This window comes from Pollachius pollachius (genome assembly GCF_949987615.1).
Source record: "Pollachius pollachius genome assembly, chromosome: 9".
In the NCBI taxonomy this organism is placed as follows: Eukaryota; Metazoa; Chordata; class Actinopteri; order Gadiformes; family Gadidae; genus Pollachius; species Pollachius pollachius.
In genome coordinates, this window is record NC_136942.1 from 10,959,791 (window position 1) to 11,094,557 (window position 134,767).

Here is a 134,767-nt window from a genome sequence, read left to right on the forward strand (position 1 = left end):
GGATGTTTTCAGTTGGATCCTTTAAAGGTCCCATGGCATGAAAATTTCACTTTATGAGGTTTTCTAACATTAATGAGTTCCCCTAGCCTATGGTCCCCTGGTAGCTAGAAATGGCGTTCCATTTGAAAAATGAAAGCTCAGATGCTTTGATTTCGAATTTGGCCCTATATGTCGTCATAAGGGGCCAAGTTACTTCCCCTTCTCTGCTTTGCCCACCCAGACAATTTGGCCCGACAATGAGACAATGAGCTACGACTGTTGTACACTTCTTTGTTATTTGGATAAACATTCTGCTGTTGGTGTTATGGCGCATAACACTTCGGGTTCTCTGACGTCTCTCATATTTCTACGAGACTCGTAGTTGGGGTTATCTCAGCCATGTCAGTTAACTCAGAAGGAATTTGGGGAAAGGAACTTTGGCTTTGGCTCCCTGAAGTACCCGAACCGCGACATGGAGGAGAAAGGTTGCCTGCGATTGTCTCCCGCCGGAGCCCTGCTGACCGCTGCCGTGGCGCAGCACCGCCGCAGGAGGTTGAATTTCTTGAACGTCTTCAAATACTGTATTAAGGGCCCACTAACACCTATATATAAGCCTCCATAAAGTAGCATGCCATGGGACCTTTGAAAGTCAAGCTAACTGATGTTATCCGGTAAACTATTGTATCATTTTGTTCCCAATATTACTAATATATCATTACATTGTAAATAAATCATGTTGAGCATGATACCATACATTTATGCCGTTATGCCTGATCATGAAATATCCACATGTATTTCAAACAAGAACTGCATTGATCTCTTTGTCGGCCTTGAACCAACCAACAGGTCAGTCGCTCTACAAGACTTTGCGCCCGGGCATTCTCTTATGCAACTGGTAACACCATGTTAGTGTTAGCACCCAGTCTGCTAGCATGTTAGCAGACTGATAGCACATCTTGTTAACACCTGATAGCTCATCTTGTTAACCCCAAGAAACATAATTCGAAGTAAATACAGGTTTTTGTCACTGATGATTTTGAGACATAAGATCTATAAAGGTTTCACAGGCGAAAAAGCCCAAAGATTGAAGACACGGTTGTTTTTTAGTGTTTATGGTATTGTGCTCACTGCCCTTCCACCCATCCTCTTCAGTTATAGAGCATCATCAGTCATACGTTGCTCCAAATCATCTTCCTCATCGGCACTGAGGCGGTGTGGGTGAAGTGAAGCATGGGTCTGCCTCCAGCCCGAAGGTTAATTGACAACAATGAAAGTAACTGATTGGCTACAGAGTCAACAGTTCAGCGGCATTCTGTTCTCGATATAGCCCAGACACATCGATATAGATGGAGGAACTCATTAGAGAACACATCTAGGTGAATCACCAACCAGGGTGTCCCAGCATGGAGCCGCGGGCCGGCTGTGACACACACACACACACACACACACACACACACACACACACACACACACACACACACACACACACACACACACACACACACACACACACACACACACACACACACACAAAACGTAAAATAAGTTTCTAAAATCATCATTAATTTGGTTATCTTTTAACATCTACAGATAATTTATCAGATACAACACAAGGCAATTGAGTGACCGCTATGGAAGGATTAAAGGCAGGCTTTGTAGGTCTTTTGCACATTATGTCACATTGGTTGAAATTCTCTTCAGATGCCAACAGCACCAATAAACCAAATCATTAAAGATGATTTGCTCCGTAGTCAACTACCCTCCTCCCACACCCCCATGGTTATTTAAGATGGTCCGCTCTGTGGACGAAGACCCCCCGGACCCCCCTGATGGTGAGCCCTCCCTGGTCCCGGGCGAGCGTGAGGACGAAGCGGGACAGGCCCGTGTTGGGGCTGAGCGACAGCATGTAGGCGTGGTCGACGCCGGGCGGCGGCGAGCAGCCTAGCGCCTGCAGCAGGTGGCGCACGGCAGAGCGGATGTAGGCGCCGTGACCCACCATCAGGGCATGGACCCCCGGGGCCCCCAGCCCCTCGTCCGCCCGGCCCTCCGCCGGGGGGGAGACCAGAGGCTCTGATGCGGAGGGGACCGGTTCCGGGCGGTTGAGCCAGTGGTCGGCATCAATGCGGCGCAGCATGGATTCTAGAAAGATCCTGAAGCGCTCCGTCACCTAAAGGAGACGAGCAGGAACAACAGAACATCAACAGAAGGACCTGGAAACACCAACAGTACCGACCACTAGAGCCAGGTCCACACGTCTGGAAACATTGGCTTAGAGCCGGTATGTGGCTCAGGAGGTAGAGCGGGTCGGCTGGTAACCGGAAGGTTGCTAGTTCGATCTCATTGATCGAGTTTCGAGTTGTCGCTGAGCAAGACACTGACCTCGCCCTGACTGTTTCTGACGAGCTGGCTGACATCGCCGTCGGTGTGTGAATGTGTGCATGAATGGGTGAATGTTAGGCAAGATTGTGCTTTGAGCGGCTACTGGTAAGAGTAAAGCTGTATAAATGCAGTCCATTGACCATTTATATTCCCTCTCAAAAGCAGCTTCCATCCACCTTAAACTGATTATCAATGAGTCAGCAGTTGGACCATTGAACCATGGTTCTGGTTTTGTGTTGAGGTCTAACGCGTTCCAGACCTCAGCCCGGCGGTTCAGGGCAGGTGCATGAGGCACGTGTTGAAATGGGAAACACAGTTTCAGCTTTCGACTTTGGGAAAAAGCAGATGAAAACTGAAACTACAGAGGTAATATTAAGCTTCATCGATCATGACAACGGCTGAGTTCAAAACAATAGACTCCGAATAAGATGACAACAACTTCTCTTAACAGATCCACTGATCTGTTAAGAGAAGTTGTTGGAGTACAATTGAATGACTGATTTTCAGTTTGGCGACTACTCCAGACCCAAAACTAACTCTTATCCTTTCCCATCCTGAATCAAGAGGTCAGAACATGGAAACAACAGAAGGAAGTTGTGCGTGGTCATCCTCGAGGAATCACCCTCCAACTACTGGGTCGAATGGACCAAGACATAACAACCAACCGGTTGGCTCCGGTTCACACCTCTCCACGGTGACCCCCCACCCACACGGCTGCCTCAGCACGTACATCAACACAGAACCCGCATTGAGCAGGTGGTGACTTGTTAATCGCAAGCCAGTGACAAACATTGTGTGGGAGAACGAGTTGTACTTTGATCAACCTCGTCTCCAACCCACGCACCCGGACCCGTGTCTCCGGCTCGCCCAGAGGGGAGAGAGACAAGCATCCTCACAGAACCTACCTTAAGATGGAGAGGAGGCCACTACTCTGTGCTGACCCCTAGTGGACAAGATACAGAACTGCAGTAGAATGAACATGTTCTTGGTATGTGTTGATTTACACTGGTCTGTCTGTCTGCGTGTGCGGGTGAGGACTGAGGACACCTGTTAACAAGCGTGTTCCGAACCAGTCCAGCAGCTGCACTCACCTGCTGCTCGCTCTCGCCCCCTGGTGCCACAAAGTCCACCGTCGTCTCACCAGTCTCCGCCGCCATCGCCCGGTACGCCTCCACTGGCCGGCCCTCCGCCACGCCGAAGCTCTGCCCACACCACACATTGGGTCAGGGTTCATCATACTGGTCCCCCTTAGCACATCCTCGGTCAGGGTTCATCATACTGGCCTCACACCCGCTGGGTCGGGGTTCATCATTCTGAACCCCCACACCCCACCCCACACTGCGTCAGGGTTCATCATACTGGCCTCACACAACATGAAACCGGTTTACCGGGAGTTTCAGGGAACACCAACACAGAGGGCAGGGTCTGCCAGGTGTGGTGACGGCTGTTTTTTTACCTGTGCAGCCTCAGTGGCCCCAGAGTCACCAAGCCTGACTGGGACAGGCGAGGCTGCTGAAACCAGCCATCAACCACATCCCCAGATATCTAACCCATGTCTGTATGGACAGAGAGGGGAACAGAACGCACCTTCTCCTTCAGTAAAGGGTCGCAGACCATCTCCAGACCAGCGCCGCTGCTGTTGTGTTTCAGGATGACCTCTGCCGTCTGAACGGACACACAGTAACTAAACACAGTTTAATTAGACAGCTTAAGAAGCGTTAAACATCGTTGTGGGCAGAAACAGAAACTACTTCAGACCAAGAGTTTATCCTCAACGTACAAGTTATTAATACACTGGAGGACACTTTGTGAAAAAAGTATTAAATAATAAATAATGAACATCATATATATAAATAATAATAAATCCCACCTGACGGGCCCGCAGCATGCTGCTGACGAAGACGTTGGTGAAGGTGACGTCTCTCAGGTAACGGCCTGCCGCCTCCGCCTGCTGGACGCCGGTCTCAGAGAGACACGAGTCGATGGCCTGCCCTGGGGACACACGGACCACACGGGTTGGACCCACACGGAACCACACGGACCACACGGGTTGGACCCACACGGAACCACACGGACCACACGGGTTGGACCCACACGGAACCACACGGACCACACGGGTTGGACCCACACAGAACCACACGGACCACACGGGTTGGACCCACACAGAACCACACGGACCACACGGGTTGGACCCACACGGGTTGGACCCACACGGAACCACACAGACCACACGGGTTGGACCCACACAGAACCACACGGACCACACGGGTTGGACCCACACAGAACCACACGGACCACACGGGTTGGACCCACACGGGACCACACGGGACCACACGGGTTGGACCCACACGGACCACACGGGTTGGACCCTGCTGGTCTGCGGTGGGGCCGGCCGGGGGTCTACGAACCTTGTAAGAGGCCGTCTTTGTTGAACTGCGTTTCCCCGCTGCAACAAACCAGTCAGCAGAACAACGTTTGTTAGACAAAACCCACAAGCAAATTTATATTGACATTTACATTGAGGGCATTTAGCAGACGCTTTGATCCAAAGCGACTTACAATAAGTACACGTCAGAAGAAGAGAAACAATATATCGCTGGCAGTACAGTGAGTATAATACAAGTTGTTCAACTTATAGTCCTAGTAGTATGAATGATCCTAAACTAAATAAAGCTAGTGTGTGTGTGTGTGTGTGTGTGTGTGTGTGTGTGTGTGTGTGTGTGTGTGTGTGTGTGTGTGTGTGTGTGTGTGTGATAAAGATAACGCTAAATGGTAGAGTAGAGAGTAAGGCCAGATGGAGGCTTGTTGTGAACTGTGACATTTGGATGCGCTTCCACCCAGACTGACCGTGTTGCAGACTATAAATAGGCGACTTCCCCCAATATTCCAGATAATAAACAGACACAGCGTGAACGCTGTTAATTAAACCAAACATTGTGTTCCTTGCACCATGTCCACTATTAAATTCACAAGTGAAGTGAAGTAAACGGAGACTTGTTAGCCGCACACAATCCAACTAGGGTAGCAGCGCGACTGAAGCTCTGCAACAAGTTGACCCGAAACCACGAACCCTTCAGCGGTACTTACTGCCGGACCAGGGTGAAGGCCATAGTGAACAGTGCCATGGTGATGAAGAGGAGGACGCGAGTGTTGAACACCAGTTGAACTGTCACATGTGCAGCTGCTCAGCGCTCTGACTACGGAGGCCCAAAGGAGACGAAAGGGCGAAATCTGAAAACCGTTTTACTTAAAGAAACATTACATGACCTAAAAAGTCTAACGGTTAGTGTAGCACGTCAGAGGATTGGTATTAGTGTAAGTGTAAAGTGTTAACACATTAGTTTAGGCGAAGTGCTTTATCTAAGGTCCAAAACACTTTCCATACCGGCCTAAAGGTCCCTCAGGGTGAAGCTCAGCAGAGGGAATCTAGACCACTGAAAACACGTATGTTGTTTTGTTTAATGTTGTTATTATATTATATTATATTTTATTACATTATTTTATGTTATGTCTACCTTGATATCCGTTGAACAAGCGCCCGAGGCACCCTTGGGCGATCACAGCCGGGTGGCGCTTGAGCTGTGATTAATCTGATTGGTCTGCAAACGAATCTAAGGGCGGAACGGTCAGCTCGATCGACCAATGGCTGACTGTAGCCACGAATCCGAAGTGGGAGTGAGGAGGGAGCTCGACCGGTAAAGGCCCAAAGAGAGCGTCGGGTCCTCTAAGTTACAGTCTCCGGCCTGCAGGGGGCGCCGTAGGGCGTCTTGGGCGGGCTTTCCACTGCAGTTTGTTGTTCCACGACCTTCTTCAGGTGCCGTCAGCCATGGTGGTGAGTTGCTCAAGTAAGGCTCAGCCGTTTTTAATCTCGTGTAATCCTCGTATTTTAAATGCCCAAAACACGCAACTCTTTTGGTTTATTCATTTATGGAGTGTATTTTATACGGGACGATGGGTATTGTTGGGCTTAAGGTTTGGATTGTCGTTTAGTAGCCTGTTTCCTGGAGGGTTCGGGGAATATTAAGGGAATTTCGCAGTGCATTCAATGACCCAACGTTAACAGAGTAACGTTTTGCGCATTAAAACCATTGTCGAACCAGTAAAATGGTTTGAACCGTCGACGAGATGACGTCGGAATCTGTCACTAGTGGTCCCACGAGGGTGCAGGGGTTAATCTAGTTTAGTGATTAAACAAAGTAAATTTGTCTCATGCTTGTGTTCTTTGCCTGCCAGGTGGTGGTCCGTATGAAGCAGTCGGGACTCCTGCTTGGCTCCATGTTGGATCCTGGTTCTGCAGGTAACTGTGTCTGTGTGTGTGTGTGTGTGTGTGTGTGTGTGCGCGCGCCCTGTATCGAAAGTGGCCGTGGCTGGTCTGTAGCCAGGGTCATTGATAGTACAGGAATAAAAACTGAGCGCTTTTCCCGTGTTTGAAGGATTAATAATTCCTATCAATCCCCGTTGCTCTCAAACATTTACCTTCTAGTTGTTGTGTTTTTTAGATGTAAAGGAATGCAATTAGAAATCGATCATGTGTACTTGAGTGGTATAGTTTATTTCCAGCAGTTGTGTATAAATGCAGTCTTTAGTGAATGTAGAAAAACTATTTCAAGAAAACGACTTGACTATCGATCAAAGACTAAAGCTTTGCTTACTTTCTTCTCGGATGAAAATGAGTATTAATGCAAATTGTACTTAGTCTGATGAGGCTGGATCACCGTCTAGTACATGTGTATCTCATGCTAGTTTATTTCCCAACCAGGTGGTGGCCAGTATGAAGCAGTCTGCTGGGCTCCATGTTGGACCCTGGTCCTGCAGAGCAGCAGGTAGTGTGTGTGTGTGTGTGCGTGCGTGTGTGTGCGCGCCCTGTATCGAAAGTGGCCGTGGCTGGTCTGTAGCCAGGGTCATTGATAGTACAGGAATAAAAACTGAGCGCTTTTCCCGTGTTTGAAGGATTAATAATTCCTATCAATCCCTGTTGCTCTCAAACATTTACTGTCTCCAGTTGAAGTTATTTCTAGGTATTATGGAATGAATATGATCAATTGGCAAATCATTTGTGGTAGTTCTTTATTCAGTTTCAAATCTGTTGGTGTCACAGTAGGGGGCAGGGTGGGATTTGTTTCAGACTTTGGTAATATCTAAAAATGAATGCATGCTGATGTGTTTTATTGAGGAGTAATGTACAAGGATAAATGTAAATCTTAAGTGGGTTGTCTCATGCGAGTGTTCTTTCCCAGACAGGCGGGGTTCAGGATGATCTGGGGTTCTGCTGGGCGCCATGGTGGACCCTAGTTTTGCAGAGCAACAGGTGTGTGTGTGTGTGTGTGTGTGTGTGTGTGTGTGTCTCCTGTATCGAAAGTGGCCTTGGCTGGTCTGTAGCCAGGGTCATTGATAGTACAGGAATAAAAACTGAGCGCTTTTCCCATGTTTGAAGGATTAATAATTCCTATCAATCCCTGTTGCTCTCAAACATTTACTTTCTAGTTGTTTTGTTTTTTAGATGTAAAGGAATGCAATTAGAAATCGATCATGTGTACTTGAGTGGTATAGTTTATTTCCAGCAGTTGTGTATAAATGCAGTCTTTAGTGAATGTAGAAAAACTATTTCAAGAAAACGACTTGACTATCGATCAAAGACTAAAGCTTTGCTTACTTTCTTCTCGAATGAAAACGAGTATTAATGCAAATTGTACTTAGTCTGAGGCTGGATCACCGTCTAGTACATGTGTATCTCATGCTAGTTTATTTCCCAACCAGGTGGTGGCCAGTATGAAGCAGTCTGCTGGGCTCCATGTTGGACCCTGGTCCTGCAGAGCAGCAGGTAGTGTGTGTGTGTGTGTGTGTGTGTGTGTGCGCGCGCGCCCTGTATCGAAAGTGGCCGTGGCTGGTCTGTAGCCAGGGTCATTGATAGTACAGGAATAAAAACTGAGCGCTTTTCCCGTGTTTGAAGGATTAATAATTCCTATCAATCCCTGTTGCTCTCAAACATTTACCATCTCTAGTTAGTAGTTTGTTTTAGATTTAATGGAATATATGTACAAATATTGTCTTTTATTGGTATGTTTTATCTCCAAATGTTGTGTATAAATGCGGTCTTTGCTGAATGTGTAGAAAGTCAGTTAGTCAGGTCATCACTCATCAAGGACTGAAGACTTCCTGGTGTCTCGAGGCAAACGATTTAGGCCTATTCAACTTTATTTAATGATTGCCGGCCAATCATCAGTTCATTAAAACATGGCTCTTATAGCATGCTAGGCTACTTCCTTTCACTAAGGTATAACTCCTACAGCAGGGGTTAATCTAGCTGTTAAACAAAAAAAACTTGTGTCTCATGCTTGTGTTCTGTCCCATTCAGGCGGTGCTCAGGATGAAGTCTGGGGTTCTGCTGTACTCCATGTTCAAACCTAGTTCTGCAGAGTAGCAGGTAACTGCGTGTGTGTGTGTGTGTGTGCGCGCGCCCTTTATCGAAAGTGGCCGTGGCTGGTCTGTAGCCAGGGTCATTGATAGTACAGGAATAAAAACTGAGCGCTTTTCCCGTGTTTGAAGGATTAATAATTCCTATCAATCCCTGTTGCTCTCAAACATTTACCTTCTATTTGTTGTGTTTTTTAGATGTAAAGGAATGCAATTAGAAATCGATCATGTGTACTTGAGTGGTATAGTTTATTTCCAGCAGTTGTGTATAAATGCAGTCTTTAGTGAATGTAGAAAAACTATTTCAAGAAAACGACTTGACTATCGATCAAAGACTAAAGCTTTGCTTACTTTCTTCTCGGATGAAAATGAGTATTAATGCAAATTGTACTTAGTCTGATGAGGCTGGATCACCGTCTAGTACATGTGTATCTCATGCTAGTTTATTTCCCAACCAGGTGGTGGCCAGTATGAAGCAGTCTGCTGGGCTCCATGTTGGACCCTGGTCCTGCAGAGCAGCAGGTAGTGTGTGTGCGTGCGTGCGTGTGTGTGCGCGCCCTGTATCGAAAGTGGCCGTGGCTGGTCTGTAGCCAGGGTCATTGATAGTACAGGAATAAAAACTGAGCGCTTTTCCCGTGTTTGAAGGATTAATAATTCCTATCAATCCCTGTTGCTCTCAAACATTTACTGTCTCCAGTTGAAGTTATTTCTAGGTATTATGGAATGGATATGATAAATTGGCAAATCATTTGTGGTAGTTCTTTATTCAGTTTCAAATCTGTTGGTGTCACAGTAGGGGGCAGGGTGGGATTTGTTTCAGACTTTTGTAATATTTAAAAATGAATGCATGCTGATGTGTTTTATTGAGGAGTAATGTACAAGGATAAATGTGAATCTTAAGTGGGTTGTCTCATGCAAGTGTTCTTTCCCAGACAGGCGGGGTTCAGGATGATCTGGGGTTCTGCTGGGCGCCATGGTGGACCCTAGTTTTTCAGAGCAACAGGTAACTGTGTGTGTGGTTCTCCTGTATCGAAAGTGGCCTTGGCTGGTCTGTAGCCAGGGTCATTGATAGTACAGGAATAAAAACTGAGCGCTTTTCCCGTGTTTGAAGGATTAATAATTCCTATCAATCCCTGTTGCTCTCAAACATTTACTGGAGATAGTTTCTAAAAGTGTCTTTCTCTAGAGCTCTGAACCGTCCTGGCATTAGGCTGGTGCATTCAGAAGCCAAGCTGTCAACAAGGGCTGCATATGTTCCGACTGATCTTTGTTTCTGTTCCACCGTCCTCAGGGCTGACGGGCCAATCCCCTCCTCCATCCACTGCTCTCAGACATGGAAAGTGAAAACTGGTCACTTGAAGTCAACATTTCTTGAGATTATGGTTCCTTTTAAATAAAGTGTGTTGACTAGATGTCCTGTGTTTGATTTGTCTCATTGTTCCTCATATAGAGAATAAGTAAGGGAGATAAGTGGCCGCTTAATTGCATAAAGTTTGTGTTGAATTAGATGATGATGAACTGCAATGCATCATGGGATGTAATGCCAAAATAAGTGAATGGTTTGTATGCATTTGGGTTAGTACTCCAGGGAGGAACCAGATCAGTCTTTAACACTACAAAATGGTGCAAGTGAACTTATAAACGCCGCCAAGTTTCACTCTGGCGCCTGTCTGACTTTTCTATGAAACCCAACGGGTTGAGCTGCAAGGCAGGGTTTGCAACCACTAATGTTCTAAGCTGGAGACAGGTCCATTTATTGAAGTTACTCTGTAAAGCTGGTTCAAAAGGTTGTACTTGAATTGACCTGATGCTGTTGGTTAGCCTGTCAGTGAACATGCTGACATGAACTTTGCATAGCAAACTTTAGTTTTTTTTATTGCATTTTCTAAAGATATTCTACGTGATACTTCCAAGGTTTACAAATGGTTCCATCTTGTAATAAGTATCCTGCTTCTTGGTATCAATGGCAACATGGTGGCCGGGTCGGCCGATGGTTAGTCTGGGGTTAAAGTCCGCTAGCGGCGTGCCTCAGTCTGTCCAGGACCTCTTCGGGACTGAGGGTCGTCCCCAAGGTAACGGTCTTGTTCCTGGAGCGGGAGCCCTGGAGAGAAGCAGACTTTATTAATCTCACATGCACTTCAGTCACTGCACATAAAGCTCATCTTAAACACTGCAAAAACCTCGATAAACACAGATCAACAACAATATTTAATGTGTCTGACAATTTTATAAATCATTGAAAGTACACATCCTAGATCAGAACACTGCTGTATCAGTGACTAAAGTGTCCGGTGTTTTTCCAATTATGGACACTATTATATATTCTGTGTTCATAGCCGTACCGTGTAGCCCGGGTTGGAAACAGTAAGAAAATAAGTTCTCAACCGAAGATTTAGTGCACAGTTGTATTTAGGTTTGAATTATTTTTTTTTATCTCTACAAAAATGGCCGAGGCCCGGACCCCGGTGACCTCATAGCGGCTACGGGCCTGCGTGTAGCCTCCCTTGGAGGGTGACTGATGAGGGCTAGCTGCCGTGCGTGAGGCACCTTGTCGAGGGCCACCTGGCTCTTCTTCAGCTGCAGCACCTGGGCCAGGTACCGCAGCAGCTCAGCGTTCGCCTCGCCGTCCGTCGGGGCCGCCGCTATGGCCACGCCCACCGCGTCTTCAGACACGTCTGGGAGACAACAGACAAACAAATGAATCTATGGGACGTAGTTAGACATACCGAAATCAATAGTTACTAGGGTTAGTTACTTGGATAGAAGCATACCTTAACTACCAGTCTCTGTACTGTCTAACACCTACCTGCTCCTCAATGACCTGTCTCTGTACTGTCTAACCCCTACCTGTTCCTTAACTACCAGTCTCCGTCTCCCGTACCTGCTCCTCAATGACCCGTCTCTACTGTCTAACCCCTACCTGCTCCTCAATGACCTGTCTCTGTACTGTCTAACCCCTACCTGCTCCTTAACTACCAGTCTCTGTACTGTCTAACCCCTACCTGCTCCTTAACTACCAGTCTCCGTCTCCCCTACCTGCTCCTCAATGACCCGTCTCTACTGTCTGACTCCTACCTGCTCCTCAATGACCTGTCTCTGTACTGTTTGTTCACAGCGCCCACCTGTGATGGCGTTGTGTTTGGCCCCCGGTTTGGCGTGCACCGACATCGTGACCGCCCCTGTCCTGTCCCGGGTCACCGGCACCGGGAGGACCGTGGCCGCCGGAGTCTCCGTAGCGCAGGGTGTATTCTTTCCATGTTTGCCCTGCGTAGACGACTCATAATTAGAAAATCACCTCTCTTCAAATATCAAAAACAAACTCAGATTCAATAGAAAACCGAACCCACCTTCTTCCCCGCTTTATCTCTTTTGGACATGAGATTATATCCTTCAGTGGAGTCGGTGTTATAGAGAGAGATGAACGGACTGCTGCATGTCTGTCCCCAGGGTCTCCAGGGTGTAAAGGACCAGACGAAGTGATGAATGAGATGGGAGCGATGGAGCATCACACCGGAGCGGCAGCGTGTTGTTTACCGGCGACCCCTTTCCGGACCTGCGCACAGAGAGCAGGGGCGCCCCCTGGTGGAGGGTCTTCCTGGCATGCGCACTGAGAGCAGGGCGCCCCCTAATGGCGGGACGGTTCACACCAGGGAGTGGCGTTGTACAATCCCGAATAAAGTGACTCATTCGTTTATATTTCGAGTTGTTGAACAACACAAGTGAAATCAAGAGTTAACTCATTTACTCACACGGAAGTTTGAAGTTCAGGTTAGATTTGTTGCGTGTTTTTATTGTTGAACGGTGCATAACTTCGCTTTTCTTTCCTCCACGGCCGCCGTAGTGGAGAACAGGCGCGCAGGGAGACTCACAACACTTTTCCACAAGAGGATTCTTCTTCAGAGTTGGGTTTGTAAAGTTAATATTCCTTTATGAATACCCCGTTAGAGAGGTGCTCCCGGACACGGGGTCGGTTCTCCTCATTTGGGACCTCGTGTCGGACCGACTTGTTACTTTATGATGGAGATAGAAGCGATTAGTTAACGTCAGACAACTTTAATAACAAATCGGCGGCTGCCACTGAGGGCCTCTGGTGTATCCAACCTAATGTATCTAATGTATCATTCACGTGTTTACATTTATTATGGACGTTTGTTTAATGTTTATATCTTTTGATAATGATAAATTTTTTTATGACATGTTACTTTTAGTTACTTACTGCTAGTTCACTTCTTTGCATATCAAACGTCTATTTTATCGCTGTAATTCAGTTTAAAATGTGGATTCAACACAATCATACGTCTTAAAGCAACCCAGGCCCATTTGGGACGTTTGTGTTTGTGTGTGTATGTGTGTGTGTGTGTCTGTGTGTGTGTGTGTGTGTGTGTGTGCGCGCAGCCATGGAGGAGGTGGTGCGGCTGGTCTCGTCGGGAGACTGCGTGAAGATCTGGGACTCTGTTTCCATGACGCCGTGCGAGCAGTTCCTCCCCCACAGCGCGACGCACCCGGTGTCCCAGGTGTGCTGGAGCTCCAACAGTATCCTCCTCCCCCTGCATGGTGACGGAGACCCCACCACCCAGGGGTCCTTTAGGGCGCAGGTCCCCTGGTTGCCGAACCCGTTATAACGTACCTCCCATTGTTTTAACATCAAGTAGTTTTTACATTTACATTTAGGGCATTCAGCAGACGCTTTTATCCAAAGCCACTTACAATGAGTACATTTGTGTACATTTGAGAAACAACAATATTCCGCTGTTGGTACAGTAAGGATGTTCATAGAAACAAGTGCCAAGAACTAACAATCACTAGGTTAACCTATTCTCCTTACACAACAAAGATAGCTAGGATAAGACGCTACATGATTCTAAGTACTGTTTTAAGGGCCAGGACGCACAATAAGTGCCTACGATTTCAAAGCCCCAAACCCTATGTGGACTTGAATCTCTTTTTGAAACTTGTTTAGCTGTTAAATAAATAAAATCTAAAGTACTAGCAGGTACAAGCAGGTAGCAGACTCAAGTGTTTGATTATCAGTCTCTAAATGGACCACAGACACTCTTGACTCTGACTCAAGCAGTTTTGGACTGCTTGAGTCTGCTACCTGGGGGGCCGGATACAGGGGGTTAGGGTAGATTCTGTGTTCAAACCCCATTGTTGTCTACCTGTAGGTATCCTTGAGTATCTATGTAGAAACATCCAGGCTTTGAACAGCCTTGGTGAACTGAACAATACTCAGTTTATTAAATCATTTTTCAGGATGATCACTCTTAAAGGTGCGGTCGGTTAGATTTGAGAGTCATAAATAGAGGAAGCAGGAAAGAGCAGAAGAGAATCTAGATCTAATATTTAGAAACCTAGATCGATTCCTAGAACCAATCAGGGAAGAAATGCCCAGGTCAGAAAGGAGCTGATCTAATTTGTGTCATACAATGGCCGGTATGTCAGAACATAGCATTTAAAATGTAGCTACTATATCTTTCCTACACTCCTTTAAATCCACAAGTTCTAGACTGTTAGCCTTGACCTATGTCCAGACCGTTATCTATGCTGTTAGCCTTGACCTATGTCCAGACCAGTATCTAAGCTGTTAGTCTTGACCAATGTCCAGACCAGTATCTAGACTGTTTTCTTGACCTATGTCCAGACCAGTATCTAGTCAGAACCAGTATCTAGACTGTTAGCCTTGACCTATGTCCAGACCAGTATCTCGTCAGTGCCAGCAGCGTTGGAGACAAGCTGGTGGTGTCCAGCCTCAAGGCGTCTCCTGTCCCTGTAATTGAGCTGGCCGAAGGGGTAAGTACATCATCTAACCCTGGGGATAGTGGGAACGGCAGGGGCTCAGGAGGTACAGCCTGGTGGTTCCATCCTTGGTAGCTCCTCCTCACTAAGGGCACACTCACACTAGGCCATCTGTGCCATGCCCAAGTCCGTTTCACACCTGTACCGTGCTCAAGTACGATTGCCCCCACCCCCTGCTGTGCACTGGCCTGTGCTCACACTAGGCAATATTAACTGGGCCTGAGTACGGTTGCCTCTTGTACATACGTCATCACGTCGTAATACGTCACCACCAAGCGTCCGCTGCTTAGTAGAACAGCACAGAGAATACAGTTGACACTTTACTGACTTTGTGGCTTATTTGGAGCCGTTCTACTCAGATACAGCCCTCTCTCACTGAGCGTCTTTACACTGCCAAGTAGGCCGTTTTATGCACGCCTTTTTTGCGGCACGGTCCGCGCGTTTACACTCCCCGAAGTAAATTGCCTGCTTGAGCTAGAACCCCGATTTACCGTCCCGGACCCTGCACACATTGGTGGTTTATTGGGTTTCATTCTGTTGTAAATGAGACGGCTCCGCGGTTCCAGGGGGGGGTGGCCTTGGATAGTGGTGTTGCTGTGCTGTCTCCACAGAGACAACGCAGCGATATGATCATGAGCAGTTAACTTCTAACTTGAGAGAAAGTGAAATACGCGAGCTGCTGATCATGTGAGAGGTGATGCAGTCGTATTAAACAAAGACGTTGAAGGGTGTCTTCATTCATAAAAAAATAAAAACACTCGGGAGTGTGCATATTATTCTAAAGAGGTCTAGACTCTGTGCGCAGCCCCGTCTTCTCGAGTGAACCAAGAAAGCCCACGCCGCGACGAATGGGGTATTTTTGATCAAAAACTCAACTTCACTATCGCACCACTATTGTTTAATGGGAAAGAAGGGTCGCATGGATGACTATACGTCATCCAGCTCAGTTTGCCTGGCCGTGCGTGTGCGCATGTCGGCTCTTTAGCATCTGTACCGTGGCCTGAGCACACCTCTCCGAAGTGTGCTCAGGCCACGGAATTGAAGTGGACTTGAGAACGGTTGGCGTGCTCACACTAGCCAAACGATGTAGACTTGAGCACAGTACAGGTGTGAAACGGACTTGGGCACGGTACAGATGGCCTAGTGTGAGTGCGACCTAAGTGTTTACTGTTTAGGTGTACCTGAGTAAGACACCTAGCCCTTTCTGCCCTTAAAGAGCTGGCTGTCGCCTTGCATGGCTGACATGGGTGTAAATGGGTTAATGAATGTGTAAATGTCTGCGTCTACACAAAGGTGTGAATGTGAGATACTAATTGGAACAGGTCAGAGATATGTAAAAATGATTTCCATAGTACAATTCTCTTCATGTACTACTAACTTTAACACGTTACAATACTGCAGTAGTAGTTCTAACACTGATTCAATACAACTGTTCATGTTTCCTTATCTACACGTCTGTCTCTCAGTACTGCAGTAAGCATTCATTAGTCTACTAGTCTAGAGGTTGATTCATACTTCTGTGCTGAAGAGAGGGAGGCCCTCGGGTGTAGAGACCCAGGGGGGTAGAGACCCTGTGGGGGGGGGGGGGGGGTAGAGACCCCGGGTATGACGTGACCCAGGGGTGCAGAGACCCCGGGTCTGTAGAAAACCAGGACCCCAGAGGCGAACCATCCCCTCCCAGGGTGTCGGTGCTAGACGCCGCTCTCGCGACTCCTTGTGTGTTCCAGAAACGGCAGACGCGCGTGTGCCTCAGTGCCTCCTCCCAGTACCTGCTAAGTGGCGGTCTGGACCACACGGTCAACCTGTGGGACCTGAAGAGCAGGAGGCTCCACCGCTGCCTGAAGGTCAGTCCCCTCCTCCACCTGCTCGACCACCACCCACCACCCAGCCCTCCACCACCACCCCGCTCCGCCCAGCCCTGCAGGCCCACCACTGACTCCAGACGCAGCCCTCGGGGGTTGTGTATTATTCACGCCACTGGGGACCCCAGAGCCCCCGCCGCTCACCAGCTGAACAGTCCGTCAACAGCAGGCATCTGTAGCGCTGGACACTTGCATATTAATGACGTCATTTCATTGAATACCACACAAATTCACACTACTCTATAACTACACACAAGCACAATACACAACAGGCATTACTTACAGCCATCTGTTCTCAGAGCAGGGGGTGACCTTTTCTCTCTCTCTCTCTCTCTCTCTCTCTCTCTCTCTCTCTCTCTCTCTCTCTCTCTCTCTCTCTCTCTCTCTCTCTCTCTCTCTCTCTCTCTCTCTCTCTCTCTCTCTCTCTCTCTCTCTCTCTCTCAGGACCATAAGGAGGAGGTGACCTGCGTCTCCTTCAACGCTAACGACACTTGCGTGGCATCGGGCTCCACCAGCGGTGACCTCATCCTCCACGGCCTCACCACCAACCTCTCCAGCAAGCCCTTCGGCCACGGGGCCAATCAGGTGAGGGCCCTCGCCGCACAATTCCTGTACACCATTAAAGCCACTTCCTGCATGTCCAAAGAGATACTTTAATACTTTTCCCAAACTTATAAAAAACCTTTCTAAATGTCAATGTGTTACATTTTATATACTTACCCTATGGGTGTTGTGGTAGTTGTAGTTCTCCACATAACCCAAGATGACCTGGGAGTTGTATTTCTCGTTCTCTTGGTAACCCACGGTGACGTGGTAGTTATAGCTCTCTCTGTAACCCAAGGTTACCTGGTAGTTGTAGTTTTCTAGGTGACGTGGTAGTTGTAGTTCTCTTGGTAACCCACGGTGACGTGGTAGTTGTAGTTCTCCTGGTCACCCAAGGTGACCTGGTAGTTGTAGTTCTCCTGGTAACATGGTAGTTGTATTTCTCTCTGTAACCCGGGCTCTGTGTCTCCTCCAGCCCATCCACGACCTGCGGCTGTGCCCGCTGAAGCGCTCCCTGCTGGGAAGCGTGTCAGACGGCGGCACGGTGGCGCTCTGGGACTCCAACACCCAGAAGGAGCTGCACGTGTTCGACGGCGCTCACAAGGCCCCCGGCTCTGGCCTGGCCTTCTCCCCCGCCAGCGACTTGCTCTTCATCTCCGCCGGCCTCGACAAGAAGATCATCTGCTACGACACGGCCAGCAAGATGTAGGTTCTCAACCCCCCATATACCAGGAGATACATCAGATATAATAAGATACCATCTAGTACCATCAGATATGATCAGATACCATCAGATATAATGAAATACCATCAGATACCATCAGATATAATAAGATACCATCTAGTACCATCAGATATGATCAGATACCATCAGATATAATGAAATACCATCAGATACCATCAGATATAATAAGATACCATCTAGTACCATCAGATATAATGAAATACCATCAGATACCATCAGATATAATAAGATACCATCTAGTACCATCAGATATGATCAGATACCATCAGATATAATGAAATACCATCAGATACCATCAGATATAATAAGATACCATCTAGTACCATCAGATATAATGAAATACCATCAGATACCATCAGATATGATAAGATACCATCTAGTACCATCAGATATGATCAGATACCATCAGATATAATAAAATACCATCAGATACCATCAGATATAATAAGATACCATCTAGTACCATCAGATATGATCAGATACCATCAGATATAATGAAATACCATCAGATACCATCAGATATAATAAGATACCATCTAGTACCATCAGATATAATGAAATACCATCAGATACCATCAGATATGATAAGATACCATCTAGTACCATCAGATATGATCAGATACCATCAGATATAATAAAATACCATCAGATACCATCAGATAAAATAAGCTACCATCTAGTACCATCAGATATAATGAAATACCATCAGATACCATCAGATACCAACAGATATGATAAGATACCATCAGATAGGGTAAGAGGCCATCGGATACCATCAGATATGATGCTGTAGAAGATACAATAGGATATTACCTAAGATATGACATAAGCTATTAGATACAATAAGATATTATAAAAGATACGATAGGATTTGAGTTATCGGATTTCATCGATATTGAAGAAGATATAAGATATGAGACTCTAAGATATAACGTGTGTGTGTGTGTGTGTGTGTGTGTCCCAGCATCTTACGGGTGATCAGGGCAGAGGCCCCCCTGACGGCGGTGGACTTCTCCCCTGACGGCCTGGGGGTGGTGGTGGGCTCCACACAGGGCAAAATCTACCACTACGACCTGAGGAACCCCAGCACCCCCACCCGCATCACCCCGGCTCACAAGACCTCCGTCACCTGCCTGCGCTACCAGAGCTCCAGCAGCAAGCAGCCCAAGGTACCATCCCATAATACACCATGTGGAGGTACCATCCCATAATATACCATGTTGAGGTACCATCCCATAATACACCATGTTGAGGTACCATCCCATAATAAACCATGTTGAGGTACCATCCCATAATACACCATGTTGAGGTACCATCCCATAATATACCATGTTGAGGTACAATCCCATAATACACCATGTTGATGTGGCCATGGACGTGGGTCTTCATGTAGATAGCTCCCATCTAGAGGAGGTAACTCTATGGTACTGAGGCACTGATGAAAGCATTATGAATGTTACCAACTGGGTTAACACCATATCGGTATATACTATAATATGATACAGAGGTAGTATATTATAGGTAGTATAATACTATGTATGTATCTGATGTACGCTGTTCTCTCTCCAGTCCTCCAAGGGACCAGGCAGTAAAAGAATCTCCAGCAAACTGCAGAGTGGCCTGTCTGACTCCGCCCCAAGGCATGGCTCCGCCTACCATAGCCCCGCCCCCCACAGTGGGGAGCAGAACACTGGTTTGTTCCGTCTTCCAATACTGACTTGTAGTCCATGTTACATTTGTGCGTTTGCCTGTTGTGCGAATAGTCACGCTCAACCCCCATCTGATAGAGGAGCAGAGTGCTTCACAGCCGGTTGACATGTTGTCTGCCACATCAACTCTGTTTAAGGGGAAAATCACGCAAAAGTCGGTACAGGAACTCATTAGTCCGGTTTCAGACTTCTCCGTCGTGCCCAGTAGGATTGAGTTGATGTTGTAGCCTTTTAAAATCCTACAGTATGTCACTGCAGCCAAATCGAACGTTCATAATCTCAATAAAAAGATGTGGATAATAAGTTACGTCCGATGTATAAACATTGAAGGTAAATGAAGGACCGTGTGGACCAACCTTGCATTCACATGATGGACCATGTTGTACACCAGTAGGTCGTTTGAGGTCTGTAATGACTCTAGTGTTGTCTCGTGTCCAGCAGGGGGAGAGTTTGCCGAGGGCCAGTCGGAACCTCTCGGTGCGCTCGGGAAATTCAACAACAACGTCGGCCGCAACAGTCTGGACATGTTCTCTCCTGTCCACGAAGGTAGCCAATTCACTTGCATCCTTACTAGCCTCCCTACACCTTATCTGACAAGTTAGGGGTTCTAGAGACAGGCGGTAGGGGTAGAGGTAGGCCTCACTTAAATCTGCTATAGGTATGCCTATCTTAAATCTACTGTTGTTAGGCCTCACTTAATGCTGCGATAGGTATGCCTATCTTAAATCTACTGTTGTTAGACCTCACTTAATGCTGCTGTAGGTAGGCCTCACTTAAAGCTGCTGTAGTTAAGAATCACTTCAAGCTGTGAATAATGAGATGCAGTAACACTGTGTTGTCCACCAGGGGGAGTGAGTGTTGAGAGCAGGTCTGAACCTATCACTGCTCTCGGGAAATTCACCAGCGTTGGCCGCAGCAGTATGGACATGTTCTCTCCTGTCCGCGAAGGTAATCAATTCCCTAGCATCCCTAGCCTTCCTACACCTTATCTCATATGTTAAGGGTTCTAAAGACCAGGTCACATGTTAGTCTGGTGTTCTATGACCAGGTCACATGTTAGTCTGGTGATCAAGAGACCAGGTCACATGTTAGTCTGGTTCTCCTGGTGTTCTAGAGACCAGGTCACATGTTAGTCTGGTTCTCCTGGTGTTCTAGATACCAGGTCACATGTAAGTCTGGTTCTCCTGGTGTTCTAGTCTGGTTCTCCTCGTGTTCTAGAGACCAGGTCACATGTTAGTCTGGTTCTCCTGGTGTTCTAGAGAGATGTTTACGCCAGCATTGGTATTTCCAGACTCGGATTACCAGAGAGATGCTCTGGTTGCCAGGGGAAACGGTCTTGTTCTACTTCCTCCTGGAATGCTTGGATGTGCAACGACATCGCCCTCCCTTATTGGATGTTTTTGTCTCCATAGCAACAGGTGGTGAGATGTTTCCAAGAGACGGGGAATCGCAGCCAATCAGAGGCCGAAGCAGTCTTGACGTCTTCTCCCCCCTCAGAGACGGTAACACAAAAGGAAGTAGACAAGCCCTTAGACTAGAACTACAGGAAGTACACAGGAGGTAGTCTAGCCCTGATGCTAGAACTACAGGAAGTAGACAAGCCCTAATGCTAGAAGTAAAGGAAGTACACAGAAAGTAGTCTAGCCCTTACGCTAGAGCTATAGGAAGTACACAAGAAGTGGTTCAACCCTGATGCTAGAAGTACAGGAAGTAGTCCTAAGTAGCCCTGATGCTAGAACTACAGGAAGTAGAGTGGACATTACAGTCAAACTACAGTATGTAGACAAGAAGTAGGCTAGACCTTACATCAGTCAGGTAACTTAAGGGCTGTCTATCTCACTTTATTTCGGGGTTCTATGTTTGGTTGTACTTTTGCTTCCTCTCCTTGATGAGAGTTTCAATTTGGGAACAGAGGAAGATCAAGTAGAATAAGAGCTTGAGAAAGGGCTGCTGACCTATGAAGACGGCTGTAACTCCAGGTGGATTGACAGTCCTCTCTGTTCCAGACTCCTCCTCTGGCCTTCCCCCCCGCAAGACACCCCTGGGCACCCCTGGTAACCGCTGCTTCAGCCCACTGTCCTTCTTCAAGACCCCTCCACCAATCAGAGAGGAGGAGACTCCGCCCTCCCCGGGCCAGACAGTCGACCCCCAACAGGTGACCAGTTGATCCCAACTCCAGCATCACCAGCATCACTAGAACCACTAGCATCCTCAGCATCGTTAGCGTCACTAGCATCACCAGCATCACCAGCATCACTAGCATCACCAGCATCATTAGCATCACCAGCATCACCAGCTTCACCAGCTTCACTAGCATCACTAGTATCACTAGCATCCGTAGATGAGATGAACTTTCCCAATGAGGCGGTGTTTGTGTTTGACGTCGTCATGGTTCTCCGTGGCATTCTTCATAGTCTGGTGATGATCCACCAGTAAGAAAACAGGAACAGGAAACAGGAGCAGGAAACAGGAGCAGGTAGACTGATGAGGTGGTGCTCGTTCTCGTTGCAGAACCTCAGCAGCAGCAGCAGCAGTCCAGAGGACGGGCAGACGATGCCGACCGCATCACTGCAAGCCAATCAGAGCCAACCAGCCCCCGCCTTCTACACCCCAGAGCCCAGCCTGCGGAGAACCAATAGCCTCTCAGCTCTGCTTGGTGCTGGCTCCTCCCACAAGGCACCCACGCCCACCACAGCTCCAGGTGACAGTAGAGCAGCTGCCTCACCTGAAACATCTCACTCTAGCGATCTACTGAGCGCTGCAGAACCTCTTGATACACCTCAACGTGCGAGGTGTCCCATATTTTATACCACCAGGTGTGAGTGTGATTAGCCGTTACAAGTAGTTTTGAAAATCTGCCTTATCTGACATCAAGTGTGTGATGTCATCTAGATGTCACTAGATGTGTGCTGGATAGATCAGTCTACCAGCCTACCCAGTGGACTGTAGCAAACGTTGCTCATCTATCCGTCATACATCTAGGTGGACACGCCCACTTGTGTTGTCAGAAGAGGCAGATTTTCAAAACGGCTGTAACAGCTAATCACACTCACACCTGGAGGTGCAATATGTCACCTTTAAGGGAATCAAACCCATACCACAGCCCACCTTTAACACCAGTCCCCCCCCCCCCATTGCGGGTCTCTGACCGTTGCGGTCCCGTTTCTCCAGGCGCGGCAGAGCTGTCGTCCAGTGTGGCGGCCCAGCTGGAGGGGGTGTGTGCCCAGGGGGGCGCCCCCCTCAGCGCCCTGCAGACCCACTTCATCCAGAACATGATCCACGACACCCTGGAGGAGTTCAGGTACTGGTCCTACTGGCCAACATGTTGTTTACCCAGCTCCTTCACTGGTCAGAATAAGGGTCCCAAACTCACAGTGCATCAGAACCAGAGAGCAGTCACTATAGGTCGCCGTGTTTAAACGGCGGGTTTACTGGAACCCTCTCTGAGGGTGAAATGTACGGGGGGGAACGTCCTGGTTCTTAATGTACGCACTTACTGTATGTGGTTTTTAGTTGTAGCACTTAGTTATGTAGCATCTTATCCTAGCTATCTTTGTTGTATACGGGGAATGGGTTAACCTAGTGATGGTTACTGCTTGGCACTTGGTGATATACAGAGATATATTGTTGTTTCTCTTTCTAAAGACAAATGTACTTATTGTAAGTCGCTTTAGGTAACAGCGTCTGCTAAATACCCTGAATGTAATGTCAATGAAACAGCCCGAAGTGACGTCATTATTGACTCGTGTGGGAGGGTGTGACCTAATGTGGGAGGAAGTGACATCACTGGTTTGTCTCCAGGGACACCTGCCATCGCGACATCGTCAACCTCCAGGTGGAGATGATCCGACAGTTCTACATCCAACTGGTGAGAGGCATCCGAATACCATGACAACCACCACCCCATCCCTACCGCACAACCCCATCACCATGACAACCACCACTCTAACCCCTACCCTACAACCCCATCACCATGACAACCACCATCCTAACCCCTACCCAAGATCCAGATCACCATGACAACCAACACAACCACCATTCCTACCCCACAACCACATCACCATGACAACCACAACTCTAACCCATATCCAACAACCCCATCACCATGACAACCACCACAACCACCACTCCTACCCCACAACCCCATCACCATGACAACCACCACTCTAACCCCTTTCCCATAACCCCATCACCGTGACAACCACCACCCTAACCCCTACCCCGCAACCCCATCACCCTGACAACGACCCCCCTAACCCCTACCCCACAACCCCATCACCATGACAACCACCACCCTAACAATTACCCCACAAACACATCACAACCACCACCACCCATACCCCACAACCCCATCACCCTGACAACGACCACCCTAACCCCTACCCCACAACTCCATCACCATGACAACCACCACCCTAACACCTACTCCACAACCAACACCACCACCCGTACCCCATAACCACATCGCCATGACAACCTCCACCACCCCTACCCAGCAACCTCATCCCCATGAAAACAAAGCCAAACATGAAGCAACAGCAGGTGAAATGGCGTGAGACCTGGCCTGGAGGCTGTCAGGTTGCGCCTCAGAGGAGCAGCTTGGGCTGAGTGTGTGTGTGTGTGTGTGTTTTTGTGTCTACAGAAGGAGATCCACGGCCTCATAGAGAAGTACTCCCTAAACGACTCGCTGCTGGAGGAGATCCAGAAGCTCCGGGAGGAGAACCGCAAACACTTCAACTACTGATGTGTGTGTGTGTGTGTGTGTGTGTGTGTGTGTGTGTGTGTGTGTGTGTGTGTGTGTGTGTGTGTGTGTGTTTAAATAAAGTGTAAACCTGTCCCGTATGTCTGCTCCCTGTATGTCATCAATAAAGCATTGTTAAGGACGTTGTTGGGAAGCCATGGCAGCCAGAGTCTTAGTGCTTACGCCTCCTCCACCCCAGTCCACTGGAACCTTCTGGGTCCTGGTATAATTAACCCCCTGGGTCCTGATATAACCCCCTGGGTCCTGATATAACCCTCTGGGTCCTGATATAACCCCCTGGGTCCTGATATAACCCTCTGGGTCCTGATATAACCCTCTGGGTCCTGATATAACCCCCTGGGTCCTAATATAACCCTCTGGGTCCTGATATAACCCTCTGGGTCCTGGTAGAACCTTCTGGGTCTTAATATAACCTTCTGGGTCCTGATATAACCCTCTGGGTCCTGGTATAATTAACCCCCTGGGTCCTGATATAACCCCCTGGGTCCTGATATAATGTTCTGGGACCTTCTGTGTCCTGCTAGAACCGTCTGGGTCTTAATAGAACCTTTTGGGTCCCGATAGAACCTTCAGGAACCTTCTGGGTTTTAATATAACCTATTCGGTCCCAATATAACCTTGTTCCTAATATAACCACCTGGGACTTAATATAACCTTATGGGTCTTAATGAACCCTCAGGAGTTCTATTGGAACCCTCTGGGTCCTAATATAACCTTATGGGACCCTCTGGGTCCTGATAGAAACCTCTGGGTATAACCTATTCGGTCCGAATATAACCTTCTAGTTCCTAATATAAGCTTCTGGGTCTTAATGAACCCTCAAGAGTCTTAACGGAGGTAAGGGGCTGCACGATATTGAAAAAAAAACATTTTGCATTCCGCACAAGTGGGCGCGTTCCATTCCGCACACTGAAATCGGCGCGTCCCATCCCGGACACCGTAGTGCAAAAATGGCGGCCGTGGTGCTGGTTAGCCGTTCTGTCCTTCCCAAAATCTCAAGTAAGATTTTCCGTCTTATTTTCACTTCATTTTTAAGAGTCGTGCATTATATGGCCGGAGGATGGGCTGGAGTTAATGTTTAACTGTAAGGTGAAGTCCGACTGTGTTCCAGCCTCACGCTGCTCTGATGTGACCTTGTTAGCCATGTTAGCCGTGGTTGCTAATACTGCTGTCAGTCATAATATTATCAATAAAGCATTTAACTATAAAAATATGACCTTATTCTGTAAAAACGTTATGTACGACATTGACATCAACGTCTTGCTCATGTTGTCACTGCAGACTGACGGTGTACTCATCATTAATGGCACATTCCATATAATATTGGGATAATTGTAGAGAATACTGTTTAGGAGGATCAACCAAATATACTACATGTTAGTGTCTTGTTGTTCAGTGATTTACTTTGCTACTTTAACATGTTTCAAGTGCGTAGTGTTTGTATAGAACTTAATAGCACTAAGTCTTAAAGGGTTATACACCGTATATGTGGGGGTTGGCCACCCCGACCCCCAAATGCACCGGTAGAGTTAACATGGCATTATAACATCTGTGTTTAGATGCACCTGCACACAGCATGTTAATAACACCAAAACATCTGCATCATGCGTTTGGTTGCACCTCCTGTAGTCATCAGTAGCATTACAACTTCTGTATTACAATTAGTTTAGTTGCACCTACCTGTACATGTTAATCAAAGTAAGTCTTAAAGCCTTCAGACGTTATGACCCCCCATGGATCAAGATTACTTGACTAGCAAAGAAGAAACCCTGTGGAGGGGGCAGAGTGGGGGTCCCTCTCCCCATTACATCAAAACATTAATATTAAATCATGAGAATGATGATAAACAATTAAATTTGGGCATGCACTGTGCTCATATTCAAGCAATCAATTTACAATAACTACCACTACACTTAGAGGGTTTAAACCTGCTTTGCAGTAATTAAACATTGTATTACAGACCTTTTTTACTGTACAGATATGTATACAGATGTTTTAATGTCATTGACATGCACAGGTAGGTGCAACCAAACACATTGTCAAACAGATGTTTGAATGCTACTAATAACAGGACGTGCAACCAAACACATTATGCAGATGTTTTAGTGTTATTAACATGCTGTGCGCAGGTGCATCTGAACACATTATAATACAGATGTTATAATGGCATGCTAGTACTACCTTTGTGCAGGTGTGAATGAACATGTTATATGTGATGCTAATGCTACCTGTGTTTAGGTGTGAGCTGTGCGGCGGCGCTGCAGCAGCAGCACAGGAAGCTCCATGCGGCCGTGGTCCCGCGGGGGAAGGGCGGCCGCTCCTCCTCCAGTGGAATCGCCGCCACCGTGTTCGGCGCCACCGGCTTCCTGGGCCGCTATGTCGTCAACCGCCTGGGTGAGCCAATCAGAACACACCTGTTGGGGGCAGCCAATCAGAACACACCTGGGGCGGCAGCCAATCAGAATATTTGTTTGTGGCTCTCTGTGGGGTCTGTTACTGGTGTTTATATTTGGTTGTCGTGGTAACATCCACAGGATGGTGTTTATATTTGGTTGTCACGGTAACATCCTCAGGATGGTGTTTATATTTGGTTGTCGCGGTAACATCCACGGGATGATGTTTATATTTGGTTGTCGCGGTAACATCCACAAGATGGGGTTTATATTGGTACCCCAGTAAAAAGCCTAAGTCCTAGGAGGTTCTGTTCTGGTGTCAGCATAACTGGAGGAGGCACTGCTCTGTGCATCTCAGACCCCGTCCACACGAGCCTAAACAATCTTTTCCCCTCCATTTTCCATGGCAGCGTTTCAAGAATATCTCCGTAAAGACTCATTGCGAAAACGCATCTAGCTGTAGAAACGCTGTGGTACATATTCAAGGCCGCTGTGTGGCGCTGGTTCTCCACCAAAAAATAAGAAGACGAGGTGGAGCATGCGCATCAAGCCTGCTGCGTGCTGTGTATAAACATACAGTCGAGGCGGGGAAAGCAGTTGTTCAACCTTGTAGATTGAGCAGCAAATACTTTTCAATGTACAGTTGTATGTACAATTGACCAAGGTGCTGTATTTAAAGCTACACAAATAATACAAATCAAATCAAACAAAATCGGATTGCCAAGCTGGTGGGCAATCCGTTTGCGTGTCAGGCGTCCACACGAATCCTAACACGAAAACGCATAGGGACGTTTTATTCACCCTGGTACCTGGTTTCAAAAAAGTGTGGCTCAAACGCACATGACGTTTTCACAAAATAATCTTTTCCGTGTGGACGGGGCCTTAAACAGAGCAACACAGTATCCTGCTGAGGTGTACATCTCTTAATGTCGTGTGTGTGTGTGTTCGTTCTCCAGGGCGTATGGGGTCTCAGATTGTGGTCCCTCATCGTTGTGATCAGTATGACATCATGTACCTTCGTCCAATGGGGGACCTCGGGCAGATAATCTTCATGGTAAGGACTCCAATATTACAACTATACTAAGATATATAATAATAATGGATATGAATTAATTACACATCTGTAAATGCGCCTTTCATCAGGACTCAAATACAATCATGAGGGCTAGCCCAAGATATTTTCAAAGCTAGCTTTGTATTGGGATGTTGGAACACTTGACCCCTGCACTCTGACCCCTTTTAGAATGCTTTCAATAACGTATTCAGCGGCCAAACGATACCAAAAGTCTGCAGTGTTCTGAAGCTTGAAATGTTGACTCCCTTATCACTCCCTTAATAGTACATATAACTTGTATACACAGGGCCTTTGTGTGTAAACTCTTTACTATATCACTGGTTGTGTTTAGGAGTGGGATGCAAGGAACAAAGACTCCATCAAACAGGCTCTGCAGCACTCCAACGTGGTCGTTAATTTGGTTGGCCGAGAATGGGAGACCAGGTAACCTGACCCTAACCCTAACCTCTGACCCACACCAGGTTGCCTCTGTCATAGGCTAGGTGACCTCTGGCCTAGACCGGGTGACCTTTGACCTAGACCAGGTGACCTTTGACCTCCACCAGGTGACCTCTGACCTAGACCAGGTGGCTTTTGACCTCCACCATGTGACCTCTGACCTAGACTAGGTGACCTCTGGCCTAGACCAGGTGATCTTTGACCTACACAAGGTGACTGCTGATCTTGACCAGGTGACCTCTTATCTATACCAGGTGACCTGTGACATACCCCAGCTGACCTCTGACCTTTGGCGTGTTTCCTCCAGTAACTACGGCTTTGAGGACGTGTTCGTCAGCATCCCCCAGCAGATCGCCCGGGCCGCCAGAGAGGCCGGCGTCAGCAAGTTGATCCACATGTCCCACCTTAACGCAGACATCAGGAGCCCCTCAAAGTACCTGAGGAACAAGGTAGGCCTCTGTTCCAACTAGTTGGCCTCTGTTACGAACTGGGTAGGCTGTCTCCTCTAGGAACCTGAGGACTAGGTATCTGGTCTCTGATTGGATCGTCTCAGGCTTGGGTTAGGCTGTCTTGGGTTGAATGGATTTGCTAATAAAGTTGTGTGCTCGTGTTGGCAGGCTGTGGGCGAGGCGGCGGTGAGAGATGAGTTCCCCGACGCTGTCATCCTGAAGCCCTCAGAGATGTTTGGCCGGGAAGACCGCTTCTTCAACCACTTCGCCAGTAAGAGAGACTGTGTGTGTGTGTGTGTGTGTGTGTGTGTGTGTGTGTGTGTTTGTGTGTTTGTGCGTGTGCGTACTGAGCTGTGTTGTCTGCTCCAGACCTGCGGTGGTTCGGTAGCGCTGTGCCGCTCATCGCCATGGGGAAGAAGACGGAGAAGCAGCCCGTCCACGTGAGTCCGGAATCATCAACCAACCCCATAGCCAGGTCTATCTCTGTTGTCATGGTGATAGCCAGGTCTATCTCTGTTGTCATGGTGATAGACAGGTGTATCTCTGTTGTCGTGGTGATAACCAGAACCGGTGTGTTTGTCTCCAGGTGGTAGATGTCGCCAAGGCGATCATCAACGCCATCAAAGACCCAGAGGCCAACGGAAAGACATACGCACTGGTTGGGTAGGTTACCTTAACCCTACCCTCACCCTGTCACCTGTTGGTTACCTTAACCCTCACCCTGTCACCTGTAGGTCACCTTAACCCTCACCCTGTCACCTGTTGGTCACCTTAACCCTCACCCTGTCACCTGTAGGTAACCTTAACCCTCACCCTGTCACCTGTTGGTTACCTTAACCCTCACCCTGTCACCTGTTGGTTACCTTAACCCTAACCCTGCCACCTGTAGGTTACCCTAACCCTACAATCACCCTGTCACCTTAACCCTCACCCTGTCACCTGTTGGTTACCTTAACCCTCACCCTGTCACCTGTAGGTTACCTTAACCCTCACCCTGTCACCTGTAGGTAACTTTAACCCTCACCCTGTCACCTGTAGGTTACCTTAACCCTCACCCTGCCACCTGTAGGTCACCTTAACCCTCACCCTGTCACCTGTAGGTCACCTTAACCCTCAATCTGTCACCTGTAGGTAACCTTAACCCTCACCCTGTCACCTTAACCCTCACCCTGTCACCTGTTGGATACCTTAACCCTCACCCTGTCACCTGTAGGTAACCTTAACCCTCACCCTGTCACCTGTAGGTTACCTTAACCCTCACCCTGTCACCTGTAGGTTACCTTAACCCTCACCCTGTCACCTGTTGGTTACCTTAACCCTCACCCTGTCACCTGTTGCGTACCTTAACCCCACTAACTGATTGTGTTGGTTCTGCTGTGTTGGTTGTGTTGTGTTCTAATCTGATTGTTTTGTGTTGTTGTGCAGTCCAAACCGCTACATACTCCATGACCTGGTCGAGTACATCTACGCCGTGGCCCACCGGCCCTTCGTGCCCTACCCCCTGCCCCGCCCGCTCTACCAGTAAGACACACACACGCACACCAGTTTGAAAGTTCAGCATAGCAAACATCCTTCATAATCCTCCATTAACTCTCCTATGTTTTTCAGCTTGGTTGCTAAATTCTTTTCAATGAATCCATTTGAACCATGGACGACCCCGGACAAGGTGGACCGGGTAAGACCCCTTAGTCTGCCCCTTAGGCTGCCCTTCAGCCCCTTAGTCTGCCCCTCAGCCCCTTAGTGGCCAGACCTCAGCCCCTCAGTCTGCCCCTAACGGTGCTAGCGCTGTGTCCTCAGTTCCACACGACGGATCTGAAGTTCCCCGGCCTGCCCGGTCTGGAGGACCTGGGCATCACGGCGTCCTCCGTGGAGCAGCGCGCGATCGAGATCCTGCGGCGCCACCGCCGCTTCCGCTACCTGGAGGCGGAGCTGGACGAGACCAAGCCGGCCAAGACCGTCAGCTTCTAGAGCTACTAAAGCTAGCCTCCTGTCTGCAGCACACTGTACATAAATAAAGGATCGTCCTCTAAAACACTTCAACGGCCCTCTCTTCATTCGCTGTTTGACAGACACACACACACACACACACGCACGCACACACACACACACACACACACACACACACACACACACACACACACACACACACACACACACACACACACACACACACACACACACACACACACACACACACACACACACACAGTTGAATGAAGTCCGTTTAACCCAGCTACACCAGGGGAAACAGCCACACTAGGGTGAACAGCTCACCAGGGTGATCAGTCCAGCTACACCCTGGTTAGCTGTTCACTAGGGTGAACAGCTAACCAGAGGAACAGCCACACCAGGGTGAACAGCCTCACCAGGGTGAACAGCTAACCAGAGGAACAGCCTCACCAGGGTGAACAGCTAACCAGAGGAACAGCCTCACCAGGGTGAACAGCTCACCAGGGTGAACAGCCTCACCAGGGTGAACAGCCACACCAGGGTGAACACCCTCACCAGGGTGAACAGCCACACCAGGGTGAACAGCTCACCATGGTGAACAGGTAAAGGGGCTCTCTAGCTCTGCCCTCATCCTAGCCAGTGAGACCTGATATCTGTTAAGATTTGAATTGGCTCATGTGTCATTTCATTGAGGAATCAAGTGTCTCTGAAGTTCAGTGAGGCCATGTTCTGGGGAAGCCTTCAGACAAGTTTCTCCCCTGTGGACGTTACATCTCCTAACCACATGAATTAGCAGGCTGTAATGTAATAATCATGCTTTACTCCTCTTCATGTGCAGTGCTACTAGGACTATTCAAATATACTTTAGTAGTTGAATACACTAATATATTTTCCTACTATAATATACTTACATTTTTTCTTACTATAGTAAAATACATGACTACATTAATATACTTCACTATAAGGTGAATATATTTAACTGCTATAATAGACTATACTACTAGGAATACTTTGTGCTGTACTACTACAGTATAATTTGCTTTACTGCTGTACTGTTTGTGACCAGAAGGGGGCGCCGGGGGCCCTCAGTGGAGAACACGCGCCACATGCTAGTGTTTTCTTAACCCAGACGTAATGTTCGCATCTATCATGTTTATTCCACTTCCCGGCTATCCGCGTTTACATAATGAATGTTGGGGCCTTTAACGGACTGAAATGGTCGCTTGTACTTAATACTGATTTAATAATTATCATTGTGTTATTAAGAATAACGGCTGGAGAATTTCTTCCTCTCCGCCAATTAAATCTCTCTCCACGCGCTTCATCAGTCTCCGGGAGCGCGCTTCATCAGAGTCTCGTGGAGCGCCGACGGGAACGCGCTTCATCAGTCTCTGGGAGCGCGCTTCATCAGAGTCTCCACGCCTGATCAGAGTCTCTCGGAGCACCACCGAGGAACGCGCTTCATCAGAGTCTCGTGGAGAACGCTTCTTCAGAGTGTCAGTTGAGCGCGATTCATCAGAGTCTCCGTGGAGCGCTTCATCAGATTCTCCGTGGAGCGCGCTTTATCAGTCTCCGTGGTGGAGCGCGCTTCATCGGAGTCTCACCGAGGAGCGCGCTTCATCAGAGTGTCTGTGGAGCGCGCTTCATCAGAGTGTCCGTGGAGCGCGCTTCATCAGAGTCTCCGCGGAGAGATAAGAGGACAGGAGGTCAGTAACGCGTAGTGCGCCTCCACTCTATTCTGCTTTTCTACCCACTTTGGACAGTAACGGCTCCGGTAACTCACAGGTCCGCTTCTTCTCGATGAAAGGTGTGAGAAAGACAACTTGAAGGAGAAGTTGGGGATATTCTTGTAATCAAGGTAAGTCGGAATGATTGTAATGAAACCAGTTACCAGTGCATGTCAATAATACAAATCATGATTAGCGCTCCAGCCAGGACCGTTAAATATATAATCCTCTGTTTTATATTCACTGTGAATCATCAACTCCTAATTCCAACTAACATATTCCCGCGGATTGAGAGCGGTGCTTTTGCGATCTATCCGTACAATAATAATCAGTGGGATCTGAAGGTGTGTGTGTGTGTGTGTGTGTGTGTGTGTGTGTGTGTGTGTGTGTGTGTGTGTGTGTGTGTGTGCTTCAATCAGCGCTGGTCTACAATGTCCACTTAAATCATGACCTCACGCATGGGCGTATTGGGCGGGCTATGTACTCACTTAACTTAGTACGTTCACCTAATTATCCTTAATTTACAGGTTATCATACTTAACTAAATCAAAGCCTACTTTACTTAAACATGTTTTTGTACTTAAGTTAATTATGCCCAACCTTACTTACTTCATGTAAATGTACTAAGCTAAATGATACTTAATATACTGTTATGAATTATGAATTAACTTAATTAACAGTAAATTAACATGCAAACGTGTCATTGATCACTGCAGTAGGTACAATTTGAGAATGAAAATGAGAGAGAGAGTGAGAGGGGGAGGGAGAAAGAGGGGGATGGAGAAAAAGGGGGAGAGATAGAGAGAGGGGGAGAGAGAGGGGGGGAGACAGAGAGGGGGAGAGAGAGAAGGGGAGAGAGAGAAAGAGAGGGGGAGAGAGAGAGAGAGGGGTGAGGGAGAGAGGGAGAGTGGGTGAGAGAGAGAGGGAGAGTTGGTGAGAGGGAGGGTGAGCGCAGAGGGGAACACGATTTAGGAGCTACACCCACTTTAAGCGGCTCCTTTGCCTCTCTTCTCCCTCCTTACGTTTCACCTCCTTTAAGAAGAGTTGCATTCACACACCTGTGATTAACAGATAGGAGGGACTCCCAATCAATCAGGGAACAGAGCCCTTGATTGGTCAGGAATGTGCTTGGGGCGGTCTTTAACCAAATGGTCTCGTACAGAGGCAGCCATATCAGATATCCTCGCTATCATTCACTCACTCATAGATGACTTATATCTGTGGCAGTCCTGACAAATCACACTCAAATAATAGCTCTTAAATATTACCATCGCCACCTTTAACCAAGAGCCACCTTAGATCTCAGCAGCTCAGTCCAGCTCAGATACTGTGATGACGTTCTGTGTTGACTGCCGCTGTGAGGAACTTCTACAATGACCACACTGGCTGTTTCCATGACGTCACTCGTGATTGGAATTTAACAGCAGAAAAAGCCTCCTGCTCCTGACGCCTGAAACACCATCACAGGCCGGTAGACATGTGTCCATTTAGTGCTAAGGGTTCCATTTAAGATTTCAGCTTTCATTTGTACTTAAGATTAAATACAATCTCAAATCCCTTATACAATGCTCCATGCCAAGATAATGCCATTGTAATACTAGGAGGATGTTTGGATAATGCTAGGATAATGCCCGGATAATGCTCAGACAATGCTTGGATAATGCCCGGACAATGCCAGGATAATTCTCGGATAATGCTCAGACAATGCCATGATAATGCTAAGACAATGCCAGGATAATGCTCAGACAATGCCGGGATAATGCTTAAACCATGCCAGGCTAAAGCCTGGGCAATGTGGAGGTAATGGTGTGGAGCCCAAGGCTCCACACCACACTGAGCCATGGTGGCTGAGCTTCATTAAAGCGCAGCGCCGCAGGCCGCCTTATTAGAGGAAACATCTGAGACATGGACAGGATTGTTGTTGAACATCACTGAGGACACATTCTCATGCCATCACGTGCACACAACGCCTGGGGCACGCACAGTGTGAGGTGCTTTGGTTATGACAGACTGGTATCTTAGCAACAGGCAGCATCCTTCCAGTGCTGTGTGCATGGAAACGTGGATCCTGCTCACCACTAATGTTGCTGTGTGGTCGCCCATCAGTATTCAACCGTTTCACGACTAACTAACCCATCCCATCTGACCCTGACCCTCTGACCCTTAACCTCTGACCCTAACTCTAACCCTTACCCTCACTCTCTAACCCTCACTCTTCGACCCTACCTCACTGACTCTCCAACCCTAACTCTCTAATCCCTCTGACTGTCTAACCCCCCTGCCGGTGTCCAGCGCTCCAGCGATGGCGTCCCCAGAGGGCGGTGCGGGGTCCCGCCCCCAGCACTGTGTGACCCGCGTGGAGCTGTCCGTCACGGCCGCCCACCTGCTGGACCGGGACGTTGCCTCCAAGTCGGACCCCTTCTGCGTGCTCTTCAACGAGGTGGACGGCAGCTGGGCCGAGGTGTGTGTGTGTGTGTGTGTGTGTGTGTGTGTGTGTGTGTGTGTGTTTGTGGTCCTCAACACAAAGAGGAAGGCTGAGGTCTAGGTTCAGGTCTAGGTCCAGGTTTAGGTCCAGCTCTAGGTTCAGGTCTAGGTCCAGGTGAAGGTTCAGGTCCAGGTCTAGTCTAGGTCCAGGTCTAGTGAAGGTCCAGGTCTAGGTCCTGGTCTAGTGAAGGTTCAGGTCTAGGTCCAGGTCTAGTGAAGGTTCAGGTCTAGGTTCAGGTCTAGTGAAGGTTCAGGTCTAGGTTTAGGTCTATGTTCAGGTCTAGGTTCAGGTCTAGTGAAGGTTCAGGTCTAGTGAAGGTTCAGGTCTAGGTGCAGGTCTAGTGAAGGTTCAGGTCTAGGTTCAGGTCTAGTGAAGGTTCAGGTCTAGTGAAGGTTCAGGTCTAGGTTCAGGTCTAGTGAAGGTTCAGGTCTAGGTTCAGGTCTAGTGAAGGTTCAGGTCTAGGTGCAGGTCTAGGTTCAGGTCCAGGTCCAGGTTCAGGTCCAGGTTCAGGTCCAGGTCCAGGTTCAGGTCAGGTCCAGGTCTAGGGTCAGGACCAGCCTTGTAGTCCAGGTGTTTTTATGTTATTCTGTTGTCCTTCTGGTCTGATGAAGCTTGGCATGCTGAACAGTTATTATCATTTATAATATTCAATGTGTTGCTTTCACAGTGGGCTGCAGCAGAATACATTTGTGTGTTTGTGTGTGTCTGTGTGTACGTGTGCGTGTGTGTGTGTGGCAGTAGGTCAGCAGGGCACATGCCTTCAATGTGAATTTGCTTCTTGTTACCATGGCAACCTCGATGGAAACAAAAGGACTCTCTCTCTTTCTCTCTCTCTCTGGCTCGTCCTTTCTCTATATCTTGTCATAGGACATAACTAGGTAGCCTGACTAGTTTACTAATTAGCTAGTCAGGCTAACAAATAATAACTATAAAATGAGTCAGGCTAACTATGCTCCACTGCAGCTGCTTTGAGAGTTTACTATATGACAGCTGTTGCCATGGTGATCTAGTACATTTAGAGAAGTTCACATTTAGTTTAGACTCTAGTGTACTCGACTCCATACTGGGACTCTACTTCACTGTGAGCTTTACTGCGCACTGTGTCATCTACTCTGTATTGAACACAGAGCTGTGTTGTGTTAACATTTAGTTATGTTGAAGTCTAGTTGTGTTGACGTCTAGTTGTGTTGACATCTAATTGGGTTGAGGTTTAGTTGTCTTGAGGTCTAGCTCTGTGTACGTCTAGTTGTGTTGACAATGACATCTAGTTTTGACGTATAGTTGTGTTGACGTCCAGTTGTGTTGGCGTCCAGCTGTGTTGACGTCTAGCTTTGTTGGCGTCCAGCTGTGTTGACGTCTAGCTTTGTTGACGTCCAGCTGTGTTAACGTCCAGTTGTGTTGACGTCTTGTTGTGTTGATGTCTAGCTGTGTTGCGTCCAGTTGTGTTGATGTCCAGTTGTGTTGACTTCCAGTTGTGTTGACGTCTAGTTGTGTTGACGTCCAGTTGTGTTGACGTCTTGTTGTGTTGACGTCTAGCTGTGTTGCAACTAGTTGTGTTGACGTCCAGTTGTGTTGACGTCCAGTAGTGTTGACGTCAAGTTCTGTTGACGTCTAGTTGTGTTGACATTTATTTGTGTTGACGTCTAGTTGTGTTGACGTCTAGTGCTGACGTCTAGTTGTGTTGACATCTTGTTGTGTTGACGTCTAGCTGTGTTGACATTTATTTGTGTTGACGTTTAGCTGTGTTGAAGTCTAGCTGTGTTGATATTTATTTGTGTTGACGTCCAGGCTGTGTAATGAAGTAATGAAATAGTGAAGTAATAGAGCAGTTAGTTGTAAAGTAGAAAATAATAAAGTAGTAAAGTAGTACAGAAGTGGAGGTAGGAGAGTTGGGCAGAAGTACAGTAGTACAGTTATAAAGCAGTGAAGTAAAAAAGTAGTAGTAGTAGTGAAGTAGTACAGAAGTACAGTCCTCCCCTCTCTCCCCAGATCAGCCGCACGGAGACGGCCGTGAACAACCTAAACCCAGTGTTCGGGGTGAAGTTCCGGGTGGATTACCACTTCGAGGAGGTGCAGAAGCTGCGCTTCGCCGTGTTCGATGAGGACAAGTGTGCGTCACAGCTCTATGAACACGACTTCCTCGGAGAGTTCATCTGCACCTTGGGAGTGGTGAGTCTCCTTTGGTACTAGTTATGTTTCCTAGTATGTTTCCTAGTAGTCGTTTATGTGTAGTAACTAGTTTGTTAGTTGAGGTAATCAATTTGTTGTTAAATGTCTATGTCATGATAAGTTAGTGTTAAGTTATCTATGAGCTCATCTTCTTTTCACACTATTAGATTGTGTCCAATAAGAAACTTGTCCGACCACTTCTCTTAGCCAATGGGAAACCAGCGGGCAAAGGAACTATTACGGTGAGAAAATAAGTCTACTGAATTCACTCCCCCCTAGCCCTCTAACCCTAACCCTTTAACCCTAACCCTAACCCTCTCACCCTAACCCTCTAACCCTCCAACCCTAACCATCCAACCCTAACCCTCTAACCCTAACCCTCTAACCCTAACCCTCCAACCCTTTCAACCTAGCCCTCTAACCCTAACATTCTAACCCTAACCCTCCAACCCTCACCCTAACGCTCTAACCCTAACCCTCTAACTCTAACCCACTAACCCTCTAACCCTAACGCATAAACCTTAACCCTCTAACACTAACCCTCTAATCGTTGATAATGAGGTTGATGATGATGATTATGAGGTTGATGATGATAAGGAGGAGGATGATAATAATGATGATGATGATGATAATGATGATGAGGTTGTGGTCTGTAGATCACAGCCCAGGAGTTGTCTGACAACCGGATCATCACCCTCAGCCTGAGTGGCAGAAAACTGGACAAAAAGGTAAGAATGAAACCATGAATAATCACATTGTTTACTGTAAGATGAACACATGAATAATGACCGTGTTTACTGTAAGATGATAACATGAATAATGAACACCTTCTCAGGACTTCTTCGGAAAGTCTGATCCTTACCTGGAGTTCCACAAACAAGGAGAAGATGGGAAGTGGATGTTGGTGCACAGAACAGAGGTACACACACACACACACACACACACACACACACACACACACACACACACACACACACACACCCCTCTATAGAGTCTATAACTAGAACTCTATTAAGACCCTCCTCTATAGAGTCTATAACTATAACCCTATAAAGACCCTCCTCTATAGAGTCTATAACTAGAACCCTATAAAGACCCTCCTCTATAGAGTCTATGACTAGTACTCTATAAAGACCCTCCTCTATGGAGTATATAACTAGTACTTTATAAAGACCCTCCTCTATAGAGTATATAACTAGTACTTCATAAAGACCCTCCTCTATAGAGTATATAACTAGAACTCTACAGTAAGGCTTTGGAGAATTGGAGAAGATTTTTGATATATAATGTTTGATGTGATATGTTTAATCTTTCATGTGATATGTATAATGTTTCATGTTGGATGCTTTATGTTTATGTGATATGTATAATCTCTCTGTTTGGCGGCAGGTCATTAAGAACACTCTGGACCCCGTGTGGAAGGCCTTCACGGTGCCGCTGGTGTCGCTGTGTAACGGAGACGTCGACAGGAACATCAAGGTCTCCTCACATCTATTACTGTGAACGTTTCAATATATCAAAGCTCCCGCTAAACATTTAAATATCCAGATTCACTTAGATGAATTCAATATCAAGGTTGAGCCTAAACATTTATACATCATCTTTAATGTTTTCTTTAACATTTAAACATCCAGGTACATCACTACATATCTGTAGTCAATGCTGATCCAAAGCTATTTCAATAAGGTTATTAATTCAATCACATCCTTAAAGCAACAACACATCCATCCAAAACAACATGCCGCCATCTCCTACCTCACTTTGTTGACAATAATCTTACGGCAGACAATCCTAAACCCCACCCAGTCACCTAAACCCCTCCCACTTACCCTAAACCCCTCCCACTTACCCTAAACCCCTCCCACTTACCCTAAACCCCTCTCACTTACCATAAACCCCTCCCACTTGCATAAACCCCTCCCACTTACCCTAAACCCCTCCCACTTACCCTAAACTCCTCCCACTCACATAAACCCCTCCCACTTACCATAAACCCCTCCCACTCACATAAACCCCTCCCACTTACCATAAACCCCTCCCACTCACATAAACCTGTCCCACTTACCCTAAACCCCTCCCACTTCACTAAACCCCTCCCTCTTCACTAAACCCCTCCCTCTTCACTAAACCCCTCCCATTCACATAAACCCCTCCCTCTTCACTAAACCCCTCCCTCTTCACTAAACCCCTCCCATTCACTTAAACCCCTCCAACTCACATAAACCCTCCCACTCACATCACCAGCCAGCCAGGCTGCACTGGTTTGCTCCACACACTGTAATTGAGTTGTATTAAATATCATGATGTGAGACCCAGTTGTCCCTAGCAACAGTTGTCCCTAGCAACAGTTGTCCCTAGCAACAGTTGTCCCTAACAGCAGCTGTCCATAACAGCAGCTGCCCATAACAACAGGTGCTGTGCTACGACTATGACAATGATGGAGGTCATGACTTCATAGGAGAGTTTCAGACCACTGTGACCAAGATGAGCCACGCCAGCACCACAGAGGTATATATAAATAAATAAATACACATATATATATATACAGTACCCTGCTCTCTCCCACCCTGTCTCTCTCTCTCTCTCTCTCTCTCTCTCTCTCTCTCCCTGTCTCTCTCCCCCTGTCTCTCTCTGTATCTCTCTCTCATGCTCTGTCTCTCTCTCTCTCTCCCTGTCTCTCTCTCTCTCCGTGGAGGTGGAGTTTGACTGCATCAATCCGAAGAAACAGAGAAAGAAGAAGAATTACAAGAACTCTGGTGTCATCATTCTGAGGTCGTGCAAGGTAATGATTTAGATTCAAGGTAATGATTTAGATTCAAGTTAATGATTTAGATTCAAGGGAAGGATTTAGATTCAAGGTCAAGTACTAGATTCAAGGTCAAGTACAAGATTCAAGGTCATGATTAGATTCAAGGTAATGAATTATATTCAAGGAAATGATTTAGATTCAAGCGAATGATTTCAATTCAAGGTAATGATTTAGATTCAAAGTAATGATTTGATTCAATGTCATGATTGAATCTTAGGGAATGATTTAGATTCAAGGTAATGAATTCGATTCAAGGTCATGATTTAGATTCAAGCAAATTATTTAATTTCACGGTAATGATTTAGATTCAAGTTAAGGATTTAAATTCAAGGGAATGATTTCATTTCAAGAGAATGATTTAGTTTTAAATTATTAATTTACATTGAAGGTAATCAATTCATGGCTATGATTTAGATTCAAGGTAATCACATCACGGTATCACAATAATCACGTAATTATCACGGTATCACGTAATTATGTAGTATGGTATTTTAAGAGTGTGCGTTTTTAATATACTCTGGTACTTCTTTAGATTATACGAGATTATACATTCCTGGATTATATTCTCGGAGGATGTCAATTGATGTTTACTGTGAGTATAGACACACGCACACACACACACACACACACAAACACACTCACACACAATATACAAACTGTATACTATATATTTATATCTGTCTACTGACAGGTTGGGATTGACTTCACTGCGTCCAATGGGAACCCTCGAGAGCCCTCCTCCCTGCACTACATCAACCCACTGGGCAGCAACGAGTACCTGGCCGCCATTTTGGCGGTCGGCCAGATCATCCAGGACTACGACACGTGAGTTGGGAGTTGTAGTCTTCTATTAAGATACACAATAATTCATTGTGTATCATAATGATTTATGATTCATAATGTATCATTATGTACTATGATCATTTATTATTCATAGTGCTCAGAGTGATTTGTGATTCATAATCACCATTGTTCATAATGATGTAGGATTTATCCTTATGATTCATATTGTATCATCATGATTCATAATGATGCATAATGTATCATAATATATATGGATCATAACCATTATCAATGATATATAATGAATCATAATGATTAATAATGGTTCATAATGTATCAGAACCATTCACAATCAATATCATACCACATTGAGTATGCAAAGGGATTCTTCTGAAGTACGCTACTGCTTAAGGGGTATCAATCCTTTTTCATCATCTATGAAAACATTTACACCATTTCTACCTTGTACTACTTTAACTAACCTTCTCTAATCCTGCACTAGGTCGTACCTGTCTAATCTGTTACCATTGTTCTAACTTAACATGCCCGCTGAACTAACTGTTGCCATGGTTTCTGTTTCCAGAGACAAAATGTTTCCTGCTTTAGGATTTGGAGCTAAACTCCCACCAGATTGGAAGGTATTTTAAAGATATGTGTGTGTTTGTGTGTGTGTGTGTGTGTGTGTGCATACGTGCACGTGCATGTGTGCGTGCCTGTGTGCGTGCGTGCGCGTGCATGTGTGCGCGCGTGTGTGTTTGTGTGTTCACAACATGCACAGTCAAGCCATCTGTGTTTCCATGGTGACGAGAGAAAGAGAGAGCAGATAATAGAGAGAGTGAGATAATAGAGAATGGGTGAGAGAGAGTAGATGAAAAAGAGAGGAACTAGATAGAGAGAATGGAGAGAAAGCGAGAGAGAGAGGGAGAGATAGGGAGAGATAATAGAGAGAAATATGATAGAGAGAAAGATAATAGAGAGAGAGGGATAATAGAGAGAGAAAGAAATAACATAGAGAGAGATAGAAAAAAAATTATATCAAGAGAGATAATATTAAATGAGAGATAATAAAGAGATAGTATAGATAGGGAGATAGAGAGAGAGAAAAATATGATAGAGAGAGAGAAATAGGATGGAGAGAGAAATATAATAGAGAGAGATAATAGTGAGATGGTAGAGAGAGAGATAATCAAGATAGGTAGAGAGAGAGCTAGAGAGACATAATATAGATAATAGAGAGAGCATATAAGAGAGAGGGAGAATGGAAGGTGAAAGCGTAGACCATAGAGAGAGAGCTTGTAAACATGTTGGTGGAGCCGTGGTTATCTCTGCTGCCTCACAGAGAGGAGGTCCAGGTTTGATCCCCGGGGGGACGGGGGGGACGACAGAGCCTCCATGTCCCCCTGTTGTTCTCTCCTTGATCAGGAGAGAACATGGTATAAACAACACTGCTGCCCTGCCCATAGGCCCCTGGTAGGAGAGGAGCGACGGCTCAGCCTCGTTATGACACTAACGATAATGAACGTACTTCTCTGTTCCTCATCAGGTGTCACATGAGTTTGCCATCAACTTTGACCCCACAAACCCCTTCTGTTCAGGTAAGTCCTCCCTTCAGATAGTCCACCAGTACTACAGGTAGTACATCAACTACTAGTACTACAGGTAGTACATCAACTACAAGTACTACAGGTATTACATCAACTACAAGTACTACAGGTAGTAAAATATACTACATGTAGTACAGGTACTACCTGTACTACATGTAGTACAGATACTACATGTAGTACAGATACTACCTGAAGTGCAGGTACTACAGGTACTTCACGTAGTACCTGTACGACATGTAGGACAGGTACTACATGTCGTATAGTTACAACATGTAGTACTTGTACAGCTGTTCTCCTTTTCAGCTGGTCTCTCCTCCCCACCTCCTGCTCTCTGCTCCTCGTTTCCCCAGGGGTGGAGGGCATCGCCCAGGCCTACTCCAGCTGCCTCCCCCACCTCCGCTTCTACGGACCCACCAACTTCTCTCCCATCATCAACCACGTGGCGCGCGGCGCTAGCCAGGCGCTACAGCAGGAGAGAGCTGCGGTACGTCCACAAGGTCACTAACCATGAAGATACACACGCTAACGTTCACACGCTAACCCTGAAGATACACACTCTAGCGTACACACGCTAACCCTGAAGATACACGTACTAATTGCTAACCCTGAACATCCACACGCTAACCCTGAAGATACACAAGCTAACCCTAAAGATACAGGTGCTAACTTCTAACCCTGAACATTCACAAACTAACCCTGCAGATACACACGCTAACCGCTAACTCTGAAGATACACGCTAACATACACACGCTAACCCTGAACGTCCACACGTTAACCGCTAACCCTGAAGATACACGCTAACATACACACACTAACCCTGAACGTCCACACGTTAATCGCTAACCCTGAATGTCCACACGCTAACCCTGAAGATACACGCTAACACACACACGCTAACCCTGAACTTCCACACGTTAACTGCTAACCCTGAACGTCCAAACACTAACTCCTGAACGTCCACACGCTAACCGCTAACCATGAACGTCCACACGCTAACCCTGAAGATACACGCTTACATACACACGCTAACCCTGAACGTCCACACGTTAACCGCTAACCCTGAACATCCACACGCTAACCCTGAAGATACACGTTAACACACACGCTAACCCTGAACGTCCACACGTTAACCGCTAACCCTGAACGTCGACACGCTAACCCTGAAGATACACGCTAACACACACACGCTAACCCTGAACGTCCACACGTTAACCGCTAACCCTGAACGTCCAAACACTAACCCTGAATGTCCACACGCTAACCGCTAACCATGAACGTCCACACACTAACCCTGAAGATACACGCTAATATACACACGCTAACCCTGAACGTCCACACGCTAACCCTGAAGATACACACACTTACCCTGAACAAACACACGTAAACCCTGGACACAAATGCGCTCCCCACACGGTTCTTAATGAGGGCAGAGAGAAGCGTCCTGCTGTGTCTGGAGCCGTCCAAAATGAATATTACATAATATTCCACTTTACAGCGCTTGAATAGACGTCATGTTCTGTCCCGGTCGTTATGACCGAAACCAAAGGAGACGGACAAACAATGCACCACGCGGCTGAACTCAACACTGGTTTGTCTGGATGTGTCAATCAACGTGTGGTTGTCAAGGCTGTTGCTAGCGTGAGACTGTGTGTGACAGAGTCAGAAGGCTCGCGGCGAGCTGTCACGCCCAACAGAGACATTCAGGAGCCTCTCTGTGTCTTGCCAGAAAAGATAATTCTGTTTTCTGCACACCGCGAGAGAACGTTGACAGTCCCCCACAGTGGAGGCGGTTAAGAGCATCCATGCACTGTAGGGTCCCTGTTGGGGGTCTGAAGGTGTGGTCACCCTAGCTATACAGCCTTTCCATCAGCTTTACGCTATATATGTTGTAGCGCTACACAGCCTTTCCATTAACTTTACTCTACATATGTTGTAGCGATATACAGCCTTGTCATTAGCTTTACGCTACATATGTTGTAGCACCATACATTGCTATACGGCTAAGAGAAACACTGGTGTGATCATCATAACAATCTTGTTATTAACAACAATGATGTCAATATCAACAATAGATTTATCTCCCGTCCTCCTCTCCCTCTCTCTCTCTCTCTCTCTCTCTCTCTCTCTCTCTCTCTCTCTATCTCTATCTCTATCTCTATCTATCTCATCTCATCTCTTCATCTCCTCTCCCTCCCCCCTCCACAGCAGTACTTCACCCTCCTGATCATCACTGACGGGGTGATCAGTGACATGGACGAGACACGCCACGCCATCGTGGCGGCGGCCAAGCTGCCCATGTCTGTCATCATCATCGGCGTCGGCAACGCAGACTTCGCCGCCATGGAGTTCCTGGACGGCGACGCCAGCGTCCTGCGCTCGCACACTGGGGAGGAAGCCGCCCGCGACATCGTGCAGTTCGTCCCCTTCAGGGACTTCAGAAACGTATGTGTTAACTAGGGCTGGGTAAATCAGGGTTAGGGTTAGGGTTAATCACGTATCGAATCGAATCGTGATTAATCGATTCACAACGTTATGAATCGAAAATCTAATTGATTTAGGAAATTGGCCACGATACCCAGCCCTAGTGTTTACTAGTTCCCCAGCAAGCCTTAAGCCGTAAGGCTTGCTGGCTTACCCTAAATAACCCTTCAGGGACTTCAGGAACGTATGTGTTATCTCTCACCCAAACTTACCCTAACTAGTTCCCCAACTAACCCTAACTAGCTCCCTCACAAGCCAAAACTATTCACCCAACTAACCCTTACTCATCCTAAGTATTTATACAATGTATTTTATAAAAGTATTCATAAGATATATAATAATAACAATAATACAAAAAAGTACTGTATATAATAGTATTTATATAATGTTTATAATAATTATTATAAATAGTAAAATATACTTGCTCTCTCTCTCTCTCTCTCTCCCTCCCTCCCTCTCTCTCTCTCTCTAGGCTCCTAAGGAGACTCTGGCTAAATCGGTTTTGGCTGAGCTTCCTCAACAAGTCACTCAGTACTTCAAACAGAGGAATCTGTCACCTAGCAACCAAGTGGCTGAGTAGCCCAGCTAACCACAGCCTTCTCCAGGGTACAAACACAGACAGCCACACGGACGCACACAGACACACACAAACACACACACACACACACACACACACACACACACACACACACACACACACACACAGTAGTGTAGCCCTCTGAGGTCAGGATGTGATTGTGGCTTCACGCATGTTCTTGGTATCCTGTAATATTGTCAAAGTATCGCTGTAGTATTTACATTTATATCAGTGGTTGAATAAGGATCACCCACGCACAGTTGAGCCCTAACCTAGTTAACCTAATGCTAACCTAGGTTAACCTAGTCTTAACACTAACCTAGTCGTAACCTAGGTTAACCAAGTCTTAACGCTAACCTAGTTTAACCTAGCTCTAACCTAGGTTATCCTAGTCTTAACGCTAACCTTGTTTAACCTATCCCTAACCTAGGTTGACCTAGTCCTAACCTAGGTTAACCTAGCCCTAATCTAGTCCTAACCCTGACCTAGGTTAATCTAGCCCTAACGCTAACCTAGTCCTAACCCTGAACTAGGTTAACCTAGTCCTAACGCTAACCTAGTCCTAACTCTCACCTGGTTTAACCTAATCCTAACCCTGACCTAGGTTAACCTAGTCCTAACTCTCCCTTAGTTTAAACTAACCCCAACATAGATGAAGCTAGTCCTAACCCTAATCGAGTAATGCCTTGTACCAACCCTAACCTAGGTTAGGCTATCTCTAGGCTAGGTTCAACCCAGCCTAGCCTCGGTTAAAGGCTAAGTTCCTCTATAGTGAACTTAACCTAGGTTTTACCTAGCCTAGGTTAAAGGCTAGTTTATCGTCACCCAATCCTATATGGTGTCCTCTATAGTGAATGTTAAGAGCCTTATAGTGAACTTTAAGAGCCTTATTGTGAACTTTAAGAGCTTCATAGTGGACCTGGATCCTCTATAGAGAACTTTAAGAGCCTTATAGTGAACTTTAAGAGCCTTATAGTGGACCTGGGTCCTCTAGAGTGAACTTTAAGAGCCCCGGAATTAGCCAAACCAAACAGCTGCGGTGGTATGACTTGGTGGTCAAGGTGTAGTCTTAACCTTGGCCTATATTAACTTAAAGTCTTAACCTTACCTACATTAAACAAAGCCACGTTTAGCTGTGGTTTAACTCCTTCAAAATCCATCTCTGTTCAAACGACGAAACTCCCTGCAGAGCTTTAAGAGGTTTGTATGGCGCTCTACATCTTGGCCTCTTCTGGTGTCCAGGATCCACGGATATGGTCATGTGATATGCCCCTAGAAGCTTCTAAACACATAGAATGAACTCTCCAAACAGTCTCTTCAAAGATAGATGAACCTCTGAAAACAGAGTATTTGTGGTAGCAGCTGTGATGGAGACAGCAGCGCTCACTAGAGCATCGACAGACGAGGATGCCTGTTGAGTTATGTTGGGAACACAAACTAAAATGCCGAGGTAAACAACCACATGAGACCATCAGTCTCCAGAACCCCTATCAGGTTCACCTGTCGTCTCTGTGACCAGAACCTGATTATAGTAACAGTGTTGGGTCATAAACAGTTGATTTGGTAAACCATGAGTTCCCATCCCTAGTCTGAACTCTGAACACTTTAATTGTTATTGTAAACAACTCTTTATTCCATCATGACTTCTGATGTGGGCACAATGTGTGGTGAAATTCTTATGCCAGCAAGGGATTCTGAACTTAAACATTGAAAATGATTGTGAACCTACGTCACGCAGCGTTGCATTCTGGGAGGGGTGCTCCGTCTTGTGAGGCCGAAATTACTGAAAAAGAAATGACTGTTTCATAATTTGGCCATTACTGATATTTTAGTTGGGACTAGTTAATAGTTAATACTTAAGTCTTTCACAGTATTTACTTAGCATCAGTTAATAGGTAATACTTAAGTTTTTAGCGGTCTTTAGTTAGCATCAGTTAATAGATAATACTTCAGTCTTTCTTATGCATGTTGCCAACCTGGTTGCACTGTCTACAAAACACTGCTGATGACCACAGATGCATGATTTTATACAATGATAAATTATATACATATTATTTTACATAATATATATATAATATATATTATTTTATATAATATATACTATTATTATTATTATTATTATTATTATTATTATAACTTTGTAACATTGTAACTCGGCTCAGTTTACGACTATCCAAGGCAAATTGTTGTGGAAAAACTATTTTCTAAAGTGGATTCTGAAGTTTTGAAATGCATTTATTGTACGTAGGCTATCAACGTAAACTCTCCGAAGGCCCCGTTTTGGACGTTTCTAACGTGACTTGATTCTGTGGAAACGTGGGTACTCTGTCGTACCGATATGTGCATGGACATGGATGTTCGTACCTATTGTGTTATCGCGGATTTTTATAGAAAATGTTGTCTATGTCAACACTCAGGTCAATAAACCGTTTCAAGGAAAAAAGTGTTGAAATGAAGTCCCTCTTTGATGTAACCCTACCCACCAACTAACCCACCTGAAGTAAACCTCCCCCCTAACTAACCCCCCAGATCTAAACCTACCCCATAACTAACCAACCTGATGTTAACCTACCCCCTAACTTACCCTACCCCCTAACTAAACTGTTAAAATCTGACCCCTAGTTAACCCACCTACCCCAGGCAATGACCCACCTGATGTGACCTAGTCTCACTAACCCACTTCACTCTACCCCCTTACCCACCGAGTCACCTAGCCTAACTAATCCGCCTGGTGTGACGTAGCCTTACCAACCCACTTGATGTGGCCTAGCATAACTAACCCACCTGATATGATGTAGCCTAACCCACCTGATATGAAATAGCCTAACTAACCCACCTGTTGTGACCTAGCCTAACTAACCCACCTCCCTAGGCCGTACAGAGCCGTATACCTTTGGTAGTTCAGAGACTCGCTCTGGTCCTGCGGCTGTTGTAGGACTTCCAGTTCAGCGTCGCGGATCTCTGCGGCACTACCTCCGGTGGACACAAGGGGGCAGCAGTACGCGGATCTCTGCAGCGCTACCTCCGGTGGACACAATGGGGCAGCAGAACGCTTCCGACTCCAGAGTACAACAATTTACAACCGTTGTACATACGCAGAGTGCGCTCTTCTTTCATTCCTGGGGTTGCCGGTTCGAGCCCCCACTAGGTACAATTTAAACAGCCAGCTGTTTTCGCAACAAGAGAATATACTGTCTCTATAGAGAATAATTATTACTTGATAATATTATTAAAAGGTACTTCCACATCTGTAAAGAAGGTTATCTATTATATAATTGAGTAAACAACAACACGCAGATGGTAAGAGTCTTTATTCACCTACATAACTTCACGTCTCAAACAAAAGAAAAAATAAAAACATATCACGATTCGGCCAATAGAAACTTCTCCAGCTCTGCCTTCGCTCTTTTATTGGTTCACAACACGTGTCAATCATGTGACAGCAGTCTAAGCAGTGTCTTCATTGCTCCACAGCTGTCAATTACTGTTCCCTCAGCCAATGGTACGCTGCAGTGCCAGGGACTGGGGGAGGGGTGGGAGGGGCATGATGTCATCGTCTAGGCTCGGGATTGGCTCAGCTTAAACTGTGAGATTTGGAGGGGAGGGGCCATGTCAGAAAAACAGGTAGTAGTCGTAATGTTTTACATCAAAGTATAGGCGTAAAAATGTTGTACATCAACTCCCGTTTCAAGAGGAATCAGTAATGGCTTCATAAGATTTAGTAGAAATATTCCCCATTGCAGAATTTCCACCATGGACTAAGAGACAGTGTCATCCACAGCTGAGAACAACACAACTACAACTAACCCCAACACGACTCACCCTAACACAACTGCCCCCAAACAAACTAACCCCAACACAACTAGCCCCTTACACAACTAACCAAAACAGAACTAACAAACACAACTAACCTTAACATAATTCACCATAACACAACTAACAACTAACTTACCAAACACATCAAGCCTTAACAACAAACCTAACTAACCAAAACACAACTAACCCTAATCCCCAACATAACTAGTCGCACACAACTAACCTCTAACACAACTAACCTCTAGCACAACTAACCCTAAACCAAATAACCCCTTACACAACTAACCCTAAACCACCTCCTAACCCCTTAAACAATTAACCTTAACACAACTAATCCTAAACCAACTCACCGTAACACAACTGATGCAGCGTGTGTTCCAAATCATGCAGAAAACAATTCATATTTCATATCATTCATTTTTATTTATATTCTATACCATTTAATATATATATCATAATATATAATTTAATTATAATCTATAATCAACATCCTTATCACAGAGCAAGAACACAGAGGGGTGTGTGTGTGTATCTGTATGACTGAGCGTAGGTGTGTGTGTGTGTTTGTGTGTGTGTGCCTGTGTTTGCGTGTTTGTTTGTGTGCTTGTGTGTGCGTGTGTGTGTATGACTAGTGGTGCGCCCGGCCGCTGTGTGCGTGTGCGTCCCTGTGTGAGTCCCTGCGTGTGCGTGTCTTTGCGTGTGTACGTCTAGCGGTGCCCCCGGCGGCTGCGGTCTGCCCCCAGCAGGACGTCCACGCTACCTTCGCTGTCGGAGCTGCTCTCCGAGTCGCTGCTCCCGGAGTAGACCCCCAGCCCGGGTAGGACCCCCAGCCCGGGCAGCACCCCCACACACACCGCTGCCGACGGGAGCAACAGCCGCTGGGGCCCCGGGGCCCGCACTGCTCCTCCTCCCACTGCAAGAGACACGCACTCATTACCTCCTCCTGCTCCTTACTCTCCTTCTCCTCCTCCTGTTCCTCCTCCCCCTCCTCCTCCTCCTCCTCCTCCCCCCCCCCCAAACCACAGGGTGTTGGTGAGGCTAGCAGGCATCACACTGAGGTTAACAGGTTTGAACATCCCATAATAATCACTGACCAGTGTCCTGTCCTGAGGCTCCGGTCTCCACGGCAATCTTGGGTTTCTTGCCGCTGTCTGACGACTGGGACGAGCTGGAAGTATCACACGAGAACTTAACTCAGTTCTGCACATGCTCAGTACCTTAATGATGTCGCTCCATTCTGATTGGCTATTTACCTGCGTCTTTTGACAGCACCGGCCAATAGATGTGCCTGAGATAGGTGGCTTGTCTTTTGCTCCGTCCCTAAAGGTTTAGGTCCAGCCTTCTTCTCTGGTTCGACAGTCACTCGCTTGACAAGCGCACTGTTCAACCATTAAGGATCACAGACTACCTGTAGCCCTTAACTCAACCATTAAGGAATAGACTACCTGTACCCCCTAACTCAACCATTAAGGAACACAGACTACCTGTAGCTCTTAGCTCAAACATGAAGGAACACAGACTATCCTTAAGGCAAGTCTATAATATAGGTTTGTTTTAGTGAGCTGTGTATGTAATATAGGGTTAGCAATATATAATATAGAGTTAGCTGTATGTAATATAGGGTTAGCTGTGTATGTAATATAGGGTTAGCCGTGTATAATATAGGGTTTAGCTGTATGTAATATAGAGTTAGCTGTGTGTAAAATAGGGTTAGCCATGTATAATATAGGGTTAGCTGTGTATAATATAGGGTTAGCTGTATGTAATATAGGGTTAGCTGTGTATCTAATATAGGGTTAGCTGTGTATGTATTATAGGGTTAGCTGTGTATGTAATAGTGTTAGCTGTGTATGTAATAGTGTTAGCTGTGTATAATATAGGGTTAGCTGTATGTAATATAGGGTTAGCTGTGTATCTAATATAGGGTTAGCTGTGTATGTATTATAGGGTTAGCTGTGTATGTAATAGTGTTAGCTGTGTCTATAGGGTTAGCTGTATGTAATATAGGGTTAGCTGTATACAACATAGGGTTAGCTGTGTATATAGTATAGGTTTAGCTGTGTATATAATAAAGTGTTAGCTGTGTCTATAGGCCTAACATTGTGTAATAGAGGCTTAGCTGTGTATAACATAGAGTTACCTTTGTCTATAATATAGGGTTATCTTTGTCTATAATATAGGGTTATCTTGTTGATGAAGGATATTCTGTACTCCAGCATCTCCTTCTTCTCCTCGTCTCTCCGCTGTTTCTCCACCAGACTCTGTTGCCGGGAGCACTCGTCCAGGAAGTGACTCTCGTCCTCGTCCAATCCCTTCACCATGTTCTCTGTAACCATGGAAACACCACAGTTGAGCCTTTTATCTCACATGTGGTGCTCTATCTTATGCTACACGTTATGCTAATGTTAAACTTCATGGTGGGTAATGGGGGGGTTAGTGGCTATGAGGGTTAAATGGTTATGGGGTGGTCGTTTTCTTGGGGGTTAGGGGTAATGGAGGGGATAGTGGTTATGGGGGGGTTTATGTTCTGGGGGGTTAATAGTTATGGGGGGGTTAGTGGTTATTCATTATGGGGGGGAGTGGTGGTTATTGAGGGTTAGTGGCTGGGTTCAGAGGTCGTACTGAATTTGAACTGCTCCTCAAACTCCTCCTGCTTCTTGTCCTTCTGCTCCTGGAGACGCTCGAACAGACAGCGGTGGTCATAGTCCTCCTCTGGGGCCTCTATATACACACACACACACACACTATATCATTGATGATATGCAATATGAACTCTAACACACACAATGATGCACAGCTGTGTGTGTGCATGCGTGTGCATGTGTCTGTGTGCGTGCGTGTGTCTTTGTGCGTGCTTGTGTACCTTCGGGGTCGTCTGGCTTGCGGACCTGCTCCCACTCCTCCTGTCTCTTCTTCCTTGCCTCGTCAAGCTCCGCCTCCGACACAAACTTCCTGGTGAGGTCTGCACCTCCCGCCACCGCCGCTTCCATCCCCTCTAAACACACACACACACTTAGATCCTAGGGGTACATAAAATGACAGAACTGCGTTCCTTTCTGTGCTTCGTTTACCTGCAGTGGAAGAACTGAAGACGTCACTGAGAAGGCTGGAACACAAAGCACATGAGATAAACACACATACAAACACAACATACCTAACGCTACCCCAATAGGTCAGCTAGCAACACATACAACATACCTAACCCTACCCCAATAGGTCAGCTAGTAACATGACAGACCTAACCCTATTGGTCAGCTAGTAACATGACAGACCTAACCCTATAGGTCAGCTAGTAACACACATGATTAACTAACCCTATAGGTAAGCTAGTAACACACAGGATAGACCTAACCTTATAGATCAGCTAGTACCACACACGATTAACTAACCCTATTGGTCAGCTAGTAACCCTAACCATTAAAATACAATTTATAATCCTACTAAGCCTGACTCTGGGTCCAAAACTGGGTCCTCTGAGTCCAGACTGACATATTTTTAAACTTCATAGTAATGAAAAGAGCACTGTATTTAAAAAAGGTTTGAAAGAATCGTACCATTTAATGTGAAGATGAATAATTAATAACTCAAGGGTTAACTACAAATACACAATACATTTAAAACAACCGACTCACTTGTTAAAAAACAATATAAGAAACGAAGAATGGTTACAGGATAGATTGAGATGAGACTATATCTATATCTATATATTATTATACTATTATTAGGTTTATTAAGAAACACGGTTAATCGTTACAGGATATATTGATATGAAACGATAACTATATATATATATATATATATATATATATATATATTATTATTATATTATTAGGTGTATTAAACCCTCAGGCCGGTGAACAGGAGACATCAATAAGCTCAACTCTGTGTGGTCCTGACGGCTTCCGTCCCACTGCTGCTTCGCGCGCACGTTCTGAGACATACTTTAACATCCACCTCATTTAAACATCCATCGTTAAACATCTATTATACACAATATAGAAACACAACGTACCACAGTTAGCTCGTCGGTGCCACTGTAAATACAGTCCCCTGGTGTCACTGTAAATACCGTCCCCTGGTGTCACTGTTAATACCGTCCCCCGGTTCCACTCTAAATACCGTCCCCCGGTGTCATCGGAGATACGGTCCCCCGCGGTAGTCGGCTCCCGCTTCGTTGGTTCCGAAGATAAACTCCAGTGACTCTTAAGAGAGAGGGAAAGGAGAGAAAGGTCGTTGTGTCTCAGGCTCTGGGGGGTCTCAGACAAGAGCCGCAGAGAGAAAGGTCGATTTTTTTCGTTGTTTCTCAGGGTCTGGTGGTCCCAGGGCAGCTACTGAATATTTATGAGGTGTCGGCTGTAAGCGCGTTCTCATTGGAGTAATGGAGAAAGTTGGTCCTAGATCACGTGTGGGTGAAGGCATGGAAGTTATATTATAATCTTAACCATCTTTCACCTAATACCTAAACAAACCCTTAGGGGAAACAACTCCTTATACCTCCCCCACATAGGGACCAATCAAGCCATGGAAGAGGCACGGATGTATTGGCTGAATTCAGTTTGGAGAGAAGTCCAGCAGTTGGTCTTGTTTGTTGTGTCTGGTCAATAAATTTCTGTCTGTACACTTCCATGCCAAACATAATTTTTATAAATTATTTCACAGTTTGAAGAACGAAGTGCTTGATTTTTCAAAAGATCTGAAATGTTCTGCTACTTCTTTGTGTGGTTGTGTGAATTGTGTTTCCTGTTTGACAAAATAATCCCAGTCTTCAACACCGAGGGGAAACAATAGTCAAAAACTGTAACCCGAACATGAATTACTCAACAGCCATTCTTGTCTCATTCATGATAATGAAATTCTAAATGACCAGGCAAAACAGTGCTAAAAAAATCTATAGCATCGCAGTTTGATATATGATATTAATTCCTTCACTTTTTCACCAATGAACTTGAGGTCACTGGGCTTGGAACACACGCACACACGCACACACACACACACACACACACACACACACACACACACACACACACACACACACACACACACACACACACATACATACCTTTCAGAGGCCTTAACAGGTCTGTACATGTACTGAAACATCAGCTCAGGTTCCTTAGTTTCCTCTCAATGGCCGTGTGTAACGCCATGCACAGCAGGAATGGTGGAAACAATAGGGTTGGTAGAGTCAAGATAGAATGGCATAGTGTCTAGAATGTAATGTTGCCTAGAATATAACAGTGTCTAGAAAGAATGTAATGGTTTGATAGAATGTAATAATTTCTAGATAGAATGTAAGATAGAATGTCATGGTGTTAAGATAGAATCTCATATTCTCTAGAAAGAATTTAGTGTCTAGAATGTAATAGTGTCTAGATAGATTTTCATAGTGTATTGGTAGAATGTAACACTGTAAAAGAAGGTTGTTAACTTCATTGATTGGGTCAGTGTTGGATCTTTGAAGTTAGCGCCTTGTTGATGCTGTCTTTGTAGGACTTTTGAAGCTATTCGCTGGTGATGTTCTCTAGCCCTGCAGCTGGTGAATATAAAAAAAATGTGTAAATGTTGTATATTTAGATCACTGTGAGCTGTTTGTTGATCTTTTATCAATCCATTCTGCAGTCCACCTTTACAGCACTCCTTCACACCGGCTTTGATTCAATTAGGTTTAGCCCTCAATCGCAGTTCCAGCCTCAAAGCGCTTTAACAGGCTATGTATTTATAATACCCTCCAAACCCCAGCCCCCTGGAGGGCAAGAAAAAGAAAATTCTGAGAAGGACTGCACAGTGGGGGACCCCTCCTTCACAGTGGGGATCCCTCCTTCAGGGTTGGGGTCCCTCCTTCACGGTTGGGATCCCCCCTTCAGGTTGGGGGTCCCTCCTCCAAGGGTGGTTACGAGAGCACTGGGGGCCTCATTGCACACATAGTAATAGAAGCCAACATTTAAAATGATTAAGTTAAGAAAATAAAAAGATTTCTAAGGTGTTGGGCGGTGAGCTGGCTGGTAACCATCAGGGGAGACCAGGCATCCAGTCACAACAGACCAGGCATCCACTCACCACAACAGACCAGGTATCCAGTCACAACAGACCAGGCATCCAGTCACAACAGACCAGGCATCCAGTCACAGTCACCACAACAGACCAGGCATCCAGTCACAGTCACCACAACAGACCAGGCATCCAGTCACAACAGACCAGGCATCCAGTCACAGTCACCACAACAGACCAGGCATCCAGTCACAGTCACCACAACAGACCAGGCATCCAGTCACAACAGACCAGGCATCCACTCACCACAACAGACCAGGCATCCAGTCACAACAGAGCAGGCATCCAGTCACAGTCACCACAACAGACCAGGCATCCAGTCACAGTCACCACAACAGACCAGGCATCCAGTCACAACAGACCAGGCATCCAGTCACAGACACCACAACAGACCAGGCATCCAGTCACAACAGACCAGGCATCCAGTCACAACAGACCAGGCGTCCAGTCACAGACACCACAACAGACCAGGCATCCAGTCACAACAGACCAGGCATCCAGTCACAACAGACCAGGCATCCAGTCACAACAGACCAGGCATCCAGTCACAACAGACCAGGCATCCAGTCAGTCCCCACAACAGGATAAAACAGGATGAATGAATTAGACGGCCTTGGTGCATCTAGAACACCAGAACATGTAGGAACATGCTACCCTAGTGTCTTTCAGCAACAGCTCTGCAAACAACCACAGTGTTTTGATTGTATCCGGTTACCTAAATTGTCATCTGTGGTCCCTGTGAGTAGGTTTGGGATTGGATGCCTACTACCACTCGTATTGTTTCAGGCATACAGTGTTGTATGCTATCTCTTGTTGAGTATATCATTAACCTGCAGGCTTGGTCAGGGTTTCTACTCCAACACCAACCCATTGGCTGTTGTGACACCAGCTCTGGACCAGGGCTAAAGCTGGGTGGAGAGGAGCAGGACGGCTACGGTCTGTCGGACCAGGATCATGTTCGGGTCGTTGGTTCTGTTCGCCGTCGTCTTGTGGTTCTTCTATTTCCTGTTGAGGAACATAAGAGGGAAGGACTTCCCTCCAGGGCCGTTAGCACTACCCCTCATCGGGAACCTCCTGGAATTAAGCTCTGAGAACCCCATTCCAGATCTGAGCCGGGTAAGAACAACGCTTCATAGACAGCCTGGATCAGTGCCCTGCTCTGAGTCCATGGTTCTATACTATTCTGAGTCCACAGTTCTATACTAATCTGAGTCTATGGTTCTATACTGCTCTGAGTGGATGGTTCTATACTGCTCTGAGTGGATGGTTCTATACTGCTTTTTGTGGATGGTTCTTACAGAAGTTAAATTGTTTTGTTTTATAGTGCAGAGAGACATTCCTCCTTTTTGATGACACCATTATAAATAGTTAAAGTACTGTATATGTACGTACATAGCGTAAACAAACATTAATATCTGATTTACTCCATATTTATTTGGCGATTTGTCTCTTCCGTCCCCAGCTTGCCCGTCGCTATGGCAAGGTGTACAGCCTGTTCCTCGGCCCCCGGAAGGTGGTCGTGGTCAACGGCCTCCGGGCGCTGAAGGAGGCCCTCGTCACCAGGGCCGCAGACTTCTCTGGACGGCCCCAGGACCTCCTGATGAACGACGCAACCCAGCGGGAAGGTACCCCAGCAGCCACCTACACTGTGACGGCAGGGCGATTAGCAGGGAGACAGGACTCATAGCACGAGGGGGCAGAAGTCTCTCGGTACACGGGGGATCAGTCAGAGATCAGGGAAATAATCCGGCTGGGAGAAGACCAGGGCGTAGTTAAATTCAATTCAATTCACTTTTATCTGTATAGCCCTTAATCACCATTACAGTCTCAAATGGCTTAAAATGTGAAATATTTATGACACCCCCCTTACCCAAGCCCCCAAAAGGGAAAGAAAAAATAACCCTTAATCAGGAAGGAAGAAGTCATGAGGAGGGGGTCGGTACACGGATAGTCAGCCGGAAATCAGGCAAACAATCTGGCAGGGTGAAGGCAAAGGTGTAGTCGGGAGTAAAGGGGCAGCAATCAGAAAACTGGGAACCGTAAATATCACTGGGAAAATGCTTGGATGCTTGATACAACGAACAAAGATGAAGCAGCACAGAGGAAAGGGAACACGCCGACCAAATCCACTAGGAGGGAAATGTTAAGGTAAAGGTGAAAACAATTAAGGTGCTTGAGGACAATCAGAGGTGAGAGAAACATAAGGACAGGGAGTGAAACAATCAATGAAGGGGGCAAGATGTGTCTGACCCCTGGCCCTCTCCTTCACCTGGGGGGGGGGGGGGTTGGACTAACGTTGTGCCCACCTGTCGCCCCCAGCCCGGGCTCCGGGACTGGCGCTGGCCGGGTACGACACCCAGTGGAGGGACCACCGTCGCTTCGGCCTCCAGGTGCTCAGGAACTTCGGCCTGGGGAAGAAGTCCATGGAGGAGAGGATCCTCCAGGAGACCCAGCAGGTGGTGAGGCTGCTGGAGGAGAGCGCTGGTACAAACACAAGATACCTTCTTCTACTTACAATAAGTACATTGTCAGAAGAAAGAGAAACAACAATATATCGCTGGGGGGGGGGGGGTTATATAGAGTCTAGGTGAACTCTGCCTCTATAAACCAGCTGTCTCGTATTCATGCTGAGGATCAGGGTTCTGTTTCTTCAATGTCTGCAGGGTCAGAGGTCAATCCTCAGGTGCTGTTCCATAAACTCGCCTCCAACATCGTCAGTCGGGTCGTCTACGGTCCGAAATACGACCACAACGACCCCTTCATGAAGCTCTCCATCAGGACCGTCAGAGAGAACACCAAGATCCTCAACGGAGCCTGGTCCATGGTGAGAGGACCAACTAACCAGGACTGACTCCTAACCAGGACTGACCGCTAACCAGTACTAACGCTAGCCAGGACTGATCCCTAACCAGTACTAACCGCTAACCAGTACTAACCGCTAACCAGTACTGACCCCCAACCAGGACTGACCCCTTACCAATACTGACCCCTAACCAGGTCCTACCCACTAAACTAAACCTGACAATAACCACACCTCATGAGCCTGTACTAATCCTGACCCTAACCACACTAAACCCTGCCGAGCCGGTACAAAACCTGACCCTAACCACACTAAACCCTCCTGAGCCTGTACTAATCCTGACCTTAACCACACTAAACCCTGCTGAGCCTGTACTAATCCTGACACTAACCACACTAAACCCTCCTGAGCCGGTACAAAACCAGACCCTAACCACACTAAACCCTCCTGAGCAGGTACAAAACCTGACCCTAACCACACTAAACCCTGCTGAGCCTGTACTAATCCTGACACTAACCACACTAAACCCTCCTGAGCCTGTACTAATCCTGACACTAACCACACTAAACCCTCCTGAGCCTGTACTAATCCTGACACTAACCACACTAAACCCTCCTGAGCCTGTACAAAACCTGACCCTAACCACACTAAACCCTGCTGAGCCTGTACTAATCCTGACCTTAACCACACTAAACCCTGCTGAGCCGGTACAAAACCTGACCCTAACCACACTAAACCCTCCTGAGCCGGTACAAATCCTGACCCTAACCACACTAAACCCTGCCGAGCCGGTATTAATCCTGACCCTAACCACACTAAACCCTCCTGAGCCTCTAGTACTAAACCTGTTTGCCCAGTGAGGTGAACTCAGATGTAGAGATCAGACTCAGAGTTTGTCCCAAAGGAAGCTTTACTTGTGTTCACAAACTGGGAACCACCAAACTGGGGCAGTACTATGGAACCGTAACTCATAGAACACAGGTTACAGAATTACCAATTAACATTTATTACAAACATTACACTAACGACACAGAGGAAAGGGAGTCTGTAGGGCGTGACGTCACAACACCTCAACACAACACCCGTTGATTCACAGATCTACGATGCCATCCCTGCAGTGCGAAACCTGCCTCTGCCCTTCCAGAAGGCCATGAAGAACTTCAAGGTAGGTCAAGATGTCTCAAATCCAGGTTTCGTCATGTTTTAGATGAACAAGAACATTCATTTGACAAAAATAGGGAAGAATTCACTTGCTTGTGAGCATAATGGGATGAGGGCCATAGCAATGTATGATGTTATCACACTGAATAGAGTGTTATAGAATGTTTTGCTCTTCTCATGATCTCAGGAGTTGAATGAGAAGACCGCAGAGGTGATCCAGGAGCACAAGAGCAGCAGGCTGCCAGGGGAACAGCGAGACGTGATGGACTGCTACCTGGAGGAGATGGACAAGGTCTGGGTTGGTCTTTTCATCGGTTAACGTGCAGTTCTGTCTGGTTTTGGCTCATTCTCTTCATCTCCTTCGCCAGAGAGAAGATGGTTTGTCGTTCTCAGAAGATCAGCTCTGCTCGTTTGCTCAAGATCTTCACCTGGCTGGAACGGACACCACGTCCAACACCCTGCTGACTGGGGTCCTCTACATGATGGCTCACCCCCACATACAAGGTCCTTAACCTTTATCTAAACCTTTATCTAAAACACATACAAGGTCCTTAAAGGTCCTATCCTGGTCAGGTCTCTCTTGAAAAAGAGATTTTATAGCTCAATGAGACTAACCTGGTGAAATAAAGGTAAAAAAAAAAATTAAAGGTCCCATGACATGCCACCAGGTGTGAGTGTGATTAGCCTTACGAGCCGTTTTGAAAATCTGGCTCTTTTTTATTTTATTTATTTATTATTTATTTATTATTTTCAAAATGGCTTGTAAGGATAATCACACTCACACCGGCTGGTGGCATGTCATTGGACCTTTAACCTTTATTTAAACCTTTATCTAAAAGGCCCTTAGACAACATAGAAGTCTTCTATCCACATTTACGTCATCGTTAAACATTATAAACTCATCTATAGAATGAAAAATGAACACTCTTTATACAGAATGAAAAAGCATAAATGATCCATCATCTGTCTCTCTGTCTGTTTGCCTCCTCAGAGCGATGCCACCAGGAAATAGACTTTGCATTGAAGGGGAAGGACAAGGTTGCTTTTGGAGACAGACAGAAGATGCCTTACGTTCAGGTTTACAACTTTTATAATCACTAGTGAATATAAAGGTTTGCACCTTTTATATTGGTCTACTACTGTTAGGCCTACCGGTGGTTAATGACAGCAGACTCCAGTTCCACACTTGATGGTTTGTTCCAGGCAGTGATCCATGAGGTCCAGAGAGTGGCCAACATTATACCACTCAGTGTCTTTCACTGCACCACTAAAGACACCCAGCTGATGGGATTCTCCTTACCCAAGGTACACCTAACCCCAACATCTTACCCAACCTGAACCATCATCCAACCATAACCCTGACACCTAACATCTAACCACAAACCTAACCCTAACCCCAAACCTAACCCTAACCCTCACATCTAACATAATTCTATTTTTCATTCTTTAGCAAACAGTATACAGTTTGAACGTGACCTTTCCATTCTATAAAGTGTTGATGTTGTTTCCAAGGGAACCATAGTTGCCCCCAACATGGCGTCTGTGCTGTGTGAGGAGGGCCAGTGGAAGTTCCCCCACGACTTCAACCCGGAGAACTTCCTTGACGACCAAGGAGAGTTTGTGAAGCCAGAGGCCTTCGTGCCATTCTCTGTGGGTGAGTGGACCAATCAGGGTTCTCTGTTGGTAAGGGGACAAATCAAGGTTCTCCGTGGGTAAGTGGACCAATCAGGGTTCTCTGTTGGTAAGGGGACAAATCAAGGTTCTCCGTGGGTAAGTGGACCTATCAGGTTTTCCGTGGGTGTAAGGGCTGGGTAAGGTTTAGTAGGTTAGGTGTAAGGGATAGTTAGGGTTTAGTAGGTTAGGTGTTAGGGTTAGTTAGAGTTAAGGCTTAGTAGGTTAGGTGTTAGGGCTAGTTAGAGTTAAGGCTTAGTAGGTTAGGTGTTAGGGCTAGTTAGAGTTAAGGCTTAGTAGGTTAGGTGTAAGGGTTAGTTAGAGTTAAGGCTTAGTAGGTTAGGTGTTAGGGTTAGTTAGAGTTAGGGCTTAGTAGGTTAGGTGTTAGGGCTAGTTAGAGTTAGGGCTTAGTAGGTTAGGTGTTAGGGTTAGTTAGAATTAAGACTTAGTAGGTTAGGTGTTAGGGCTAGTTAGTTAGCGCTTAGTAGGTTATATATTAGGGCTAGTTAGGATTAGGGCTTAGTCGGCTTAGGTATGTGAGTGTAGTAGGTTAGGTGTTAGGGTTAGTTAGGGTTAGGGCTTAGGTATGTGGGTTTAGTAGCTTAGGTCTTAGGGTTAGTAAGGGTTTATTTAGGTTGGGTATTCGGGTTAGGGATTCAGGGATTAGTAGGTTAGGTGTTAGGGTTAGGGCTTAGTCGGCTTAGGTATGTTGGTTTAGTAGGTTAGGGTTAGTTAGGGATTTGTTAGGTTTGGTATTCGGGTTAGTCAGGGTTTAGTAAGCTAAGGGGTGATGGTTTGGGTCAGGGTAGGGCTAGTAGCTCTCTAACCTCCCTGTCTCCCGGGGCCAGGTCCCCGAGTGTGTCTGGGCGAGGGGCTGGCCCGCATGGAGCTCTTCCTGGTGTTTGTGACTCTGCTGAGGAGGTTCCGGTTCGTCTGGCCAGCGGGAGCTGGAGAACCAGACCTCAGTCCCGTCTTTGGGTTTGCCATGAGCCCACAACCCTACAAACTGGAGGTCCGCTGCAGAGAGACGGCAGATCATTAACAACAAGATGGATTTGAGCATGAAGAAGCTACTTTACTGAACCACATACTGAATAAGAGCTGACAAACACCAATATGAATCAATACAATACTTTCAATAAATCCTTTCTCCCTGCTTACTACTGAGTCCTGTGTGTGTGTGTGTGTGTGTGTATGTGTGTGTGTGTGTGTATGTGTGTGTGTGTGTGCGTGCGCGTGTGTGTGTGTGTGTGTTTCTATGTGTGTGTGTGGTTGCAAAGTCCAGGGTTACTAAAGGATACACCACATTAATTATTAATCACAATAGTCAATAATCCAATCCCATTTGTATTGGTATAGCAAGTATTTTGAAGTGCACATGCGTGTATGCTAGTACAAGATAACAAAATAATCTTTGCCAAAACAAACCATGGCAACAAGTTGTGAGGGGTTAAATTGAGCGGCCTGGAGCAGTTGGATCGGGTCCGGTCCGGTCCTGGCCCTGTTTCCTGGTTTTGGTGGGTCCTCTTCCAAAGACTGCAGTACAAGTGTTGCCATGATGAGGGGCTTGGAATCCAGGTCAGAGGTCAGCTCCTCCCTCATCTGAGAGAGGTCTCGAGGTTCAGCCTGCAGAACGAGGTTTTTTTTTTGGGATGAATTGATGCTGTGACAGGCATTCTCAGAACACCGTCCCTCCACACAAAAAACTGAGGACAAGTCTTAACGAAAAGTAGGCATGGCAGCTTTATTCACAAAGCACCTTTCACACACAAAGCCTCAAGGCTTTACACGGGTGGAATCACAGGACAATTAGTGACAAAATGTGAAATAAATCAATTTAAATATGCCCATGCTGACACAGCTGTCTCTAAACTAGAATAACAGATTACTATCAATTTCACAGTCAACTTAAAAAAAAGTCACGCACAGCGTGGGAGGAGATGTTTAATCATGTTTAAGATACAAAGTCTTGATGTAAACCTAGAAAAAATAAGTGCAAAAATCTGTAATGTAATTCACTCCATTCCACTACTGGCATACTGGTTCTTTACTCGGAATGTGTTCACTTGGCAGGCGGTGTGGTCTCCACCGCACCAAACACACGAGACCAGTGTTTGCCCGGACACAAAGGTTACGTAAGAGGGCGGACTCTCCTGCAGAGCCAGCACTCCTCGGCCAGTCCCTTCCCGTTCCCCGGCATGCTGTCCTCTCTGCTGCTGATCTGCCTGCTGCTGGGCCTGCTGTGGCTCGGGCTCCGGCCCCGCAGGCCCAAGGGGTTCCCCCCGGGCCCCACGGCGCTGCCCGTCCTGGGGAACCTCCTGAACCTCAGCCTCTCCAACCCCATGAAGGACTTCCAGAGGGTGAGTTGACCCCCACACAGCCTCGTCAAGGAAGTCTTCTACCATGTTAGGAGCGTGGTGTTAACATGTTCAGAATGTGGGTTTCATATTTGTTGTTGTTTTTTGTTCATGGTTATCTGTCTTCTTATTGGTTAGCGGTAACTTGGGCCAGGGAACCACTTAATGGATTCTGGAATGTGTGTTTTCTTAGAGTGGTACCAGTGGACTGAAGAGATAGTATTTGGGCTGTACTAGAGCTACTATAAACTATTGTATATCTAGCAGTTAACCGCTTTGTGGCAACAGAGGCATTAGGGTACAATAGTTACTGAGACTGATGATGAGGAAGATGAGGACGATGATGAGTGCTTTGCTATACAACCTGCAGGTTGAACTTTAGCTGAGAAAGTGGAACTGTTTTTATGGCTCTGTATCCTTGGAACTTGGACCTAGGGGAAGATACCTCCCGGCTTTACCACCGAACCCTCATCCTACCTTAGTCCTACCATCACATAACCATGACGTCCACTTAAGCGCTAGTCCTATGTAAATAAACATGGACTCGGGGATCAGGCAGGAGCCTTCGGTCTCTGCTTTCTTCTGCAGATCTTCTCTCATGGACCTTCACCCACTAGATAATGCTCCCTCACCCCCCCTGACCTGGTCTACGCTGTAGGGCCTAGATGTAGGGGGTAGGGTCCGGATGGGTTCAGCATTGTATGAGGTCAGGTCCTATGATGGAACTTACCCCTGACCTGGTCTACGCTGTAGGGCCTAGATGTAGGGGGTAGGGTCCGGATGGGTTCAGGACTACATGAGGGTTAGGTCCTATGATGGAACTTACCCCTGACCTGGTCTGGGCCCCCAGCTGGCGGAGCGCTACGGGCCTGTCTACAGCCTGTTCATCGGCCCAAACCCGGCCATCATCCTCAACGGGGTGAAGGCCATCAAGGAGGCCCTGGTGGAGAGATCCTCTGAGTTCTCTGGACGGCCCCAAGACCTGCTGGTCAACACCATGACCCAGGGCAAAGGTAGGCCCGACTGTAGCTGCTGTGTGTGAATGTCTACTATGTGTGTATCTACTGTGTGTGTGTGTGTTTCTACTGTGTTTGTATCTACTATGTGTGTGTATGAACTATTTGTCTATCTACTATTTGTGTGCGCATCTCCTGTTTGTGTGTGTGTTCTTTGTGTGTACTTTGTGTGTGTACTATTATGTCTGTACTATGTGTGTATTGACTATGTGTGCAGGCGTGATCCTGACCAACTACAGGTTTGTACTATGTGTGTACTATGTACCAACCATGTGTGTGTGTCCTCTGTGTGTGTACCATGTGTGTGTCCTGTGTGTGTGTGTGTGTGTGTGTCTGTCCTGTGTGTGTGTGTGTGTACTATGTACCTACCATGTGTGTGTCCTATGTGCAGGCGTGATCCTAGCGGACTACAGGTGTGTACTATGTGTGTGTGCTGTGTGTGTGTGTGTGCTGTGTGTGTGTGTGTGTACTATGTGTGTACCATATGTGTGTGGGTATGTACTAAGTGTGTACTTTGTGTGTGTAGGTACCGTGTGTGTGTACCTACCATGTGTGTGTGTACTATGTGTGTTTGTACCGTGTGTGTGTTCTATGTCTGTACCGTGTGTGTGTGTGTACTATGTGTGTACCTACCATTTGTGTGTCCTGTGTGCAGGCGTGATCCTGGCCGACTACGGGCCGCGTTGGAAGGAGCACCGGCGCTTCGCTCTGATGACCCTGAGGAACTTCGGCCTGGGGAAGCAGTCGATGGAGGACAGGATCCGGGCGGAGCTCCAGTACCTCATGGAGCCGCTGGATGAGTGCATCGGTGAGTCCTCGATCGCAGTGCCCCGACCTTTGACCTCAGGTGCCTACGTTTTCCCCACATCCGACCGGCCAACACACTCCCTTCATTCACACAGGCCATCAAAACCAACCATTTAAGATTGCTAACCCGTTTATATAGCGCTCTTTTGAAGGTCACTCAAAGACACTTTACATCATAGAGTATACGTATAGAAAAGAAAAACAAAGAAAACAAAATACAGAAAAAATCAAAATAAGGTTTGGAATGTAGTCAGGTGTAACCTCCTCCCCTTCTCTCCCCTTCCTCCTTTCTTATCTTTTGACTAATATACATTCCTATATACGAAAGGGGGATAAACATTCTTGAGATCATCATCGCGCTCCCAGTGGGTTAATGGAAACTTTACAATGGAAAACATATGATTGATGCAGAAGGCAGCACTGTTTTTTAATTAACAAAAAGCCATAATACTAATGAACAATATTTCAAATGTCTAAAAAAAAAAACATCGATATACTTTTCTTTTATTATAAAATGGTCTATTTCCAGAATAAAATCCCAGGTACCATCTGCAGTTCCCTACATTACCACCGGTGCTACCGTACCACCGGTTTAAAACACTGATTTATAAGGGCCTCACTATGTCTATGTACTGTCTAACCCCTACCTGCTCCTACACAACACACACATGACTATAGAACACACACAATACCTGAGGAGCAGGTAGTCTAACCCCTACCTGCTCCTTAATGGTAGGTAGGGGTTAGACAGTAGCGACAGGCCAATAAGGATCAGGTAGGGCTTAGACAGTAGAGACAGGCCAATAAGGAGCAGGTAGGGGTTAGACAGTAGCGACAGGCCAATAAGGAGCAGGTAGGGGTTAGACAGTAGAGACAGGCCAATAAGGAGCAGGTAGGGCTTAGACAGTAGAGACAGGCCAATAAGGAGCAGGTAGGGGTCAGACAGTAGCGACAGGCCAATAAGGAGCAGGTAGGGGTTAGACAGTAGCGACAGGCCAATAAGGAGCAGGTAAGGGTTAGACAGTAGAGACAGGCCAATAAGGAGCAGGTAGGGGTTAGACAGTAGAGACAGGCCAATAAGGAGCAGGTAGGGGTTAGACAGTAGAGACAGGCCAATAAGGAGCAGGTAGGGGTTAGACAGTAGCGACAGGCCAATAAGGAGCAGGTAGGGGTTAGACAGTAGAGACAGGCCACTTAAGAAAGGTTTAGCTATGTTGCTGGAAGCTAGGCTGGTGACAGTGGACTCAACACCAGCCACAAGTTAGTGTTGTAATATTGTGAGGAAAAGTGGGAACTATGAATAAGGATGTGTGTGTTCTCCAGGTGGAACCATGAACCCCCAGCTGTTGTTCCATAACGGCGCCTCCAACATCATCTGTCAGGTTCTGTTCGGAAAGCGCTTTGACTACAACGACCCATTCATCAAGGAGATCATCCACCTGTACACGGAAAACGCCAAGATCGCCAACGGGCCCTGGGCCATGGTAACACAGACACACAACAACACACACATTAGAATGTATATATATATATATATATATATGTATATATATATGTATATATATATATATATATATATAACTCACATGACTATACAACACACACAATAATGATATAACAAACAATAACTATACAACACACATACAATAACCCTATAACACATGACTATAGTTATTGTGTCTGTGTTATAAAGCTATTGTGTGTTATATCGTTATTGTTTGTTGTGTAGTTACTGTGTGTGTTATATAGTCATGTGTGTGTTCTATCGTTATTTTGTGTTTTATATAGTCATGTGGTGCCGTGTGTGTGCTGTATCTTTATTTAGTGTGTTCTATAGTCATCTGTGTGTTGTTCAGTTATTGTGTGTGTTCTATAGTCATGTGTTGCTGTGTGTGTGTGTTATATAGTGATGTGTGTGTTGTATAGTTATTGCGTGTGTTCTATAGTCATGTGTTGCTGTGTGTGTGTGTTATATAGTCATGTGTGTGTTGTATAGTTATTGTGTGTGTTCTATAGCCATGTGTTGCTGTGTGTGTGTGTGTGTTATATAGTGATGTGTGTGTTGTATAGTTATTGTGTGTGTTCTATAGCCATGTGTTGCTGTGTGTGCGTGTTATATAGTGATGTGTGTGTTGTATAGTTATTGTGTGTGTTCTATAGCCATGTGTTGCTGTGTGTGAGTGTTATATAGTGATGTGTGTGTTGCATAGTTGTTGTGTGTGTTCTATAGTCATGTGTTGCTGTGTGTGTGTGTTATATAGTGATGTGTGTGTTGTATAGTTATTGTGTGTGTTCTATAGACATGTGTTGCTGTGTGTGTGTTATATAGTGATGTGTGTGTTGTATAGTTATTGCGTGTGTTCTATAGTCATGTGTTGCTGTGTGTGTGTTATATAGTGATGTGTGTGTTGTATAGTTATTGTGTGTGTTCTATAGCCATGTGTTGCTGTGTGTGTGTGTTATATAGTGATGTGGGTGCTGTATAGTTATTGTGTGTGTTCTATAGTCATGTGTTGCTGTGTGTGTGTTATATAGTGATCTGTGTGTTGTATAGTTATTGTGTGTGTTCTATAGTCATGTGTTGCTGTGTGTGTGTTATATAGTGATGTGTGTGTTGTATAGTTATTGTGTGTGTTCTATAGTCATGTGTTGCTGTGTGTGTGTTCCTGCAGCTGTATGACACCATCCCTATGATCCGTAATCTCCCGCTGCCCTTCACACAGTGTTTCAGGAACGTTGCCGTAAGTAACCTCTTTTCCTTCATGTGCACCGTGATAAACGCATTCACCATGCAAACATTAATACACAGATTGATACACACATTCACCATACACACATTGAGACACACATTGATGCACACATTCACTATACACACATTGATATACAAATTTATATGCACATTAATATTCACCATACACAAATTTATATTCACCGACCATACACACATTTGTACACACATTCATATACACATTAATATTCACCATACACACATTCATACACACATTCATTAACACATTAATATACACATTTTAATAAGCATTCATAAACACATCCATAAACAAATCATTGGAATTCTTTCGATTCATATTGAAAAGCCTTGTTTTTAGAGCTTATTTTAAAACATCTTATTTTCTTCATATTTTTAGCGTTGTCAGGAACTTGGGAATTCTCTGTTGAAGGAACATTTAGAAACCCATCGCCCGGGGCAACCACGAGACTTCCTGGACTGTTACCTGGATGAGCTGGACAAGGTATCTAACCCTAACTCTACAGAGAACTGACATAGCATAGCATGTTACCATAGCAGGCTAACATAGCATGCTCCATGACATGTTAGCATAGCACATTATGATTGCATTAGCAAAGCACGTTAAAATGGCACGCTAACATATCTGTATGTTAGTGTGCAGCGTGTGTGTAACAGGTGTTTATAAAGTGGTAAATGTGGGTGTGGTAGGAACAGGTGTAGATGTGGGTGTGATTCGATGTGGGTGTGGTGGACAGGTGTAGACTAGCGAGATTCAATATGAGTCTTTACCTTTTCCAAGCGGGGCGATGATGGCTCCACCTTCGCATTAGATCAACTGATGATGTTCTCCCTGGATCTCCACTTCGCTGGGACCGACACCACCTCCAACACGCTGCTCACCGGCATCCTCTACCTGATGACCCACCCAGACGTACAGGGTACCATCACTACCATCACATCACTAACATCAGACTCTGTGATGCTCCTACATCACTAACATCACTAACATAGGACTCTGTGATGCTCCTACATCACTAACATCACTAACATCAGACTCTGTGATGCTCCTACATCACTAACATCACTAACATCAGACTCTGTGATGCTCCTACATCACTAACATAAGACTCTGTGATGCTCCTACATCACTAACATCACTAACATCAGACTCTGTGATGCTCCTACATCACTAACATCACTAACATCAGACTCTGTGATGCTCCTACATCACTAACATCACTAACATCAGACTCTGTGATGCTCCTACATCACTAACATCACTAACATCAGACTCTGTGATGCTCCTACGTCACTAACATCAGACTCTGTTATGCTCCTACATCACTAACATCAAACTCTGTGATGCTCCTACATCACTAACATCAGACTCTGTGATGCTCCTACATCACTAACATCAGACTCTGTGAACTCTGACCTCATGGCTCCTGTCTGCTCTCTCCTCAGAGGGTTGTCAGAAGGAGATTGACCGAGAGCTGGAGGGAAAGGAGCAGGCCAGCTTCGACGACAGGAACCACATGCCCTACATGCAGGTGCAGTACTAGAGAACTAGTAGGTTGTTAGTAGCCCTACCTCAACGATCACAGAACTCACAGCTGAGGACACATCAGCACATCTGTTTCTTTGGAAACACAAAATAACAACAAAACACAATCACTCACTTTTCTATTTCAATTCAACATGACACATTGTCTAATTTCATAGTACAAAATGATTTGAGTACATATCATCTAATTGAATATATCAACATAACCTGAGGACATTTTGTCTAACTGGAGTGTTTGTGTTTCCAGGCGGTGATCCATGAGATCCAGAGAGTGGCCAACACCGTACCTCTCAGTGTCTTTCACTCCACCACCAAAGAAACCCAACTGTTGGGTTTCTCCATTCCAAAGGTACTCCTAACCCTAACGTACCCTTAACCCAACACCTAACCCTGGTTGAGGTACCACCTTACCCAACATCTTACCCTCACTGAAGCACCACCTGACCTAACATCTAACCCTCACTGAGGTACCACCTAATCCAACACTTAACCTTCATTAAAGTATCCCTACGTGATCCATAACCTGAGTCTGTGTGTCCTCAGGGATTCATGGAGATCCCTAACCTGACTCTGTGTTCCCCAGGGAACCATGGTGATCCCTAACCTGACATCGGTTCTGAATGAGGAGGGCCAGTGGAAGTTCCCTGCAGAGTTCAACCCTGAGAACTTCCTCAATGAGAAGGGGGACTTTGAGAAGCCAGAGGCATTCATGCCCTTCTCCACAGGTAGGTCATCACTACTGTCCTACTGGTCTGGAACATCAGGACCTGGACACACAGCCTACTGACCTACTGGAACATGATATACACATGGCCTACTGACCTACTGGTCTGAACATGACCTACACACGGCCTACTGACCTACTGGTCTGAACATGACCTTCACACGGCCTACTGACCTACTGGTCTGTCTGAACATGACCTACACACGGCCTACTGACCTACTGACCTACTGGAACATGAACTACACACGGCCTACTGACCTACTGGAACATGAACTACACACGGCCTACTGACCTACTGGTCTGAACATGACCTACACATGGCCTACTGACCTACAGGAACATTACCTACACACGGCCTACTGACCTACTGGTCTGAACATGACCTACACACGGCCTACATACCTACTGGTCTGAACATGACCTACACACGGCCTACTGACCTACTGGTCTGAACAGGACCTACACGCGGCCTACTGACCTACTGACCTACTGGAACATGACCTACACATGGCCTACTGACCTACTGGTCTGAACATGACCTACACACGGCCTACTGACCTACTGACCTACTGGAACATGACCTACACATGGCCTACTGACCTACTGGTCTGAACATGACCTACACACGGCCTACTGACCAACTGACCTACTGGAACATGACCTACACATGGCCTACTGACCTACTGGTTTGAACATGACCTACACACGGCCTACTGACCAACTGACCTACTGGAACATGACCTACACATGGCCTACTGACCTACTGGTTTGAACATGACCTACTCACGGCCTACTGCATTACAGTAGGGTGTTTCAGGCTCTACAGTGTTGACTATGATTAGTGTTAGTGTTACAAGGTTCCTCTATAAAGTGTTCACTATGATTAGTGTTGGTGTTACAAGGCTCCTCTATACAGTGTTGACTATGATGAGTGTTAGTGTTACAAGGTTCCTCTATACAGTGTTGACTATGATGAGTGTTAGTGTTAGAGGGTGTTGACTATGATTAGTATCTGTGTTACAAGGCTCCTCAATACAGTGTTGACTGTGATTAGTGTAACCACAAGGTGATTAGATGACTGTGATTCCCTGAAGCGTCTCTAAGCCCTGCTGACCTGCAGGTCCCAGGATGTGTCTTGGGGAGGGCCTGGCCCGCATGGAGCTCTTCCTGATCCTGGTCACTCTGCTCCGGAGGTACAAGTTCACCTGGCCGGTGGACGCCGGAGAACCCGACTACATCCCCATGTTCGGGGTGACCCTGACCCCCAAACCCTACCGCATGCACATCCAGCTGAGGAACCAGTGAACACAGCTCTAACACAGCTGGGGAACAAGTGAACAAAGAGCTCTAACACTACATCCAGCGGAGGAACCATCAGAACACAGAGCTGTAACAAAGCTGAGGAACCAGCAGAACACAGAGCTGTAACAAAGCTGATGAACCAGCAGAATACAGAGCAGTAACAAAGCTGAGGAACCAGCAGAACATCAGAGCTCAAATCCTTCAATCAAAATCCAAATGGGAACTTAAAGAACAAGCGTCTCACAGCGTAACCCTAACCCAAACCTAACCAAAATCATCTGTCAGAATGACCTCCTTGAATGTTATCAATAGCAATGGACCAAACCAGGAGGGGCTCATTCTTAACATTGTGACTTTAACAACATCTTATATTTTTTATTATCAGGTTACAGATCTATAACTACTTTGAATAATAAATAATATGTACATCTATAACCTCATATTTAAACCATTCCAAACCATAAATAATCTATTTAATCTTCTTGCTCTTCGATCACCATTCTTTTAGGCAACCAGTTTACTATCTCATTGTTGTTATAGTCCTCTGTGCAGTGAAGTGTAACGTTTATGTTCCACCACCAGATGGCGCCTTCAGTGGAGCATTTAGAGGTCATCAGCCGTGACCACTAGACGAGGTGGCAGCTGTCGTCTCTCGCTGATGTTGCTATATCATGATTTACATGCCGTCAGTTTCATGAATTACACTATGTCTTTTGTATGATTTACATACTATATATATATCGATGTAAATGCATTCTTTATATTATACAGACTGTCAACCGGGTAGTTTGTGTGCACAAAAACCCAAACGTTAAATAAAGATGATTGTCATACTTCTCAAATAAAAAAACTGAAAGTATTTATTATTATATTTGTGTTCTTATTTACGTGACAAATACAAGTCATATTTCTAACCTACTTACCCTAAGCCTAATCCTACAAACCCGGAGCAAACTAACTCTACTAGACCTACTAGACTTACTAACCCTACTAGACCTACTAACCCTAATAACCTGACTAGACCTACTAACCCTACTAGACCTACTAACCCTACTAACTCTACTAACCCTACTAGACCTACCAACCCTACTAGACCTACCAACCCTACTAACCTGACTAGACCTACTAACCCTACTAGACCTACTAACCCTACTAGACCTACTAACCTGACTAGACCTACCAACCCTACTAACCCTAAGACACCTACTCCCCCTGAGGATACTAACCAGACAACGTCCATGACCTCCAACCCCGCCCCCCCCACCCAGAGTCAAGCTGTTGCTAGGGAGCGCTCGGCAGCCGGAGCAGGAAGGTCCAGAGGGAGCCGCTCCGGGGGAAGCCCTTCCCCTGGCGGCGGGGCCTCCAGGTGCCGTCCTGGAGCCGGTACTCCTGGGTGGCGCTGCGGCTGAGGGTCAGCAGGGCGTCGCCCCGCACCACGGCCGTAAACAGGGCGCCCTTGCTGTTGGGGTAGTGGCCCGGCAGCGCGCTCCACTGGCCAGTGGTCAGGCTGTAGCAGTCCAGCAGGCAGCGCAGGAAGTCGTCCGAGGGGCCGTTGCGCACCACGTACAGCCGGTCGCCGTGGCCCACCAGGGCGTGGCCGTAGCTCTGCTGGCGGATCAGCGTGGCCACCAGAGTCCACGCCCCGTCCCCGCACGCCCCCCCGCCGCCCGCCGAGTACTCCCAGATCTCCGTGGTCTCCATGGGCTTCCACAGGCACACGAACACCCGGCCCAAGGTCTTGGCACAGGCCGCGCCGGCCGCCGGTCTCGGCAGGTGAGCGGAGAACATCCAGGTCCCGGTTCCCACGTGGAAGGTCTCCACGGACGACATGGCGGTGTTCCCGCTCTCCCCTCCGATGGCCAGCAGCCGCCCGTCCAGCCCAACCAGGGGGAAGTTGTACCTGGGCTGGGCGGGGCTGTCGATGGGGCTCCACTCGTCCTCCTCCACGCTGTAGCAGAAGCTCTTGTCCATGGGCTGCTTCTGGATGCCCTGCACCCCCCCCACCACGTACAGCCGGTTGTCCAGCACGGCCACGCCCGCCATGGAGGTGCTGGCCTGCAGCGGCAGGGCGGTCAGCTCCTTCCACACGTCCTGCTCCTCGTCCAGGTAGCACAGCGTCCTGGAGGCGGCGTGGCCGCTGGCCCCGGCGCTGCAGGGGGCGTGGGCCCCCACCGCCACCAGCACGCTGGGGGGCAGGGCCTCCACCCGGGAGACCAGCTCCGGGGGGAGGGTCTCTCTGAGCTCCGCCTCCAGGTCCCGGTAAACGTCTCTGATGAAGAGGGCGGCGGCAGCAGCGAGGTCGGCCAGGCCGTAGGCGTCGGCGCCATGGAACATGAGCAGGCAGTTGCTGGAGTCCAGCAGGTCGCTGAGATGGCAGCTCAGAGAGGCCGCCTGCAGGAAGGCCGCACACTCGATGGACGCCTGGATGTGGTCCGGGTCCAGGATGAGGGGTCTGTCGCCCCGGAACACCCGCAGGGCCAGCTGGAAGCTGCGCGCGCACAGGTTCCTGAGGTGGACCTGCGTCTGTCGGCTATCCCTCATCCCCGAGCGGAACAGGGCCTGGAAGTAGCCGCAGTGGTGGAGCAGGAGGCTCTTCTCCGCGGAGAAGCTGCTGTCTCCCACCACCACCGTCAGCCACTCTCCACCCTCCTCCTCCTCCTCCGGCGGACCACCGCTGCTCCCCTCCTGGTCTCCTGCGCCCCACACCGCCATCGCCCCACACAGCCCGTTACAGTGGAGTGGATCCCGGACAATGAGCCAGCGGAGGGTGTCCATGTCCTGGGGGGAGGGGGCATCAGAATAGCAGTAGCTATAAATATCTCCTCACTAGTGACACATTCAGGAGGTGGTCGAGGCAACAGCGACCAGCGCAGCAGGACTTCACTGGCTGAAGGAAACTCTCAGCAGAAGAGGATCTGTTTGGGTTTGGCCTCAGGTCACCAACTGTCTCCTGCTGTCTGCTTCCCCACTGGGTCAAGGGGTTTGAGGGTTGCCAGATAAACACAAATAGGCAATAACAAATAACCACTTTCTAGGGTTGGAGAGTAAGGTTATGGGTGAAGGATTGGATGGTTGAGGAATGGGGTTTGAGGGTAAGGTTTATGGGTGACAGGGTTAGGGTACGGGGTTAGATGGTTTAGGAATGGGGTTTTGGGGGTTAGGTTATGGCTGAGGGGGGTTAGTGGGCAGCTTCCACTTGTATGGGGCAGCTCGGGGAATGATGCGCTGTGTTTGTGTACCCGTACCCAAAAAGATCCCTTGGCAAAAAGAAGTCAACGGCGCCACCGTGCGGCTGCTATGGAGAACTGTCTATAAGAAAAACACAACAGTCTATTGAACCGCAACAAGTGGATATTTAGAAGTTACAGGTAGCCAATGTTGTATTAGGATGGATATGGCCCGTGGCCCAGATTAGTGTGGTCAAATTAAATGTATTTGTCATATTTTGTATTATCATGATTATATTTTCCTATCTTCTGGAATATTTGGTTTGGCACTACAACCACACTGTTATCATTAAATAGTAATAACCTCTGACCTGCGATCATTAAATAGTGTTCACCTCTGACCTGTGATCATTAAATAGTGTTCACCTCCAGACCCGTGAGGGGCAGCCCTGAGCCTGACGGCCTCCTGGTTAGCCTTCATATTTATAGTAGAAGAAGAATATGATGATGAGGAGGAGACGTCAACACAAACCACGTTGTCCGTCCTGCCAGGCTGTGTAATGTCAATGTAGTACTTTGTACTCGTAAAGTACCTATTGTACTGTATTCATGGTATAGAAATATAAATACATTTGACAAATCCTGCGGTTCCTTCCTGCGGTTACTGTGACCCTAAAACTGTGAGTATAAACATAGTCAACACCGCTGGTATGTTAGTATATTATAAAAGTACTTTACCGATAGTATAGAGTAGATATGGTATACATGTAGTAATATACAGTATGCCTAGTACATATAGTGTTAATGTAGTAAGGATAGCATACAGAGAACGTCTCGTTCGTTGGTTCTATATAATACGAGTCTAAACATAAGTCCTCCATATGGTGGTCAGAATAATCGTGGAGTACAGAGCTTAATTCACATCATAGCTCACAGACCAGGAGCTACCGAGGACTGAATCCAGTTAACATCTGGTCACAGACCAGGAGCTACAGAGGACTGAACCCAGTTTACATCAGGTCACAAACCAGGAGCTAGAGAGTATGTTTTACAATTATTCTTTAATTTATGGAATGAAACTACGGATCTGCAGGCTGTGACTGGATGAATAACCCTTTCATCTCCGGGCTGTGACTGAATTGTTAACCCTTTCATCTCCAGGCTGTAATCTAAGTAATAACCCTTTCATCTCCAGGCTGTGAGTGAAGGAATAATCCTTTCATCTCCAGGCTATAATTTAAGGAATAATCCTTTCATCTCCAGGCTGTAATTTAAGGAATAACCCTTTCATCTCCAGGCTGTAATTTAAGGAATAACCCTTTCATCTCCAGGCTGTAATTTAGGGAATAACCCTTTCATCTCCAGGCTGTGATGGGCCGCTCATCAAAAGACAAGCGGGACATTTACTACCGTTTGGCCAAGGAGGAGGGCTGGAGAGCTAGGAGTGCCTTCAAACTACTGCAGCTCGACCAGGAGTTTAACCTCTTTACTGGTAACTAGAACTACTACTTACTACTGGACAAGGAGTTTAACCTCTTTACTGGTAACTAGAACTACTACTTACTACTGGACAAGGAGTTTAACCTCTTTACTGGTAACTAGAACTACTACTTACTACTGGACCAGGAGTTTAACCTCTTTACTGGTAACTAGAACTACTACTAACTACTGCTGCTGGACAAGGAGTTTAACCTCTTTACTGGTAACTAGAACTACTACTTACTACTGGACCAGGAGTTTAACCTCTTTACCGGTACCTATAACTACTACTAACTACTGCTGCTGGACAAGGAGTTTAACCTCTTTACCGGTACCTATAACTACTACTAACTACTGCTGCTGGACAAGGAGTTTAACCTCTTTACTGGTAACTAGAACTACTACTTACTACTGGACCAGGAGTTTAACCTCTTTACCGGTACCTATAACTACTACTAACTACTGCTGCTGGACAAGGAGTTTAACCTCTTTACTCGTAACTAGAACTACTACTTACTACTGGACCAGGAGTTTAACCTCTTTACTGGTAACTAGAACTACTACTTACTACTGGACCAGGAGTTTAACCTCTTTACCGGTACCTATAACAATTACTAACTAATGCTGCTGGATAAGGAGTTTAACCTCTTTTCTGGTAACTATACTATACTATACTATAGTACTAGTAACTACTGCTGCTGTACCAGGAGTTTAACCTCTTTCCTGGTAAACTGCTAATTACAGTTGGTACTACTTGTTAGTAGTACTCATACTAGTTACTGTGTGGAGAATCTGTGTTATTACTACACTACTAGTTAGTACTAGTTACTGTGGGGGTCTGTTATCACTATACTATTAGTTATTGCCAGTAGTACTAGTTACTGTGTGGATCTTTGTTATAACTATACTACTAGTTAGAATTAGTAGTACTAGTTAATGTGTGGATCTGTGTTATTATTATACTACTAGTTAGTACTAGTAGTACTAGTTACTGTGCTCTCCAGGTGTTCGGAGGGCGGTGGATCTGTGTGCCGCTCCAGGGAGCTGGAGTCAAGTCCTCAGCCGTAAACTCAGGTCTGTCTCAACCTTTGACCTCTGCTCTAACCTTTAACCTCTGGTCAAGCCTCAAGTTGAACCTCACCCACTGAGACCCCCATGCTCTTACCCTTAACCAGAGCAAGCGAGGACAAGAAAGGAGAGACAAGGAATGAGGAGGAGAGGAATGAGGAGGTGAAGAAGGAGGAGGAGAGGAAGGAGGAGGTGAAGATCGTGGCGGTGGACCTCCAGGCCATGGCCCCCCTCCCAGGGGTCACCCAGATCCAGGGGGACATCACCAAGGTGAGGAGGGCTCGGTCCCTGGCCGTCTGGTACCTGCCCTCCGGTCCCTGACCTCGCCTCCTCCCGTCCCTGACCCCGTCTCCTCCCGTCCCTGACACCGTCTCCTCCCGTCCCTGACCCCGTCTCCTCCCGTCCCTGACCCTGTCTTCTCCCGTCCCTAACCCCGTCTCCTCCCGTCCCTGACCCCGTCTCCTCCCATCCCTGACCCCGTCTCCTCCTGTCCCTGACCCCGTCTCCTCCCGTCCCTGCCCCCCCTAACCCCATCGCCCCTGCTTGTCTCCAGGTGTCCACCGCTCAGGAGATTGTCCGCCACTTCTCCGGCCAGCCTGCCGACCTGGTGGTGTGTGACGGCGCCCCTGACGGTAGGACACGCCCCTTCCTGCTCACATCACAGGGGACACAGGCGTCATGGGGGCGGAGCCAATTAAGAACCAATCTGTGCCTGTGGGAGTTCCTGCATGAGGCCCATTTGGTTCCAGCTCCATATCACATGACATGTATGATGGGCAAACTGTTGCCCATCATACCTGCTGTATCACATGACAAGTAGGATGACTGTTGTCTCTGCTGTATCATATGACGTTTATGAGCGCTGTCAAGGAAAGTGGATTTTTTGCCGTCTTTCGTATCACTCCGCAAGTAGTCCGGTATCTTATCAACCGCGGCATACTCGGTTGCTAAGCGAAGTCAACGTCTTTGGCGGATCAACACTACGAATGCTCGTAACAAATAAATTGTAAAAAGGCACAGCGTGTGAAGTTATTTTTTTGTTTTGGCAAGTAGCCGGGTAATATGCGCGATAATGTATAGAACGTCGCAGGTCATTATCGAAAATAAGCCCCTTCAGGTAGAAGGAAGACACCTCCGCTTCGTGTCAGTGTCTGGTTCGCCCTGTCTGGGCTTATTCCCGATAATGACTGGCGTTCTATACATTATATCTTACATATTTAAGCAACAAGAAGGCTTGTGTCGCATTTTATATTCTCCATTCTATATGATACATTCTATGTGTTGTATATACTCTATATGTTGCATGTGTCACATTGTATATAGTACATACCCATGGTATATGTTGTGTGTTTTATGTGACCTATTGTCACTAAGAAACCACCGTCTCTGTTGCCATAGTGACCGGTCTCCATGACGTGGACGAGTACATCCAGGCCCAGCTACTGCTCGCGGTGAGGAGATCGTCTCATGTTGTATAGAGCTGGTATCCATGTTGTATAGAGCTGGTATATATATTGTAGTTATATTAAATCATCGATACTATCTATAGGTTCTAGATATAGGTATTACCTGTAATATACAAATATATTATAGATTATTATATTATTATAGATCTGCATTATAGATATACTATCTATAGGTACTAGATAAAGATACTATATAATAGGTATATATGTGTTATATACAATTGGAGATGGTCTGTGGTAGATTGATCATACTGGAGATGCTCTGTATTAGAGTGATCATACTGGAGATGCTCTGTGGTAGATTGATCATACTGGAGATGCTCTGTGGTAGATTGGTCATAATGGAGATACTCTGTGGTAGATTGAACATACTGGAGATACTCTGTGATAGATTGATCATACTTGTTCTGTTTCTCCACAGGCTCTGAACATCACCACTCATGTTCTGAAGCCTGGAGGTACCTTCGTAGCCAAGGTAACAGAGGTTGTGGTTACCATGGTAACCCTCGGCCTAGAGTTCAGGGAAACCTGAAGGAACCCTCGATGGATGGTTGTGTTGACGTGTTGTGTTACGTGTTGACGTGTTGTGTTGACGTGTTGTGAGCTGCAGATCTTCCGGGGGAAGGATGTCACCCTGCTGTATTCCCAGCTCAGAGTCTTCTTCAGCCAGGTGACCTGCGCCAAGCCGCGCAGCAGCCGCAACTCCAGCATCGGTGAGTTAGACCTGACCTACTGGGCCTAGGTCGGAACCCTTGGACCTGACCTACTGGGCCTAGGTCGGAACCCTTAGACCTGGACTACTGAGCCCCCCTTAGACCTGGACTACTAAACCTAGGTCAGACCCTTCAGATCCTAAAAATAAGCCATGCTGAAGAACACGCCAATTTATATCTAAATGTGTTGAAAAGCATCACTTTCATGTGAACCAATCACTAACTACCTGAGGCAGACCCCCGGGTGGAAGGACGGGGCTTACTGACCTCTGGGAGGGCTCTGGGTCTTCAATGGGTGAGGGTGTGTGATTGGGCCTTAACAGCCATATGTGTTGTTCCCCCCCCCCCCCCCCCCCCCCAGAGGCCTTCGTGGTGTGTCTGAACTACTCCCCACCCGAGGGCTACGTCCCCAACATGTCAAACCCTCTCCTGGACCACTCATACGGTAATCTACTTCCTGTTACCGGCACTCTACTGCCTGTTGTCCATACAATCTACTTCTGGTTACTGGCACTCTACTGCCTGTCGTCCAGACTCTTCTTCCTGTCGTCCAGACTCTCTACTTCCTGTTTTCCAGACTATTCTTCCTGTTGTCCAGACTCTCTACTTCCGGTTTTCCAGACTCTCTCCTTCCTGTTCTCTAGAATGACTTCCTGTTGTGCTTCCTGTCCTCCAGACGTAGATTTCAACCAGCTGGAGGGACCCAACCGGATCATCGTCCCGTTCCTGGCCTGCGGGGACCTGAGCGCCTACGACTCGGACCAGACCTACCCCCTCCAGGTACGCTCCCGCATCGACCCCAGCATCACCCTCCCATCAACAACCCAGCAGGCCTCCCATTGGTCAGAACCTTGTTGTGCCTGGTGCCGTGTGATCACATGACATGTGTAATCCCTCCCACAGCTGGATGCCAGCCAGGAGTACCGGTACACTCCCCCGACCCAGCCCCCCATCCAGCCACCCTATCAGCAGGCCTGTTTGTTGCGCAGGAACAACCTCCTTGCTAAAGAAGACTCCGTCCCATTGGCTCAGGAAGACTCCCTCCCATTGGCTCATGAAGACTCCCTCCCATTGGAGAAAGGCCTATTATCGATGCACCTATGTAGTCCAGCCGACCCCCTGTGACCTGGGGGGGGCAGGCTTTGGGCTGTAGGGGGGGGCTAGGAGGGTTCCTACGGCGCATTCTTGTCTCTTTCCGAAAGGTTCTCCTGGAGAAATGGAGGAATTACATCACCAAATGTGTTTATATCCTCAGTTTTATTGTTCTATTTTAAATATGTACCCTAAAGGTTTCAATGGATCAACTAACCAGCTACAGAGGGTTAGCTCCGGCGCTCCCAGCTACACAGGTTAGCTCCCATGCTACACTGTGAGGCTGGTCAACTCACCAGCTGCACAGGTTAGCTCCGGTGCTACAAGCTACACAGATGAGCTCCGGCGCTGCCAGCTACACGGGTTAGCTCCGGCTCTACACCATGTGTAGAAGGGTCAACAAATAAAGCGGGTCATCAGCTGATCCCGCCTGCACGGTCGTCAATAATAAAATGATTTTTTAAAATAAATACTCAAATGTGTTTTTTTTTCTTAATTTACAAAAACATGTCAGTACCTTTCATTCACAAAAGCATTTATATATTTTTGAAACAAGCATGTAGAGTAAATAAAACAAACAGACGGGCAGGTAGGCCTGGGACAGCCACAGAAACTTGATTTTAAGAAAGGGTAAAATAAAAAATATTGCATACCCTAACTTCAATTTTCTTGTACCAATAGCATTTTTTAAAAATAAATTAGATATTTCTTGATGTGAAAATTTAATTTAATTTTGGCAAACCCTGCCAGGAACATTTGATGGTGATTCTGATGAAAATCTGAACATTTAAAGGGGACATATCATACTACCAGGTGTGAGTGTGATTAGCCATTACAAGCCGTTTTCAAAATGTGCAGCATTGTGACATCACAGGTGGGCGTGTCCATCTAGATGTGTGACGGATAGATTGACACGCCAACCTGTGATGTCACAATGCTGCACATTTTTAAACCTGCTTGTAATGGCTAATCACACTCACACCTGGTGGTATGATAGTGCCCTTTAAAGTGTAGCTTCCAGACGCCCAAGCCAGGCCCCCAGGAGCAGTGCATACTTCCGCAATCCCCCAGTGCTCAGCTGCCGAGCCGGGTTTTTTGGACGTTTTTTTAACGACAGCTTAACGACGTCACTCGACGTCGTTAAGCTGTCGTAAGAGGCCATGGCCGATTCAAATAAAATCGACGGTAACGCGAGGGAAATCTGAAATGGAGGCCCTGGCGGACGCGGTGCTAGAGAAGCAACGTGGCTATCTTGAGTCACGCTTCGATCAACTTCAAACGATGGGAAAGGGCCCAGAGGACAAATTAAAAGTTATCCAAACAGATTTGGTAGTAATAACTAAGTAGTATTGGCACAGTTAAAGCTGAAATGGGCAAGATACGGTCTGATGTATTGGGCAACTCCAAGATGCTAGCCAACCACGAGAGAACGCTGGATTCAATTCAGCTTAAGCTAGCTGATATGGAGGACAGAAACCAAAGAGGCAACGTCCGCATCACTGGCCTAGCGGGAAGCCTTGAGGGGTCTAACGCCATTCAGTTCCTCACACACATGAAAAAGTGGTTCCCTTCCCTGGGCAACCTTGAGGGGGAGATCATGCGCGCCCATCGCATCTACAATGACAACCATAAGAAGCAAGGTGTCTCTCGTACTCTGATCTTCAATTTTCTCTGATATACTACCCGCCAAAACATCCTCTGAGCCGCAAAGAAATCCCCCCTCACCATTGACGGGCGGAGGATTCGCTTCTCGCCTGACTACAGCAGCTACACCGTTAAGCGTCGCAAAGCTTTCTCTCAGGCGATGGACACGGCCTGAGCCAAAGGTGGATTTTTTTTCTGCTTTAGCCCGCTGTGTTCAAAGTTAAAGAAGGCGGCCGAGTAAAGACATTTTAGTCAGCCAAAGAAGCCGACGACTTCGTCGCCTCCCTGCCGGCAGCACAGGCTCTCCAAAGGGACAAGTACAGAGAGCAGGAGCCAGAGGGAACCTGAGGCCATGTAGTAGCAATCTACATCAGAAACTAGCACTACACACCGCTCCGGACTAATTCACATTGCCTGACTTTGACCGGGAGACGAGCCACAGCATTGGAGTGTTTATTTCTGTTGTTTTTTTGCGCTGTAGGCTAGGCTCAATGCCGCCTGGGATTTTCACCACTATTTTGTACTAACGGGACGAAGGAGAGACGTTGCCGCTGGACACCGATGGGAACTACCACCTATTAGCTATTAGTTATCTATTCAGGTTGAAACTGACAATTTTTTTTTTTGGTCATTATGCTTCAGAATGATATTTTAGCCGTCCTGTTTCTTTTCACAAAAAAATTACCCTCGTTTGATGGTCTGAAACTGGTAAGGTTTTTATTTTCTGGTTTAACAACATGGAATACGATAGCCTGTTATTGTTGGCTGTTCTTATCGTATCTGCTGAATTTAATCAACATGATGTTCTGTTATCAACGGTACAGTTAATACTTTAAAGGACTGGGTTGAACCTCACTAATTAATCTTTTGCAGCCCTTTATCCGTACTAGGTCACGGTCACGGATCAATCTAGCGATATGTTAAATCTACGTTTTATATATGTTATTTGTTTTTTGTCATTGTGTGTTGCGTCACTGTCTATCTGTTTTACCGAGGAATATCAGCTGCGAATGTTGTGTTTACGTCCCACTACGGGAAACCCTCAGAGGGATTTAGACTGCTCACGGAGGGAATGATCACTTTGCATATTACTGTTTTCGTGTGGCAGTTTTTGAAATCGGGCAGTGGAAAATGTGTCATGTCTTTGATCTATCGGGAATGTTGTTGAAAAAATGTATGTACAATGGGTGAATTAAATATGCTCGTCTGGGGGCACACTCACACTAGGCCATCTGTACCGTGCCCAAGTCCGTTTCACACCTGTACAGTGCTCAAGTCTAGATCGTTTGGCTAGTTTGAGCACGCAACTAGCCTGGCTTACGGCAGACCTCATCTCAATCTACATTGAGATGAGGTCTGGGAACCACACATTCATTTTCTCGCATTTGGTTTACGATTGCCCGGAGCCGTTTATTGGGCGCTACGAATGTCGTAGCTCATAAACAATCAAAGCCTGTTGGTATCAGGGCAAAGACATCCTTCTTGGTAATGAGAGTTTAAAGCCGAAAGTTGCTATTTTTTCAAAATAAACTTGCTTCTAAACTACTTAGAACACTATCTAAGGCTGCATCGCGTCTGCTAGCATTTTGGATCCATAAACTACAAGCTTCGGTGTGTCGCATAGACGTCGTCATCGTCTTGCCGTCCCTCCCCGTTCTGTGATTGGTTCCTTATCTCAGGCGAAAATCGGATCCATGGAATCCGATTTTTTTTTTTTTTGGCGCTTTAATACCACATTATTAGGCAATGAGGATTATAGATCACAATTCTTGACCCAACTAAATGAATTCCTTGAATTCAACATAGGCTCAGTTGAATTCAACGTAGGCTCAGTTGAAGACCCTGGGGTCTTTAATAAATGATATCTTAAAACGCTCACAATTTTTAATACATAGAACTAGACAGCACTACTATTTCCAAGGTTCCAGACCTAGACACCTTTTAGCCATGAATATCAGATCTAGTGAGCACATGGCAGATATCCCCTCCATCAAAGCTTCCAATGGAAACATCCTAACTGAACCTGAGCAAATAAATGAGACTTTCCACTCCTTTTACTCTAATTTACATCCGTCAGAGATCAAGCTGGATAAAGGTAAGTGCAGAAACTTTCTTGGTCAATTACATTTACCTCAGCTTGCAGCAGGTGACTCTACTCGCCTGGATGACCCGATTTATTTAGAATTTAAAATGGCTGTATTTACAATGGAAAGGGATAAATCCCCAGGTCTGGATGGGATACCTCCTGAGTTCTATGTTACATTCTGGAGCAAACTAGGTCCACTACTCTTAGACATGATTAGAGCCTCTATATAGTTAAAGGCGGTTTCTCAAGAGATGTAAATATAGCTCTGATTTCATTGCTATTAAAAAAAAGACAAGGATCCAATGTTCTCCATGTAATAGATGCTGCAAGTGTCAAAACAGAACCTGCAGCTGTGCTGTCTTTTGATGCTATGAAAGCATTTCACAGACTTGAATGGGCCCTTTTGTGGTCTGTCCTGGAAAAAATGGGTTTTGTTAAAGGTTTTATACATATGGTCAAGTAGAGCCCGACCGATAAAGGATTTTTAAGGCCGATACGATACAAATATTTGTTGATATAAAAATCTGATGTATCGGCCAATATATATTTAAAAAGGAAATTCCAGAAACGCGCAATAAAACAAACAGATTTCCCTAACATTGGTTATTTGTAGTTATTTATGAGTCCTCACTAAAATAATAAGGTAATGCAGTTTAAAAATAAACTTTATTGTCACAACAGAAAAGTCTAAATCAAGATTTATTAAAGTTCTGATGAATAAAATCTATAAAAATACAAACTTAAGACATGAAACTCAAAGTCCTTTGAACAAAAACACAATTACCCCCAAAAAATAAAAAAGATTTTAAAGATTTTTTTTTTTTTTTTTAATCGGCCGATAGTGATAGTTTGGAAAATGCCTAATATCGGCCGATAATATTGGCTCGCCAATATATCGGTCGGGCTCTATGGTCAAGGTACTGTATTCTAACCCCTCGGCTCTCGTGCTCACTGGGCAATTATCTTCCACGCTGTTTCCGGTTACTAGATCTTCCCGCCAAGGTTGCCCTTTAAGTCCAGCACTCTTTGCTCTTTCCCTTGAACCTTTAACGCAAATGATTCGTCCATCTACTATCCTACAGCCTATCTCTGTTTATGACACTCAACACCATGTAGCATTATATGCTGACGATGTTTAAGTTTTCATGGAAAACCCAACACTTTCTTTGCCTAATCTGCTGTCAATTTGTGAGGAGTTTGGTAGTCTTTCAGGATTCAAAATTGATTGGTCCAAATCTGCCCTCTTACCATTAAATGAGCCAGCTAAAACACTGCAAGTTCCAGCTAATGTTCCGGTTGTCTAGCACTTTAAGTATCTTGGGATTGATATTTTTCCATCTATAAACCGCATTGTGACACACAATTACTCTATGGAACAGAATTAAAGCAGACATAGATAGGTGGATTTGCCTCCCTAATTCTCTTCGTGCCCGTATCTCAATAGTGAAAATGAATATTCTCCCAAGAATTATTTTGTGAGCTCAATGATCCCCCTCTCTCCTCCTGTCAACTTCTGGTCAAGAATCCACTCTAGCATCTCACAGTTTATCTGGAATACAAGACACCCACGTCTGAAATTAACCACTACACAGAGAAGGGAAGATGGGGGTCTCGCAGTGACAAATTTTTAATTCTATTTTCGGTCATTTACTCTTCAACCGATAACAGTTTGGTGTGACCCTACTGCCTTTGTCTCCTGGCGTAATATTGAAGAAAATATAGAAGATCGTGGAATTTGCAGGATATCCTCTTTGCTAAAATTTCAGGCAATTATAATAATTACGCTTTGGCTCAATTGTCTCCAATCTCATCTGGACTTGGTGCACAGCTGAACGGGGATGTAAGATCTCCTGAAAGTGGCATTCACATTCACCTATATATACTAACAAGGGTCGGCTAATTGGAGGGAGACCTATCTCACCATCTTATTGGAGTGGCACTAACATTTGACATTCATGATGACATGGGCTTACGCTCCTTTCAAGATATTTGTGGTGCATTTAACCTGCCCGGTTCCTCATTTTTCTTTTATTCGCATTTCAGATCAGCTCCTAAAGCACACGGTGTCCCATGGCAACAACCTTTGCCTACTCATGCAATTTATAAATTGTTTACAGTACTGGGTAAAAACAGGGGTATGGTGTCCACACCCTAGACAGAGTATGGAGAAGTGACTGGACCCAGATTTTGATTGGAGAGAGGTGTGGTTAAACATAAAGGAGGCTTCTCGTAACCCCGACCATCAACAAATTCACTTTAATTATGCTCATAGAACATATTTAACACCGCGCAAACTCTACTGTATGAAGGCCATAAGTGATCCCTTCTGTAGTTTATGCACTATGAAAACTCCTGGCACTTTCCTTCACATGATGTGGGATTGTCCACCAGTGTCACGATTCTGGGCTAAAGTGGCATCCGTAATGTCTGACTTACTATCAGTAACAATACCAGTGACTGTTTCTGTCCTTTTGTTAAATGATTTCGCAAAGCTCAATATCACCAAACTTAAAATACGCATAGCACTGGCAGGCCTGACAGCCAGGGCTCTAAATTAACTTTTTTGATCACCAGCCAATGTGGCTGGTAAGTTTCTGAAGTTACCAGCCAATCAGAATTTCCACTAGCCACATTTTTTCCCGTGCAAAACAGACAGATTATGAGAGCCACTGAATTCATTTGATCATTTTATTAACTAAAGCTTTAAATTCATCTTACAGTGAAGTTGGGAATGTATATCCAATTAAAATTAAATCCTAACCGCCAGAAGGTGGGGCTGGGACCAGCGTTTTTAAACTTAAAACTTTAAACAACTCTAAACATGTTTTAGTGCAGATAATGTACAAAATTACACAAATGTATTATGTACAAAGAGACAGGTTAAACATCATCAGAGGCAGAGCTCTCTGAGGACTCTGACTCAGAGCCCCCATCTACATCAGTTCCATTTTTCTTCCTCACAAAGTGTGGCCGGCGTGTGCGCACACTGTCACCATGCCAGATTTCTATGGCTTTGTGTGGGTCGAAGTCTTTGATGTCCGGTGAGCACAACTGTGTTTTCAAAAGGTCAGCTAGTGTCTCCCCTTTCAGGCTTGAGCGCCAGTCACTCTTAACCTGCTTCATGACACTAAACCCCCTCTCACAGTCAGCTGTACTTGTCGGAATGGTGAGCAGGGCATCAAACAGGTGTAGGACATCAGGACACTCATGGCGCAGCATTCTGTTTACTGCAGGCCATGTCTTCTCAATGGTCCCTGTTGCAGGGTCAGACAGACAATACAAAATGAGATGTTACGGTATGCACTTTCAGTGACTTTCAAGCACATGGAAAACAAATGCAAATTTAGTTAGTAAAAGATGGCATCACATTTGGATTGAACTTTTAACAAATGACCTACTCAAGACTATTTTTAAAGAGTCACATCAGACTTCATTTTCTTAAACTTCATTCAACAGTACCTTGGCTGAAACCTGCAGTGTAAAGTTGTGTTTTCAGAATGGTCCATTGATCTGGAATCAAGTCAATATCCACTCCAGCTGTCAGTAGAAGAGGTCGGAAGTGACTAATAACCTGGTCTACATCATCATCACCAAAATCTGAGAACAAAGGGGAAAAACATTGATACAAAGTTAAAGCTGCAGCCTATAACTATTTTTGTGTTATATTTGTTATATTTATATCTGTGGAGAGGGTCTTAGAAAGCAGAGCTGCAGCACAGCAGAGAGGAAGGAGGAGGGACCTGGAGGTTGTACTCATTCAAATTTTCTGGCTAAGTCCACTTTTTTCTCCAAACTACAGACTGCAGCTTTAAGGAGTTGTCTTAAAACATAAAATGGGAATATATTTGTTCATTACATTTTAATTATTACTGACCTGCACTTGTGTCTGTCTCTGGCCAGCACTGGAAATTTATCAGTCGCATTGCCTTCAGGACACCACTGTTTACATCGGCAAACCTAGAAGTGATGCACTGGCACATGGCATCTATGAGATCATTCTTGGACTTGTCATGCTGGTCAGGCTTTGTCGGTTTCAGAAGGACTCCCTCATAGATGTCCGTCTCCAGTGCTGCTCTCAGCTTAGGCCCGGGTCTACAGTTGTGCAGAGATGAATGGATGGATTTGATTAATTATCTATCTTTACATACATATTGTGAAAAAAGTGTGAAAACACACTAACACAACCTAAAATCAAATAATGAATTGTATGACATATGATACATATCTTATACATACATATACATAATACATACTCACCATATTTTAGATGGTGATTTTAATTAGTATTTATTGTTTTTATTTATCATTATACCGAGACCTGAGTTCTGCATTTTGTTCTTTTCATGTCTCATGGGCAGAATGAAAAAAAGTATTCTATACCTTGACTTGTACTTTTCTATGACAGTCTGAGTGGAGGACAGGCAGCTATGAGCCTCAGCCAGGGTTACTGCTGACTTCTGCAGTGACTTGGAAAGGTTGCTCAATTGAAAGATGATGTCATGGAGAAGACAGCAAAACCGTAGGACTCCGCCATCCTTTGCTATGTTAAGGAAGCCCTTGGCCTTTGCCCTCTGAACACTGACAGTGGTCTCCTCCTGGGCCTACAAACAAAACAACAGCATTAAATCACAGACAACATTTACACTGAATTCCAAATTATTATGCAAATATGATTTTAGTCTCATATTTATTTTGTTTTTCCAATGCAATTCTTGGCTTGTATTGTGTCTCCTACCTGTTTATATCACTGACAGACATGTGTTTGACATGTAAATGTATTAAGCAAGGCACAAATATTAAATTATCCACCTACACTGTTGGTTTTAGTAGGCTATAAATTATCATACCTTTTCCTGTAAGTGGCGTACAACAGCAGCAAAGCCCCTGAGGAAATGGTCTAGTGCTTTGAGGAGATGTGGCAGCCACCTGGTTCCACCTACTCTGGTTGGCATCAAATCCTTCATGTGGAGCTCCCCGAAGTGTTGCTTTAGGCTGGCCCTGTTTACTCCACTCTTGTGATACAAGGTGTAGAGTCCACTCAATAGGTCCTCAACCTTCTTGGCCATCACATTTTTCCTCACTGCATCTGAAAAGGCGAGCTCAAGTCTATGGGCCATGCAATGGATCCCCAGCACATACGATCGGTCTGCACGCAGCTTGGTAACTACACCATTGTTGACTCCTGTCATTACAGCTGCTCCATCTGTGGTGATGGCCACCAGCTTGCACTTCCAATCAGTGCTGACTTCACTCTCCATTACATTACACACAGCTTCAGCTATGCTTGTAGCATCTGGCTTTGAAACAGCTTTTATCCCGACAAAATCAACTTTGATCTTCCCCTCACTGGCACTCCTGGCATAGACCATCTCTTCTTCAATCACTGCACTGTCCAGGGATCCGTCTGACATGACAGAGATGAACTTGACATCTGACAATCTTGCCCTCATCTTTCTCCTCACATCCTCCGCTATGTAGTGAATGAACTCTTTTGCCTGATAGTCATTTGTGTATGTCTCTCCTATCTTCAAGCCTTTCTTTCTATCAACCCTGAAATAAATAATAACCAAAAACACATACATAAAAATGCTTGTATTAGGGCAATCGTGGTGGCCACATGATATATTCATGTTAAACCTTTGCATGTTATGTGACTGATAAAGTGTGAGGCTGAACTTTAAAATAGTTACTAAAATAGTACTGTCAATATACCGTATAAAATGAAACATGTAAATAATAAAGTTAATCCACTTACTGACACATCCATGCGAAGTCGGTGAAAGGCCTGCCTTTTTTCCCGATGGCGTGGGCATTGCGAAAAAATAGCTCCATCTTCTCGAACTCGGACGTCTTCATTAAGGCAAGGCTCCTTCCAGCTTCACTCTCTTCGATACGACACGTCTTGGCGGTTTTCGTCCTCAGGCTCTCCTGATGACTTCGGGCACTCTCATGATCCTTTACTGCTTCTACTTTGAAATTATTGGTTCCTACCACGAAATTATTCGTTTTGTGTTTTTCTTTAGCATACATTCGGCAATCCTGACAGAACATTACGCTGTTTTCGTGATCATACACGAGCCACTCACGATCAGTTAGCCATTTACAGTTAAATTTCCTTCTTTTTTTTTTGCGAGGTCCAATATCCTCCTCCTCCCCTACCTCTTTGGTAGGAATATCCTTTCTCTTGATGGCCGGCTGTCCCAACCATCGCCACATCTTGTTTGTGTTTGTGTCTGTATTTGTATTTGTACCGGCGTCTATCGTTTTTTCCAACCCAAGAGTGACCTACGCCCCCTCCCCTAGTACGGCAGCCTCGACGGATGCGTTCCCATAAAAACCGTGCTCACGCGTCCCGCGAAATAGATGGTAAAGTAACTCATTTATCACCGGCCAAGCCGGCTAGTGAGTTTTTTTTAATACACGCCAAAATGAATTTTCACCCGCATTTGGCGGGTTGGCGGGTGTTAATTTAGAGCCCTGCTGACAGCTGCCAAAAAGATGGTTGCGGTGCGATGGAAGTCTCCCCACTCCCTTGTCATCAGACACTGGGTCCTCATCTTTTATGGATGTAATTTATCTTGAACTTTCAACTGCTCGGATTAATAAGGCTACTGAGACCAACTTAAACAACTGGCACTCTGCCGCTAATTCTCTGAGAGAATTTTTTAAGTGACCCCTTTCCTGTAATCTTGCTTAAGTAAACCCACAGAATCTCCCTGGTGTGTGTGCGTGTGTGCGTGCGAGCATGCGTGTGTGCCAGAACACAGACTCGTAATTTCACATTCCAAGGGCCAACATTTCTGACCAAATCCCTTTGACACAAATTATACTTCATGGAATACTAACTTTAGAGTCCGTCCGTCTCTCTCTCTCTGTCTTTCTCTCCGCCTGTATATCTGCATGTGTCTCTCTGCCTGCCACAGACACAGCCTCTGTTTCTGAGGTCCCAGTGATGCATAAAGTGGGCGGGACTTCAGGATTATGGGGGATTTAACCCACTGCGCCATCTAGAGGATTGTCGGGGATTTAAACCAATGCGCCATCTAGAGGATTATTTGGGAGCGGTGCGCCAGTCTTAATTGGAGTGGGGCTTAATATTGTTTTAACATGACAAACACTCCGTAACATTACTTAATTTATTTGTAACTTTTAAAACTTAACACTATGAACCGACACATTTAATGAAAGCATTATTAATGAACATGAACTGTTTAAAGTTGAATAATATTTACTTTTATTAAATTCAAATTGATTACAAGTTAGGGTACCAAAGTATATAAAAGGTTCTGAGAAAGACCACTAGGGATATACAATAAACATACTAAGCAGATACACGGTGAAATATTTAAATTTAAATCCCAAACTTCCTGGTCCTGGTGGTGGCGTGATGACGTCACTCCGCCGCGGCCGCGTGATGACGTCACTGCGTTGTTGTTGGGGTCCGAGACGCTCCACGGACGACCAGGGAAGCCCAAATAATAGTGAATTATAGCGTTCATATTTCACCTATATGGACTAAAACCCACCTGGATGCCGATCAAACCCGCGGTGTTGGCAGATCCCCTCGTCGCGGCGGTCCGGGAGCCTGGCTGCACACTGCAGACAGAGATATAACAGCTATACACCGGGCATAGGGGGGTATTAGGTCTGGTCGGATGTGGATCTACTACCCAAGGCCGCTGTTTTTAGAAAGCCTGTAACTCCTGAACACCACCGGGTAATTATGATATATATTGTTACTGTGACGCCCGGATTCCTTGGTGCCGTGCGGCGGACTTTAAACCCACGTATGGACCCGGTGTCGGCGGTCTGTTGGGCCGACAGGACCGCTGGAGCTCTGTGTTGTCCTGCTGGTCGCCATGTTACCCTCACAGGCTAACGGTAGCCTAGCCTGTTAGCTGTGGACTGTGTCCTGCTGTAATATTTGCCCAAGCTAACGTTAGCCTAGCCCGTTAGCTGTGGGACGCTGTCCTGCTGTTACACTTCCCCTAGCCAACGTTAGCCTAGCCTTTTAGCGTGGGACAGTGTCCTGCTGCAATACTTCCCCTAGCTAACGTTAGCCTAGCCTGTTAGCTGTGGGACAGTGTTCTGCTGTAATACTTCCCCAAGCTAACCTTAGCCTAGCCGGTGGACAGGTTGTCCTGGTCTTACCCTCTGACGTTAGCCAAGCACAGCCTGGTAGCCCTTTGAGAGAACGTCCTTGTGTTCTACACTTCCCCTAACGTTAGCCTAGCCTGCTAGCCAGCGGAAAGAGTGTTAGCCTAGCCGTTGGACAGTGTCCTGTTGTGGTTCCTGTTCCTCCGCTCACGAATTGGCTAGTAGAGCTATTTGTGGTAGAGTTAGTGGTTGGTAGAAGGCGTGAGTAGGAAAGTTACTAGGTAGTAGAGTTAACAGGTAGTATTGGTAACAGGTAGTATTGTGAGGGGTTAGTTTAGTGAGTAGAGGGAGAAGGTTGTAGAGGGGGTTGATTGGAGGGTTAGTGGGTAGTATAGTTGGTTAGTATAGATAGTGGGTAGTAGGGTTTGTACAATGTTTCCCTAGGATGTTTTTCAAGCTAAGTTGTGTGTGAGGTATATGATACTGATGTGCATGGTGCTGATGTGCATGTGCAAGATGCTGATGTGTGTGTGTGTGTGTGTGTGTGCACACGGTGCTGATGTGCATGGGGCTGATGTGCCCAGTGTTGATGCTGATGTTCACGGTGCTGATGTGCGTGTGCACGGTGCTGATGGGCACGGTACTGACGTGAGAGGTTTTAGATCATTGATTGCAGTAGGGCTCTGTGCATTCAAACATCTCATGGTACAGCAAATGCCAAATACAGTATGATCAATTAGTCATGATCAATTCATCATACAGTATGAGAATTATTTTTCTTCTATAACAGAACCATATTTATCGCAAAGTATTCTCACATATTTGTAACTGGAGCTCAGTAAAGTGTCCGGTGTATGGCCGGCGTATTGCACAGGTGGTCTGAATAGGATCAATTGTCAAATGAGTTCAGTGTCTTGCGGTAGGGAGGAAGTTAAAACGTGTGGTTCATATGGTCCTCCTAGGTGCCGCCATGAGGAAGAAGGGTCCCCACCCGCGCGTGGTCCTGCCCAAGAGGGACTCCTCGCCCATCAAGCCGTCGGCCAACCGCGAGACCCTGACGTACGCCCAGGCTCAGCGCATCGTTGAGCTGGAGGTGGACGGCCGCCCGCACCGCCTCAGCATCTTCGACAAGCTGGAGGTGGTTGGCGACGACACGGCCACCGCCCAGGAGATCATGGAGTGCAACAGCAACAAGGAGAACCATGAGAAGCCCCCGCAGGTCCTGGTGCGCTCGGCCCGCCTGAAGAACAGCCAGCAGAGGAAGAGTGGGGCGGCGGCGGCGCCGCCAGGCCCCCCCAGCAGCGCCCTCCTGGAGCCCCGCTTCCGCACGGTGGAGTACAACCTGCCGGTGGTCCCGCGGCGGCCCGCCGCCTTCTACCAGTACACGGAGCAGACGGAGGAGGAGCTGGACGAGGAGGTGGAGTACGACATGGACGAGGAGGACTACGCCTGGCTGGAGCTCCTCAACGAGAGGCGGAGGAGTGAGGGCGTCAGCCAGGTCTCCTACAACCTCTTCGAGTTCCTCATGGACCGGTTGGAGAAGGAGTCCCTGGGCGAGCAGCGCTCCCCAGTGGACGAGGACGCCGTGTGCTGCATCTGCATGGACGGGGACGCCGCCGACAGCAACGTCATCCTGTTCTGCGACGCGTGTGACATCGCCGTGCACCAGGAGTGCTACGGCGTGCCCTACGTGCCCGAGGGCCAGTGGCTCTGTCGCCACTGCCTGCAGCGGCCGGCGCGGCCCGCCGAGTGCCTCTTCTGCCCCAACCGGGGCGGCGCCCTCAAGAAGACGGACGACGACCGCTGGGGCCACGTGGCGTGCGCGCTGTGGGTGCCCGAGGTGGGCTTCTCGGACACGGTGTTCATCGAGCCCATCGACGGCGTGGGGAACATCCCGCCGGCCCGCTGGAAGCTGACCTGCTCGCTGTGCAAGGAGAAGGGCGCCGGCGCCTGCATCCAGTGCCACCGCGCCAACTGCTACACGGCCTTCCACGTGAGCTGCGCCCAGCGGGCCGGCCTCTACATGAAGATGGAGCCCGTCAGGGAGCCCAGCGAGGCGGGGGCCGCCGCCTTCTCCGTCAAGAAGACGGCCTACTGCTGCGCTCACACGCCGGAGGGCTGCGACCGGCGGCCGCTGCACGTCTACGACCAGCCCGGGGACCGCAAGCCCGGCAAGCAGAGGAGCAAAACCAAGATCAAGAGAGAGGAGCCCGACCCGGAGGCACCGGCCATCAGCGGGCCCAGCATCACCCTGTCTAGGTAGGTACTAGGTCCGCTTCACCCTGTCTAGGTGGGTACTAGGTCCACTTCACCCTGTCCAGGTAGGTACTAGGTCCGCTTCACCCTGTCTAGGTGGGTACTAGGTCCACTTCACCCTGTCTAGGTGGGTACTAGGTCCACTTCACCCTGTCTAGGTGGGTACTAGGTCCACTTCACCCTGTCTAGGTGGGTACTAGGTCCACTTCACTCTGTCTAGGTGGGTACTAGGCCCACTTCACCCTGTCTAGGTGGGTACTAGGTCCACTTCACTCTGTCTAGGTCGGTACTAGGTCCACTTCACCCTGTCTAGATCGGTACTTGGCCCACATCACCCTGTCCAGTAGGGCTGCTCGATTATGGAAAAAATCATAATAACGATTATTTTGGTCAATATTGAAATCCCGATAATTCAAATGATTATTTTTGAGTTTGAAAACATGATGTATTTATTCAGCATGTCTCCCAAAAACCCTTTGTAACTGAGAACTTTGAAATTTCGACTTAAAAAAATACACAAAATGGTCAAAAAGAAAATGTTCAATCCAAAATAATGTACAGATATGTATCCAGCACTTTCTATAAAACATAAAAAAAAAAAAAAAAAATCGATTTCATTAGTTTTGTGATCCTTTGACGCTAAAATAAAAACTGAGATCGAATTTCGATTAATCGCCCTGCCCTACTGTCTAGGTAGGCCCAGCATCACCCCGTCTTCGTAGGTCCATGTAGGCATGTAGGTCCAGGTAGTCCTGTAGGTCCAGATTGGCCCAGCATTACCCAGTACAGGCAGCCTGTAGGTCCATGTGCAAGCCAAGAAAATACATAAATAAGCTGTTTCCTAACTGTCGTTTTTTTACATCCTCCTGTGTCTCTCAGCTTCGAGAGCATCGTGAACCAGGTGGCGGTCCAGAAGAAGAGGTCCTTCGTGGAGAGAGTTCTGAGCTATTGGGTCCTGAAGAGACAGTCCAGGAACAATGTCCCCCTGATCCGCCGGCTGCAAGCCAACTCCCAGCCCCCAAAGAACCACCAACCGGTCAGTCCTAAGACCGACCAAATGGTCAGTCCTCCTAAGACCCACCAAACGGTCAGTCCTAACCCCCAGACCCCCAAGAACCACCAACTGGTCAGTCCTAAGACCAGCCCAACGGTCAGTACTGAGACCCACCAACCGGTCAGTCCTACCCCCCAGCCCCCCAGGACCCACCTACCGGTCAGTCCTAAGACCAGCCCAACGGTCAGTCCTCCTAACACCCAGCCCCCCAGTACAATGAGTCCGTCAGTCAGTCCTAACCCAGGTCCAGGGGTCAGGAAGGGGGCGCGTTGTAACCCGGTGTGTTTGTGACTGCAGGAGTTCCGCCTGGAGCGCAGCCAGGAGCTGAAGGAGCAGCTGACGGAGTGGCACCGCCTGAGGCACGACCTGGAGAGGGCCCGCCTGCTGCTGGAGCTCATCCGCAAGAGGGAGAAGCTCAAGAGGGAGGAGGTGGGTCGGGAGGGAGGGAGGGAGAACCTGGTCTACAGGAGAACCTGGTCTACAGGGAGAGCCTGGTCTACAGGGGAGGGGTTAGCCTGGTCAACAGGTAGAACCTGGTCATGTGGTCTACAGTTAGAACCTGGTCCTGAGGTCTAACGTTGTCCTGAGGTGCACTCCTGGTGCACGGCGATGTCGTACGCGTCGTAGAACAGGATGGCGTTGCTGTCGGCGGCGTCCCCGTCCATGCAGATCCAGCACACGGCGTCAAACCTGTTGTAACGTGGTCTTGAGGTCTAACGTGGTCCTGAGGTCTAACCTGTCTCTGTGCTCTTCAGGTGAAGCTGCAGCAGTCTCTTCTGGAGGTCCAGCTGACTCCCCTCAACATCCTGATGAGAGCCGTCCTCGCCCAGCTGCAGGATAAGGACTCTTACAACATCTTCGCCCAGCCAGTCAGCCTCAAAGAGGTCATTATTATATATATAAAATATATTATGTCCCCTTTCAGTCCCTGACTTCCTGTCTAATGCCTTCTGTGTCTCATGACTTCCTGTATAACTTCTCCTCATGTCCCTGACTTCCAGTCTAACTCCTCTTGACTTCCAGTCTAACTCCTCTTGACTTCCAGTCTAACTCCTCTTGACTTCCAGTCTAACTCCTCCTGACTTCCTGTCTAACCTCTCCTGTCTGCTCAGGTCCCAGACTACCTGGACCACATCAGTCAGCCCATGGACTTCTCTACGGTGCGGAAGCGGATCGAGGCCCACCACTACAGCAGCCTGGAGGCTCTGGAGGAGGACTTCAACCTCATCATCTCCAACTGCATGACCTACAACAATCCAGAGTCCTTCTTCTACAAGGCGGCGCAGCGCATGCAGGACCACGGCGGGGCCATCCTCCGCAAGGCCCGGCGCCAGGCCCATCGGGTCGGCTACCAGGTCCCCGGGGGCACCCACCTCCCCACCGCCCCCCCGCCGGAGGAGCCAGCCCCCTTCAGCTGGGAGCACGGTGAGAGAGCACCTAGCAGCAAGCCCCATAGAGATAGGTCAGGATGTGTTGTGTTAGGATGTGTTGTGTCTCTGCACTGGACTGGACTTAAGTTTCAGTGGGCCGTGTCCTGAGGCCAGTCTGTTATGTTAATGTTATGATCTGATATGTTAATGTAATGTTATGCTATGTTCTAGTGGACCGTGTGCTGAGCCCGGCCTACCGCCTGCAGACCCCGCTGCAGCAGCAGCTGGAGGAGCTGCTGGAGCAGCTGGACGCCTGCGTGTCCATGAAGCAAAGCCCCTCGCGCAGCAAGCGGCTCAAGCTGCTGAAGAAGAGCATTGTGGAGGTCCGGGCCCAGCTCAACCGGCCCCTCCACACTCGGACCCCCGCCCCGGGCCCCTTGCAGCCCGCGGAGATGCCCCCTGCTGAGGCTCAGGGCTCCCCAGCCCCCACACACAACCATGGTACGTCACACGCACATAGTCAGTCACCCGTCAGTCACACGGTCGTTCCTCCAGGACCGTAGCGCTGTCTCCTGACCCAGGACCTGCTGCGTGGCGCTTGTGTCCAGAGTGACTCTAGAGACTCTGTGTCTGACTCTAGAGGTGCTCTGTGTCTCTAGGGGTGCTTTGTGTTTCTAGGGGTGCTCTGTGTCTGACACTAGAGGTGCTCTGTGTCTGACTCTAGAGGTGCTCTGTGTCTGACTCTAGAGGTGCTCTGTGTCTCTAGAGGTGCTCTGTGTCTCTAGGGGTGCTTTGTGTCTCTAGGGGTGCTCTGTGTCTGACTCTAGAGGTGCTCTGTGTCTGACTCTAGAGGTGCTCTGTGTCTGACTCTAGAGGTGCTCTGTGTCTCTAGAGGTGCTCTGTGTCTCTAGGGGTGCTTTGTGTCTCTAGGGGTGCTCTGTGTCTGACTCTAGAGGTGCTCTGTGTCTCTAGGGGTGCTTTGTGTCTCTAGGGGTGCTCTGTGTCTGACTCTAGAGGTGCTCTGTGTCTGACTCTAGAGGTGCTCTGTGTCTCTAGGGGTGCTTTGTGTCTCTAGGGGTGCTCTGTGTCTGACTCTAGGGGTGCTCTGTGTCTGACTCTAGGGGTGCTCTGTGTCTGACTCTAGGGGTGCTCTGTGTCTGACTCTAGGGGTGCTCTGTGTCTCTAGGGGTGCTCTGTGTCTCTAGAGGTGCTCTGTGTCTCTAGGGGTGCTCTGTGTCTCTAGGGGTGCTCTGTGTCTCTAGGGGTGCTCTGTGTCTCTAGAGGTGCTCTGTGTCTCTAGAGGTGCTCTGTGTCTCTAGGGGTGCTCTGTGTCTCTAGGGGTGCTTTGTATCTCTAGGGGTGCTCTGTGTCTGACTCTAGGGGTGCTCTGTGTCTCTAGGGGTGCTCTGTGTCTGACTCTAGAGGTGCTCTGTGTCTCTAGGGGTGCTTTGTGTCTCTAGAGGTGCTCTGTGTCTGACTGTCTGTCCGTCTCCCTGGACAGAGGAGCGCTCTTTACCGCCGCCCCCTGCCCAGCCACTGTGCTCCCTAGCAGGAGACCCCCCCGGTTCTCCCCACCCGTCCAGCCCCGACGCCTCCGCCCCACCGCCCATCACAGAAACCACTACCTCAGAGCCACAGGGCCCGCCCGCCGCCGCCCCGCCCCCGACCGGCCCAACCGGACCCCCGACCGGGCCCTGCAGACCCCCCGCTGGTCGGCGCAGCAGCCTTCTCTTCCGTAAGTCCAAGAGCGTCAGCCCGCTGAAAGCTCCCCCGGCGGGCGGCGTCTCCCCGGGCGGCGTCCCGCCGGGCTCCCCGCCCCTGGGGACCAAGAGCTTCCTGTCGGTGGTGATCCCCCGCCTTGAGACCCTCCTGCTGCCCAGGAAGAGGGCCCGCAGCGCCAGCACAGACCGGGGCCGCGAGGGGGACTGCCCCAGAAAACGCCTCGACACAGGTACGAGAGGAGGAGGGGAGAGGGAGGGGTACAGGGGGAGAGAGAGGGGGGGGGGGGGGATACAGGGAAGTAACCACCTTCCTGTTTCTTCCCGGTTGGGATCAGGATTGGCCAACGGCTTCGTGGTGGAGGAGGAGGAGGGAGAGGATGAAGGGTCAGGGTCCAGCCGCCTCCTGGAGCCTCGGAGGCGCTGTGCCTCAGAGTCCAGCATCTCCTCCAGCGGCAGTCTTCTCTGCAGCACCAGGTACCCACAATGCAGCAGGAGGAACCCGAGCGAGCGGACACAAAGCCAACGGTGTGTGACTGAGTGTCTGTCTTGCAGCACAGTGACTGTACAGAAGAGTTTGAAAGGGCGCTCCCTGGTGGCACGGCGGTGCACTGCAGACGATAAGACCTCACGCCTCACCTGCAGGGAGCACACGCAGCTCCCCAGAGACGTACACCTGGCCACAGGTGAGGGGCCGGGGACAGCCAATAGGAAAAGAGCTGGGGACAGCCAATAGGACGAGAGGCTGGGGACTGCCAATCGGACCAAAATGCCGGGGACAGCCAATAGCACGAGGGGCCGGGGACAGCCAATAGGACGAGGGGCCGGGGACAGCCAATAGGATGAGGGGCTGGGGACAGCCAATAGGACATGGGGCTGGGGACAGCCAATAGGACGAGGGGCTGGGGACAGCCAATAGGACGAGGGGCTGGGGACAGCCAATAGGATGAGGGGATGGGGACAGCCAATAGGACGAGGGGCTGGGGACAGCCAATAGGCGAGGGCTGGGGACAGCCAATAGGACGACGGGCTGGGGACAGCCAATAGGACGAGGGGCTGGGGACAGCCAATGGGACGAGGGGCTGGGGACAGCCAATGGGACGAGGGGCTGGGGACAGCCAATAGGCGAGGGCTGGGGACAGCCAATAGGACGAGGGGCTGGGGACAGCCAATAGGACGAGGGGCCGGGGACCGACAATAGGACAAGGGCTGGGAACAGCCAATAGCAGGGGACAATGGGGTTTGTGTATCAGCACTGTGGGGCCACAGAGTACAGTACTACCATGACAACAGTACAGGATTAATTTAGTACTGTACTATAGTCATCATAGTACAGCACTTTACTACAGTATGAGAACAGTAGGGTACAGTATTCTATTGTAGGGTACAGTAGGGTACAGTATAGTAGGGTACTGAGGTATAGTAGGGAACTTTACTACAGTAGGGTACAGTACTACAATAGGGTATTGTACAGTAGGTTATAGTAGGGTACTGTAGTCTAGAAGGGACTTTACTACAGTGTGTGTACAGTAGGGTACAGTACTACACTAGGGAATTGTAGTATAGTACAGTCCCTCCAGAAAAATGCAGCATTTTTTGTGATTGTTGCGGCCAAAAATCCTTGATTATGCGGCCGTTTTCTTTAAAAATGCGATGAAATATGCAGCATATTTATGCAATTTTATGCTACGAAATTGTGGGAACTTGCAAAAAATGCGGGAACTTGCAAAAAATGCAGCTTTTCGATGATGTTCACGTCGCGTAATTACTTCACTTCATAACGTTCCCATGGCAACAGGGAGAAATGGCTGCTCTTGTGTGAAGTGAACGCAGCATTTTTCAACTTTCTGCTAAGATATATGTGACTTTTTTGCAACGAAAATGCGGGGATTATGAAATCATGCAAGTCCCGCATAATTTGCGCGGAAATCGGCAATTTATGCGGTGAAAGTGCGGCATATTTCAAATAAAATGCGACCCCCGCATGAATAAGCAGACTTTGGCTGATTACGCGTTGAATTATGCGATCGCATAATCGCGTTTTTCTGGAGGGACTGATAGTAGGGTACTGTAGTATAGAAGGGACTTTACTACAGTATGTGTACAGTAGGGTACAGTACTACAGTAGGGTATTGTAGTACATTAGGGTATTGTAGTACAGTAGGGTACAGTAGGGTATTGTAGTAGGGTACTGTAGTACAGTAGGGTACATTACTGTGATTGGCTGTTGCCAGGAGACGTACTTAGCCCCTCCCCCCTCCTCCCTGTGTCCTCAGACCACGGTGCCCAAAATGGCGACGGGGGCGTGGACTCTCAGCGGGGGGCGGACGGCCCCCCCGGCCGGGCGGTGACCCGGAGAGCTGACGCCATACCGCTCCGCAGAGAAGCTCTACCTCGCTCCCTCCTCAGACAGCAGGCCCAGCTGGTGAGCTGCTCCTTCTTTTCCTCCTCCTTCTACTCATCCATCTCCTCCTCTTTAATCTACTCCTCCTCTACCTCTAATCCTCCCCATCTCCTACCATTTCCTCCTCCTCCTCCTCCTCCTCCTCCTCCTCCTCCTCCTCCTCCTCCTCCTCCTCTTCTTCTTTTGAGTCCCGTCTAGCGTCAGCTCCCCATGTGTTTCAGCAGGTGAATGAGTGAATCCCAGAGGTGATTATTTTCATCATCATGTGGTTTTGGCCGGTCCCGGCTGACACATTGGTGACTCACTCTGATTGGCTCACATGCCTTGTGATGTCATCACTATGGGTTTTTCTGACCTTTGACCGCTCTCTGCTTCCAGGCAATGGCTTCCTAGAACCAAGATGGTGCCTGCGGGGTCAGCAAGATGGTGGGCTGCGTGCATCGTGACCTCTGACCTCGGACCCACAGCACCCTGAAATACTTATACCTCTGACCTACTGTACCCTAAAGTACTCTGACCTACTGTACCCTGACCTCTGACCTACTGTACCCTAATGTACCCTGACCTCTGACCTACTGTACAGTGACCTCTTACCTACTGTACCCTAAAGTACCCTCACCTATGACCTACTGTACCCCTTAGTACCCTGACGTCTGACCTACAGTACCCCAAAGTGCCCTGATCGCTGACTTACTGTACCCTAAAGTACCCTGACCTACTGTACCCTACAGTCAAGGTTAGGGTTCATCCCCTGAAGCTACTGAGTAACAACATGACCTTTAACCCCACCCAGACGAGGCCCGACACTAAATTATTTCACGTTTGCTGTTGCTACGGTGAGCGTTGATTCGCAGCTGTTGACGGAAGCTGCTGGTGCTATCTGTAGCCGCAGGGCTAGCTAGCTGCTGGTGCTATCTGTAGCTGCGGGGCTAGCTAACTGCTGGTGCTATCTGTAGCCGCGGGGCTAGCTAGCTGCAGGTGCTACATACTGTATCACCACAACCAGTTCTCATTTCTACTCCTTTTATTACTCTTTGCTTTCTTTGTAAGTTATTGAGTTGTGAAACTTCTCTGGCATTAACCTTTAGTGTGTTTTTGTTTTTTTATTCACTGTTTTTACCGGACTGTTGGGGTTTGTACATATTGATATAAAATCTATATTATAATAATAATGTATACTTAGAGAATCTCTCACAGGAACCAAGAAAGGCTGCCCTGTTCGTGTGTGTGTGTGTGTGTGTGTGTGTGTGTGTGTGTGTGTGTGTGTGTGTGTGTGTGTGTGTGTGTGTGTGTGTATTTATTGAGAACAGAGTAGTACGCCCCCACCTTGTTTGAATCTTCTTCCCTCGTTTTCTTTTTTATGAGTAGCATTAAATATGTCCATGTGTTTCTCCAGACTGATGATGATTTTATATTAAAACACTGAAGAATTAAAAAAACTATTGAATCACTCATCCCGCTGGTCTTGTCATGGTTAATGTGTTGTGCACTACACAGACTTCGCAACCTCAAACTGACGTAGATAAAACAAATATTGAGATGTCGGGTGTCTTTATGTGTAGTACAAGTGTACACGGGTGTCTGGATGGGGTTAGGGTATTTTTTAAGTTTTTTGTTATTGATATTTTTCTATTTAAAACTAATTCTGATAACGTTATTAATTTAACAATACCTGAAAAAATTATGTAATAGCGTTCCGATTTTAGAGCATGTTAATATCGGATGATGTAGCATCATCCAAGTAACGATGATGATGGTAGCCAATGTGCTGTTGATGATGCTAGTCAACATGCTGGTGATGATGGTGGTAGCCAATGTGCCACTACCTACCAAGGACATCGATTTTTTTCAGACTGCCAACTGTTACAGTCTCTGCCTTTCTCAAACACACCTGGTGGTGCCTGGGCTGCAGAGGGGTGATTATTTTACAAAGTGGGCATCATTAATGCAAATGGAAACACAAACAACTATGCACCAAAGAGCCACATTATGTATCTGAAGCATAACGCGATAGGTGTTGAGGCGAGAACGGCCAGGGCTGCTGCTCTTGGAATGACTAACTGATTGGATTTCAGATTTATCTCTTTTTCTAAAACACACGAAACAAAGAGAGGTCGATCAAATAAGCTAGGGTAGGCTAAACTAAACCAGGCGGAGCTAAACTATATTAAGCTTAACTTAGCTAGGCTAAGATAAGTGAGGTAAGAGAGGTGATGGTACCAATAACATCATAAATATAACAAACTTCTGTCTGAGAAACACCTTCAGTGCAGAATCTTTTAGCATTGTTGATATGTCTTATTTCTCCAATAGTTTTGATTGCTCCTTAGTTTACTGAACTTCTAATTGACAGACTCATGCTCTGTGATCAACATGAACTGACGATGGATGAATATTGATCTATCGAGTGATAGATCGAGGGTTGAATGGACAGACAGACAGGTTAGGATAAGAGGGGCTAAAATAGGCGGAAATATTAATATATTAATAAATATGAATGGGCTATTCTTCGGACTTCATGTCGAACGGGAATAAAGTAAAACTGCTCTAAATAAACACGTGAACAAATGAATAACGAAAAGATGACATTCAACTGAACTCAGAACATGGTGTTGATGGGCACCTGTCACTCAACAGCTGACAGGAGCCTGCGTTCAGGGCGGGGCTGCAGCTTGTTAGGCTCGTTAGCGGCCGGGCCTACAAGGGAGGCTTCAGCGGGGCTCAGTGTTTGCAGAAAGACTCGGCAGTCCAAGGTCCAAGTCCACGTGTGTATCTGACATTGCTGTTACCATTCCCAAAATGCAGTTTGCAACTCGACTCCTTTTCCTCGCCGGCAGCTGGCTGGCTTCAGGGGCCCAGTGGCCCCTGAAGCCCCACCTTCCGTACAGCTCACCTGTTGAACTGAGAGTCCAGCCTGCCCTCCAGATTAACCAGCAGCAGTTCCAGCAGAAGCTGGCCGTTGAGCAGCGTCCGGAGCTGTCCTGGCGGTACCCTGAGATGCCGGTGGAGCAGAGGAACCTGGCCCCGGACTTCACCCTCCGCCAGCCGGCGGCGCCAGAAAGCGTGCAGGTGGAGTGTGGAGAGCAGGTGGTGCAGGTGCTGGTCCAGAAGGACCTGATGGGCATCGGCCAGCTCATCCTTGGCTCGGACATCCTGCTGGGAAACTGCCCCCCCAGCGAGGAGCAGCTGGACGCCCAGGTCCTCGTCTTCAAGTACCCGCTCCACAGCTGCGGCAGCCAGCTGAGGGCAAGTATCTTCACAGGCTGGTATGAGTCTGGGGGGGTAGGACCTGGATCAGGACCTGGGGATAGGACTTGGATCTAGACCAGCATTGTGGTCTGTGGCTCTTGTAGCTGGAACTGTAGCTACAGGCTGGTAACCGGAAGGCTGCTAGATCGATCCCCGGCTCCTCACAGTGTCGAGGTGTCCCTGAGCAAGACAACTCACCCTGACCGCTCATGACGAGCTGGCTGTCGCCTTGCATGGCTGACACCATCGTCGGTGTGTGAATGGGTGAATGTTGGGTCATATTGTACAGTGCTTTGGGTGGCCTCTGGTTAGAAAAGAAAGATATAAAGGCAATGCATTTACTAGTTCTAATGGAAGAACTTGGGAGGTCTAGGGGGACTGTAGCTTCGAGGCTTAAGTTAAGTTCTAGATTTTTGTTCTCTGTCCTGAGCATCCATGTTCCGGTTGGTTGGGTATTTGATGGATTCTATTTTCCCATGTTTGGTTTCAGATGACGGAGGACGCCTTCATCTACCAGTTCACCCTCCTCTACACGCCCAGCGCCGTGGGACGGAGCCCCATCGTCCGCACGCAGGACGCTTCCATCTCCATCGAGTGCCACTACCCCAGGCAAGCCCTCCCCAGATGGGCCTTTGTCTCTAATCTGCTTTAATACCGCTACGAGGACGTACAGGTTTCGGCTTGCTCTTCAGGAGTCAAGACTTGTTTGAGTGATCAGGACTCGTTTGTGTTGGATCAGACCACGTTTGTGTGCCCGTGTGACCAGGACTGTTTTTTTGTGTGTGTGACCAGGACTGGTTTGTGTGTGTGTGTGACCAGGACTGGTTTATGTTTCCAGGAGTCAGGACGTGAGCAGCTCGGCCATGAAGCCCACCTGGACGCCCTTCATTGCCTCGGAGGCCTCTGAGGAGAGCCTGCACTTCTCTCTGAAACTCATGACCGGTACGTTGGCTCTGTTAAAGGACCTGAGTATACACATATCATCTATGACTCTTAAGAGTCATGGGCGTCTGGGTCTTAAGTGACTTAACGTGACTTGCCCTCTCGCTGGTCCGCTGTAGCATCAGGTCTCTGGTGGGACTGACTCTACTGTCCTTTGGACGGTGCTTCAAAAGTGCTCCTCTCTTTCTGTTTGCAGACGACTGGCAGTTTGAGCGGCCGTCCGCGCAGTACTTCCTGGGAGAGCGGCTCAACATCGAGGCATCAGTGGCACAGTTCCATCATGTGCCGCTGCGCGTGTTCGTCGACCACTGCGTGGCAACGCTGATCCCCAACACCAACACGGTCCCAAGATACACCTTCCTGGATAACTTCGGGTGAGGCCCTTGGTGCACCGCAGGGGGGGGGGGGGGGGGGGGCGAGAAAAACGGCTTCTAATTGATTCAAGGGGCGGCATGTGGCTCAGGAGGTAGTGCGGGTTGGCGGGTAACTGGAAGGTTGCTAATTCGAGTTACGCTGTGTCCCTGAGCAAGGCACCTAACCCTACCTGCTCCCGACGAACTGGATGTCGTCTTGCATGGTTGACTCCGCCGTCGTTGTGTGAATGTGAGGCAATATTTTACAGCACGTCGAGTGGCCACTGGTTAGAAAAGCGCTATATAAATGCATTTACCAAGTTTAGTTTCAGAATATGAGGGAGAAAATCCCCCACTTGGTTTTGCTTCTGAGGTTCTGCAAGTTGGATGTTTAGTCGGTGGTCTCATGACCAGGGGTTCTGTGTGCAGGTGTCTGATGGACGGCGTGCTGACCGGCTCCAGCTCCCACATCCTGCCTCGTGGTCAGGACGACAAGCTGAGGATCCAACTGGAGGCCTTCCGCTTCCAGCACGAGTCCAGCGGAGTGGTGAGTCTGCTCCACACCAGAAGGGTCTGGGCTCCGTGTGGGACGGCCCGGAGTCCTTGGAGCTCCTCTTGATGAGACGTCCTTGTTAACGAGGTCGCCGTGTTCCTCAGATCTACATCACCTGCAGCCTGAGGGCCACCATGGCGGCCGAGCCGGTCAGCGCCACCAGCAAAGCGTGCTCCTTCTCTGACCGGTACGTCTGCGCGCCTCACGCCCTCGTATGATGTTTGAGACAGGACCTTGGGTTGGACTAGAGGTTGAATCCCAGTACTTGAGAGATTGACCTAGTGCTGGACCAGAGGGTCTTTATACCGGACTACAAGAGGCTATCGCTCCTCTCAGTGAGGGATGTGGAATATTGGTATTTGATATAGGGAAGAGCGGGTGTTTTTTTTTTTTTGTGCAGCACTAACGCATCGCTGATTCTGATTGGTTCCTTGTGATCCCAGCTGGAGGGAAGCCGGTGGATTCCACAACGAATGCTCCTGTTGTGAGACATCCTGTGGTTCTGGAGGAGCGATGGCTCAACCCCTGGGTACGTAGACCACCTTCAGGGGGTGGCTGCTGGCCTACGCTGGGGCATTTGGGTTGCTGGAACTGGTTTAGACTGGACCATTGGGGTGTTGGAACTGGATTAGACTGGACCATTGGGGCTGCTGGAACTTGATTAGACTGGAGCTGGTTAAGAATGGAGGTGGTTTAATGACATTTGTTGTTTCTTTAGGCCAACAGTGGGAGTTGGAGAAGGCAGTGGGGCCGATTGGCGTGGACCAGCTGCCCCTCAAGTGAAGCCTTGTATCTCACAGACTCAAATAAATACTGCTTCTAAAATCTACACTGGTTCATTTATTTTTTTGTGTACACTTGGCCTCTGCTTTATATGACAATATTCAAAAAATGTACTTTTTATCCCACTTATTGAATCCAGCTATTTTTTTTTAAACGATGATACTCTCACTTCGAAGTTTCTAAGGTCACCACACCATATTGTTTATACATGTCTGACTCGTCAGACCTTTTCATACCTGATCATCTTATCACGCAATGGGTATTTTGTCATGCCTGGGCATGTCCTTCAGTAAAGGAGTCATTCTATTGCCTTATTGGGAAATGGTTTGTTTAGTCTTATTTTTTACTGTCGAACATTTATAAGAAGTCTTAGACAATTTTATTGACATTCAGATTTTTTTTATTCATTTTCTTGTGCAGGCTAAATGTATGGAAGCACGTTTTCCCATGCCAAAAAACTAAGCTGAAGTTTACTCTATTCGCCGCTAGTGATGTAAGACCAGAAAGCGAGTCAATTTTTCCAACTTTTTAAACATACAAACTGGTTATCACTGGTACTATGACATGTTTATAGATCAAAAACTATTTTCTATTCTTATGCCATATGATTAATTCTGGCACGACTGGGACAATGAATTGTTTTCATGGTCTGAAAGCTGGTTCTTATTCATATTTAAAGGCTGATACTCGCGTCTCAAGGAGAAAGTTCACAGCATGATTTGGAGGATGTATTATCTTTAGGCCCCAATGTCAATGTTCACACGTATTGACCCCCTCACGTAGCGTCCCCCAGTATAGGATTCAGTATGGCCCCACAAGGTTTTCCCACTCAACGATCTCCAATGGCTGTACGGCCTCTTTCAAGGGTTAAATCACCTTGGGGTCCCCAAAACAAGCCCGTTTGTATCTTAAACAGGATGTCAACTATCGGTTTATGCGGTTTGGAGCCTGGCCCCAAGTCATTCTAAGGGACAGTTCCAGATCCAGATCCAAATTCAGCTCCTTATTTACATTTAAACATGCTGCTGTACAAGACATCAACTAACACTGTCACTAACACATATTTCAATCACATTTTTACAACGGATACATTTTCCTTTTGCATCAGCACCCGTGAACGCTGCCTGAAACAGACCGTACAGACATTGAAAGATTGGTTCTGAGTGGGAAAAAAACATTCTGGCCACTGGCCAGACTGAACCCTATACTGGGGGATATATGGAATAACAATAGATTACTAATGAAAAATACATTTATTTTGATCAACACAAATATCACAGTACCAGTGGAAACCAGTTTGTAATTTAAAATACTATGGTCGAAAAACGACTTGTTTCCTGGTCACACAACACTAGCTGCCAACAGGTAGCTAACTTCAGCTTCGTGCTGATAAGGCCCGCCCTTTAATCCTTGACTGTCGACTATTTAATTATTTTAGAATTAAAAAAAACATTCCGATTTGCAATTGACATGAAGGTCAAAAAAAACAACAACATATGTTTACACATAAAGCGTCACATCGTAGCCCAGAGGCCTCATTATAATACGTGATGACGCGCGGATTAAGACTCTTCGGCGCGCTGACGTCACGCGTGCTGCCTGAACCGCTATCCATCTGGAGACGGAAACCAAGCGGCCGTGCTTTCTTGTTTTATTACCCCGAGGACAACCCGATAAGCTTCCAGGAGATGCCGATGAAGAGATAGCCTCCTGCTTTCCAGGGCGCCCGAAGACGGAGGGATGGAGAAGGAGAAGGAGGATAAGGAGGATAAGAAGAAGGAGGATGATCAGAGAGCCGCCGGGCTCCTGTCCTCGCAGCTGCTGGTGAAACGCAGCGTGTATGAGGTGTCTCTGCACCCCGGAGTGCTCACCTGGACCAGAGCCCACCTGCCCTCAAGACTCGGTGAGTCCCCCGGGCCGCGGTCCGTAAACTGACACAAGTTAGTTCACAGCCCTTTCTATTGTTGATCCGCTACTTCGGTCTGCGCATGCGCCTCGTCTGTTGTTGTCCCACAACATGAGACTGAAACGGACGCTAAAATAAGTTGGCTTGTTGATGTTCCTGTCGTGTTGTATGAGCTGCGTGTGTTTGGGCTACTGGTTGTTCAGAAGGACCTTAAAGAGCCCAGTCACGTGATGCCCATAGGTTCCAGTACTCACTAACCAGTGTGTATTGGTTTTACATACTGGTCATGTGACGCATAGAGGTTTCAGTTCACACTAACCACTATGTATTGGTTTTACATACTGGTCATCAAGTGATGCATATAGGTTCCAGTACACACTAACCAGTGTGTATTGGTTTTACATATTGGTCATGTGATGACTTCGACTTTCCCTGAAAGAGATTTAATCAAATGCCAAATGCAATCCTCTCGACCTATTTAAATATATGAATTAATATAGTAAGTTATTTATATGATGTCCTCTATGAAATTATACATTGAGGGCATTTATCAGACGTTTTTATCCAAAGCGACTTACTATAAGTGCATTTGTCAGAAGAAGGTGAAACAACATATCAGCAGCTCCTACGTCGTTACTTCCTCTCCTCTATGACTACCTTATTTAAGAATGTTTTCAACATTTATGTTTTCACTTTGTGGAATATTGTGTTGATTTGGGAGTTTTTAGTTGGTTCTAGAATTTTCCTCATTCTGATTACTTCCTAGGCTAGGCATGGCCCCTACTGCCTTACTTCCTAGGCTAGGTATGGCCCCTACTGCCTTACCTCCTAGGCTAGGATTGCCCCCTACGTCCTTCCTCGTTTGGAGCACACAGACGGTCATATCTGTAGTATTAAGATAAACATTGCTATTAAAAAAAGTATTTATTTGGGGTAAAATGTTAGTTTTGCATCTGTGAAGAGGCCCCTGATGGTGTTTCCCTGAAGAACCCACCCTGACCTTCTAGCTAGAGAGCTAAGGCTGTTTTAGGAAACCATCCTGTCCTTCTAGCTGGAGAGCTAAGGCTGTGCTAGGAAACCATCCTGTCCTTCTAGCTGGAGAGCTAAGGCTCATATCCATGCTAGGGAACCACTTAGTTACTTTCCGCAGTATCATATGTAGGTCAGGGTGTCAGGTGTCAGAACCCCAGGGGGTTAGGCCTGCCTCCGCCCTCCTCTCTGTAGAACAACACACCACCTGCGGGTGGGGTAGAGTACAGTAACATAAAACGAGGACAAAGTGAGTTTTGACACGAGAACCGTTAGTGCCTTGCTGGCCCTAGGCCTAAGCTAACTTCCTCGACACTCTGATGTACCTTGTACCTACTGTCAAGGTCTAAAGTTTAGTGTGTGTGTGTGTGTTTGTGTAGGCCACACTGTTCCTGTGTCGGAGGTGATCTCAGTGCGGGAGCTGGAGGTGGCCAGCAGCACCAGTACCTCCCCATGCTCCTGCACCAGTATGTGCAGCACCACGACCAGCAGTGACAGCAGCCCCAGTCGGAACAGCACCACTGGTACCAGTATGTGTACCAGTAGGTGTACCAGTGGAGCGAAGAGCTCCAGGCGCTGGCAGAAGATACCCCAGAGAGATGATGAGGACTCACCCCACGCCTTCACTGGTACGGAGACGGGTAGAGAGACAGACGGGTAGAGAGTCAGACGGAAAGAGGGACAGACAGGTAGACAGACGGGTAGACGGCCAGACGGGGAGAGAGAGAGAGACTGGTAGAGAGACAGATGGGTAGAGAGAGAGAGACAGACAGGTAGGGAGAGAGAGAGAGAGAGCGCGACAGATGGGTAGAGAGACAGACGGGTAGAGAGAGAGACAGAGAGACAGACGGGTAGGGAGAGAGAGACTGGTAGAGAGACAGATGGGTAGAGAGAGAGAGAGAGAGAGAGAGAGAGAGAGACGGGTAGAGAGAGGGGCTGTATACTACAGTGTGTAGTACTCAAGTGTCTTAGTACTCCAGTATACGTAGTTCACTAGTATACAGGTATAACGTACTCAGTACTGGTGTGTCCTAGTACTCTGCTCCAGTATACACAGTATACTACTCTACCTATAAAGCCTTAGTACTCCTGTGTGTCCTCAGTGAGCTACGTGCAGCGGGCGCGCCGGGCGGCCTGGCGGCTCAGAGACGTCACCTTCCTCTGTGCGGACGCGGCGCTGTGTGGCCGGTGGGTCCGCACGCTCACGGAGCAGCTCTCCGCCCTGGGTACGACCTCCAACCCCTGACCCCTGACCCCTACCTCTCATGTTCACGTTCACTCCACGGAGCTGCGCTGTGATGTCATCGTTTAAAACAGCGTAGTTCTATGTGTTGTATTTCTATGTTCCGTAGTTCTATGTGCAAAGCAATGTAAAGCTAACCCAGTGTTTAGAGTGTAGTGTGTACCAGTGTGTAGAGTGTAGTGTGTAACAGAGTGTAGCGTGTGGCTGAGGTCTCCCCCCCCCCCCCCCCAGCCCAGCGCCCGCGGCGGCTGCTGGTCTACATCAACCCGCTGAGCGGTAAGCGGCGCGGCGAGAGGATCTACCGCCACAAGGTGGCGCCGCTCTTCTCCAGCGCTAACATCTCCACCAGCGTCATCGGTAAGCCCCGCCCCCGGAACGCTGGACCGGTCCATTCCTTCAAAGAGACGAAGTCCAGCGGGAAGTTCTAATTTTTCCCCCCCGTTTACATAGTTACGCAACACGCCAATCACGCCAGGGATCACCTGAGGACAGAGGCGGAGCTACAGAACTACGACGGGCGAGTGGATACTTGTGTGTGGGTGTGGATGTGTGTGTGTGGGCATGCAAGTGCGTGTGTGTGTGTGTGTGTTGACCTCTTGACGCCAGGGTGATGTGTGTGTTGACCTCTGACCTCTGACCCCAGGGTGGTGTGTGTGGGGGGTGACGGGATGTTCAGCGAGGTGATGCACGGCCTGGTGCTGAGGACCCAGAGGGACCAGGGCCGGGACCACCACCAACCGGACCAGGACCTGGCCCAGACCGGCCTGCGCATTGGGATCATCCCCGCAGGTGAGCACCCCTGGACCCACCAGGTGGTCTAGACCACCCAGGTCCACATCTGTAACAACTGATCTTATTTATGTGTATAATTATGTATGTAGTATATGCTACATGTGAACCTCCTAAGACGGCGCAATTTCATTGGTTCACTTTCTCGGGAAATGGGGCAATATCCCATGGTTGAGATCTCAAACTCGGGATATCGTGACGGTCGTCTCATCACACTAATAAAAACAAACAAACCGCTTATAGAAACAAATAAATCCAGGCAAAAAAGTCTATGTTGTTTATTTTTGGAGTGTTCACATGTAGTACATACTAAACGGCTCCGTGAATATTTGTATATATTCACTTCGCCTTTGGCGAATAATTGTTAAATATGTCTGTGTGTCTGTCTTTCTCTATAAGGCTCTAAACTATAGAGCTGTATGTGATGGATGTACCCGTCTATCTATAGAGCTTTATGTGATAGATCTGTCTGTCTATCTGTGATCGATCTCCCCGTCTGTCTGTATAGAGCTATATGTGATAGATTTACCCGTCAGTCTTCATAGAGCTATATGTGATAAATGTACCTGTGTGTCTGTATAGAGCTATATGTGATAGATGTACCCGTGTGTCTGTGTAGAGCTATATGTGATAGATGTACCTGTGTGTCTGTATAGAGCTATATGTGATAGATGTACCGTGTGTCTGTGTAGAGCTATATGTGATAGATGTACCCGTGTGTCTGTGTAGAGCTGTACTGTATGTGATGGATGTACCCGTGTGTCTGTGTAGAGCTGTACTGTATGTGATGGATGTACCCGTGTGTCTGCGTAGAGCTGTACTATATGTGACGGATGTACCCGTGTGTCTGCGTAGAGCTGTACTGTATGTGATGGATGTACCCGTGTGTCTGCGTAGAGCTGTACTGTATGTGATGGATGTACCCGTGTGTCTGCGTAGAGCTGTACTGTATGTGATGGATGTACCCGTGTGTCTGCGTAGAGCTGTACTGTATGTGATGGATGTACCCGTGTGTCTGCGTAGAGCTGTACTGTATGTGATGGATGTACCCGTGTGTCTGTTTGGAGCTGTACTGTATGTGATGGATGTACCCGTATGTCTGCGTAGAGCTGTACTGTATGTGATGGACGTACCCGTGTGTCTGCGTAGAGCTGTACTGTATGTGATGGATGTACCCGTGTGTCTGTTTGGAGCTGTACTGTATGTGATGGATGTACCCTTGTGTCTGCGTAGACCTGTACTGTATGTGATGGATGTACCCGTGTGTCTGCGTAGAGCTGTACTGTATGTGATGGATGTACCCGTGTGTTGCAGGCTCTACAGACTGTATCTGCTTCGCCACCGTGGGGGCCAACGACCCCGTGACCTCTTCTCTGCACATCATCGTGGGTGAGTCAGCAGGCCCGCATGTACCCACACACAATCACGCACACACAGAAACATGAGCCCCAATTTACTGTAGGGTAACGATGTGTTGCTAGGCGACTGCCAGCCCATGGACGTGTGTTCCGTACATCACGGCGACGCCTTCCTGCGCTACTCAGTCTCGTTGCTAGGCTACGGTTTCTACGGCGACGTGCTATCGGACAGCGAGAGGAGGAGGTGGATGGGCCCGGCGAGATACGACGTCTCAGGTGAGGGGTGAGGTGTGAGGGGAAGAGGAGTGAAGGAGTGAGGGGGTGAGGGAATGAGGAGTGAGGGGGAGAGGAGGGAGGGGGAGAGGAGTGAGGGGGTGAGGAGTGAGGGGGAGAGGAGGGAGGGAATGAGGAGTGAAGGAGTGAGGGAATGAGGAGTGAGGGGGAGAGGAGGGAGGGGGTGAGGGGTGAGGGGGTGAGGAGTGAGGGGGTGAGGAGTGAGGAGGAGGAGAGTGAAGGAGTGAGGGGGAGAGGAGGGAGGGGGTGAGTGGCTGACGAGTGAGGAGGAGGAGAGTGAGGAGTGAGGTGTTTATCTGGCACTGGTTTACTGATACTGGTTAAGTTTATGTTGTACTGGTTATATTGAACTGGTATGCTGGTTATGTTGTACAGGTTAAGGATATGTTGTACTGGTTATGTTGAACTGGTCTGCTGGTTATGGTTATGTTGTACAGGTTAAGGATATGTTGTACTGGTTAAGGTTATGTTCTACTGGTTATGTTGAAATGGTTTATTGGTCCTCTAGATGTGAAGAAGTTTAAAAGGTTTATGTTCTACTGGTTTTGTTTTCCTGGTTAAGTTTATGTTGAACTGGTCTATTGGTACTGGTTATGTTGTACTGGTTATGCTGAACTGGTATTGTGGGCGGTCAGGTGTGAAGAAGTTCCTGAGCCATCAGTACTATGAGGGGACCGTCTCCTACCTGCCGGCCAGCGACGTCCTGGGGACCCCCAGGGACCGGGCCCCCTGCCGGACCGGGTAAGGATCCCCAGGGACCTTAGACCTACAGACCATAGACCTACGGACCCTAGACCTACACACCATAGACCTACGGACCCTAGACCTACAGACCATAGACCTACGGACCCTAGACCTACAGACCATAGCCCTACAGACCCTAGACCTACACACCATAGACCTACGGACCATAGGACTATAGACCATAGACCTACACACCATAGACCTACAGACCATAGACCTACGGACCATAGACCTACGGACCCTAGACCTACACACCATAGACCTACGGACCATAGGACTACAGACCATAGACCTACACACCATAGACCTACGGACCATAGAACTACAGACCATAGGAATACAGACCATAGACCTACGGACCATAGACCTACACACCGTAGACCTACGGACCCTAGACCTACACACCATAGACCTACAGACCATAGACCTACAGAAAATAGAACTACACACCATAGACCTACACACCATAGAACTACAGACCATAGGACTACAGACCATAGACCTACGGACCATAGACCTACGGACCATAGACCTACGGACCATAGACCTACAGAAAATAGAACTACAGACCATAGGACTACAGACCATAGACCTACGGACCATAGACCTACGGACCATAGACCTACGGACCATAGACCTACAGAAAATAGAACTACAGACCATAGGACTACAGACCATAGACCTACGGACCATAGACCTATGGACCATAGACCTACGGACCATAGACCTACAGAAAATAGAACTACAGACCATAGGACTACAGAACACAGAACTACAGCACTTAAACCTACAGACCCTAGACCTACAGCACACAGAACTACAGCACATAGAACTACAGACCACAGAACCAAAACACATAGAATTACGGACCCTAGAACTACAACACATAGAAATACAGCACATAGAACTATGGACCCTAGACCTACAGCACATAGAACTACGGAACATAGAAATACAACACATAGAACTACAGCACATAGAACTACAACACAGAACAACGGACCCTAGACCTACAGCACATAGAACTACAGACCATAGAACTACAGACCACAGAACTACGGACCACAGAACTACAGAAAACAGAACTACAACACATAAAAGTACAACACATAAAACTACAGACCCTATAACTACAGACAATTGAACTACAGCCCATAGAACTACAACAGATAGAACAACAACACATAGAATTACTGCTTAACAACACACACCTAACGTGTATGCGTGTGTGTGTGTGTGTGTGTTAGCTGTGTGGTGTGTCAGTACAACAGACCGCTTGAGAAGGAGGAGAAACTCAAGATGGAGGAGAGCCATGAAGGTACGCTCACTCACTCATTCACTCACTCTCTCACCCTCGGAGCCATTAGGTCTGTACGGCCTCCACCACACACCCTGGGGTCTGCACCATGAGGACGTTGTGTATCTGTCCATCAAATCAAAGGCCGACCCAAGGGGCCGTCCTACTGATGTTGCGGGCTGCTGATTGGTTGATTGATGGGCGGGTCTGCAGCTAGCCTAGCTCACCTTCTGATTAACATTTAAATCCTGAACCCGATTGCTCTATTTTTGAAAAGTTGGTTGGTGAGTGTTGACCATTTTATGTTTGTAGTTTGATTGATCGCCCTCTAGTGTTCTCTTGGTGTAATGACAGCCGGTTCAGACACTAAAGACAACCTGTGACTGGTTAAGTGCTGATTAGCTGACGGATGTGGGGGGTTTCTGTGTTGAGATCAGTCATTTGCCATGCCCTCACATTTACATTGAGGGCATTTAGCAAACGCTTTTATCCAAAGGGACTCCAATAAGTACATTCGCCAGAAGAAAGAGAAACAACATTATATCGATGTCGGTACAGTAAGGGTTTTCATAGAACCAAGTGCCAAGCACTAACAATCGCAAGGTTAACCCATGCCCCATATACAACGAAGATAGCTAGGATAAGACGCTACACAATGTTAAGTCCTATTTTTAAGTGCCAGGACGTACATTAAGTACATCAGAAAGGCACTGACCCCTGACCTCTGACCTCTGACCTTGACCCAGGGCTGGCCTGGCGCAGCGTGCGGGGGAAGTTCCTGGCCATCAACGCGGTGAGCATGAGTTGCGCGTGCCCCCGCAGCCCCCAGGGCCTGTCGCCCGCCGCCCACCTGGCCGACGGGACCACCGACCTCATCCTGGTCCGCAAGGCCTCGCGCCTCTCTTTCCTCCGGCACCTGCTGAGGCACACCAGCAAGGACGACCAGGTAACCACCACAACTAACTACCATAACCACAACTAACTACCATAACTCACTTCATCTAACTAACACAACTACCATCACTACCTGCTGCGGCACACCAGCAAGGACGACCAGGTAACCACCACAACTAACTACCATAACCACAACTAACTACCATAACTCACTTCATCTAACTAACACAACTACCATCACTACCTGCTGCGGCACACCAGCAAGGACGACCAGGTAACCACCACAACCAACTACCATAACTCACTTCATCTAACTAACACAACTACCATCACTACCTGCTGAGGCACACCAGCAAGGACGACCAGGTAACCAACACAACCAACTACCATAACCACAACTAACTACCATAACTCACTTCATCTAACTAACACAACTACCATCACTACCTGCTGAGGCACACCAGCAAGGACGACCAGGTAACCACCACAACCAACTACCATAACTCACTTCATCTAACTAACACAACTACCATCACTACCTGCTGCGGCACACCAGCAAGGACGACCAGGTAACCACCACAACCAACTACCATAACTCACTTCATCTAACTAACACAACTACCATCACTACCTGCTGCGGCACACCAGCAAGGACGACCAGGTAACCACCACAACTAACTACCATAACCACAACTAACTACCATAACTACCTGTTACCTACCTGGCACACCAGCAAGGACGACCAGGTAACTAGCTGTTAACTATCATAACTACTTGATGACCACCTGGTAAATGCCGCACCTCCTCCTCAGCTTCGTGGAGGTGTCTTACTGGTGTCTTACTGGTGACTAACTGGTGACTAACTAGTGACTAACTGGTGACTAACTGACGACTTAATGGTCTCCTCCCAGTTCGACCTGGGCTTCGTGGAGGTGCACCGCGTGAGGAGGTTCCGCTTCACGCCGCGGTTCTGCCAGAGCGACTCGGAGCTGGACCTCCAGGAGCTGCTGCAGGAGAAGGAGCAGAAGGAGGTGCAGCAGAAGGAGGTGCAGCAGAAGGAGGTGCAGCAGAAGGAGGTGGCGGGCAGTCAGGCCAGGAGGATCTTGGGCCAGCTCTGCAGGGAGCACCCGGCCTGCTGCCGGACCCCCCCCTGCTCCTCCTGCTGGAACTGTGACGGAGAAATCCTCCCCCACGCCGCCATACAAGTCAGGTACACCACACTTCTCCTCCTCCTCGCTCCTCTCCTCCTCCTCCTAGCTCCACTCCTCCTCCTCCTCCCAGCTCATAGTAGTTATTGCTTGGCACTTTGCACTTATGTAAGGCGCTTTTGATAAAAGCGTCTGCTAAACGCCCTGAATTTAAACGTACACCCCGATTCCGAGCAGCAGCAGCCTGGTCTGTCTGTGGTCCGTGTGTGTTGGCGTGGAGATGGCTGACGTGTTGGTTGGCGTGGTGACAGCAGGCCGGGGATGACTGGCTTTTCTCTTCGCAGGGCGCACCGGCAGCTCATCAGGCTGTTCGCCCGGGGCATCGAGGAGACGCCCGTGTTCGATGACATCATCCCACCCGGCGCCATATAGGCCCCGCCCCTTCACTCCTAGACCCTGCCCCTTCTCCCCTAGACCCCTCCCCTCCCCGTGTAGCCCCTCCCCTGGTCAGGCCCGGCGCCTGGCCACATGGAGACGGTCGGCATGGTGACAGATGGTCTGAAGACCACTAGGTCGAGTGACGTAGCATGTTCAATGTGGAACTGATTGTTGATTGTTTGTGAGTCTGTCAGCGCTCTCTGTCTATCAGAGCTTAGATGTTTTTATATTTAAGATGTTAAAGTTAAGATGTAGACATTTTAACTCAAGATAATCACTCGTATGAATATAATTAATATACTCGTTCTACCAAATACCAGCAGGTCATGAGGGTTTTTGTTGTGGATCAATTAAAACATATATTTGATTTCTTTAATTCAACCTTTTATCCAAGCAGTATAAATTCTTATATACTACAGCGGCCTGGAGAAGGGGCTAGGAGTGGAAAAAAAATACATTTCAATAATTAAAAAGCTGACTCTTTGGAAGGTTGATGACTCAAGTTGGAGAAAGGCTTTAATCATTTTACTCTTTGATCACGAGATGAAATCACTGATGGAAACATGATAATTTAGTGAGCTGTTTCTGCTCTGTTACAATCGAGCCATGAAATGTTTTTATTAAAATCAAACTGACATAAATCTCCACCAATCAACTTCCACTGAGTGAACTTAAAATCAAAGTAAATCGAATGCTGGCTGTTTTAGGTTAACTGTGTAGTAGCCGACGGAGTACTTCTGATGCATTGTGTACTAGAACTCACACATTGTGTGATAGTACTAACACGTGCGTTGCCGGGCGGGTCTCAGTAACCATGGAAACCTAGTACGATCTACAGATTTCTGTCTCCCAAATACTACAATCTTCTGTTGATGTTGTCTGTGATGTTGTGTTGAATGTTGTTTGTTAATAAACTACCTAGCAATGGAGCTAGCTTAGCCCTGGCACTAGCTTGGGCCTGGAGCTAGCCTAGCCATGGTGCTAATCAGCTGTTGTAACCAAGACAATCCCCCCCTGAGACTGAATGTACAACATGTAGAAACAAGTCTTCCTGCCAGCTTTCAGTAGCATTGAACTAACCCTTCTGTAAGATACCGTTGCATCAAGCAAACGCTACTGTGAGGAAGCTACTGTGGGCTAACGCTACCAAACCAATCTGCTCATCTTACTGGCGGCTCTACAAAGCCATGTTGACATCATCTATAATTTATGTTGCAACCAGTAACCAACTAGTTAGAAGGACTGGCATTGAGAAATACATTATTTCCATATGTTAACATGAACATAGAGAAGAGGATTTGGTTCATACCTTATGGAGCCTCTATGCATATTTGATGTAGCTTTAGGAAAATATACTGATGATAAAAAAATACTATGCTGATTGAATTAATCAATAAATCTTCATGTAGCACTAACTAACTCCTGTAATACTCAAACTGCAACAGCTATTGCTCTATGTTTTAATCCATTCACGGATCTGGTAGTACTGGTCTCCAAAGACCAGTACTTCCAGAATACTGGTCTTCCCAGACCAGTAGCACTTTACCCCAGGTCAGACCAAATCGTTGTTTATGTCAAATAAAGAGAATATGCTCCTATAAAGTTTTCTAAAGGCTACTTCTCGATGTGCTTGCTATTTAATAAAAGAACAAATGCAATGAAACCCTTTTCAGATTGTCTGCTTATTGCACTTATTAAAAACCATTTAACGTTGTTATAAAATAAATAATCGGACCATCTCCAGTAAGTGTCTTGGTGGTGCAGTTGTACGACCTGCTGATTGGAGCGCTGGAGACCAGGGTTCAAGTCCTGCTTGTGTTGGTTGTTTTTCAAACAGCCATTATCTGAATATAATCATGTCAAATATCACTTCCGTCCGATACACTGCTCTGTGGCACATTGGAAAGGGCGAGAGCTATCCGTTATCGTCTCTGAGGTCCTGAGTCCAAGTACCACTACGGTTTATACAATTATTTTTAAACGTGTGAATTTAACGTAAAATCGGTCATAGTCAGAGAGGTTAAAGAAAAGACAGAAATGCAATGTTAGATATTTTTTGTATATGTTTAATAAAATGTACAAAAATTAAGAGAATCAATACTTAGTTAACAGCAGAATAAGTTGCAGAAAGACATTTGATCCATGCAGTATAAAACCCCCATGTAGGGCATGTCGGGCAAGGCAGGTAACACGCTCGTGCATCAGAGTGTATCATGGGAGTTGTAGTCATATAAATACACTGTCACCCTGTGACGACACCATGTCAAGATGACCTACTAAACGATGACCGTCACCACGGTAACGTCCTCCTCACTAACGTCAGGACAGGAAGGCTCTGTCACCACTGAGCGTACCGTCGAGAGTAGTGACCTCATCACCATGGTGACAGTGCTAATGAACCCCTTAGGTTTCCACCAATGAGAGGACTGAAATAGGAAGGAAATGGAGGGAGACAGACGGAGGCCTTCAGAGACCGTTGCGACTGCCGGTCTCCAGGCTGAATCTGAGGCTCAGGGAGCTCGTTGCTGGAGATTGGACTCAGCTGTTTTGAACTCCATGGGATGAGTCACTGAGCTTCACTCGAGGCAGAGTCGGGGTGCGAGTTTGAGTCCCTGGTCGACCAAATCTGTGATCTGCTTCTGTTTGGGTCTGTTTCAGTAATGTTGGGGTGCGAGTTTGAGTCCCTGGTCGACCAAATCTGTGATCTGCTTCTGTTTGGGTCTGTTTCAGTAATGTTGGTGTCCAGTATGAACAGTCAAAGTGATACAAAATGGCAGACTGTTCACAGAGGAGTCATGGCAGGATAAACACAGCTGTCACTCTTATCACTTAATTTAGAGGAGTCTGTCTGTCTATATGTCTGTACGTCTGTCTGTCTGTCTGTCTGTCTGTACGTCGGCCTGTCTGTCTGTCTGTCATTATTAACCGGGCGGTAGACCAGCTTCACTGGGTTAAATTGATCCGTGTGACGTGTGTCTGGCAGATGTCAATCAAACGGCTCCCCCCCTCCCCCTGCCTACCCAGTGAACCCTGAGATTCTGACAGGAAGTACTGACGCATTCCATCATCAAATCACAGGTTTCTTTATCAATCTGACTGAAGCATCCACTCTCAACGTTTGGACTTTTTGACCAGGGACTTATAAATATTGTAATCGGTGACTAAAAACTGCCCCCTGACCTAACCTAATCCACAGGGAATCAAACCTTCAACCTCAAGGAAATGATTGAAAAGGATTTGTACAAAACCTCACAAATAAGTGCAGAGGCTGAGAGATTTGTCGATAAAAGACCAACATGATATTCTGTGCTTTACACCAACAATCGGATTATTAAAGAGGATTTAGGTCAAACTGTTCAGTGTGGCCCAACAACTGGAAGCTAAGCTAGTTAGCTGCTAACTAGCTCACAAACACTTTATGAAATAACACTTCCCCTGGCCGTGTGTTTGTGTGTGTGTGTGTGTGTGTGTGTCAATGAGCTGGTGTCCAGCAGTGAAAGAAGAGATAAAAGACACAATGTAGGGCGGGGGGGGGGGGGGGAGGTCCTAGGGGTCGGAGGTCGCGGTCAAAGTCTTGCTGTACTGAGAGAAAATGGCCTCAAACGCCTCGTCTCTGTGGATCATAGCACCAAACACCATAGGCTGAGAGAGAGAGAAAGAGAGAGAGATTTAAGTTGTAGTTCAGTGTTGATCTCATCATTTGTGGTTGTGTTTATTGACCGTGTACAAGTAGATCATCCATAATTAATACCTTCTGAGTGGAGGGCGTTGCTATGGATATGCCCATCCCAGACCCGGGCAGCACAGACAGAACTTTGTACTGCAGGGAGCAGAGGTTCACACGTTACCATGGTAACCTCAGAGCTCCACATCATCACTGTTCAGCAGTATCATATCACTACCAGGATCACATGTCTAGGTGATGAGAAGAGGATGAGGGGAGAAGAGGAGAGGAGAGGAGGAGGAAGAGGATGAGGGCAGATGAGAGGAGAGGAGAGGAGGAGGAGGAGGAGGAGGAGGAGGAGGAGGAGGATACCTTCTGGATGTCGGTGATGTCCAGCAGAGCGATGACCTTGTTCTTCTTATAGGCACTGGACCTCGAGCTAGAGCTCTCAAAACATAGAAAACTAGAGAGAGAGAGAGAGAGAGAGAGAGAGACAGAGAGAGAGAGAGAGAGAGAGAGAGAGACAGAGAGAGATAAGTAGGAGGTAGAGAGGTGAGAGCAAGATTAAAGATTTGACAACTACAGCTTTACTATACCTAGACTACCAGATTAGTGTTAACTATACTATACCTAGACTACCAGGTTAGTGTGAACTATACTATACCTAGACTACCAGGTTAGTGTTAACTATACTATACCTAGACTACCAGGTTAGTGTGAACTATACTATACCTAGACTACCAGGTTAGTGTGAACTATACTATACCTAGACTACCAGGTTAGTGTTAACTATACTATACCTAGACTACCAGGTTAGTGTGAACTATACTATACCTAGACTACCAGGTTAGTGTGAACTATACTATACCTAGACTACCAGGTTAGTGTTAACTATACTATACCTAGACTACCAGGTTAGTGTTAACTATACTATACCTAGACTACCAGGTTAGTGTGAACTATACTATACCTAGACTACCAGGTTAGTGTGAACTATACTATACCTAGACTACCAGGTTAGTGTTAGCTTACTTCTCTGTGACGTACAGCACTCCGTTGCGGATGTAGTCAGACGGTGTTTTACGATCTCTGTTGATCAAACAACACCTCCAGCCGTTCTCACACACTGGAACACAGAATCAATACTTTGCCAATAGATCAATCACTGAAACACATGATCAATACAAAACTAATACGTAACCAAAACTTTAACAATATATTACCAATAGATCATTCACTGAAACACATGATCAATACAAAACCAATACTTTACCAGTATATTACCAATAGATCAATCACTGAAACACACGATCAATACATAACCAATACATAAACAATAATTTACCAATAGATCAATGTCCTGTGTCCTCCTACCTGCTAGGGGGCGCTCGTTCTCGTCCAGGTTGAACACTTCATGGAATGCTCCTTTCTTGGAGTTGTTCCGCCCCCCCTCCTCCTCCCTACCCGGCCCCGGGGGCGGGCTGGTGGCTAGGTTACTGCGAGAGGCTGTGGAAGGTGTCTAGAGGGGCAGAAGAAGACAAGATGAGGGTCAGCTGACCGCCATGATCTTCTTCTCATGTTGGTCAATCCATTCCGAGGCAAGGACTGTGGGAGGTCGTTTTAAATAGACACACACAGAGACTGTTGGCTCGTATGTCAACGGGGAAGCCATCTTGGAGAGGTCAAGGCTGGCCTGTAAACTGTTACAAGTCAACAGGGATCCGCTGTTACTTCTGCATTCTTCAAACAATTTGAAAGATATGTGTTAACCTCATAGTGCTCTTTACCCAAACATGCTTATTTAAAAACGTCTATGGGATAATGTTTTCTAAACTAAAGTATTATTTCAGTAAAATTGACAAAACAGCGTAAGTTACTCTGTTTCGGATCATAGGAGACATCTAAACACATTTGAAACAGAACCCAACTCAATTCTGCATTCAGTGGGTGTTTAAGAAGTGAAGGGGCACGGTGGAGTGGTCTGACCACTAGGGGGACATGACCTCCAGGAGCATCAAGACGCTGATGTCAAGGGGCTCATAGACCCCGTGTGTCTGTGGTGGTAACAGTGTGTCTGTGGTGATAACAGTGTGTCTGTGGTGATAGCAGTGTGTCTGTGGTGATAGCAGGGTGTCTGTGGTGATAACAGTGTGTCTGTGGGGATAACAGGGGGTGTCTGTGGGGATAACAGGGGGTGTCTGTACAGGGTGTGTCTGTGGTGATAACAGGGGGTGTCTGTACAGGGTGTGTCTGCGGTAATAACAGGCTGTCTGTGGTGATAACAGGGTGTCTGTGGCAATAACAGGCTGTCTGTGGTGATAACAGGCTGTCTGTGGTGATAACAGGGTGTCTGTGGTGATAACAGGGTGTCTGTGGTGTGTCTGTGGCTGTACCCGTCGGTGAAGGGGAGGGCCGCCCCTATCCTTGAGCTGGGGGTCAGTGGGCAGGCTGGTCCAGATGATGTAGGGCGTGTCGTACTTGGCCCTCAGCTTGGGACAGCTCTTGTAGAGGAAGTCGATGATGAAGAACTTAATGCCAGCGTACAGACCTAGAACCAGGAACATAGAACTTAATACAGACCTAGAACTAGGAATATAGTAGTATATACCTATAGTGTGTATATTATGGTCTGTACCTATAGTGTGTATATTATGGTCTTTACTTATAGTGTGTATATTATGGTCTGTGCCTACAGTGTGTATATTATGGTCTGTACCTATAGTGAAGCCCAGCAGGTCGTAGGGCAGCAGGCAGGAGGAGATGAAGGCCAGCCACAGACCGACGTAAAGCTTCTGGGTCATCTGAGGCTGTACCCACATGAACAGACTGCACACACATGGATATGTGTTATAGATAATATACACTCACATATTATAGATGTACACACACACACCATATACATATATATAAACAAACTTCTTTATCTTCTCCAGGATGTCAGCCATCTTCCCAAACAGGTTCTGAGAGAGAGAGAGAGAGAGAGAGAGAGAGAGAGAGAGAGAGAGAGAGAGAGAGAGAGAGAGAGAGAGAGAGAGGGTCAGACAGACAGACAGAGCATAATTGTATTAAGCTCTTCATAGTATTTACTATGTTAATCTTTTCTCCCTCTGTATGTAGACCCCTTTCACACATGCAGTCTGAGACTCTAAATGAAACAGATCGATATTTTGTTAAATCTGCACTGGAATAGTAAAAGAATACCTAGTGGGGCCTTCAAGGTTATGTGTGACAAAGGCTTTTTATTGTGTATCTACATTGTACAGTAGAGAGAGAAAGAGAGATAGTACCTGTGCTTTCTGAGCTACATCCAGGACCAGCTGGAACTTCTCAGAGACGGTGAGGTCATCTTTAGGAGGGTCCTACAGGAGAAACACACAACATAACACATCATACTACCTCTATCTACTACATCTACACACACATTACATCTACTACACACACTACACATCTACTAGACACTACACATCTACTACACATCTACTACACAACTACATACATCTACTAGACATCTACTACACATCTACTACACACACAGCACATCTACTAAAAACACACCACACATCTACGACACACACTACACATCTACAACACACACTACACATCTACTACACAACTACACATCTACTACACACATTATACACAACACATCTACCACACAACTACTACACAATACACATCTACTACACACACTACAACAACTTACCAGTGTGTCTGACACTTGAGGAACGATACTCCACTGAATCCGCCAGCCTCTGAGATATGAATATAAAATATTAACTATTAATTAACATTAATACTATACTATTAATTATACTATTAATTAACTATTAAAAATATAATTCACATAAGCTCTGTAATAGCTCTATAAGTCACTTATGTCACTACTGCAGTAGTACTGTGGTATACTTCAGTACTGCAGTAGTACTGTTGTACATATCAGTACTGCAGTAGTACTGTTGTACATATCAGTACTGCAGCAGTACTTTCTTATATGTCAGTACTGCATTAGTACAGTTGTACATGTCAGTAATGCAGTAGTACTGTTTTATACGTCAGTACTGCAGTAGTACGTTTGTACATGTCAATATTACACTAGTACTGTTGTACATGTCAGTACTGCAGTAGTACTGTTGTGTATGCCAGTACTGCAGTAGTAGTGTTGTGTATGTCAGTACTACAGTAGTACTGTTGTGTATGCCAGTACTGCAGTAGTACTGTTGTGTATGTCAGTACTACAGTAGTACTGTTGTGTATGCCAGTACTGCAGTAGTACTGTTGTGTATGCCAGTACTGCAGTAGTACTGTTGTGTATGCCAGTACTGCAGTAGTACTGTGGTTACTGGCTACTGTGGCTACTCTGGTTGTTTGTGTTTTGTTAATGCAGTATACATTCCCGCTATGTACTGTTCCGTTCTAATTCACTATTCTGTCTGTTCTAGCATGTTGCGGTGACTGGACTGGATGCCTGGACTCTCCTCATGGTCAACCGGCCAGCACCACATCACCATTTTTGTGCATGTATTTACCTGTATGTCAATTATGGCACCCATTGCACTCCTGACCATCCCTGGAAGAAGGATCCCCCACTATGCGTTTCTTCTCAAGATTTCTTCCTTGCTAATTTCAAGGGAGTTTTTTCTTGCCCTTGTGGGGGCTTGGGTAAAGGGGGGTGTCATAAATATTTGACTTGTTAAGCCCTTTGAGACTGTAATGGTGATTAAGGGCTATACAAATAAAATTGAATTGAATTGAATTGAATTGAATTGAAATTGAATTGAATTACTGTTGTGTATGTCAGTACTACAGTAGTACTGTTGTACATGTCAGTACTGCAGTAGTACTGTTGTGTATGCCAGTACTGCAGTAGTACTGTTGTGTATGCCAGTACTGCAGTAGTACTGTTGTATATGTCAGCACTGCAGTAGTACTGTTGTTTATGTCAGTTCTGTGCTCTGATTGGCTACCTCGAGATGAGGAAGTTGAGGGAGAGTCTGAGGATGGCGAGGAAGAGGAACACTGGGATGACCCACCCATACCACGCTGCATTCATATAGACCTGGAGAAGGAGAGAGAGACACTCAGATACACCAGGAGAGAGAGGGAGAGAGACACTCAGATAGACCTGGAGAGAGAGGGAGAGAGACACTCAGATAGACCTGGAGAGAGAGGGAGAGAGACACTCAGATAGACCTGGAGAGAGAGGGAGAGAGACACTCAGATAGACCAGGAGAGAGAGGGAGAGAGACACTCAGATAGACCTGGAGAAGGAGAGAGACACTCAGATACACCAGGAGAGAGAGGGAGAGAGACACTCAGGTAGACCTGGAGAGAGAGGGAGAGAGACACTCAGATAGACCAGGAGAGAGAGGGAGAGAGATACTCAGATAGACCTGGAGAGAGAGGGAGAGAGACACTCAGATAGACCTGGAGAGAGAGGGAGAGAGACACTCAGATACACCAGGAGAGAGAGGGAGAGAGACACTCAGATAGACCTGGAGAAAGAGGGAGAGAGATACTCAGATACAGCAGGAGAGAGAGGGAGAGAGACACTCAGATACACCAGGAGAGAGAGGGAGAGAGACACTCAGATAGACCTGGAGAGAGAGGGAGAGAGATACTCAGATAGACCTGGAGAGAGAGGGAGAGAGACACTCAGATAGACCTGGAGAGAGGGAGAGAGAAAATCAGATAGACCTGGAGAGAGAGGGAGAGAGACACTCAGATAGACCTGGAGAGAGAGAAAGAGACACTCAGATATACCAGGGGAGAGAGAGATACTCAGATAGACCTGGAGAGAGGGACAGAGACACTCAGATAGACCAGGAGAGAGAGAAAGGCCCAATCCCAATGTCCGGACTCACAGACTCACAGACTTTATTGCGTGTTCTCGCGAAATTGGAATTACCCACAGTTCAAAGCGTTGTGACGTTTACCGCGTAGACCATTGGGAAATCCGGACATTAGGAAGGTAAACAACAAAACGACGCTACTGTCAATGCGCGATCAGATGGGAATTTCGGCCTTATTTTAGTGAGCCGGATCATTTGGATCAGCTCACCAACAAGAGCCGGCGTTTTTGCTCCCAAACGGCTATGCATATTAGGCTACTACTTATACCTTTTATAATTCAGAGAAATGTAGCCCGTTTTGATTTATGTTTAGTAGGCCCTATGTGTAGGCCAATAATCACCTAAATTATTCAATACATCCTTTATACTGAAGTATTAAAAGTAAAAATTATATTTTCTAATATCAATAAATTGCTCTAGCCGATTCTTTTCATTGCATTTACAAAAGAACAAAATGAGAATTCCCAAACCGGCAAGTGTCAGCAACATCTTTGTCATTAAACGTTGCCAAGTAGCAACGTTTTTGTCAGTACTAGGGTACTGACAATGAAGGCAATGCCCGAGGTGTAGATGCCGATCCAGATGTTATATTATACATATATATATATATATATATACTACAGTATATAGCTATAGTACTACAGTATATATCTATAGTACTGACGATGAAGGCGATGCCTGAGGTGTAGACACTGAACCAGATGCTATATTATACATATATATATATATATATATACTACAGTATATAGCTATAGTACTACAGTATATATCTATAGTACTGACGATGAAGGCGATGCCTGAGATGTAGACGCTGAACCAGATGTTAAATTATACATATAAATATATATATTACAGTATATAGCTATAGTACTACAGTATATATCTATAGTACTGACGATGAAGGCGATGCCTGAGGTGTAGACGCTGAACCAGATGTTATATTATACATATATATATATATATATATACTACAGTATATAGCTATAGTACTACAGTATATATCTATAGTACTGACGATGAAGGCGATGCCCGAGGTGTAGACGCTGAACCAGCTGCTCAGAGCCGCCAGGTTCCTCTTGAAGTTGGTGACCGGCTTCAGACCGCGCTCTGAAACACACAGGATACACATTATACATAAGATATAGTACATTATACATTATATATACACATTATACATTATATATAGTACATTATACACTTATATATAGTACATTATATGTTATACACTACATTATACATTATATATACTACATTATACACTAATATATTATAGATATTATAAATACACACTATTTTATATATGTATATTTATATATATTATACACATTATTTTATATATATTATACAAATTATATATACAGTATATTATATATATATGTATATTTTATATATATTAAACACATTATATATAGGGTTAGGGTTACACACATACGTCTATATATTGAATGAACCTACTTAGTCGCCTCATGTTTTCCGTCAGCCTGTTGACAGAGAAGTTGGTTAATTAACAGATTAATCAGTTCATCACAGGGTGAGCAGAGAGAGCAGCTGTGTCATGTTCAGAGTCTGTCTTTATGTTCGTCCATCTTGCCGGCTCTATGAACGTTTTGAAAGATGTGTGAAAAAACTAGATTGAAAATATGATTATTCATTCCAAAAGGCACAACATAAACATATTGTGACACACAATCTATTTCCTCACCAAAATAAAACTCTTCTGACCAAATATGTTATGTATTATAGTTATGTTATGCATACGTCATATTGTATTTATATATATATGATGTAGCTATATATTATGTGAGTGATGCTAAGCCCCGCCTCTTGGCGCTGAGTGGCTCCTCCGTTTCCGTGACGACCTCCTCTGGCTGGAAGCGGAAGTCCTCGAGGTGGGAGGAGACTCGCTCAGACCAGGACCTCTGGAGGCGGGAAAACACTGTCTGCCTCTGAGGCTCTGCTGGACAGACAGGGAAACAGACAGACAGACAGACGGGGAGACAGACAGAGAGACAGGGAGACAGACAGACAGGGAGACAGAGAGACAGAGAGACAGAAGGACAGACAGGGAGACAGACAGAGAGGGAGGCAGGCCGGCAGGGAGACAGACAGGCAGACAGGGAGACAGGCAGACAGGGAGACAGACAGACAGGGAGACAGACAGACAGGGAGACAGACAGGCAGACAGAGAGACAGGCAGACAGGGAGACAGACAGACAGGAAGACAGACAGGCAGACAGGGAGACAGACCGACAGGGAGACAGACAGGGATACAGAGAGACAGACAGACAGACAGGGAGACAGACAGAAAGGGGGACAGACAGGGAGACGAGATAGACAGAGACCAACAGATAACGTATTACGGATTTAGTATTCGTGAAACTAAATATGTTTTTTCACGATACTCCTGATGGCTGTTATTTCATGATTTGTCGCACGGTGCTGGTGCAAGGTGCCTCACCTGTTCCGTCAGATTGGGGGGGCGTGGCATTAGGGAGCAGAGGAGGGGGAGGGTCCTCAGATCTGGAAGAGGACAAGAGAGAGACCATTACCACCATTAAGAGAGAGAGGAGGAGGAGGAGGAGGAGGAGGAGGAGGAAGAGAAGGAGGAGGAGGAGGAGCAGGAGTAGGAGGAAGAAGAAGAGGAGGAGGAGGAGGAGGAGTAGGAGGAGGAAGAAGAGGAGGAGTAGGAAGAGAAGGAGGAGGAACAGGAACAGGAAGAGGAGGAGGAGCAGGAGGAGGAAGAGAAGGAGGAGGAGGAGTAACAGGAGGAGGAGGAGGAGCAGAAGGAGGGGGAGCAGGAGGAGGACCTACCTGGTCTTGATGAGCTGGTTTAGTCTGGTCTCGACGTCCAGCCTCTTGCAGCGCTCCTTCTCCACCTCCTGCTTCAGCGCCTCCACACCTGCCTCCTCCCTCAGCCTCCTCAACTCCTCCTCTGGAGAAAGACACAATACACACAGTGAACACACAAGACAGACATTGCACACGCAATACACACATTGTACTTACAAAAATAAACTAACACTCCTCTTCACCACTAACTGCCACTAGTGAATGAGTGATGGATTTGGAACTGGGCCCTGGTTAGAGATCTGTAACATCAATGTGTGCTCAAGGTGTGGTAGAGTTCAGCTAGTGCTAAGCATTATTACAGCTATGCTAGTGCGGCTACGCTAGCCAGGCTAGTGCCCCTAGCTAGAGGAGAGAGGAGGGAGGAGAGGAGAGGAGAGAGGAGAGGGGAGGAGAGAGAGAGGGGAGAGGGGAGGAGAGAGAGAGGGGAGAGGGGAGGAGAGTAGAGAGAAAGGGGAGAGGAGAGAGAAAGGGGAGAGAGGATGGAAGGGAGAGAGGATGGAGGGGAGAGGGAGGAGGAAGTGATACTACCAAGACAGGAAGTGGAACTACTTACCAAGGAAGTGCTTCTCCAGCAGGGCTATCTCCAGGTGACCCTTGACCTCTGTGAGGCGGTCAGCCTCCAACCTCTGGAAGTCCTGGACCTCTGCGGCCGTGGCACCAGCACCAGCCTGAACACACACGCACGCACACGCACGCACGCACACGCACAAACACACACACACACACACACACACACACACACACACACACACAGCTTTGTAACAGGCTGCTCAGTAGACGTGTGACGTGTAAACAGAACTCTGAAGAGGAGAAGCTCTTCTAAGATGGACCCCAGGAGATCAACAGGAAATACAGAAACACAAAGACTACAGTCTACTGACAACCAAAGCACTGTAGTGGGTACCTAGTACACAGTACACATATACCTAGTACATATTAGACCTAGGACACCTCGTAAACATTAAACCTATTACACAGTACACCTAGTACATACTCCAGTAGACCTAGTACACAGTACTGTGTCCTACCTGGGCGTCGGTCAGGGCGGGCGTGTCTGGGTCCAGCAGGTCCTCAGGGTCCCGGGTGGGGGAGCCGGTCCGTGCCGGGTCGTCCCCACACTCGTTGTCCGAGGTGCTGGGGGACTGGTCCAGGGGGGACTGGTCCAGCTCCAGGTCCAGGGAGTCGTCCCTCCGGTGGCCCCGGAACCGGATCTTCTTATCCAGCCGTTTCAGCATGGTGGTGGTGGAGGAACCCTCAACACCTGGACATGCTACACCACCTGCAGACACAAAACACCATCACCTCAATACACTATCACCACCTGGACAAACACCATCACCTCAATACACCATCACCTCAATACACCCTCAACACAATACACCATCACCTCAATACACCCTCACCACAATGCACCATCACCACAATACACCATCACCTCAATACACCATCACCTCAATACACCCTCACCACAATACACCATCACCTCAATACACCATCACCTCAATACACCATCACCACAATACACCATCACCTCAATACACCATCACCTCAATACACCATCACCACAATACACCATCACCTCAATACACCATCACCTCAATACACCATCACCTCAATACACCCTCACCTCAATACACCATCACCTCAATACACCATCACCACAATACACCATCACCTCAATACACCATCACCTCAATACACCCTCACCTCAATACACCATCACCTCAATACACCATCACCACAATACACCACCACCTGCAGTAATGACCTACATTCTTAATATTCTATAATAAATCCTACCTAGCGTGGCACAGCATAATCATGTTGACATTATGTAATTATGTCATTATGTGAGCATATAATCTTTCAGATCTGAACCCTTGACTTTCCAGTCTTTCCAGCCCAGCGTCTTTCATAGAGGCTCCACACTCAAGCCCAGCCTAGTAGTGGCTGAGAGAGCAGAGGTATTGTCCTCTAGTCACAGCTACAGAGGCGACCGGTCACTACGACAGGCTGGGCCACACCCTGAGGAGCACAGAGGAGCAGGAGACCTGGGGAGACTATAGGAGGTTCCTCATTCCAGGAAGGCTGAAACACAGCGACATGTGAATCCAAGGGTCAGCTAGGTTGGCCAAACCCGTCAGCTAGGTTAGCCAAACCTGTCGGTTAGATTAGCCAAACCAGTACAGGTCTATAGACAGAGAGTAATGCTATACTACAAAATATCGGTACAGTTCTAAACTGTGATACTGCTAAATAGTCTGATTTATACTACATGAAACAACTAAATAGACATGCCCACTGTTTCATACTACATAATAATGCTTTATAATTAGATAAGGGGTTAGATGTTAGGGGTAAAAGTTTAAGTTGATGTCCTAAGTTGGGTCTAGGTAACTTCACCCACTACGGCTGGAGCAGTAGTGGGTGTAGGGAGTGATATAAATAGAATGTTTCATTAGTACTACTAGTATTATTAGACACACATGCCGTTTAGGACCAGGGCAACAGGTCTAAACCGTCTAAAATGGAGTTCTCCACTGCGCCTGTCCAAACCTTGAAAGACAAAGTCTTTCGCACTAAATCTTTATAAAATAGCCTTATCTATAGAATTATGACAATCCAAGTTGTAAGGGTGGAGTTTAAAAGAGTTAAACCCTCCTGAATACTTTCAATTCCAAATCCAACATTAGAGATCACTGGCGATCACCGGATATGATAAATAAATTATTTATATAAAAAACAGATGCACAGAATAGATATTAATAATCTAAGACTTGTCTCAGCATTGCAGGGGGCGCGGCTCTGCACATGAGGGGGCGTAGCTATAAGGGCGTTTATCCAGTTTACGAAGCAACGTTAAAATCTGAGCCCCCAACCATCTCTTCATAAACAGACTGAAGGACAGACAGTTTACAGACAGTTTACAGACTGTTTACAGACTGTCAACTGTTGACAGACTGTTTACAGACTGTAAACAGTGTCACAACTCTGTAATAGTGGTATGACACAACACAACATGGGGATATGACCCCACCTGGGGCGGAGTTCATCTGACAATAAAGAGTTAAAACAAGGAGAATCAAACAGCCACAGCAACAAGATAACACAGACAGACAGACAGACAGACAGACAGACAGACAGACAGACAGACAGACAGACACTTGAGAGGCTCACCTAACACTGGAGCTGAAGAGAACTTTCATCCACGCTGGGGCGGCTCAGTCTCCCTCTCTCTCTCTCTCTCTCTCTCTCTCTCACACACACCCTCTCACACCCTCTCTCTCCTTATCTCTCTATCTCTTACTCTCCCTCACTCTTCCTCCCTCTCTCTCGCTCTCTCTCTCACACACACCCTCTCACACCCTCTCTCTCCTTATCTCTCTATCTCTTACTCTCCCTCACTCTTCCTCCCTCTCTCTCTCTCGCTCTCTCTCTCTCTTCACTCTCCCTCTCTTCCTTCCACTCCTCTCTTCCTCTCTCTCTCTCCCTCCCTCCCTCCCTCTCTCTCTCTCTTCTCTCTCTCTTCTCTCTCTCTTCTATCTCTCTCTCTCTCTCTCTCTCTCTCTCTCTCTCTCTCTCTCTCTCTCTCTCTCTCTCTCTCTCTCTCTCTCTCTCTCTCTCTCTCTCTCTCTCTCTCTACCTCTCTCACCCTTTCTCTTCCCGGTGCCCAGGGGAATCACTGCCGTCCACACGCCCAGCTCCACGCGTCCATCGGCGGAGATAGAAAAGCTTTCCTCCCGCTTCACCCCTTGGGGAAATACATCAGGCTACTCAACAATAAAAACGCACATAAAACATCCGGTTGGAGCGTTAAAAACGGAGGCGGGACTCTGATCTCCGGGAGGAAACAACACATGAAGACAGATGGGGGCGTGGCCTCAGAGGCGTGTCCTCCACAACCAGGAAATCAGTTCTTAAAGGAACCGCAGAGGGCGCTGGCTCGCACACACACACACACACACACACACACACACACACACACAGACACACACACGCACGCATGCACCCATGTACGCGCGCGCGCACGCACTCACACACGTAAACGCAGGTAGTGGACTCCGCTGGACCACTAGGTGGCGGCAGGGCGCCGCCAAAGGTATCTTGATAACAACGTCTCAGATAAAATTTATGCTATCATTATGATAAAATATATATTATAATGATATCATAATGATATAATACTCATATATTCATGCAAATCATCATTAATCATTAATACTTAATTAATTAATTAATTAATTAATTCATATATCATTTATATTTTATTAATATATAGATATAATGTAATGACATATTCTGTATTAGGTATTCTAATGATATATTGATATTCTAATGATATGATATGATAATAATTGAACTTTCTCTGCTGAACAGAAACAACAACTTCATTAATATTTGTCATGTATCAATACGTTAACATACAGTATAACTGCATGGTCAAACTTTAACAAAGTAGAGCAACAGTAGTTTGTCCACATGGGGCCACCGTGGTCCTGCAGCTAGTGGCTAGACAAGTGTGCCGGACTAGTGTTTCGATTAGTGGGCGGGGCCTGTATGCATAACCTGTGGGCGGGGCGTGTGGGCGGGGCCTGTGGGTGGACAGCCCCCGCCCGCATGTCTGG

At 47.0% G+C, this 134,767-nt stretch overlaps 13 protein-coding genes and 1 long non-coding RNA gene across 21 annotated transcripts; 9 read left to right on the top strand and 5 right to left on the bottom strand.

Annotated features, from left to right (window-relative positions):
• Positions 1 to 1,396: 1,396 nt before the first annotated feature.
• On the bottom strand, positions 1,397 to 5,518 carry tigara (TP53 induced glycolysis regulatory phosphatase a). The gene is made up of 6 exons (XM_079743750.1): positions 5,446 to 5,518; positions 4,767 to 4,804; positions 4,229 to 4,350; positions 3,946 to 4,023; positions 3,450 to 3,560; positions 1,397 to 2,146 (listed from the first exon to the last, which is right to left on the bottom strand). Exons 1-6 carry the CDS (start codon positions 5,481 to 5,483, stop codon positions 1,760 to 1,762), a joined length of 774 nt encoding a protein of 257 aa, XP_079599876.1. The 5' UTR covers positions 5,484 to 5,518; the 3' UTR covers positions 1,397 to 1,759.
• A 654-nt stretch (positions 5,519 to 6,172) lies between these two features.
• LOC307080633 lies at positions 6,173 to 10,187 on the top strand. Its single transcript, XR_013812098.1, has 9 exons — positions 6,173 to 6,203; positions 6,592 to 6,655; positions 7,118 to 7,181; positions 7,596 to 7,666; positions 8,116 to 8,179; positions 8,714 to 8,782; positions 9,231 to 9,294; positions 9,705 to 9,775; positions 10,064 to 10,187. It is a non-coding gene; the product is annotated as an uncharacterized lncRNA (long non-coding RNA).
• A 548-nt stretch (positions 10,188 to 10,735) lies between these two features.
• Positions 10,736 to 12,294, bottom strand: cUnh15orf40 (chromosome Un C15orf40 homolog). Its single transcript, XM_079743430.1, has 4 exons — positions 12,120 to 12,294; positions 11,895 to 12,036; positions 11,320 to 11,447; positions 10,736 to 10,873 (listed from the first exon to the last, which is right to left on the bottom strand). Exons 1-4 carry the CDS (start codon positions 12,276 to 12,278, stop codon positions 10,778 to 10,780), a joined length of 525 nt encoding a protein of 174 aa, XP_079599556.1. The 5' UTR covers positions 12,279 to 12,294; the 3' UTR covers positions 10,736 to 10,777.
• Positions 12,295 to 12,561: 267 nt separating this feature from the next.
• Positions 12,562 to 24,284, top strand: nedd1 (NEDD1 gamma-tubulin ring complex targeting factor). Of its 2 annotated transcripts, none has more exons than XM_079743033.1 (16): positions 12,562 to 12,678; positions 13,168 to 13,305; positions 14,468 to 14,562; positions 16,296 to 16,412; positions 16,875 to 17,015; positions 17,449 to 17,678; positions 18,683 to 18,887; positions 19,288 to 19,411; positions 19,866 to 19,973; positions 20,274 to 20,375; positions 20,840 to 20,929; positions 21,434 to 21,582; positions 21,939 to 22,128; positions 22,599 to 22,728; positions 23,229 to 23,295; positions 24,070 to 24,284. In XM_079743033.1, exons 2-16 carry the CDS (start codon positions 13,170 to 13,172, stop codon positions 24,169 to 24,171), a joined length of 1,986 nt encoding a protein of 661 aa, XP_079599159.1. In that variant the 5' UTR covers positions 12,562 to 12,678; positions 13,168 to 13,169; the 3' UTR covers positions 24,172 to 24,284. The 2 variants fall into 2 exon arrangements, with proteins under 2 accessions (XP_079599159.1, XP_079599160.1); XM_079743034.1 differs by having other exon boundaries at positions 19,869 to 19,973.
• An 849-nt stretch (positions 24,285 to 25,133) lies between these two features.
• On the top strand, positions 25,134 to 30,578 carry ndufa9a (NADH:ubiquinone oxidoreductase subunit A9a). The gene is made up of 11 exons (XM_079743133.1): positions 25,134 to 25,188; positions 26,428 to 26,583; positions 27,539 to 27,636; positions 27,989 to 28,080; positions 28,403 to 28,544; positions 28,713 to 28,815; positions 28,914 to 28,984; positions 29,131 to 29,207; positions 29,970 to 30,065; positions 30,153 to 30,219; positions 30,342 to 30,578. Exons 1-11 carry the CDS (start codon positions 25,140 to 25,142, stop codon positions 30,510 to 30,512), a joined length of 1,122 nt encoding a protein of 373 aa, XP_079599259.1. The 5' UTR covers positions 25,134 to 25,139; the 3' UTR covers positions 30,513 to 30,578.
• A 3,945-nt stretch (positions 30,579 to 34,523) lies between these two features.
• Positions 34,524 to 45,133, top strand: cpne2 (copine II; the record flags this gene model as incomplete). The annotated part of the gene is made up of 15 exons (XM_079742938.1): positions 34,524 to 34,682; positions 36,696 to 36,875; positions 37,043 to 37,117; positions 37,532 to 37,603; positions 37,711 to 37,794; positions 38,265 to 38,354; positions 39,288 to 39,383; positions 39,571 to 39,657; positions 40,217 to 40,276; positions 40,376 to 40,509; positions 41,051 to 41,105; positions 42,011 to 42,062; positions 42,422 to 42,555; positions 44,278 to 44,514; positions 45,026 to 45,133. 15 exons carry the CDS (start codon positions 34,524 to 34,526, stop codon positions 45,131 to 45,133), a joined length of 1,623 nt encoding a protein of 540 aa, XP_079599064.1.
• Positions 45,134 to 48,424: 3,291 nt separating this feature from the next.
• On the bottom strand, positions 48,425 to 53,004 carry psme3ip1 (proteasome activator subunit 3 interacting protein 1). Its single transcript, XM_079743047.1, has 9 exons — positions 52,959 to 53,004; positions 52,018 to 52,052; positions 51,810 to 51,939; positions 51,569 to 51,667; positions 51,150 to 51,272; positions 50,200 to 50,326; positions 50,041 to 50,114; positions 49,707 to 49,859; positions 48,425 to 48,714 (listed from the first exon to the last, which is right to left on the bottom strand). The coding sequence occupies exons 3-9, from the start codon at positions 51,934 to 51,936 to the stop codon at positions 48,710 to 48,712; spliced, it is 708 nt and encodes a 235-aa protein (XP_079599173.1). The 5' UTR covers positions 51,937 to 51,939; positions 52,018 to 52,052; positions 52,959 to 53,004; the 3' UTR covers positions 48,425 to 48,709.
• A 2,798-nt stretch (positions 53,005 to 55,802) lies between these two features.
• LOC307080173 (uncharacterized protein) lies at positions 55,803 to 71,948 on the top strand. The gene is made up of 22 exons (XM_079742805.1): positions 55,803 to 56,110; positions 56,457 to 56,619; positions 57,314 to 57,478; positions 57,658 to 57,818; positions 58,891 to 58,959; positions 59,143 to 59,247; positions 59,324 to 59,459; positions 59,947 to 60,032; positions 60,159 to 60,260; positions 60,468 to 60,609; positions 61,475 to 61,656; positions 62,786 to 62,986; positions 63,834 to 63,996; positions 64,655 to 64,807; positions 66,130 to 66,290; positions 67,479 to 67,547; positions 67,953 to 68,057; positions 68,355 to 68,493; positions 69,020 to 69,105; positions 69,367 to 69,468; positions 69,703 to 69,844; positions 70,964 to 71,948. The coding sequence occupies exons 1-22, from the start codon at positions 55,949 to 55,951 to the stop codon at positions 71,146 to 71,148; spliced, it is 2,979 nt and encodes a 992-aa protein (XP_079598931.1). The 5' UTR covers positions 55,803 to 55,948; the 3' UTR covers positions 71,149 to 71,948.
• A 478-nt stretch (positions 71,949 to 72,426) lies between these two features.
• Positions 72,427 to 73,857, bottom strand: LOC307081124 (kelch repeat and BTB domain-containing protein 13-like; the record flags this gene model as incomplete). The annotated part of the gene is made up of 1 exon (XM_079744175.1): positions 72,427 to 73,857. The coding sequence occupies one exon, from the start codon at positions 73,855 to 73,857 to the stop codon at positions 72,427 to 72,429; it is 1,431 nt and encodes a 476-aa protein (XP_079600301.1).
• Positions 73,858 to 74,832: 975 nt separating this feature from the next.
• ftsj1 (FtsJ RNA 2'-O-methyltransferase 1) lies at positions 74,833 to 80,562 on the top strand. Of its 2 annotated transcripts, none has more exons than XM_079743499.1 (11): positions 74,833 to 74,992; positions 75,644 to 75,804; positions 76,796 to 76,865; positions 76,967 to 77,129; positions 77,413 to 77,491; positions 78,258 to 78,310; positions 78,747 to 78,800; positions 78,936 to 79,038; positions 79,400 to 79,483; positions 79,715 to 79,818; positions 79,942 to 80,562. In XM_079743499.1, exons 2-11 carry the CDS (start codon positions 75,684 to 75,686, stop codon positions 80,161 to 80,163), a joined length of 1,053 nt encoding a protein of 350 aa, XP_079599625.1. In that variant the 5' UTR covers positions 74,833 to 74,992; positions 75,644 to 75,683; the 3' UTR covers positions 80,164 to 80,562. The 2 variants fall into 2 exon arrangements, with proteins under 2 accessions (XP_079599625.1, XP_079599624.1); XM_079743498.1 differs by having other exon boundaries at positions 75,678 to 75,804.
• A 10,738-nt stretch (positions 80,563 to 91,300) lies between these two features.
• On the top strand, positions 91,301 to 101,360 carry LOC307080870 (bromodomain-containing protein 1-like). Of its 3 annotated transcripts, none has more exons than XM_079743819.1 (12): positions 91,301 to 91,577; positions 92,920 to 94,216; positions 95,093 to 95,450; positions 95,565 to 95,696; positions 96,023 to 96,151; positions 96,380 to 96,692; positions 96,869 to 97,138; positions 98,139 to 98,588; positions 98,694 to 98,832; positions 98,911 to 99,041; positions 100,632 to 100,780; positions 101,138 to 101,360. In XM_079743819.1, exons 2-12 carry the CDS (start codon positions 92,928 to 92,930, stop codon positions 101,150 to 101,152), a joined length of 3,375 nt encoding a protein of 1,124 aa, XP_079599945.1. In that variant the 5' UTR covers positions 91,301 to 91,577; positions 92,920 to 92,927; the 3' UTR covers positions 101,153 to 101,360. The 3 variants fall into 3 exon arrangements, with proteins under 3 accessions (XP_079599945.1, XP_079599946.1, XP_079599947.1); XM_079743820.1 differs by having other exon boundaries at positions 95,093 to 95,426; XM_079743821.1 differs by having other exon boundaries at positions 95,093 to 95,249.
• Positions 101,361 to 103,558: 2,198 nt separating this feature from the next.
• Positions 103,559 to 106,673, top strand: LOC307080265 (zona pellucida sperm-binding protein 3-like; the record flags this gene model as incomplete). Its single annotated transcript, XM_079742909.1, has 8 exons — positions 103,559 to 104,005; positions 104,499 to 104,617; positions 104,847 to 104,950; positions 105,147 to 105,324; positions 105,733 to 105,850; positions 105,961 to 106,043; positions 106,300 to 106,385; positions 106,575 to 106,673. 8 exons carry the CDS (start codon positions 103,559 to 103,561, stop codon positions 106,637 to 106,639), a joined length of 1,200 nt encoding a protein of 399 aa, XP_079599035.1. The 3' UTR covers positions 106,640 to 106,673.
• A 1,561-nt stretch (positions 106,674 to 108,234) lies between these two features.
• On the top strand, positions 108,235 to 119,403 carry LOC307080432 (ceramide kinase-like). Its single transcript, XM_079743124.1, has 13 exons — positions 108,235 to 108,542; positions 109,955 to 110,203; positions 110,678 to 110,800; positions 111,049 to 111,174; positions 111,268 to 111,334; positions 111,461 to 111,606; positions 112,921 to 112,995; positions 113,088 to 113,240; positions 113,894 to 113,999; positions 115,250 to 115,320; positions 116,046 to 116,245; positions 117,105 to 117,403; positions 117,686 to 119,403. Exons 1-13 carry the CDS (start codon positions 108,380 to 108,382, stop codon positions 117,771 to 117,773), a joined length of 1,866 nt encoding a protein of 621 aa, XP_079599250.1. The 5' UTR covers positions 108,235 to 108,379; the 3' UTR covers positions 117,774 to 119,403.
• Positions 119,404 to 119,824: 421 nt separating this feature from the next.
• On the bottom strand, positions 119,825 to 133,990 carry LOC307080941 (GRAM domain-containing protein 4-like). 4 transcript variants are annotated; one of them, XM_079743915.1, is made up of 20 exons: positions 133,320 to 133,626; positions 131,943 to 132,230; positions 131,171 to 131,421; positions 130,696 to 130,810; positions 130,104 to 130,224; positions 129,751 to 129,812; positions 129,114 to 129,249; positions 128,748 to 128,773; positions 128,308 to 128,399; positions 126,408 to 126,499; positions 125,147 to 125,195; positions 124,731 to 124,802; positions 124,360 to 124,403; positions 124,160 to 124,269; positions 123,837 to 123,991; positions 122,818 to 122,962; positions 122,476 to 122,569; positions 121,816 to 121,906; positions 121,531 to 121,599; positions 119,825 to 121,421 (listed from the first exon to the last, which is right to left on the bottom strand). In XM_079743915.1, the coding sequence occupies exons 3-20, from the start codon at positions 131,375 to 131,377 to the stop codon at positions 121,326 to 121,328; spliced, it is 1,776 nt and encodes a 591-aa protein (XP_079600041.1). In that variant the 5' UTR covers positions 131,378 to 131,421; positions 131,943 to 132,230; positions 133,320 to 133,626; the 3' UTR covers positions 119,825 to 121,325. The 4 variants fall into 4 exon arrangements, with proteins under 4 accessions (XP_079600041.1, XP_079600042.1, XP_079600043.1 ...); XM_079743916.1 differs by lacking the exons at positions 131,943 to 132,230; positions 133,320 to 133,626 and adding an exon at positions 133,795 to 133,990; XM_079743917.1 differs by lacking the exon at positions 131,943 to 132,230 and having other exon boundaries at positions 129,114 to 129,246; positions 133,320 to 133,625.
• Positions 133,991 to 134,767: the final 777 nt, after the last annotated feature.

Excerpts from the sequence above, each read along its gene's own strand:
- psme3ip1 (XM_079743047.1), bottom strand. The coding sequence starts at position 51,936 with ATGGAAGCGGCGGTGGCGGGAGGTGCAGACCTCACCAGGAAGTTTGTG. Across the intron at positions 51,668-51,809 it reads CAAGCCAGACGACCCCGAAG|AGGCCCCAGAGGAGGACTAT; the intron begins GTACACAAGCAC and ends GTGTGTATATAG. Across the intron at positions 50,115-50,199 it reads GGTGCTGTCAAAAGACGCAG|CTCGTCCCAGTCGTCAGACA; the intron begins GTAAATAGCCAA and ends TGATACTTCCAG.
- LOC307080870 (XM_079743819.1), top strand. The coding sequence starts at position 92,928 with ATGAGGAAGAAGGGTCCCCACCCGCGCGTGGTCCTGCCCAAGAGGGAC. Across the intron at positions 98,589-98,693 it reads CAGAAAACGCCTCGACACAG|GATTGGCCAACGGCTTCGTG; the intron begins GTACGAGAGGAG and ends GGTTGGGATCAG. Across the intron at positions 99,042-100,631 it reads AGACGTACACCTGGCCACAG|ACCACGGTGCCCAAAATGGC; the intron begins GTGAGGGGCCGG and ends CTGTGTCCTCAG.
- ftsj1 (XM_079743499.1), top strand. The coding sequence starts at position 75,684 with ATGGGCCGCTCATCAAAAGACAAGCGGGACATTTACTACCGTTTGGCC. Across the intron at positions 77,492-78,257 it reads GTGTGACGGCGCCCCTGACG|TGACCGGTCTCCATGACGTG; the intron begins GTAGGACACGCC and ends CTGTTGCCATAG. Across the intron at positions 79,039-79,399 it reads CAGCCGCAACTCCAGCATCG|AGGCCTTCGTGGTGTGTCTG; the intron begins GTGAGTTAGACC and ends CCCCCCCCCCAG.
- LOC307080432 (XM_079743124.1), top strand. The coding sequence starts at position 108,380 with ATGGAGAAGGAGAAGGAGGATAAGGAGGATAAGAAGAAGGAGGATGAT. Across the intron at positions 110,801-111,048 it reads GGAGCAGCTCTCCGCCCTGG|CCCAGCGCCCGCGGCGGCTG; the intron begins GTACGACCTCCA and ends CCCCCCCCCCAG. Across the intron at positions 113,241-113,893 it reads GGCGAGATACGACGTCTCAG|GTGTGAAGAAGTTCCTGAGC; the intron begins GTGAGGGGTGAG and ends GTGGGCGGTCAG.
- LOC307080941 (XM_079743916.1), bottom strand. The coding sequence starts at position 131,377 with ATGCTGAAACGGCTGGATAAGAAGATCCGGTTCCGGGGCCACCGGAGG. Across the intron at positions 128,774-129,113 it reads GAGCCACTCAGCGCCAAGAG|GCTGACGGAAAACATGAGGC; the intron begins GCGGGGCTTAGC and ends CTCTGTCAACAG. Across the intron at positions 124,270-124,359 it reads ATCCTGGAGAAGATAAAGAA|TCTGTTCATGTGGGTACAGC; the intron begins GTTTGTTTATAT and ends ATGTGTGTGCAG.
- cUnh15orf40 (XM_079743430.1), bottom strand. The coding sequence starts at position 12,278 with ATGCTCCATCGCTCCCATCTCATTCATCACTTCGTCTGGTCCTTTACA. Across the intron at positions 12,037-12,119 it reads GAGATAAAGCGGGGAAGAAG|GGCAAACATGGAAAGAATAC; the intron begins GTGGGTTCGGTT and ends TCGTCTACGCAG. Across the intron at positions 10,874-11,319 it reads GCCAGGTGGCCCTCGACAAG|GGCTCCCGCTCCAGGAACAA; the intron begins GTGCCTCACGCA and ends GCTTCTCTCCAG.
- LOC307080173 (XM_079742805.1), top strand. The coding sequence starts at position 55,949 with ATGTTCGGGTCGTTGGTTCTGTTCGCCGTCGTCTTGTGGTTCTTCTAT. Across the intron at positions 68,494-69,019 it reads GACCCACCCAGACGTACAGG|AGGGTTGTCAGAAGGAGATT; the intron begins GTACCATCACTA and ends CTCTCTCCTCAG. Across the intron at positions 69,845-70,963 it reads ATTCATGCCCTTCTCCACAG|GTCCCAGGATGTGTCTTGGG; the intron begins GTAGGTCATCAC and ends GCTGACCTGCAG.
- ndufa9a (XM_079743133.1), top strand. The coding sequence starts at position 25,140 with ATGGCGGCCGTGGTGCTGGTTAGCCGTTCTGTCCTTCCCAAAATCTCA. Across the intron at positions 28,081-28,402 it reads GGCCGAGAATGGGAGACCAG|TAACTACGGCTTTGAGGACG; the intron begins GTAACCTGACCC and ends TGTTTCCTCCAG. Across the intron at positions 30,066-30,152 it reads CTGCCCCGCCCGCTCTACCA|CTTGGTTGCTAAATTCTTTT; the intron begins GTAAGACACACA and ends TATGTTTTTCAG.
- nedd1 (XM_079743033.1), top strand. The coding sequence starts at position 13,170 with ATGGAGGAGGTGGTGCGGCTGGTCTCGTCGGGAGACTGCGTGAAGATC. Across the intron at positions 20,376-20,839 it reads GTTCTCTCCTGTCCGCGAAG|CAACAGGTGGTGAGATGTTT; the intron begins GTAATCAATTCC and ends TTGTCTCCATAG. Across the intron at positions 23,296-24,069 it reads GACAGTTCTACATCCAACTG|AAGGAGATCCACGGCCTCAT; the intron begins GTGAGAGGCATC and ends TTGTGTCTACAG.
- tigara (XM_079743750.1), bottom strand. The coding sequence starts at position 5,483 with ATGGCACTGTTCACTATGGCCTTCACCCTGGTCCGGCA. Across the intron at positions 3,561-3,945 it reads ACCCTTTACTGAAGGAGAAG|AGCTTCGGCGTGGCGGAGGG; the intron begins GTGCGTTCTGTT and ends TGGTGTGGGCAG. Across the intron at positions 2,147-3,449 it reads GGGGCGAGAGCGAGCAGCAG|GTGACGGAGCGCTTCAGGAT; the intron begins GTGAGTGCAGCT and ends CGTCTCCTTTAG.